General features: G+C 35.8%; 18 protein-coding genes and 2 pseudogenes across 28 annotated transcripts in view; 9 read left to right on the plus strand and 11 right to left on the minus strand.

Moving 5' to 3' along the window:
• Nucleotides 1-2,950, plus strand: part of LOC147564931 (patatin-like protein 2) — a 3,056-nt gene extending 106 nt beyond the window's left edge. Inside the window, exons 1-7 of the mRNA XM_086651316.1 lie at nt 1-167; nt 680-861; nt 1,213-1,399; nt 1,521-1,682; nt 2,065-2,367; nt 2,509-2,684; nt 2,800-2,950. The exon at nt 1-167 is cut by the window's left edge and continues 106 nt beyond it. Of these exons, the coding sequence (XP_086507442.1) occupies nt 42-167; nt 680-861; nt 1,213-1,399; nt 1,521-1,682; nt 2,065-2,367; nt 2,509-2,684; nt 2,800-2,875 (1,212 nt within the window). The 5' untranslated portion in view covers nt 1-41 and the 3' untranslated portion in view covers nt 2,876-2,950. The remainder of the gene's footprint in view (nt 168-679; nt 862-1,212; nt 1,400-1,520; nt 1,683-2,064; nt 2,368-2,508; nt 2,685-2,799) is intronic.
• Nucleotides 2,951-3,245: 295 nt separating this feature from the next.
• On the plus strand, nt 3,246-4,238 carry LOC147564932 (uncharacterized). The gene has a single exon (XM_086642539.1). It carries the CDS (start codon nt 3,246-3,248, stop codon nt 4,236-4,238), a length of 993 nt encoding a protein of 330 aa, XP_086498665.1.
• Nucleotides 4,239-14,400: 10,162 nt separating this feature from the next.
• Nucleotides 14,401-17,801, minus strand: LOC147564933 (patatin-like protein 2). The gene is made up of 7 exons (XM_086651318.1): nt 17,616-17,801; nt 17,298-17,479; nt 16,998-17,175; nt 16,608-16,769; nt 15,736-16,032; nt 15,196-15,371; nt 14,401-14,714 (listed from the first exon to the last, which is right to left on the minus strand). Exons 1-7 carry the CDS (start codon nt 17,757-17,759, stop codon nt 14,630-14,632), a joined length of 1,224 nt encoding a protein of 407 aa, XP_086507444.1. The 5' UTR covers nt 17,760-17,801; the 3' UTR covers nt 14,401-14,629.
• Nucleotides 17,802-21,560: 3,759 nt separating this feature from the next.
• LOC147564934 (pentatricopeptide repeat-containing protein DOT4, chloroplastic-like) lies at nt 21,561-23,983 on the minus strand. The gene has a single exon (XM_086651319.1). It carries the CDS (start codon nt 23,726-23,728, stop codon nt 21,824-21,826), a length of 1,905 nt encoding a protein of 634 aa, XP_086507445.1. The 5' UTR covers nt 23,729-23,983; the 3' UTR covers nt 21,561-21,823.
• Nucleotides 23,984-28,697: 4,714 nt separating this feature from the next.
• Nucleotides 28,698-31,716, plus strand: LOC147564935 (B3 domain-containing protein Os01g0234100-like). The gene is made up of 6 exons (XM_086651320.1): nt 28,698-28,922; nt 29,589-29,623; nt 29,757-29,901; nt 29,992-30,198; nt 30,519-30,600; nt 30,709-31,716. Exons 1-6 carry the CDS (start codon nt 28,842-28,844, stop codon nt 31,419-31,421), a joined length of 1,263 nt encoding a protein of 420 aa, XP_086507446.1. The 5' UTR covers nt 28,698-28,841; the 3' UTR covers nt 31,422-31,716.
• Nucleotides 31,717-32,572: 856 nt separating this feature from the next.
• On the plus strand, nt 32,573-36,691 carry LOC147564936 (putative protein phosphatase 2C 12). Of its 2 annotated transcripts, XM_086651324.1 has the most exons (9): nt 32,573-33,113; nt 33,875-34,046; nt 34,556-34,709; nt 34,799-34,862; nt 35,043-35,150; nt 35,432-35,557; nt 35,654-35,883; nt 35,989-36,191; nt 36,286-36,691. In XM_086651324.1, exons 1-9 carry the CDS (start codon nt 32,916-32,918, stop codon nt 36,312-36,314), a joined length of 1,284 nt encoding a protein of 427 aa, XP_086507450.1. In that variant the 5' UTR covers nt 32,573-32,915; the 3' UTR covers nt 36,315-36,691. The 2 variants fall into 2 exon arrangements, with proteins under 2 accessions (XP_086507450.1, XP_086507451.1); XM_086651325.1 differs by lacking the exon at nt 36,286-36,691 and having other exon boundaries at nt 32,606-33,113; nt 35,989-36,223.
• Nucleotides 36,692-37,171: 480 nt separating this feature from the next.
• On the plus strand, nt 37,172-41,406 carry TIC22-IV (Tic22-like family protein). Of its 2 annotated transcripts, none has more exons than XM_086651327.1 (9): nt 37,172-37,692; nt 37,795-37,857; nt 39,032-39,106; nt 39,530-39,580; nt 39,876-39,935; nt 40,050-40,121; nt 40,220-40,453; nt 40,648-41,058; nt 41,155-41,406. In XM_086651327.1, the coding sequence occupies exons 1-7, from the start codon at nt 37,243-37,245 to the stop codon at nt 40,262-40,264; spliced, it is 816 nt and encodes a 271-aa protein (XP_086507453.1). In that variant the 5' UTR covers nt 37,172-37,242; the 3' UTR covers nt 40,265-40,453; nt 40,648-41,058; nt 41,155-41,406. The 2 variants fall into 2 exon arrangements, with proteins under 2 accessions (XP_086507453.1, XP_086507452.1); XM_086651326.1 differs by having other exon boundaries at nt 40,220-40,255; nt 40,916-41,058.
• A 110-nt stretch (nt 41,407-41,516) lies between these two features.
• On the plus strand, nt 41,517-45,063 carry PGSIP3 (plant glycogenin-like starch initiation protein 3). 2 transcript variants are annotated; one of them, XM_086651323.1, is made up of 3 exons: nt 41,517-42,926; nt 43,016-43,673; nt 43,991-45,063. In XM_086651323.1, the coding sequence occupies exons 1-3, from the start codon at nt 42,906-42,908 to the stop codon at nt 44,923-44,925; spliced, it is 1,614 nt and encodes a 537-aa protein (XP_086507449.1). In that variant the 5' UTR covers nt 41,517-42,905; the 3' UTR covers nt 44,926-45,063. The 2 variants fall into 2 exon arrangements, with proteins under 2 accessions (XP_086507449.1, XP_086507447.1); XM_086651321.1 differs by having other exon boundaries at nt 42,419-42,921.
• Nucleotides 45,064-46,936: 1,873 nt separating this feature from the next.
• Nucleotides 46,937-50,507, minus strand: LOC147564939 (protein CYPRO4-like). The gene is made up of 2 exons (XM_086651338.1): nt 48,632-50,507; nt 46,937-47,587 (listed from the first exon to the last, which is right to left on the minus strand). The coding sequence occupies exons 1-2, from the start codon at nt 50,249-50,251 to the stop codon at nt 47,306-47,308; spliced, it is 1,902 nt and encodes a 633-aa protein (XP_086507464.1). The 5' UTR covers nt 50,252-50,507; the 3' UTR covers nt 46,937-47,305.
• Nucleotides 50,508-51,478: 971 nt separating this feature from the next.
• On the minus strand, nt 51,479-56,480 carry LOH2 (LAG1 homolog 2). Its single transcript, XM_086651339.1, has 6 exons — nt 55,966-56,480; nt 55,326-55,534; nt 53,669-53,824; nt 52,735-52,920; nt 52,466-52,644; nt 51,479-51,803 (listed from the first exon to the last, which is right to left on the minus strand). Exons 1-6 carry the CDS (start codon nt 56,080-56,082, stop codon nt 51,784-51,786), a joined length of 867 nt encoding a protein of 288 aa, XP_086507465.1. The 5' UTR covers nt 56,083-56,480; the 3' UTR covers nt 51,479-51,783.
• Nucleotides 56,481-57,029: 549 nt separating this feature from the next.
• On the minus strand, nt 57,030-60,680 carry LOC147564941 (putative calcium-binding protein CML13). 2 transcript variants are annotated; one of them, XR_015228873.1, is made up of 8 exons: nt 60,550-60,680; nt 59,300-59,420; nt 59,147-59,183; nt 59,031-59,058; nt 58,416-58,568; nt 58,225-58,327; nt 57,718-57,926; nt 57,030-57,086 (listed from the first exon to the last, which is right to left on the minus strand). XR_015228873.1 is itself a non-coding variant. In XM_086651328.1 (7 exons), the coding sequence occupies exons 1-7, from the start codon at nt 60,550-60,552 to the stop codon at nt 57,862-57,864; spliced, it is 510 nt and encodes a 169-aa protein (XP_086507454.1). In that variant the 5' UTR covers nt 60,553-60,680; the 3' UTR covers nt 57,606-57,861. The 2 variants fall into 2 exon arrangements, 1 of the variants encoding a protein (XP_086507454.1); XM_086651328.1 differs by lacking the exon at nt 57,030-57,086 and having other exon boundaries at nt 57,606-57,926.
• Nucleotides 60,681-61,889: 1,209 nt separating this feature from the next.
• On the minus strand, nt 61,890-65,431 carry LOC147564942 (abscisic acid 8'-hydroxylase 4-like). Its single transcript, XM_086651330.1, has 9 exons — nt 65,118-65,431; nt 64,480-64,804; nt 64,238-64,387; nt 63,706-63,954; nt 63,535-63,624; nt 63,019-63,097; nt 62,819-62,925; nt 62,466-62,584; nt 61,890-62,123 (listed from the first exon to the last, which is right to left on the minus strand). The coding sequence occupies exons 1-9, from the start codon at nt 65,324-65,326 to the stop codon at nt 62,021-62,023; spliced, it is 1,431 nt and encodes a 476-aa protein (XP_086507456.1). The 5' UTR covers nt 65,327-65,431; the 3' UTR covers nt 61,890-62,020.
• Nucleotides 65,432-69,196: 3,765 nt separating this feature from the next.
• On the minus strand, nt 69,197-73,825 carry LOC147564943 (glycoprotein 3-alpha-L-fucosyltransferase FUT11-like). Its single transcript, XM_086651329.1, has 7 exons — nt 72,741-73,825; nt 72,211-72,380; nt 71,792-72,033; nt 70,739-70,846; nt 70,445-70,601; nt 69,808-70,035; nt 69,197-69,722 (listed from the first exon to the last, which is right to left on the minus strand). The coding sequence occupies exons 1-7, from the start codon at nt 73,197-73,199 to the stop codon at nt 69,467-69,469; spliced, it is 1,620 nt and encodes a 539-aa protein (XP_086507455.1). The 5' UTR covers nt 73,200-73,825; the 3' UTR covers nt 69,197-69,466.
• On the plus strand, nt 73,820-78,378 carry LOC147564944 (protein DCL, chloroplastic-like). Its single transcript, XM_086651331.1, has 3 exons — nt 73,820-75,836; nt 77,141-77,255; nt 78,062-78,378. The coding sequence occupies exons 1-3, from the start codon at nt 75,421-75,423 to the stop codon at nt 78,236-78,238; spliced, it is 708 nt and encodes a 235-aa protein (XP_086507457.1). The 5' UTR covers nt 73,820-75,420; the 3' UTR covers nt 78,239-78,378.
• A 4,335-nt stretch (nt 78,379-82,713) lies between these two features.
• Nucleotides 82,714-86,502, plus strand: LOC147564945 (uncharacterized). 4 transcript variants are annotated; one of them, XM_086651334.1, is made up of 7 exons: nt 82,714-83,039; nt 83,455-83,545; nt 83,657-83,767; nt 83,839-84,567; nt 84,967-85,297; nt 85,742-85,823; nt 85,979-86,502. In XM_086651334.1, exons 1-7 carry the CDS (start codon nt 82,833-82,835, stop codon nt 86,189-86,191), a joined length of 1,764 nt encoding a protein of 587 aa, XP_086507460.1. In that variant the 5' UTR covers nt 82,714-82,832; the 3' UTR covers nt 86,192-86,502. The 4 variants fall into 4 exon arrangements, with proteins under 4 accessions (XP_086507460.1, XP_086507458.1, XP_086507459.1 ...); XM_086651332.1 differs by having other exon boundaries at nt 82,722-83,039; nt 84,961-85,297; XM_086651333.1 differs by having other exon boundaries at nt 82,727-83,039; nt 83,663-83,767; nt 84,961-85,297.
• A 186-nt stretch (nt 86,503-86,688) lies between these two features.
• MCCB (3-methylcrotonyl-CoA carboxylase) lies at nt 86,689-92,120 on the plus strand. Of its 2 annotated transcripts, XM_086651336.1 has the most exons (11): nt 86,689-86,955; nt 87,403-88,197; nt 88,278-88,397; nt 89,008-89,442; nt 89,534-89,624; nt 89,776-90,017; nt 90,326-90,490; nt 90,665-90,739; nt 91,217-91,348; nt 91,490-91,546; nt 91,808-92,120. In XM_086651336.1, the coding sequence occupies exons 2-11, from the start codon at nt 87,985-87,987 to the stop codon at nt 92,009-92,011; spliced, it is 1,734 nt and encodes a 577-aa protein (XP_086507462.1). In that variant the 5' UTR covers nt 86,689-86,955; nt 87,403-87,984; the 3' UTR covers nt 92,012-92,120. The 2 variants fall into 2 exon arrangements, with proteins under 2 accessions (XP_086507462.1, XP_086507463.1); XM_086651337.1 differs by lacking the exon at nt 86,689-86,955 and having other exon boundaries at nt 87,625-88,197; nt 89,015-89,442.
• A 988-nt stretch (nt 92,121-93,108) lies between these two features.
• LOC147564947 (triacylglycerol lipase OBL1-like) lies at nt 93,109-102,331 on the minus strand (annotated as a pseudogene). Its single transcript, XR_015228991.1, has 5 exons — nt 101,937-102,331; nt 101,659-101,853; nt 101,507-101,540; nt 94,210-94,832; nt 93,109-93,770 (listed from the first exon to the last, which is right to left on the minus strand). The product of XR_015228991.1 is annotated as a triacylglycerol lipase OBL1-like (transcript).
• A 6,709-nt stretch (nt 102,332-109,040) lies between these two features.
• Nucleotides 109,041-112,211, minus strand: LOC147564948 (triacylglycerol lipase OBL1-like). 2 transcript variants are annotated; one of them, XM_086651341.1, is made up of 6 exons: nt 112,097-112,211; nt 111,661-111,977; nt 111,391-111,578; nt 111,241-111,274; nt 110,181-110,797; nt 109,041-109,652 (listed from the first exon to the last, which is right to left on the minus strand). In XM_086651341.1, the coding sequence occupies exons 2-6, from the start codon at nt 111,962-111,964 to the stop codon at nt 109,347-109,349; spliced, it is 1,449 nt and encodes a 482-aa protein (XP_086507467.1). In that variant the 5' UTR covers nt 111,965-111,977; nt 112,097-112,211; the 3' UTR covers nt 109,041-109,346. The 2 variants fall into 2 exon arrangements, with proteins under 2 accessions (XP_086507467.1, XP_086507466.1); XM_086651340.1 differs by lacking the exon at nt 112,097-112,211 and having other exon boundaries at nt 111,661-112,050.
• Nucleotides 112,212-127,463: 15,252 nt separating this feature from the next.
• On the minus strand, nt 127,464-128,273 carry LOC147564949 (uncharacterized). Its single transcript, XM_086642701.1, has one exon. The coding sequence runs from the start codon at nt 128,271-128,273 to the stop codon at nt 127,464-127,466; it is 810 nt and encodes a 269-aa protein (XP_086498827.1).
• Nucleotides 128,274-136,814: 8,541 nt separating this feature from the next.
• Nucleotides 136,815-137,774, minus strand: part of LOC147564950 (uncharacterized) — a 2,344-nt pseudogene continuing 1,384 nt past the window's right edge.

The raw sequence follows: 137,774 nt of genomic DNA on the forward strand, positions 1-137,774 counted from the left end.
TTTAATTTCTAGTACAATCCATTTTTAGTGATCACTTATTTATGGAGAGAGCTAGTCTACAACCTCCTACTTATGGAAACCTAATCACCATTCTTAGTATTGATGGAGGAGGAATTAGGGGAATTATCCCTAGCACCATTCTTGCTTTCCTCGAGTCCCAACTCCAGGTAATATAATGCAATTGTGTCAAACGCATTACGCGAGTATGCCAATTTTGTAGTAATGATTGAACACATTTTGGGTCAAGTATGTTTTTCGGGTTGTTTAATTACCATCAAAATATTTCATTATTTCTTCGTATCTCTTGCACAATATTTTTGAGAAAAAAAAACCAAGTTAAGAGACAATCTATGCAAATTTAACAACAAACTTTTTTGTGCATATAAAAAGAGAATCTTGTTCGAATTTGACAACAAAAATTGCATGTATGACAAGAATCAAGTTAACAAAAAATCGTTTAGCTCGCCATATGTTTATTTGTTGCGGATATTTTAGATATATTTTATTACTGTTAGCATCTACTTATAAACGATACAAAAACCGTAACTACCTTTTCACCAACAATATGTTATCTTGGATGATTGAAAATTTTGAAACATGTAAAATTGGAATAATTCAAAAAAGATAGTTCTCAAATATATCCCATTGTCTTGGACTGCTTGTTTATCTTGATGTGCAGGAAATGGACGGTGAGGATGCAAGAATAGCAGATTATTTTGATGTGATATCAGGGACAAGTACGGGTGGTCTTGTAACGGCTATGTTAACTGCCCCAAATGAAAACAACCGTCCCCTTTTTGCTGCCAAAGAAATTAAGCAATTCTACCTTGACAATACACCTAAAATTTTCCCACAAAGGAGGTAATAACTACTCAATCAAGATCTATTTGTCTAAAGATTTGATCCTTATTACAAAACAACCTTTACCTTGAAAGCCAAAAACAACGGCCTTAGTGGTTACCACGTTGGTTTCTACGTCCCTCTAGGTTTTAGGTTCGAGATACAGATACATGCTAGGCTGTTAAATCTTGTTTGCATCTTTTTCGAAGTCAAGCCCATAATGCCCGGAGTTTCATAATAGACCGTCCGGGAAAGATGATTGACACCATATAGTCCATCTCTCTCTGTCTAATGAGGTGATCAATTGGCCATTTCCATTATAACTTTCACTAATCACAATTTTGATTTGGTTTTGGTTGGTATTCATAATAGTGGTATTTGTGGTAAAGTGATGAATTTACTTGGGATGATAAGTGGACCGAAATATGATGGGAAGTATTTACATGGAATAATAAAGGAAAAACTTGGAGAGACTAGATTACATCAAGCCTTGACTTGTGTTGTTATTCCCACTTTTGATATCAAGCTACTCCAACCTACTATTTTCTCTACTCACGAGGTATGTTTAACCAATTTTCCTCAAATCATATCATCATTGGAAATAAAATACTGTAATCAATTTTTAAGGGCAGAAAACATTGTAAGTTAATAATTGTTATGTTAATTTTACGTCTAATTAGGTGAAAACTTCGCCATCTTTGGATGCTCGACTATCAGATATATGCATTGCTACTTCTGCTGCACCAACTTTTCTTCCTGCTTATTATTTTCAAAACAATGATTCAAATGGAAATATCCGAGAATTCAACCTCATTGATGGTGGTGTCGCATGTAATAACCCGGTAAACAAATTATTGGAAATTAACTGTTAAGTTTGTGGTCATCCAACTCAAAAACCAATTGGCAATGAGTGGAGAGCACCTAGACCTTATATTCTTGGTTGTTAGATACCCTTCTCCCATGTGGGACTATTCTCACATTAGCATTTATCGTTATTCGAGCTTTGCACCAGACTAACTTAGGGTTCACAGTGGACCATGTCACCCAGACAATAGTCGGACAAAACATGTTGAATTAGTCAATGTATACACCTGGCTAGGCACGCATATGTTTGGGAAAGACTGTTGCGGATCCACGACGAGTACTAAGTGGGCCGTGTCACGACATCATGCCCCATTATAATGACTGCTAGCTAATTTACTTTTTATCCCTTCAATATTGCAGACTTTGGTTGCTATAAGTGAAGTTACCAAGCAAGTGTTCAAACAAAACCCAGACTTCTTTCCACTAAAGCCCATGGACTATGGCAGATTTCTTGTTATATCGTTAGGGACTGGTTCAGCAAAGATAGAAGAGAAATATAATGCTAAGACAGCCGCTAAATGGAACATTTTCGGGTGGTTAAGGAATGGTAAATCAACCCCGATAATCGATGTCTTTAGTCAAGCAAGTGGTGACATGGTTGATTATCACATTTCTGTTGTTTTTCAAGCTCTTCAGTCTGAATCAAATTACTTAAGAATCCAGGTACATAAAATAGCACACATCTATCTATCTATATATATATATATATATATATATATATATATATATATATATATATATATATATACTTCTTGAATTCTAATGCCACCCGATGTAAGACAATACTAATAGTGAAAATAACAGGATGATAAATTAAGTGGCACGGTATCCTCAATCGATGTTTCTACGAAGGAAAATTTGGATAATCTTGTGAAAATTGGTGAAGCGCTATTGAAAAAACCTAGTTCAAGAGTGAACCTTGGAATAGGGAAATCAGAATTTCTTCCAAATGGTGAAACAAATGAGGAGGTTTTGAAGAAGTAAGAATATTTATTTCTTTCTGTCTGAACCATTACTAACAAATTAAGTCGAATTGCCAACTAGTTCTTTTTTTATTGTTGTTCTAAATTGTGTTTATATACTCTTGGTATATAGGTTTGCCAAATTACTTTCGGATGAAAGGCGAGTTCGGGAAGCAAGATCACCTAATGTACAACTTCCTAAAGAATAAAAATAGATTATTATTATTATGGGTCTCTCACCCACATACCCGACACAAGCACCAGCCCGGCGACATCAAGGCCGACCCATGCAAACAAGATCTCCTCCATGATCTTAACTAACTTAGATTTGATAAATATCTTTTGTATCTCTAGTTGTACTTATCTTTAATAACCTATATATAGTATCAATTGTAACCCTAAATATACATAGAGAAATATCATTGAGTTTACTCATTTGTTAGTCTTCTCTTCCTCTATCTCTCTCTGTCGACCGATCACTCTCTCTCTCTCTCTCTCCATTCTTCACGGTTCTATCATAATCAAAGTGAGTTCATTCACTTCACATGGTATAAGAGCCACTTCTCTTATTTTTTTTCAATGACAACTCCAGAAGATACCACCTCTGAAACAACTATGCAAGCTCCAAACCGAGTTCTATCTCCTTATGATGTTCGTCCTTCCGACTCACCAACTACGGTGATATTAACGCCTCTACTTAGTGGAGATAACTATCCGTCTTGGTCTCGAGGCATGACCAAGGCCTTACGAGCTAAAGACAAGCTCGGCTTTGTCAATGGAACCATTCCAAAACCAACCAATCCAAACGACCTCCACTCGTGGGAACGTTGTAATGATTTGGTGGTTAGTTGGATCACAAATTCCATTGATCCCGATCTCCGTCAATCTGTCCTTTATGATGATGCTGCCTCAGACATATGGAAAAATTTATACGATAGGTTTTATCACACGAACGCTCCGAAAGTGTTTCAACTTAAAAGAGCGATTTCGTCGCTTAAACAAGAAACTTCCGATGTCTCTTCCTATTTTACTCGTCTTAAGTCTCTTCAAGACGAGTTATTGTCTTTAATGGCTATTGATCCTTGCATTTGTGGTCATGGCAAATCGATCCTTGATCGAACTAACCAGGATCGTGCTAACCAGGATCGTGCCATGGAATTCCTCCAAGGTCTTCACGACCGGTTCTCGGCTATTCGAAGCCAGATATTACTTATGGATCCTTTTCCATCACTTTTAAAGATCCACTCTCTTGTTAAACAAGAAGAGATTCAACAAAACATTGTGAACTCTTCCTTAATTGATGTTGAAGCGGCGTCTCTAGCCGTCGGCCATAACAATTCTCGGTTTGGAAACCGAGTGGATTCATTTGACAAACCTCGTCCGAAACGACCTCGTCCATTCTGTGATTTTTGTAAGCTTCATGGTCACCTTCAACAAACTTGTTACAAGTTACATGGTTACCCACCAAAGAACAAAACAGGTCCATTGGCAGCCACGGTTCTTCTATTGCTCCTGACGCAGGGGTGCCTGCAGCAACAACTATGTCACTTGATCAATACAAGTATCTATTGACACTCCTGGACCAGCAAAGGAATACCCAAATGTCACTGCCTACAGGCGCCTCCACTATGCAAGACCCGGCGGTCAACATGACAGGTACTTCTTCTCCTTCGTTCGCCACTTGGGTCGTTGACTCGGGGGCGGCTAAAAATATTTGTTCCGATCTTTCTTATTTTTCGTCTTACTCATTGGCTCCCGACAATTATTTTGTTCGTCTTCCCGATGGTACTCGAGTGAGAGTTCACAATATAGGTTCGATTAAATTCACCCCTACATTGTTTCTTCGTAATGTTCTTCATATACCCTCTTTTAAATTTAACCTCATCTCCGTTTCCGAAACTACTAAATCACTTAATTGTGAAGTAATTTTTCGATCTTCTCATTGTGTCTTTCAGGACCTACGGAGGACAAGGACGATTGGACTTGGTGAATGTCATGAAGAACTATACTTGCTTCGCACGGAACCTAGGATCTTTTCAATTTCTAGTTCTATTAGTAATAATCTTGTTAGTTCTTTTGATTTATGGCATTGGAGGTTAGGTCACCCTTCGGTTTCTCGTTATAAGAATTTTATTTCTCGTATTCCTTGTATGCGTTCTAGTATTATCAATAAAAATAAAGTTCCGTGTGTAATTTGTCCACAATCTAAACAAACCCGATTACCCTTCCCAATTAGCACATCTAAATCTACTCACCCTTTTCAACTTATCCACGCGGATGTGTGGGGACCATTTTCAACTCCCTCCACGTCCGGGTGTCGATATTTCCTCACCTTAATCGATGATTTTTCTCGATGTACGTGGATATATTTAATGCATAATAAATCGGACACTACAAATTGGATCATCCATTTTTTTAATTATGTAACGACCCAATTCAATAAAAAAATCCACTCTATTTCTTCGGGAAACGGTAATACTCTTTTCCCTCAAATTCAAATATTTCGTTCCGATAATGGAACGGAATTTATGAAGAAGGAGCTACAAAATTGGTTTTCCACTCAAGGAATATTACACCAACGTAGTTGCACTTACACTCCGCAACAAAATGGTGTCGTTGAGCGTAAGCACCGACACATTTTGGAAGTTGCTCGATCCCTCCGACTTCAAGCAAGCCTTCCATTATCTTTTTGGGGTGAATGCGTATTAACGGCAATCTACCTAATTAATAAGTTACCAACACCCGTTCTTCATGGTCTTTCTCCACATGAGAAATTACTTGGCTCACCACCTACCTTCTCCCACTTTCGTGTATTTGGTTGTTTGTGTTTTGTACGAACACCAAAACCCATTACCAAAATGGATCCTCGTGCCAATCCGGCAATATTTTTAGGTTACCCACATGGACAAAAAGATTTCAAATTGTTTGATTTACGTTCCCGCCGAATTATCATTTCTCGTGATGTGGTCTTTCACGAATCCACGTTTCCCATGTCATCTCATTCTTCTATCACACAAGCATTACCACGTCCCTTCATCTCTATCGAAGATGATGGCACATTCATCTTCCCAACAGTTGACCCTTCGGCCATACCAGCCACTGGGGTGCCCACAGAATGTTCTTCGTTGGCACGCCCACCTACTGGTGTGCCGATAGTACCTGACCAAACCTCAGGGCCTTCATCACCTGTTGTGCCCTCAGCCACTCTAGCTGACTCAGGAGGATCTTCTACAGGAACCGCAAGCCCGGTCTCCCCTTCACTTCCATCTGATTCTATAGGCACCTCTGCCAATTCTCCACATCATGCTTCCAAACCGATCAGCAACTCGTCTGCGATTTCAATTTCTGACCACTCATTGGTCAATCCTGACTCAATCCCAGTCACCGAGGGACTAGTCCCAACTCGTCCCTCTAGAATTCGGCGTCCACCTTCCCACTTGGACGATTATATATGTGCCACTCCGAGTTTCCCATTTTCTGATTCAAACTCCGATATTCCTTATCCATTATCACATTCTCTTTCTGATAAATTCTTATCTTCGGACCACAAAATCTTTCTTGCTTCAGTCCTTTCGGAAAATGAACCTTCCTCATTTTCTCAGGCCATGAAATTTCCACATTGGAAAGAGGCCATGGCCAAAGAAATTCAGGCTTTGGAATCAAACAACACATGGTCACTTGTTCCTCTTCCTATGAACAAACGTCCCATAGGTTGTAAATGGGTTTATAAAATATAATATAAACCCGATGGCTCGATCGAACGTTACAAAGCCCGGCTAGTCGCCAAAGGCTATACGCAAATAGAAGGGCTGGATTATCATGACACGTTCGCCCCGGTCGCTAAATTGGTAACTGTTCGTGTCCTTCTCTCTATTGCAGCCATCAAAAATTGGTCTCTTCATCAATTAGATGTAAATAACGCCTTTCTTCAAGGTGACTTAAATGAGGAAGTATACATGAAATTACCTCCAGGTTATTCCAACAAGGGGGAGACACGTGTTTGTCGCCTTCATAAATCAATATACGGCCTCAAACAAGCATCTAGACAATGGTTCTCGAAATTTTCTTCAGTTCTCATACAAAAAGGATTCAAACAATCTTTATCAGACTATTCCCTTTTTTCTTACTTCAAAGCCGATATTATTATTCATGTACTGGTCTATGTGGACGACATTATAATCACAGGAAATAATGAATCGGCCATTTTCAAGCTCAAATATTTTCTTGGGGATACGTTTTCCCTTAAAAATCTTGGTTTCCTTAAGTATTTTTTAGGAATAGAGGTTTCCCGCTCTTCTTCAGGTATTTTTCTTTGTCAAAGAAAATATGCGCTTGATATTCTTCAGGATTCGGGTCTCACTGCAGCCCGGCCTTCACCATTTCCCATGGAACAGAAACTCCGTCTCACATCAACGGACGGAATCAATATTCCGGATCCGACTCCATATAGAAGATTGATGGGTCGCTTAATTTATCTTACAGTTACACGACCTGATATCTCGTTTGCGGTCAATAACTTAAGTCAATTTATGCAGCAACCAACCACTGCTCATTTAGAAGCTGCTAACCGTATCCTCCGTTACATTAAAGGAACCTTAGATCACGGTATTTTTTTCTCTGCAACCAGTTCTCTCCACATTTCTGGCTATTGTGATTCAGATTGGGCTGGTTGTCCTTCCTCCCGTCGATCAACGACAGGATATTTCACGATGCTTGGATCAAGTCCATTATCGTGGAAATCAAAGAAACAACACACTATAGCACGCTCCTCCGCAGAAGCAGAATATCGAGCATTGGCAACCCTTACTTGTGAGTTACAATGGCTCAAATATCTCCTTACAGACCTCGGAGTTGATCATCCTTCTCCTATGACGGTACACTGTGACAATCGCGCAGCTCTTCACATCGCTGACAATCCGGTATTTCACGAACGAACGAAACACATTGAAATAGATTGTCACCTGGTACGGGAAAAGCTTAAAACAAACCTCATTGCAACTAAGTTTACACCGACAACGGATCAACTTGCAGATATATTCACCAAACCTTTAGGAGCTGATGCGTTTTCGAAGATTATTGGCAAGTTGGGCGTTCTTTCTATTTCCGCTCCAACTTGAGGGGGAGTATTATGGGTCTCTCACCCACATACCCGACACAAGCACCAGCTCGGCGACATCAAGGCCGACCCATGCAACCCATGCAAACAAGATCTCCTCCATGATCTTAACTAACTTAGATTTGATAAATATCTTTTGTATCTCTAGTTGTACTTATCTTTAATAACCTATATATAGTATCAATTGTAACCCTAAATATACATAGAGAAATATCATTGAGTTTACTCATTTGTTTGTCTTCTCTTCCTCCATCTCTCTCTGTCGACCGATCACTCTCTCTCTCTCTCTCCATTCTTCACGGTTCTATCATAATCAAAGTGAGTTCATTCACTTCACAATTATAATAACAAAATCTAAGCTAGTCATTTACTTGGTAGTGATGGGTCATAGCACATTTAATCACCAATATAACTATTTTCGAAATCTGAAATTGCAGAACTTATACGTGAAATGTTGAGAATCAACGATCAGATGACCTAAGGTTAAGTAAAGTTTCAAGGTAGATTTTGTGAATGTCTTTGTCCTAGAAAATGGTTAGATATCCATTTATGTTGTTAGGGAAATTGTGTTTTAAAGATAAAATGGACTTGTTAGTGTGGTTGACATTATAGTATATAGTGGGTTTTTGAATGAAGTATATAGTGGGTTGAATACTACATTCTTATAATTTTTTATGATTGTTCATGAGAATTTGTAAAGGTGGGGAGATTAAGGAGATTAAAGGTGCTGGTTTGGTGCTGGTGATTATCTGAATATTGAAACCTAGATTCGTAATCATGGGCTTTTCTCATAAAGGGGCTTACTTCTTAGACGTTATATAGGCACAATTTAGTGGTGGCAAACGGGCGAGTTAGGCCTGCTCGTCTGAAGCAGGCCCACGGGTTGGGACTGCCCGTGGTCTCTTATTAGAAAAAAAAAACACAACTCAAGTCTCAAAACTTGTTGTAAGATGATGCGGGCTAGTCTTCTAGTGATATTATCTACTTTGACACTTTTTGGACTCACGGAGTTAAAAGGCACTCACTACGTACAGGTCTTAAAAAGAACACCACACTTCGTCTCACCATCGAAATGAGATTGTCTACAACAAAACTGATTTTATGTGTCAAAATAATGTAAAGGTCATTCAGAGACAGAACTACATAGGCTATAGGGCTTTGTGCCCCCTTAACATAGTCTTAGTGGCCTCCATTATAACCATAATTAGCAAGGATTACTTGTTAATAAAAAGATTGTGTTTGTAAAGTATTATAGGCTTCGTGGTTGGACAGTGTGATAATGACCTAAGTGGTCGTTCGAGTTCGGTCTCTTGAAATAGCATAATTTTAAATTGTATGCGTAATTTAAGACTTATCTAGAGGTGCTTGAAAATGCTATGTATACCATCTACTATCTTTTACAAACTTAAATGAAAGGTATCGGTTAGTCTTGTTAAATATTGGTAATACTGAACTTGAATTTAAAAAACATTAACAATTTTTTTTTAAACCTCATCATTTTTATCGAGAATTTTCTCTTTGAGTTTGAAAATAGACCAACCATTCATATGGATTGGACAGTAAAAGCAAATTGTGACTCATTTAGCAAAAGTTGTCTCAAAAACTTCTATTTTCAAGACGTTCTTAAGTGATGAAAGTGAAATGAGGTTAATCGAAATCATAATTTTAACGATAGTACTATTCTTATTTCAAATTATAAGAACCATTTCTTTTAAAAGGACTACAAATAAAAAATGTAAATAATTTGTCAAACAAAACAATAGAGTTCGTACTATGTTGGCCGCCTTTGATCTTTAATCCTTGTTCTGTCCCTGGTGGTTAAGGAATGGTAAATCAACCCCGATAATCGATGTTTTTAGTTAAGCAAATGCTGGCATGGTTGATTATCACATTTTTATGAGTTTTCAAGCTCTGCATTCTGAATCAAACTACTATGAATCCATATACATAATATAGCACACATCTATCTATCTATCTATCTATCTATCTATCTATCTATAGTCTAATTATTGAATTCTAATCCCACTAATGTGAGATAATATTAAAAGTGAAAATAACAGAATGATAAATCAAGTGGTACGGTATCTGCAATCGTTGTTTATACGAAGAAATTTTAGATAATCTGAGTGAAAGTTGGTGAAGCGCTATTGAAGAAACCTCGTTCAAGAGTAAACCTTGGAATAGGCAAATCAAAATTTCTTTATGTTCTCAACCATTACCATACAAATTAAGTTCATCTGATAAATAGTTCTAATTTTATTGTAATCATAAATTCTGTTTATTTACTTGGTATAGGTTTACCAAATTACTTTAAGATGAAAGGCGAGTTCAAGAAGCAAGATCACATAATACACAACTTTTTAAAAAATAAAAGTAGATTATATTAATAAGAGAAGAATATCAGCACATGTAATGTCTTAATCATTATAAAACTAAATATATAACTCAACCGAAAATAGGCTAATATTTTATAACAAATATTAATATTAAGTAGATAAATATTTTAGATATATAAACTCTTCAAGATTAAAATGTATTAAACCTATAATAAAGTAAAATAAGATGGACAAAAATATTAAACATTAATGTAAATGAAAAGGAATCAAACGAGGCGCCCAAAAAGATTTTGTAGAATGCAATATAAATTTGTATTACATACTTGAATTTTGTTGTTTAGTAGTTAAAAGAAAAAAAATTATAATCATTAAGTAAGTAAGTATTCTTATAAAAATTATTAATATTAAAACTATTAATTTACCGTAAAAAAAACATGCATAAATGTTTTAGATACATAAGATCTTAAAGATTAAAAGCATCAAACGTATAATAAAGTAAACGAATTAATTAACAAAAGAAAGAAAAGTTTAAGAAATCATAAATAAAAATGAAAAGAAATTAAATCAAGCCTTAAAAAGATTTTTTAAATTAACAATATACAAAATTTTATAACACAATTGTCAAAATCTTTAATAAAAATATCTAAAAGAAAGTTATTACTCCCATTGTATGCGTTGTAATAGTTTTATTTGTATTAAGTAATAAATTAATATTAACAAATAGTTTTATTTATATTAAAAAAAACTTAATGAAAATATTTAAAAGAAACGTTATAAAGAAACATAGATTTGGTAGGGATTTAATAAATTGAACTTTAGAGGAGTATTAGTTACAAATTCGTCAACAGAATAGTTATTGTTGATTACTACATTCATAAGAGTAAGTTCTTGATAGTGTAGAGAGCTACACCTTTAATTTGGTTGATTTTCATCTTAAGCTTCAAAATTGAGTCTTAACTATTAACCTTTTCATTTACCATTCTTGGACTAATCTTTGAAAATATTTGTATAACTAAACCGTCTGTAATGTCAAAGTCTTCGAATTTAGAGCTTTCGTTAAGTACGAGAATTTCTTTATGCACAATGACCTTATATTTTTCTACCTTTTGCTTAATAAATGATTTTAGTTTTCCAACGTCGTGATACACGGGAGGTACAAAGTATATGATTATTCTACTCTAAAGAAGCTTCATATATAACAAGTAGAAGATAACTATTTATATCAAGAATTTGTACTTGATATGGTAAAGAAATAGATTTTAGATAAGTAAAATATATTCTTTTAATATGAAGAAACATATTTTATATGAATACATTACAAGCCGGTTAAAACAAGGACAACCATGTTTAGATATTTGAATTTTGATATTTAGTAGTCAAAAGAAAAAAAATTATAATCATTAAGTAGGTACATGTTCTTATAAAAATTATTAATATTAAAACTATTAATTTACCGGAAAAAAACATGCATAAATATTTTAGATACATAAAATCTTAAAGCTTATAAGTATCAAATGTATAATAAAGTAAACGAAGTAATTAAAAAAAAGAACGAAAAGTTTAAGAAAACATAAATAAAATGAAAAGAAATTAAATCAAACCTTTAAAAAGATTTTTTAAATTACTATACACAAAATTTTATAACACAATTGTAAAAATCTTTAATAAAAGTATTTAAAAGAAAGTTATTACTCTCTAATAGTTTTATTTATATTTAGTAATAAATTAATATTAACAAATATTTTTATTTATATTTGAAAGAAAGTTATTATGTGACGTAATAGTTTTATTTATATTAAGTAATAAATTAATATTAACAAGTGTTTTTATTTATATTTAAAAGAAACTTAATGAAAACATATAAGCTCGTATCAAACTATATAACGTGTTGACAGTATCATTTTCGTCAATCTATATATCTTCACAGTCGCAGTTATTGACATCATCAACCAAATGAATCGTTATAAAGAAACGTGCATCTGGTGGGGATTCAATAAGCTGAACTTTGAGACTTGAGAGGAGTGTTAGTTACAAACTCGTTTTTTTTTTGTTGAAAGGTTAGTTACAAATTCGTTAACAGAGTAGTCATTGTGCATTACTATGAATTTCAAAAGAATAGTATTACCCTCTGAACTGTTAGACCTCTACATTTACCATTTTTGAAGTATTACCCTCTGAACTCTTAGACCTCTACATTTACCATTCTTGGACTAATCTTTGGAAATATCTGTATCACTGAATCGTCTGTAATATCCAGGTCTTCAAATTTGGAGCTTTCGGCAATTAGGAGAGGTCATTGATGCACAATGACTGTATTCTATTCTACCTTTTCCTTAATAAATGATTTTAGATTTCCAACGTCGTTATACTCGACAGGTACAAAGTATTTCAAATCTTCGTTTACAAAATGTAAATTAAGTTTAATTGAAACCATGATTACTAGTAGGTCTGTTAGAAGTGTTTAATATAATTACTTTACTCTAGAGAAGCTTCATATCTAGCAAGTAGAAGATGGCTATTTATATCAAAAATTTGTAATTGATATGGTGAAGAAATGCATTCTAGATGGGTAGAATATATTATTTTAATCTAAAGAAATACATTTTAGATGAATACATTAGTACAAATGGGTCAAAACAAGAACAAGCATGTCCTTCTTTTGGGAAATTTTAAATGACTCGCCCTTTTTGCTATATCCACACACAACAAAAGTATTTTTTGTTAAAATCAAAGGGGATGGTGAGTGCATGTGACATTTTCCTTTTTTTTTTTTTTTTTTTTGGAGAAAAACACTTGCAATTTTTTTAAGAATAAAATAAAAGTTCAACAACCAATAGATTACGAAAGTTGCAGAGATATAGGCACCCTTTGGACGAGTATAGAGGAACCTGCCTGGGCCTATTCTCGTGGACAGGGAGTTGAGTAGACTTTTTCACCTGAGCCCGCCCACTATATCCTCTTGGGTCGGGCTAGGTCTGCCCGTATTTGGGCGCGACCACAATAGACTTTGTCAGACTTAGATGACCATGACGGATACTGGATCGTCACGTATAATCATGCATACGTACCCCTTCACCAAAAAGAAAGGAAATGGATTGATATAAAGTTAAGAGGAGAAGAAAAAAGATATACAATGAGAACAATAATACAATAGACAATTCGACTTTCTTCCGTAAATTTATTTTCTTTATTTCTAATAGTAATCAGCTGTCTAATGAAAGACCCACAATAATATATGAAGCTATTCAAAAGAACAATATACTGTACTTGTTATCAAACACAACCTTATTACATACATTAAACAATAATTAGTATTATTATTATTATCATACATCCGTAGTTTGTTTGACACTATAAATTAAATCTCAGATTTGTTGGGCCATATTGAAGTAATAAACAAGAATATTCAAGAGGTCCCGTGTTCATCTGCAATCTCTTCTTCCTCGTTCGCCTTTCTTCTGAGAGTAATCTTCTGAATCTACAAGTTAATTCAACAATGAATATCTAATGCACTTGGGATCTTTCTCCAACATAAATAAATTCATTCCGAAAATTTGGCTATTTATATCAAAAATTTGTAATTGATATGGTGAAGAAATGCATTCTAGATGGGTAGAATATATTATTTTAACCTAAAGAAACACATTTTCGATGAATACATTAGTACAAATTGGTCAAAACAAGAACAAGCATGTCCTTCTTTTGGGAAATTTTAAATGACTCGCCCTTTTTGATATATTCACACACAACAAAAGTATTTTTTGTTAAAAATCGAAAGGGATGGTGAGTGCATGTGACATTTTCCTTCTCTTTTTTTTTTTTTTGGCTGAAAACACTTGCAATTTTTTTAAGAATAAAATAAAAGTTCAACAACCAATAGATTACTAAAGTTGCAGAGATATAGGCACCCTTTGGACGAGTATAGAGGCATCTGTCTGGGCCTATTTTCGTGGGAACTATGTAAGAAATACCCAAGATTTGGGCCCAAATACGAAAAAAAACCCACTCAGGAATAATAATGTAAAAAAACCCAATTTTTAAACTGTTGGCAATACTTTTGAAACTGTTACAACACTTTTGAAACTGTGACAACATAAATAATTATGTGTGAACAAAAACAAATTTGTTCATACATTTACAAAATTGTTGAGAGCAAATACAAAATTGTTGAGAGCAAACTGTGTTTTGTTCAGAGGAGAAGAAGGGAAATGGATTGATATAAAGTTAAGAGGAGAAGAAAAAAGATATACAATGAGATCAATAATGCAATAGACAATTCAACTTTCTTCCGTAAATTTATTTTCTTTATTTCTAATAGTAATCAACTGTCTAATGAAAGACCCACAATAATATATGAAGCTATTCAAAAAAACAATATACTGTACTTGTTATCAAACACAACCTTATTACATACATTAAACAATCATTAGTATTATTATTATTATCATACATCCATAGTTTGTTTGACACTATAAATTAAATCTCAGATTTGTTGGGCCATATTGAAGTAATTAACAAGAATATTCAACAGGTCCCGTGTTCATCTGCAATCTCTTCTTCCTCGTTCTCCTTTCTTCTGAGAGTAATCTTGCGAATCTACAAGTTAATTCAACAATGAATATCTAATGCACTTGGGATCTTTCTCCAGCATAAATATATTCATTCCGAAAATTTGGAAGTCATTTGGTGGAGGGAAAAATCCATTGTTTATTGATTTTGTATTATTGAGAATGTATATAAATAAGGAAAATGCTATTTGACTTGACACCAAATAACGCCCGAAGGCTAAACTTTTGACGTCATGTGCAAATTTTGTATTTTTGGGTCATTTCTGCTATCTGTTGTCAGGCCAAATAGCATTAATTGTTGTATAAGTAATGGTATTTATGGTAGTCTCTGTGGCTTTTACGATGTACGAGTGCATTTAGGACAGTTTCATGGTTGTTAAGAACATATTTCATATTTACGATGTATCCAAATTAACAAATTGATGTATGATATATTATTATCTACTGCTTTCATGTAATCCTGTATTTAGAAGAAAAAAATATATAAATGTCTAATAAACATATTATACCTAGAGAGAGCTTCTTCATTAGTGCCTTTGGTTTCTATAGGTTCAAAGAGTCCAGTATCCAAGTTCACCTTTGATACAGATTTCTTTAACAAACTTTCACCTATCTTCACCAGTCTCTCCAAGTTTCTTTTTGTTGCTTTATCGGTCGAAGATGAATCCCCATTCAATGAATCATCCTGCAAATTTATTCGAGTTCAAATTATTTGTTTTAGTTTTAATCACAATTTTTACACTTTTTCAAATTTTTATAAGATGAACACCTGAAAGCTAAGCCTCAGAAGTTAACGATATTGTTTCTGCTTTTTTCGCATAACTAGTCCAATTTTAGTGATGAGTATGGGGTTTTAGTTCACGGCGAAGACTCCATGAGCCTATCCCCCAAGTTTTAGGTTTTGAGTGCTCTCTCAAGCAATGTGGAACAATAACATTCCCCACCTTGAAACATGAGTTTTCACTAACACTTACTAAGCTAAAACTCTCATTACATGACCTAATGCTTCCGACCCTCTACTTTCGATGTAGGATTATCATAGAAAATACCTGAATCCGAAGGTAGTTATGCTCACATCGACTAGAACGAAAAATATAGGACATATGAAGATCAACCATGTCCCCACTCGCCGACATGAAGGAATCAACTAAAGGGCAACTTCCTCTACTGCGCAACCAACCGAAGACTCCCCACTTTGCAGCCATTTTAGCATTGTATTTCTTCTCCATCTTTGAGTTTCCAGTTCCCAGAGAGAGTACATAATATTTACTATAGTCTAAAACAGTAGGTGGTAAATCTAACTCTTCTGGGGGCGTTTCTCCCATCGGCTTCACCCCTAACAATGCCTAATTTATTAAAAAAATATCGTTAATTCAATCGATATTAATCAATTTAAATATGATAAAGAAATTATGTTAGGATAAAATAAAAATAAAAAATCACCGATGTCGTGTGGATTGATACACTACTATACCCATCACTCTTTATGTGTAATATTTTTTTCGCGACTTTAATTTGTCTTGGGGTGTATTTAAGATATGAAAAGGGAAATTTGTGACGTATTAGGTAGAATGCTTATACTTTATGAAATGTTTATTTGTAGCAAATGAGTTAATATTGTGACGATTATTACTACGGGTTGTTATTGCAAATGTCTTCGTTTATACGGTTCTTCCAAAACATTATAAATAATGGTTTCTCGCGAGGATCACAAATAATTGTATTTTACACCAATACGTGTATAGTTTGTGACATGTTATTGAGGATACAGTGACACTTATGTTATGGGTTTTCCAAAACCGCTGCAAATAGTTTTTATTTAACAACGTAACGTTTTTTGTGTATCATCAAAGAGATATAATTGGTTAACTCAAACAGTAACGTAAAACGGAGAGAACGAGTGAAGTTTTAAACTAGTTACAGGATTGTTTGCTGCAACTCCTCCATCAACAAGGTGAAACTCTTTTTCATTCCCTTCTGAATCCTTTGTTTCAAAATAATGGCCCGGCAAATAAGTTGGTGCTGATGTAGTACCTATACATATATCCGATAGCAAAGCATTCTTTGAAACATCTTTCTTAACCTGCAAATTTACAACTATATTGTCATCTGATAGCTAGACCGTGAAAAGAACGGACATAATTAAACACAATTCTAATTAAAATGTTTGTTTCACCTAGAGTGTCATTCAGAAACCTATATGACATCATCTTGAACACATACTTCATCTGACTTTCTTTTTTGATAATTTTGATGATTCTTAATTTCAAAACTCTTTGAACAATTTTTGAACTAAAAATGATGTGTATACCTCAAATGATGAAAAGATGATGGGTTGAAGCAATTTAACATCGAATGTCGGAATAATAACATGAGTTAAAGTCTCGTCCAGTCGTCGATGTCCAAGTTCCTTTCGGAGTAATTTATGCAGATACTTCCCATTATACTTAGGTCCCAGTAAAGCTTTAATCGTCGGAATAGTTATCATACTACACACATCAACGTTAACATATAATAATTAATAACATATATTTATCGGTATAATAAAACACAAAGTATTTTTAACTCAAACAAGTAAGAAAATGAGTTAGCGTTAGTGGTTTAATTTTACTTCGATTGAGGAAATATTTTGGGGCAGTGTTTAAGGTAGAAAGGAGCAATATCTTTCGCAGAATATAGCGGGCGCTTATGGTGGTCCGGTGCAGTAAGCATGGCTGTAATTAGACCTCCGGTGCTAGTTCCAGCGATCACATCGAAGTAGTCTGCTATTCTTGCCTCTTTCCCATCTAGCTCCTATTTAATTCATAGAAATAAATTATTTTTGTATGAAAATTCAAAAAAAGATATAGTATAATAAAAGAAAAAAAAAGACCCTATATATATGAGTAAATGATGGGTTGTTTTTAGGGGTTGGAAGAGGAATTTATACTTGTAACTTTGATTCAAGAAAAGCCAAGATGGTTGCAGGAATGATTCCTCTTATTCCTCCTCCATCTATACTTAGAACAGTAACCTTTTCTCCATGAACAAGGTTGATGTGTTTTGGGTTATTATTTGATGAACCTTTTTCCATGTCTTTGGCTACTACTAGCTAGGGTTTGACACAAAAAATTAATAAAATAAGGGCTACCATAGACTCTATTTATAACATTCTTAGTTTGGTTTAAGAAATATTTTTGAAGTACTTCCCAATGTTTTCAGCTAACTGTCTTTAGAAAAATCCTCATCAAAAAAAAAAAAAAAACTGTCTTTAGAAAAAGTTAATAGTTATGCTTAATTTTAAAACCAATTAACAATTATAAAATTATTAACTGTAAAGAGCTTTATTAATGTAATAGTCCCTAGAGTGAAAACTGCAATTTTTTATTGCGCCTAACAAAATGTTAACAATATCAATCGAGTTAGGGTGATTGGTTGATGTTTACTTTTTATCTTTTTATGCATATCTTAATGACAGTAGTAACCCAAAATACAAAAACCAGTAGACGATATTTGGGTCTAGGTCAATCTTACTATTGCAGGTATACCATAGACTATTTTATAATGGCCTTTTAGTTATTATCTCTTTAGAGCATCCCCAATGGCTCAGGAGATCACCAAATTCTGGCGATCTCCTGAGAAATCCTCACCCAACGGCACAGCAGATTGCCAATAATCTGCTGTGCCGTGAACAGTAACTGCCCAGATTCCCTCTCACCAAAATGGTGAGAGGTGGGCCAGGGGTATTTTCATCCCTCTTTGGTCCCTTTTTGTTCTTTCATTTACTTTTTGAACTCATTTTATATTTCATTTTAATCCTGTAAGTGTTTTTTATTTTGTGTTTGGTCCAATAAAAATTTTAATTACTTAATTAAATTACAATAAAACCGAAATTAAACATTTCATCAAAATTTTCGAAGAAAAACTACCTTAAAATGTCGGAGTTTTAATAAAATGTTGTATTAGTTTCCATTTATAGTTTTAGTAAAATATCATATTCGTTTAGTTTGTAGGTTTAGTCTTATAATTTCAACTAGTTAAATTTATTTTATAAGAAATTAGTGTTAAAAATGGTATAAATGAAATTAAGTGTGATGAATAGTGATTTGGTGGGACTTTTAGTGTTTTGTCTTTGGGTTCAACAATTTGAAAACACCAAAAAAATTAGGTGAAGATTCTTTTTTGGTGATATTTTTGGTGCCAACCATTGGGGATGCTCTTATAATATTTTCAAAATCAATTTCGCCCAACAAAATGTTCTTTTCCACCAAAAAGATTTAATAGAAAAGAATGTTCATTATATCTATTAAAATCTAGTAGGACTTGCATTTGTCTCTCCCCTGATCATAATGAAACTTATTTTTTATTTGTCAACTGAAAAGATGGAAAAGTTTTTTTTTTTTTTTGGTCTAATCGAACTCCTTTTCTTACAAAGACGGTCATATTAATTGAATTTGTCATTCATGTCATATTCTTACCTAGGTTACATCATTAATTAACACGATATGATTTGCCTGCTACTAGTTTAATTAGTAACGTGGTTCATTTACCTGCCTTATTAGTGGTGTAAGATGAGATTAGCTTGCACGACATGACAATTAAGAAACAAAGAAATATATGATAAACATAAAAGTATAAAGTTAAAGAAACGATTAGTTTTAGTAATCGATAGGTTTCTTTTGCTAAACATTTCATCACACTAACTAACGTTTTTTTTACATATGGGCGGAAAAACATCCAAATTTAGTGAATTATTGATGACCATTTTTGTTTTTAACTTTTCTTCTTCTCATTTTCTTTATAAAGTATGATTTGAAAAATGTTAGTTTGTGTGTTCTGTTATCAACCTATACATAAATAGAATTAGATTAGGGTTTGGAAATTCCTCCCATCCTTCTATACGTAGAGAATTCTGAAGTCTTTTAATCAATTAAAATTTCCCTCAATTGGTACAAAGAACGTTGTTTTGAAACAATTTAGGTTTAGCAACATCTAGCAATGTATCTGCCAAGGCGCCTAGAATATAAAATGTTTTTTAAAAGTATTGACAGTACAAAATGTTTTTACCTAACCTCTGTCAGACTAGCAAGTATTTTATGTGAAAGGATATCTAGTAATGAGGAATATTAAATCTATTGTCTAAGTCTTGTCTACTCAATGTCAATTGATTTTAAGTTTCATGGTCAAAATTAATCTCAGAGTTAAAGCTCACACATCATAGCCACAATTAAAACACATGCTCCACTTCATCAACAAAAAGAGACATATCTAGTTTAAAGAACGACACATGCAAAGAAGCTTGGGATAATAGTGTGAGAATAGTCTCACATGGGAGCACGGTTATCTAGCTAGCAACCAACAATAAGATGTTTAAGTCTTCTTCACTCGTTGCAATTGGTTTTGAATTAGATGATCACAAACTTAACATGGTATCTGAGCTAGGGTCAAACGTGACAGGTTTAAAAGTCACACGTGTTTCACGTCACTCGAAAAAAAAACACGTGTTGGGCTAATCAAGTCACACGTGAGGGGGCGTGTGAGAATAGTCTCACATTGGAGAAGGTTATCTCGCTACCAAGAATGTAATGTCTAGGCCTTCTCCCCTCATTACCAATTGGTTTTAAGTACCACAAACTTAATATGTGATGGAAAATAATATTTTGGACCAAAAAAATATAACAATTTAATTTTGTCCACTATTTGCTATGGATTTTGATTTAGGTAGCACTTAACCTCCTTCAGTTACACCCATAACCGCCCATTTAATATATTAAAAATATTGTTTGAAACTAGAACTAGTTCAATACGAAATAGTCTAATTTATTCAAGGCAAACCAGAACTCAACTTTCTCAGTGAAGATAATTTTTGAGGAGTTCTGACTTTTGAGTCATGGATTAATTCCAATTCAATATGAAATAGTTTTTATCAGAAGAATATAAATATCTACTCAGTTAAACCAATCCATCCCAATTCCCAACATTGATTTCAATTATTTGTTTATTTAGTGCATGCTTACTTAAGCTTCAACCTTTAGGCCATACATGCTTATCTTAGGTATTATGAAACAAGGATTTAAGAATGACATGTGGGAATATCACATTTAAAAGAATTGACACAAAGGAAGAATACGTCGTGACGATTGCTTTACGATTAGACTAAAAAAATGATGAAAAACAACTATTCTTTCTGGTACGAAACCACAATATCATCTAACATAACACGCATCATATAAGCATATTGATTCATCAACAATATATGAATGATAAGAGGGTGCCACTCATCTACCATTTAGAACTTTCATATAAAGATGTCTGACGTACTTAGAGTCTTAGACGAAGATAACTTCGAATAATATCTTGAAAGTGCTTAGAGCGCCTTTGGTGCACAAAAATCATTGCTATTAATTACTACTAAGGTTAGTCGCTTTGCGATAAAGAAAAAAGTAAGGTTAGTCGCCCATAAGAGGTATGCCATCGTGGTGGTGATGGTTGGTCTGTCGTGGTAAGTGGGTGATGGTGGAAGGAGAAAAGCAGAAGAATAAGAAAAAAACTTAAAAGATCGATCAGGTCGTCGAACATGGCTGGCAGGTCAGTTGTCCGCACCCTCCTCACCTGAAGGAAAAGAAAGAGATCGAGTATAGGGAGGGAATTACTTTTGAAAAGAAGGGTACAAACTCAAAGAAGAAAAACAACTTCTTTTGAAAGTTAAGCAATTTAGGATGGGGGGGGGGGCATTTTGAAAATTAAACATCTTTAGGGGTTGTTTTAGGGAATTAATCATCTTTAAGGAGCCAAAATGATATTAACCCCATTACTCGTAGGTTAATTAGAGAAAATTGAGTTTCCTTTTGAAGATTATTTTGTTGCATAGTTTGAACTTTGAAGGACATTAAACTATCAATAATTTGAATTTCTGTATTTGATTCAAATGCAAGTTTAAATTCGTTATTACTAACGAAAGTAAACCTCTTTAACCAAAGAGTGAACATTAGAATTACAGATCTTATATAATGTTTGGATCGTGCACGTTTGGGTATGCATGATCCCGACATACACACCACTAAGACAGTGATCGACCACGACAAATATGTAGTCTAACTGCCGAAGTGTGGGAGAAAAATAAGGCTCTTGCACATTTATCTCACAAGGGGTATATCTTCAAATCCAACTACAACCAGACAGTTTCACTAAACCTCTATCTTCCATTGATTTTCTTACTCTTACTGAATCACTAAATCTTCCACCTCTAGAATATATATTAGAAAGTGTCACATAATTCCCAGGGTTTTGTGGTTCCAAACTGAATAGTTTTTCTGCTGCTATCTTTCCAATTTCAATATTTTGGTGAGCTCGACAAGCGGCAAGAACTGACCCCCAAATACTCTTTCCGGGACTAAATGGCATCTTGTTTATGAAATCCATGGCTTCTTCGAGTCGTCCACCACGAGCAAGCATATCAACAACACAACTGAAGTGATCGGTTGTAGGAAGAAAGCCGAAATCTTGATTCAAACTATTGAAAACTTCGAGTCCTTCATCTACAAGACCCGAATGACTACAAGCGTTGAGCACAGAAATGAAAGTCACTGAATTGGGTGAAATATCGGATTCTTTCTTCATCTTCTGCAAAAACTCGAGAGCTTCTCTGCCATTTCCATGAATTCCATATCCTGCAATTATCGTGTTCCATGAGACCACATCTTTATTACCCATGTTTGAAAACATAGTATAAGCATCTTCGAGAAACCCACATTTTGAATACATGTTGATTAATGCATTCGATACTGAATCAAAACTGTTTTTGACGACATGGGCATGAATTTGTTTGCCAAGGTTTAGATCACAGAGAGGTAAAATAGTGGATAGAGTAATCTCATCGTTCTTCACACGGATTAACTGCATTTCGCCGAAACATTTGAGTGCTGAAATACCCATTTCAAGAACTGAAAACCCAAGAATCATGGAGTTCCAAGTAACAACATCATATTTATCCATAAATCGAAAAACATTTCTTGCATATTCCGCCTTACCTGATCCAGCATACATTGTCAATAATACAGCCCCAGCTGAGTCGTAAAAACCGAGTGTGTCTTGAGTTTTAATTCCATAACCATGGATTTCTCGCCCACTCCTTGATACACCGAGAATTTTGCAAGAGACTAGAGCACTTGAAAGCGAATCTGGATCTAGGTAAACTCCTCCTCTATTCATCATATTCCCGAAGATCCTCAAAGCCATTTCGTGGTTCCCCGATCTTGAATAACCAGTAATTAAAGTAGTCCATGAGATTATATTAGGCTCCTTTATAAGTTCGAATATACTTGAAGCTTCTTGGAAAAGCTCATTTCTACAATAAGCATCCATGATTGTATTCCAAGTGACTAAATCAGGTTCAAACCCACTCAGTCTCATTAGATCAAGCAATTCAATTCCTAAAACAAGAAACCCATTATAAACATACCCCGAAATCATCGAATTCCAAGATAACAAATCTTTTTGCAACATGTAATCAAAAACCCGTCTAGCATTTTCGACATATCCCAACTTTGAGTACATATCAATCAAAGAATTGCACACTTGCAAGTTAAGTTCGGAATCGAACTTAACTACATCTGTATGGATTGCAGTTCCTTCTTCCAACGACTTCGATTGAGCACACACCCTAAGAACTTTAGGAAAAATGTAAGAATCAGGTTTAATATCATGTGATCGAAGTTGATAATAAGTTCGAAGGCAATCCTTGTACATCCCATTCCTGGAATAGTAAGAGAGAATTGCAGTCCATGCGAAAACATTTGGTTGAGGCAATTTATCAAACAAATTGTAAGCAGAAACCAAATCATTAAAATCTGAATACAATTGGATTAATTTAGTGGTTATAAATGGATTAGAATCAAACCCATTAACAATTATTTGGAGTTGAACTTGTTTTCCAGGTTTTAATGAATTTGAGTTGGTGCAACATTGAAGAAGATGGTTGAGGTGAGAAGAAAGAGATATACCCTCCTTGATGTGGGTTTTGAAGAAAGATGACACTCTACCATTGGAGACCCATTTTTCCATCTCATTTGAAATTTATTCCATAAATTTACTGCTTGAGTGGGAATGATCAGTGAGAAGAAATTGGCGGGAAATCAAATATCAGTCGACCGTTAAATTAGGGTATCTAGATAACAAATTCAAATTAGGGTAGAAAAATAGGCATTTAAATTCAAAATCCAAAAAAAAAAAAAAAGAAATATAAATAGAAAAGAAAAACGCTAGAAGAAGGGGTCGAACCTCCGACCTTGTGGTTAACAGCCACACGCTCTAACCAACTGAGCTATTCCAGCTGATGTTAAACCCATTAGGTCAACTTTATTAGAAATGTTTAGTCAACTATCCCAGAGATAAGTGTGACAGTTCATTTTTAGAAGCATTTTTAACCGAGAATGAGATCTTTGATAAACACAGTTCAACTTTTTTTTTTTTTTTTTTTGTTGAAGAAACACAGTTCAACTTGATAATTACTCCATGTTTTTTATATAAAGCACACGTCTTGTCATTTTTTAGAACCACCCAATCCCACGTCTACGAAGACAAGGGACGACAAAGATGTAAAAAGACAAAATAATCACTTACCTTATCATTTTTTAACTTGGTGATTACAAGAATTAGAATAGATTGACAAGTTTACCTATGTATGGCTATGTTCCGTGTAGTTTATGTCTAAAAAAAAAATTTGTATTTGTGCAATCCTACCTAGAGAAACCCATTTTTTTAACATTTAGATACTAGTTCGATTATTCTTAAGACCGATGAAGTATGACTCAATAGATTAGGCACGTGGCCTACAATATTAAATTAAATATAGTACTTTTTACTTGAAAAATCGATTAGGCACGTGGCCTACAACATTTGGATTTCTGATTAAAAGACTTAAGTTTTTTTTTAGTAGGATAGCCATAGCCTCAAGTTGAATTTAACTTTCAAGTATCATGTAGAATAGATTTTGTTATGATCCTTGATCGAGTGACTATGAGTTAAGATTGAAGTTGTTTTAACTAGGAAAGCCTTGGGTTATAGAGTTTAACTTTAGCGAAAATTAGACGGAGTTAAAGAAAATGGAGCTAATTTTGGATTTACCAAGAAAATGACTAAAAAGGAACCTGCTGACAAACTAGGGGTCAAAAAGGAAATAACCCATTTAAATGTTAGTACAATCCAACATAACGGCGCAGTCAATTATATCCGTTTCCTAATTTCCGTTACCGTCAACGGAATACTTACCAAATCAAAATAATTCCTAACGGTTCGGTTCAACTAAACCATACCAACCCAACAATTTCACATTTTCTCTCTCTCTACTATTTCATCGTTTATTCAACTGAAAACTCGTCGGAAACTCTTACTTACACCTGAGAATTCAATTTCTCCGACGACTTCTACTAAATCTTCTTCTAGTAATCATTTGAATAGTATGCGAGTTAAATGAGTGTTTGGTTTCAACATCTGATTTAGATCTAAAGGTGAGGAGAATTTGATCTTTTAGGTTAAAATTTTAACTTAATTTGATTTCCGTTTTTTTGTCTTAATGCTCGTTTAATTTAGGGTTTTTGATGTAAGGCGAAGGTTTTAAAACGGAAATCTCATATTCAAGGTTTAAATTCATCAATTAAGTGAAATTAAAAGCAATACTATAAGAGAGAGAGAGAGAGAGAGAGAGAGAAAGTGATCAATTACTATTAATCTTCCGTTTATTTTTCTTCATCTATTCGTCTCCTCTGAAACTTCTCCATCTCTTTCTCTCTCTCTCTATATATATATATATGTGTGTGTGTGTGTGTGTGTTTACAGGAGGAGAGTGAAAACTGGATCAAATAATCATCAACCGGAATCCGGCGAACTTGAGACAACAGAGAAGATGCCGGAGAAGAGTTCATCAAGCAACAGATCATCGACGAAAGAAAAAGTGATGATGACGATGATGATGCCAATAAAGGCAGAAATTGAAGATTTCTTCTCAGTAGCAGAGAAAAATGAACAAAAACGTTATTCAGAGAGGTAATCAAAGTTAAATTAGGTTTTTCAAATTGAACTTTTGAAGTAATTAAATTTGATTAAATTTGATTTGATTAAATGACAGGTATAATTTTGATTTCGTGAAGGAAAAACCCTTAGAAGGTCGATTTGAGTGGGTACGAGTAACAACACAATGAAGTAAAAAAAAAAAAGAGTAAATTATGTGGCAAATTCCTCTTGTTGTTATGTAATTTAGGTTAACATTAATGGAAGAAACTTTGTTATCTGTATGATATGCTGATAAGCTTCTCATAAATCTGTCTTCTCTCTCCCTCTCTCTCTCTGTACAAATGCTTTTGGGTTTCAACAGATTCCCAGAAATCATCTCCCTGTCTTGGTTGTTCTGGTACCTGGCCTCGAGCTCATGACATGTTGGGACTTGGGAGCACCGGAGGGCTTATCTCGGCCCCTCACCTATCTGGCACGGGTACGAGGCCGACCATAATTTAGAGAGAGAAAGTGAATTGGCGGGAGTATGTGTTGAGACAAAATTTAAACAATGGAAATGGTGTACTTTTTCTCTCTAAATCTTGTCCGACAATATATACTGATCGAGATTCAAGTTCAACCCAACAAACAAAAACATCATGGTATATAAAAAAATTTGTTTAGTGTTATGATGCCTCAAAAGTTCCTCTAAAGCGGCTAAACATTGCATAAAGACAAACAATAGTAATTAGAATTCAATCCTCATCATTGTCATCAAACACCAATTGTTGGATGCCTCAAAAGTTTTACTTTTTTTTAATGGGCTGACACGTGGGGCTTCATATCCCGAGCGACCAATCGTGGAGAGCGAAAATTTAGTTCTCGTCTGCATTAACAATGTATGGTTAGACAAAAACTAATAATCATAATTAAAAAAAAGAAAAAATGAGTGAAAAACCCAAAAATCTAGACCCTAATAGGAAAAAAACCCACTCAAAAATAATAATGTCAAAAAGACCCATTTTTTGAACACTTTTCAAAATGTTCACAACATATGTAATTATGTTGTTAACAAGACAACATATTTTTTTCATAATTCCATTTTTACCCTTATATGTTGACAACATATATCATTGTGTTGTTATAAAATGTTGACAATATCTATAATAATGTCCCGACTTATTATAAAATGTTGGCGTCATGTATAATTATGTTCTTAACAACATATATAATGTATTAGTCAAACTATTATATGTTCGTTAACGAATTTGTTAAATACAAAGGATAATATGTATAACATCTTAATTTTTGTAAAGGACAAATAAAAAAATGCTTTAGTCTTTATATTTATGTCGAAAGCAAAACAAAAAATGCGGAAACCATTTATTTTTTCACAAGACAAATCGAAAAATGTTGTAGCCAAAATGTTTGTGTTAGTTTGTCTATGTAAAATGCAAAAGACAAAAATGCGAAATATTTTGGCAAAGCAATGTCTAAGCAAAAACGAATTTGTTCAAAAATTTACAAATTGTTGAGACAAACTAAGATTTGTTCAGAAATTTACAAAATTTTCGAGAGCAAACCAATAATTGTTCAGAAATGTTCAAAATTGTTTTTGACGTTGATTTGGACGGAAAATTTCATTTTGGAGGGTAAAATTGTAATTTTACCTACTGGGTTTTTTCCTCATTATTATTTAGTATTGGGCCTGATTCTCTTTAACTTCCCCATTTTGGGCCTTATAATTACCGTCCCTAAAAAAAAATTTGACATCTCACACCTACAAAACAAATTAAATTTGAATTGAGATCCCTTTATTCATATGTCATGTCATATTACCCTTACTCTTATCATGTCTGCTTATCATGTTTACTTGGGAAATTCCTCTAGAAGCTCCCATTCCAAAAAGGAAATAAGAAAACTACTGAAAAGACTTTCCCATTCAAATATATGTTATTTCCCAAATGCCCTTAGTTTATGACTAACCCCCTAATTTATATAAAATATCCAAATTGACCCCCTTTCATCCATTAACGGTTAGCTGCCTTTTACACTTTCCAAAAGTATCCCCTTTTTAATTATTTTCTTCTCTCCCACCTACTTCCTTAGTCTTTCTTCTTCATCATCTTCTTTCTTAATTGTCTTAAACTTTCATTGACCTCCATTAATAGAAGTCAAATTTTTTCTCATTACTCTCCTTCGTTCTTTGAGGAGACAAATAAAGAAATACGAAAGATCCAAATATAATTGGTTTGTTCTCTTTCATACATATGTAAAACGTCGCTCAAATGAAAGTTATCATCCGATCCATGCGTCTTGATCAAAAGAAATCTAGAGAAAGCTTATGGCTCTTCGAGATATTCTTAGTAGAAAAATCCTAAGATTGGGTTTAGGGATCCAAACACAAATTGACAAAATGTACGTTTAGGATTCAATAATCATGCTTGTGAGTTGCAAATTTTCACCCTTTTTGATCTCTCTTATGATTATGGTGCTTTGGAGCCCCCATTAGTGGAGAAATCATGCAAATCCATCAACAATAGCATCATCAAGCTTACATTAGTAACTATAACAAAGCTCTTTAACAACTTCACGAAGCAAGGGTGAAAGGTGTTCATATATTGTTGTTATGTTGCAAAACGCCATCAAGTTCAACAGAGGATGTCTAATGCTTTTGCCCTTTCTCTTTACTTCAAATTAGTTGCTCTATCTTCTATTGGAATTGAAGTCAACCTTTTTATTTCCTTTCTGATCTTTCATGTATTAACTTCATTCTTTTACTTTCATAAAAATTTGAGAAGTCAAATAAAGAAAGAGTGAAGGATATGAGTGGGCAAAGAGTCACTGAAAGAAAAAGTTTATAAGAAAAGTTGTGAGGGACATTTGGGCAAAGAGTCACTAAAAATGAAGAAGTTAACAGTCAATGGATGGAAGAGGGTCATTTGGGTATTTTATATAAGCTAGGGGGCTATGCAGTAAATTGGTCATAAACTAGTGGGCCATTAGTTATTTTAATTAATGTTTCCTTTTTATTGGTGACTTCAAACACTTCAAATTTTGGCGCTCAAACTCTACTTGTGCTAGAAATTTGAACTTGAAACCCTCAGGTTTTTTAGTAATACAACCGTACTTATTGGGTAGTATTTCATTTCATTTGCCTGAAGATTGTGAACTTTTAACAAGGAAGATGGAAGATGGAACAAGTCTAACTCGTCTCTCTCAAGCAAAAAAACAGAGCTCCAATCTCAACTCACACTCTCTCACCATGGTTTAAGCTTCTACCCTCTCTCTCTCTATCTATACATTCACAACATTATATTTTTCTACTTGTAATAGTTTGTTCTTCTATGATAGATACTACCCATATTGCTAAAAAGAAAGAAACCCTTTAATCTTTACCTTTTGCTGTTCAAAACCCTTCTTTTTTGTTTGTTTAATCTTCCCTTTCTTTTCCTATTTTACTTTTTTTGGGGGAAATTGGTGGATTTTTGAGTAGTTTTTGTACAAATCTCTGATTTTTGTATAATTTCTCTCTACGTTTCTTCATCAAGACACTACATTTGATTCTATAAGGAAATCATTAGTTCCCATCATTCCAATCAATGTTTTTCTCAAATCTTGTGTTTTCTCTCTTTGAGAGCTTACTAGAGAATAGTCCCACATAGGCAAAGGGAAGTTTCATTAGTATGTCAATAATATCTTGGACTTTTCACTGCTATTTGGTTTCGAGTTGGACGGTTGCAAAGAAAATACGATGTCAAATCCTATTATCTTGCTCTACATTCATATTCTAGTACCAAGTGATTAGTACCTCGATTAACCCTCTTTAAAAGGACTAACAATTATCAAGGAAAAATTTTAGTCCTAGCTTATCGTTATATCGCACTGTAAAATTAGTTATTTTTAACAAGAAAACTTTTTCGTTCTTGAACAGGTGGTTGCTGATCCACTAAAGAAGTCTACTTCTGGGTTAGTTTCATGTCATACATGAATCAACATTTGGATTATCTCTTGTGTTTCTCTATAGTTTTGTAATGTTCTTTGTCTATTTGTCTGTCTGTTTGTCTGTCGGTCTATTATTCACATTTACCTTCGTCTGTAGAAAAAAGAGATCGTCGATGGATATCGACAAAGTTATATCATCCGCACAAGAGCGAGCGGAGGAAATCAATTTGAGTTTAGGCTCTAACTTCCCTAGCTTTGTTAAACTTATGCTTCATTCCCATGTTGCTGTGGGTTTTTGGTTGGTAAGCGCATTTCTACCTCAATGTCTTGAGTTATGGTATTAGTGACTATTTATATGATTGATTAGTTTGTATTTTTCTATAAATTAACAGGGGCTTCCTTCTCAATTTTGCAACTTGAACCTACCCAAACAAGATTCGGAAATTATTTTGTTGGATGAAAATGGAGAAGAGTACAAAACGAAATTTCTTGCTGCTAAATGTGGATTAAGTGCGGGTTGGCGAGGGTTTTCCATTGCACACAAGTTAATAACAGGAGATGCTTTGGTTTTTCAATTAATCAAGAATACTAAATTCAAGGTATTCGATTTTGTTCGTCGTTGACGCCATATCCCATATGAATATATGATTATATAACATGGATACTACTTTTTAGTATTTTCAGTATTTTTTATCCGCGGGGTACTCTTATGATTATGTTAACTTGCTCAAGATCGTGCTAGGAACGTAAAAGTCTACTATTATACCCTCATATTGGTCTTTTTCCTCTCACCATGTCCAACACCTCGTTCTGCTATCACATACCAATATCCCTACTAATGTCAATGTTACATGATGTTCTAGTAATTGATTTTCGCCATGTTTCTTCCTATTCAAATGATTTCTTATGTTTTTTTTAGGTTTACATTGTAAGATCAAATTCTCTAGATGAAGTTGATGGTGCTCTAGGTCTTCTAGAATTGGATTCTCGCCCTTGTAACGGTATCTACTCACCTCTCCATATTCGGGGTATCTTTAAATGGGTATCCTAAATCTTTTCTACCGCCTCTTGCCATATACTTTACTGTTTAACTAACAAATATAATGCAGGGACGATTACAAAGACAACTAATGAACCTGCAACCAAGCGCTCCAAGTCTAATTGTCTCCATTCTACTGCCATTGTTCAAGGCAATGATCAAGACATTAGCCCACCATTATCTAGTTCTAATCAGCTTGAAACCCATAGTGAAGAAGTTGATTCTGAAGTTTTGGAAGGTATAAAACTTTCAAACTCCATTGTTGAGTTTCAAGAAATCAAGAGTCTAAAGAGTTTCAACATAACGGTGAACGGTTTGATTTTAGATCCTGAAATATCGGAATATGTTCGGACTAAATACTACGAGCTTTGTTGCAGTCAGAATGCTTTTCTTCATGAAAATCTCTTGGAAGGTCTCAACTTTAAGTTGGTTACAGGAATCATCTCGGAAACTGTCAACATTGCAGATGCCATTAGAGCTAGTAAGGTTACTACCTCTAAGGATGAACTTATAGTATGGAAGAAGAGTTTAAAAGCATTTAAAGAGCTTGGTATGAACGTCGAGTTTTTGATTTCTCAACTAGAGAAACTAATGAACATAACTTCCGAACCCGAACAAGTTGTAGAATTACAGACGTCTAGGAAAGCTCAAAGTGAAAGAGTTCGCCTCGGAGAGGAGATGAGAAATCTTGAAATGAGAATCGTCGAACTAAGAGATGCAATGAAGAAGGTTGAGATGGATATGGGTACTTTGAAGGTGAAGGTAGAGAAGCATGATATATGATGGGTAAATCTCTTGTCCATGATGGGATTGTGTTTGAAGGTAGCCCATAGGGTTGAAGTGTGCCCTTAACAATGAATGAAGGTGGATAAAAGTGTTACTCTTTTTTGATATATTTTGAAGGTCATAATCATGAATATGTAGCAAATAGTGAAGTAAAGTATAAGACTAAGTTTGTATACTTTGATTTCTTCTTTTGTAGGAAGAGTGAAGTAGGAGAAAGTTCAGTCTTTCTTTTTTTGTACATTTTGAAGAATACAACTTCCTTTCACTTAAGTTCAAATAGTATTTCTTAGTATATTTTGTCCCTTGTTTATTCTATGCAATATGAGAAGAAAACAAAGGCCTCTCGATATAAAATACAGTACACGTTTTCTTATATTCTTCCGTGTTTATATTCACATATTTATGCAATTAACGAGATTAACTATATTCTAAGTCGAAAGTAAAATAAAGATTTCTTCCATTTTTAACTTAAAAGTAAATGGAAAGTAAAAAAAATCTTAAATTAAACTAATTTAGTATTAAAGATATGTTAGTTCGATTTAAACTAAAAATAACCTACAACCCAATGTGGTCATTGTCTCAACTCTCACGGTGAAAAATAAACACGTTTCTACGATGCTCACAATTCATACTTGTCTTGTGCCTTATTGACTGTGGGACTGTCCAATTTAGGTGATATAAGGGTGCACCACTTGGTGCGCCTTAAGTTTTGTCTAAGACAAAGACCCCGGAAACTCAAAAAACCTGAAAGTGTACGCAGGCTGGACAGGTTTTAGACACAAACTTTTGATAAATCACCCCACTCTAGTCCCACCAGACAATCTTAAGGGAAGTTTTATGCGGGCGGCGTTCTCAAATTTGCTTTGGGGGAGGCACCTATAACACTTAGCACCCAGTGAAGGAGTAAACACTCTGATCATCCGAACCACCCCGATTTCCATACCTAGCACGGCCCTTTTATGTTACCGGGATAGACCGGCTCGTGGAGGACATTACCTGTCGGTACCGTTTGACACCACTAGTGGGGGCCTGGGGGGTCTCACCCTCTACCGGTCCTGAGTGATACCCCTAACAGGACCGAAAGGTACGGGCCCACTCTCCAAACCCGGCCCCATCCGTCTTAAATGAGTTGTTCACACCACGTCAGCAGTATATGAATTGGAAAGTGGAGGAAGAGCTTCCATTTCGTCCCGCCTCTCTTTCTCTCTCTCTCTCTCTCTCTCTCAATGGAATTTTCCAAGGGCTCCAGAATCCGCGTCTACCAATCTCTGCAATAATTCAGAAAATCCCCTGTTTTCTCCCCCTGTCATTCTTCACCTAATAATCACCAACTCCCTTTTCTCCCCTCTCTCTCTCTCCCCTCCGCGTAAGAATTCTTCACCATTATTTTATTGAATTCATTGAAGATCTGAATTCAGTTCTATTATTTCACTTTGTTTAGCACACGAATTACGAAATTTTGATATGTAATTGGAGAGAATTGGTTAAATAATGTCATCAAAGAATGAACACCAGATGGTCCCGTTAGGGATTTTGTTGAAACGTGAATTAAATAATGAGAAGATTGAAAACCCAGATATAATATATGGAGAAGCTAGTCATAGTAAAAAAGGGGAAGATTTGACATTATTAAAACCAGATTGTGAGAGAATACCAGGAGATGGGTCTTCCACATTTTCAGTTTTTGCGGTAAAATTTCTTCCTCTTCTTCTTCTTTTCTTTTTGATTCTTTTCAATTTTAAACCGATTAAATTTGAATTTGGGAATGTGGGTTTTTTGTATTTGTGTTGATATAGTTGTTTTAGTGTATATAATAATGTAATTATTTAGAATCTTAGACACTAATTTTCTTCTGTTTGTTCATCCCAAGAAAGGGGACATAAAGTATTTTTTTTTCTCTGATTCCTCTAGTCATTCTATTTGTATACTCCAAGTTATCTCCCACAAGTTTGGAAATTTTCGAAAAATAAAGGTCTACAGAAAAAAAGGAATTTTGTTGTAACAATGTTGTATGAATAGTCTTGTCGTAATCCTTCGCATTGTTGTGGATTTATCTAGGATGTACATTGGATGGTTCTTTTGGGTATCCCCGTATATATTCGTGAATATTTTTTAAATGTAAAACCCAGAGCACTTTGGGTATATGGAGTATGTTTTTCCGCCTATATCGGACTAGTTTGGAATTTCGAGGAAGTAATTATTGACATGTTTTAGCCACGAGAAATGATAGAGAACAAGAAAATCCAGACATACATCCTATGTGGCTTGCCGTGATTCGTTGTCTATCATTTTTCATTAGCCACAGGATAAAAAAGCGGCTGATACTTGTTATCAATATTTATATGTTGTTACTCCTCTAACTATTCGAACCTAGAGCATGTTGTTCTGATGATATTAATGTTTAACGATGAATGAACGTCATAGGATTGACATATCATTTTCTTCTGTAGCTCTTTGATGGACATAATGGATCAGCAGCTGCTAAATACTCGAAGGAGAATCTCTTGAATAACATTATTGATGCTATTCCTTCAGACCTAACCAGAGAAGAATGGGTTGCAGCATTGCCAAGGTCTTTAGTAGCAGGATTCGTAAAAACAGATAAAGATTTTCAAGAGAGAGGTAAAAGGACAGCATTAGATACTAGATAGTATATGATGTTTTATATGTTGCAGATTTTTGCACCATGTGGGTCAACGTTTTAAAAAACTTTCAAGGCGTGCGCTTCGAGGCGTGCCTAAAGGTGAGGAGGTCACCTGATGCCTTGAGGCACACGTATTTGAACTCGATACTAAAATGTTTGCATTTGAAGTCACCTATTATTTTTGAGTTGTTGGTCAACACAGAAATATTAGTCTTTGTTTATTTAACACTTTAGGACTTGACATTACAGTAGGAAAGTATAAAACTATGTTAAGTTTTTTACATAACTGATATCATTTTCCTTCAAAGAGAAAGTAGTGTACACCTTTTACGCATCGAGACGACGCCTTGCCTTGTGAGAGCAAACCGCCTTGAGGCGCAACAACGTATTTTAAAATATTGATCTGGGTATGGACAAGTGCTTTTTGGTTACATTTGAGGGATTTTGTAGATTAGCAACCTGATTTTTTTTTTTTTTTTTTTTTTAGCAAAAACGTCAGGAACAACGGTGACATTTGTGATTATAGATGGATTCATAGTAACTGTAGCATCCGTAGGAGATTCCTGTTGCATACTTGAATCAGCTGAAGGTGTTGTATACTCTCTTTCAGCTGATCATAGGCTTGAAACCAATGAAGATGAGTACGTTTTATTGATTCTCTACCATTACTGCTTCCTCTAGGAAATGTTTGTACTTTTTCTTTGGCCTTGATTCTTCATATTTTCAACAGAAGGGAACGCATAACAGCAAGTGGAGGTGAAGTTGGTCGTCTTAATGCTGGAGGTGGTGCAGAGGTATATCTTAATCCGTGTATGGCTTAATCATAGTTACTTTATAAGATATCAACCGAGGCGGAGCACACAATTTTAGGCTTAATATGCCTGAAAGGCCTCTCAGAAAAATATGCCTGAAGAGGTCGGAAACACGTTTCTGTTCTTTACAATAAAATGACCTAATGATGAAATTTTATTCAGATCGGCCCTCTGAGATGCTGGCCTGGTGGATTATGTCTTTCAAGATCCATTGGAGATATGGACGTTGGCGAGTTCATCGTGCCTGTTCCCCTCGTAAAGCAAATAAAGGTATGCTATTTCTTTCTTTTCGCGTTTACACAAGTCATTCTTGTTTTATTCATTGCAAATAAAACTCGACAGTGATCAAATGGTTGCTTTCGATTTTTTCCTGCTTTTTCACCTAGGCCAATAAGTACAGGGTTTTGTTCTTGGTGATATGCTTCACTAGCCCACTAAGCTTAAGCTTGCACCTATAACCCAGTCTCTGGATGGTCCCCCAAGCTATGTCAGATATTAGAATTTTGACCCGAGCTAAACATGAATTCCCTGGTTTGTTGATACACCTGCAGCTTTCTACTGCTGGAGGTAGGCTTATCATTTCAAGCGACGGAGTTTGGGATGCTTTGTGCTCTGAAGAGGTTCTGAATTGCTCCCGTGGGATGCCACCAGACGCTGCAGCTGCTCAAATTGTTAAAGTATATGCACTTCAATGAGCTTCTCTATTTCTCAAATAATCCTATCAAATTTGCTGACTCCCATATTTTAGTTTAATTCTCTTCCTAAACTTGCAGGATGCTGTAGACTCGAAAGGACTTAGAGATGATACAACTTGTATCGTCGTCGATATATTGCCCTTAGAGAAACTAAACCCTGCTTTACAACAACAAAAGAAGCATCCGAAAGGAGTTTTTAAGTCTATGTTTCGCCGGAAGACATCCGAGTCTTCCTCAGATAAAGACTATATCGAGCCAGATGTAGTGGAGGAATTATACGAAGAAGAGTCTGCTTCGCTTTCTGATAGGTTCGTCTTTTTCATACTATTTTTAGGTCGTTGTTACGAGCACTAAAGGTTTTACTAAGGGCATGGTGTTATTAAGCCGAAGATATAACTTTGTAAAAATTGCAGGTTAGATACAGAATATCCTCTGTGCAATTTGTTCAAGTTGTTTAGATGTGCAATTTGTCAGCTAGAGTTAAAACCTAAAGAAGGCATCTCAATACATGCTGGTTCAGAAAACCCAGGAAACTCGCGTCCCTGGGATGGCCCTTTCCTTTGCTCAAGCTGCCAATCTAAGAAAGAAGCGATGGAAGGGAAAAGATCATCAGGAAGTATGAGACAAACTTAATGTCCATCTCGAATTTAATTCTTTCCATTCAAACTCTTGTTCATGATCATAACATCACTTCATTTTGTTCTTTCCAGATCGAAATGGAGACAGTGACAGTGACTAATCAAACCTATTCAGCAGCGAGCAATGTTGTCTCCGTTTCTGCACTTTTCTTCGAACTAAATGATTGTTTCAGAACTGGGAGAACGAAAACCATGATACTTCTCGTGTACATTGATTGATTTATACATTCAGTAGTTGAGGATTTCACAGGTGAACTTTCAAGTTAGTGGTCTCTGCGAGTTAGAAGATCTCCGTCAAGGATATTTACGAGAGGTATCTTGATGAATTCGCCAATTCCTGTCAATTAGTGACTCTCGACTTCTTTTTCCTTTTTCCTACGTATACGAGTTCAATTCTCATAGATTTATCATTTAATCAAAAACTGTCACATTGTAATACTACTTTTTAGTCAAAATATATTCTTTTAGTGATCCATCATCTCTGGGTGTGAATCAACTTTCCGAGTTGATTATTTCTTCAGAAGGTTCCCAAGTTTTTTCGTGTCATTTATATTTTATACATGTGAAATCTTGGTTGAGTTACTAGGGTTCTATTGCGGACGGAGTCTCTACCTATGCCTGCGTCCTTCCGCTTAAGCTTTTCTGTCAGGCGGGTGCGGACCGATTCGGGCATCGGACGGTCATGGACCCTTCAGACTCGGAAAGTCGCGAGCGGGTTCCGGCTGTCCCGACCAAAATCCCACCCCTACCCTAGACTGACAGAATCTGAGATGACTTTTTTTTTTGTTGAGGTAATCTGAGATGACTTAGGTGGACAAGAATCGTATTACACTGGTCTACCATAAGAATGGGTTTTTAATCAAACACTTCAATTGAGTTAAAGCCTCATTTGCTAATTTGGTCCTTTAAAACAAAGAAATTAGAATAGAGGACTTTAGTCGTTAAGAAATTTCAGGTTTACCCCAATTTTTATCCAAAACAAAACCACTATAAAACCCGTTTACTACGAGAAGAATAAAGAAGAAAAAAATGGCGGATGTTTCGTTTCCCCAATCCGCCATGGAAATCCCTAAACCCTCTTCTTCTTCTTCCCCAAATCCGAACCCACTTTCCAACATTTCTACCTTCATTCATAACCATTTCATCCGTTTCTCTTCTTCAATCTCCAGTCAATTTGAAAATGGTAAGCGATTTGTTAACAGTGTAGTAACAAATTTGCCTCAGAACAACCATCATCTCTCTTCTTCAATCTCCACTCAATTCGCTTCGATAACTCAGAATTCATCATGGAAAAACCCTAAACACGCATTTGATATTGCTCTTAGTACTGAATACGTAGCGAAAACACTAGCTGGAACTTCTGTTTATGCTGTTAGCAATTCGAATAATGAGTTTGTACTTGTTTCTGATCCTAATAGTGTTAAATCTCTTAGTCTTCTCTTCTTCAGACAAGAAGATGCTGAAGCTCTTCTTGCCCAGGTTTAAATTGTTATAAAGTTTTGATCTTTATATAAATTCATGGAATTTTTTTACCCTTTTGGGGGTTTGATTTGATTTTTTTGTTGTTGTTGTGAATTTCAGGTTCAATTAAAGCAACCTGTTTTGGGGAGAGGGTCTAGGGTTGTACCAATTACTCTTGATCAGGTATTTAGTTTTATCTTTTTATAATTGTACACCCCAATTAGATAGGAATTTCATTTTGTGCCCTAATGCACTTTGGAATTTCATTGGAGTGATTCAAAAATGATTTCCCTAATTTAGTTGGAAAAATGGCGGACAATAAATTATGTACTGGAATTCTTAGCAGCTTAGATTTAGGATGGTCAGTGCTAAATTGAGGCTCACCTTAAAAACCAGTTCGTCATTCTAGTTGAGTTCAGCCTCTTATGATACCCAAAAAAAAGTTTTGAAATTCGGTAGATGCTCGAGAAGCGTCTCAAAGCGCCATTCTGTCTTGTTTGTTAACACTCAAGTCTTTGTATTATTGCTATCTTTTTATATAAATGTGGTATCTTTTTTTTTTTGAAAGAATTGGTTTACATTTTTTTACGCATTGGGGCATACGTCTCAACGCTGTGTTTCGCTTATTCAGGGCAAACCGTCTTAAGACAAAAAAAAAACGTGTTTTAAAACATTGTCCATAGATTGGTATCTGTGACTGTGATTGTTCAGTTCCATATGGAGTTTCACATTGCCTGAGGAAGAATGGCACAGATGTTGTTATATGTGAATTTTATTTGTCATTAGCCACCAAAAACTTTTGAATTTTTTTCCATCCAGTAGTGGACAATGTGCAACTCTTGGTTAATTGTGTCATGGGGATTATATTGGTATCTGAAGATGTTTAAACGGTTCAATAGTTTTATAGAAGATCATAAACCTTTACGACGAAGAGCTTGTCTGCACACATATTACCACCCAACTAAAGCGGGCTCACTGATCTGTGAAGTTGGTCTTGAACCTTTGCAATATGAAATAAGAACAATCCGGTTTTCCCATCACTATAAGTCTATAAGACTAAATCATGTATATATTTTATTCTATTGCTGTATTGATGAACTAAAAACAATAAGGCTCGGAGGAAGCGTAAATAAACAATTCAAGCATAAAGTTAGTAAAAGAGGTCTAATTAGCCTTGTGACTCTGTTGGATAAAAGATTAAGTTTAGATTTTTATTGGTGAATCATGTACTAAGAATATCACACATTGATCAATCAAAGAGAGATTCAAGTTCAACAACTAAAAAAAATCAATTCTGTATTTGTTTCCAACATTTGCTTTGCTATAGTTCAATTTTTCTTCTTCCTTCAATTCGTAGGTCTATATGTTGAAGGTTGAAGGAATTGCATTCAGGTTTTTGCCTGATCCAGCTCAAATAAGGAATGCGTTAGCGGTATGCCTTTATCATTAAGCAACTATGTTGATTTTTGGATTCAATATATCCGATGCTGCATTTCTTTGATCCCCTTTCACACACACACACGCACATATATGTCAGTGTTTGAGTGTTTGTCGTGATTTAATGTTTTATTTTACTCCATGCTAATTGAGGTAAACCTCTTATCACGTGGAAGATGTTTCTATCACATTCTAGTTTCTTACTATCAGCAAGTTGATATGGTTACTAAATCGTCAAACCAAGTGCATATTTAAGAAGTTGTTCAGTCTGACATTAATATCATTTACTTAGTTCTTTTTGTTGATGGATTTTCTTCTACGGAAAATATAATTTTGGTCGTTTCTATCTCTTCTCTTCCCTACCTGCTCGTTAGTGAATTGTTTCGGGAAGGCTCACTCGTAGCTTTCTGATTTCTAGCTGAAAGCTGCAGATCTCAGGAGCGGATTTGACGGAGTACCCGTCTTTCAGGTATGTTCTAAATTCCTGCATGGTGAAATATTCACTGGAGCAGTACCTAACATTCAATAGATTCATTCTTTAACAAAACCTTTTTACATGATATACCATTTAGCTCTATAAGAATGATGCTTTTTATTGGTTCTGTAAATAATCAAGGTGCTATATGTTTTCTCAATCTCCCTACTCCCCAGATTCAGTCTCCCATTTTTTTCTCATGTCAATAGTTCTTAATTTGGTTCTTGTATTGGTACTCTGTTATGATATTTCCAAATATTGCTGAATAACTCCTTATGCTCATCCACAGTCGGATCTTTTGGTTGTGAAAAAGAAGAACAAACGATACTGCCCCATATACTTCCAAAAGGTTTGTGACTTTGTTCAACCAGTAGGTTTTTCCATATTCATTGTTTACTTTAAGAACACAACAAGAACACATTGTCACGCTTTTTACTGATTTATTCAGTGTTGAATCCTGCAGGAAGATATAGAAATGGAGCTGTCAAAAGTCTCAAGATCTTCAAGAGGACCAGGAGTTTCTCAACACATTATGGTATTCCAAACTTGTCCAAACTCAATTTCTTCTTCATTTTCGATCATTTACATCAAAATTTTGCTACTTCAATACTAACGAACTTTATATGCGAACAGGTGGGAAGTTTGGAAGATGTGCTGAAAAAGATGGAGGTGGAGTAGTTTGATTACTTCATTATATGATGTTAAATAAAAGTTTCATGTGCCCCACACTAGAAAAACCTTCCAGACGCCGGTTATACCATAACACCTTGTCTTCTACATTGCTAGGCCTTTTAGGGGCTTCGGTGCCTAGGTTAATTGGTGGAGAGCCTGGGTTGATCTTGGGTGGGCATGCCAAGGAAAAAAAGTGTACCATGTTGAACTAGGATATGCACAAGGCACTTAGTCCAAGTATTGATTAGGAACACCTTCCAGACCTTGTCTTATACATTGGGTAGGCCTTTTGGGCGATGGCGTCTAGATTGGTCAGCTGGAGAAAGCCTGTGGGTGGTCTAGGGCAGGGCCATGCTGAGAAAAAACCTTAGTACCATATGGAAAAAAAGTGTACCATGTTGAACTAGGATATGCACAAGGCACTTAGTCCAAGTATTGATTAGGAACACCTTCCAGACCTTGTCTTATACATTGGGTAGGCCTTTTGGGCGATGGCGTCTAGATTGGTCAGCTGGAGAAAGCCTGTGGGTGGTCTAGGGCAGGGCCATGCTGAGAAAAAACCTTAGTACCATATGGAACCAGGGTACTGAATCCGGGTATTGCCCTAGTGTTCACTAAGATATGAAGTTGCTAAATACTATTTGTTGTCCAATGTAGGTGAATGACAAAAACTCGGGTTGGGAAGATCTGATCTTTATCCCACCTGGTAAAACCTACTCGCAACACCTTCAAGAAGTTGTAGCAGCATGATAGGTCGGAATCAGTGTTTCAATCAACCATCTAGAAGGATGTTGAAGCAGGCAAGTCCATTGCATGAGCAGGGTAGCAAAATAAGAAGATGATTCATTTCTATGTTCCTCGAAAATTCTTAAAATAAATAGTTTTTTGATATGCAGAAAGTAGATTGGGGTAGATCAGAGGTAGAGAAAAGCAGAGACAGATTCTTCAGAAGAACTACAATTTACACAATCTAACATGAGTTTCTCTAAGCAGAGGTCAGTAAAAATGCCGGCAACTAGTTAGTATTTATTTGGCATTTTGTTTTCGACTTTCTGTATGAAGTGGTTGTAATGCTTATCCTTATTTATTAACTTTCATACTTAACCGTACTCGAACTTATGAAAATTAAAATGACATTTTATCAGTCATTATCTTGTTTCTGATTTTCATGGTTTGGCATTGATTTTGAGCGCGAACGAAGTTTCATGGCTCGTAGCTGCTTCTTTATCGTTTCCTGCATCAGAACTCAATAAACAGTTCCATTACCAAATGAATCTCTGCTTCTTATTGTCATTGAAGGTTCGATGGTCGTCTTTTATTTTTCGTATTCAGAAGAGATGATAAAGAAAAACCATTAGCCTGAAATCTAATTGTCTGAGTGTTCAAAGTAACCTCAGGTGCTAAAAGAAGGGGAGAAAATATTTGATATTATTTTATAATTACAAAGCCAAGAGATTGATGGGTTTATTTCTACATTTCAGAGGATGAGGTGTAGGAGAAGGTTGAGGGAAAGGTTTATGGGAACACTCAAATTCTTTCTCATTATTATGCTGTAGATTACATATGTATACACATGTTGAAGAAAGAATAGAAAAAAAATTAAGGTTGTCTCGATTGAGAGTCGTTATGTGTTTAAGCATTATGCGAGAGAAATAAAAATTGAATTAACGAATAAATAGGCCAAAGACAACTTCTTTTAGGCTATTTTTGTGCACGAAAATGAAAAATGATTGGAGCATAGCAACCCCCTATTGCTATTTTTAGCAATGGCAATAACTTGTATTGTTGAACTTGGTTAACAAATGATTTCGTAAATATTGATTACGCCCTCATGTTATATGATTGTAGATTTAAAACAAAGAACTTAAGTTGGCAATGAACCATCATATTATGGATTAAACCCTTGCTTTAACATAGACATTAGATTAAGAAAAGAAATAGAAGAGAGAGAAAGAAATGCCTCATGTTAATTTTTTATCAATGGTTGTTTGAAGTTGGTGGGGGCTGATGAGAGCAGAAATTGATGGAGTAACCAACTTGTTGGTTGATGAGATTCACTTTAAGCAACTATTCTAGTCAAGCCCTAGGTTTCAAGCCAAGAGATATGATCTTCTCTTTTATGCCAACTTTATAATAACCTCACTCTACCATATTCTCTTTGAAAGGGAAGGAAATCCTAAACAAGGACAAATGGACATCTTAAATTGCATACCTTCTATGTACTCTTCTTTCCTTCACCTAATATGTCTTCTAACCACTATATACAACAAAAATCTCAATATCATCCAAATCATTATATATATCTCAAATGTATTCATATATAATATACTTTTCATGTCTAATAAAGAGTACCCTTCTACTTATAAACCTTTAATTAAAGACTTGCCAAACTTCAATTTTATTAAGAGAAAGAGAGACTATACATATGCACACTCTTTCCTAACTCCTTGCAATTGAAGGACTAGTTCTTGTTGGTTTAGATGAAGATGGTGATAATGGCTACCCCATCCAAATCTCTTGTTATAAAGCTCAACCTATTCTTCATTGCTTTCTTCTTACTTTTCTATGCTTTCTTACTTCTCAAACCTTCACCTTCTTGGTCTTATTATGAGAACTCGACGACTCTTTTTCGATGCTCGTTGCGTGAATGTCATCACAAGAAGGTAAGGTGAGTTCACTTAAGTTTATGATATCAAAACAACTTTTGTTCATTTGAAAAATTCTAAGTACATCTTGTTTTGGAATTGAATTTTGTAGGTTGGTGAAGATGGTGGTGGGTTAAAAATGAAAGTAATATTAGAGGAGAAGACAGGAGGAAAAGAAAAACCTAAATTAGTGAAAAGAGAGAACCCGAGTTTCTTAAATGATGAAAAGTTAATGGGTAATAAGAGAATGAAGATTGGGTTTGTGAATATGGAAGATGAAGATTTAAGTGATTGGAAAGGTATTGGTAATGGTGGACATGAGATTAAACATATAAGATTTGAAAAAGTTTCGAAAAATTTCGAATGGAAAGATTTATTTCCGGAGTGGATAGATGAAGAAGAAGAGGATGATAGTCCTTCATGTCCTGAAATACCCATGCCGGATCTTAAGAGGTACGGAGATATGGACATGGTGGTTGCGAAATTGCCATGTCGATATCCGAACGAAGGGCGGGCAAGGGATGTATTTAGACTGCAAGTTCATCTAATAACTGCAAAATTGTTGGTGAAGAATGGGAAGAGGAAGAGAAATAAGAGCAAGGTGGTGATGTTAAGTGAGTGTAAACCAATGATAGAGGTGTTTAGATGTGATGATATGGTGAGAAAAGAAGGAGAATGGTGGTTTTATGAAGTAGATATGGAGAAACTAGAACATAAGGTTTCAATGCCTATTGGTTCTTGTCAATTGGCTTTGCCTCTTTGGGGAGAAGGTATGTTTCTTTTCTTCTTACTTTTTTACTCAGATAGTGGTTGTGCCGAGTAGAGTCGAACTTTCATTTTTCTACTTAGCAACACACACTTGCGGCATTACTAATTTTCAAAACGTTAAGAAGTTTTTGGAAGGAAAATCTAGAAGAAATGTTCTTTCTTTCTTTCTGGAGTTCTACTTAGATGCTTACTTCATTCTGATGTGACATCAAACGAGGCAATTTATTTCTTTGAATTAAAAATTCCATGTATGCTTTTAAAGTTTCACATTAATGAACATAAGCATCAAACTAAACTTTATAATATATTTGATTTTCAGGGATAAATGAAGTATATAACATATCCAAGATCACAATGAACACAAAGAACCCAAAAAGAGAAGCATATGTGACAGTTCTCCATTCATCTGAAGCTTATGTTTGTGGGGCAATAACTCTTGCTCAAAGCATCCTTCAAACAGGTACAAAGAAAGATCTTGTCATGCTAATAGATAAATCAATCTCCCAACCAAAAAGAGAAGCTCTTGCCAATGCAGGATGGAAAATTCGAATTATTAGTCGAATTCGAAATCCTAAAGCCGAAAAAGACTCTTACAATGAATACAATTATAGTAAATTCAGGTTATGGCAATTAACGGATTACGATAAAATCATTTTTATCGATGCTGATATCGTTGTTCTACGAAATTTAGACGTATTATTTCATTACCCTCAAATGTCAGCCACGGGTAACGATGGGTCTATCTTTAATTCGGGTATAATGGCCATAGAACCATCAAATTGTACTTTCAAAATGCTAATGGATCGGCGAAAAGAAATCATTTCTTATAATGGAGGAGATCAAGGGTTTCTTAATGAAATTTTTGTCTGGTGGCATAGATGGCCTAGAAGGGTAAATTTTTTGAAGAATTTTTGGGCAAATACTACACTTGAAGCAAGTTATAAGAACAATTTATTTGGATCGGATCCTCCTAAGCTTTTTTCTATACATTTTCTTGGTCTAAAGCCATGGTTATGTTATAGAGATTATGATTGTAATTGGAATATTGGCGATCAACGAGTTTATGCTAGCGATATTGCTCATCAGAGATGGTGGAAAATTCATGATGCCATGGATAAGAATTTGCAAAGTTTTTGTAATCTTACACCTCGAAGAAGGATCGAATTAGATTGGGATGCAAAAATGGCTAGAGAAATGGGTTTACAAGATAAACATTTGATGATTAATATTACAGATCCTCGACGAAATGTTTGATAATTACAATATATTGTTTTAGTATTGCTTTTCTAATACTATTTTTCTTTTAAATTATGTGCGTAGTATAGAGACTAGAAAATTGTTTTGGATGAATTTATGATGGTATGTTTGCATATATTAATTTGTTCGAATTAATGTTTTTCTTTTTTTTTTCTAAAGTTGTTAGAGAAGGAAGACCATAAGTTGTAATCAGTAAGAACATGAAACACAAAACAAATGGTTGGTGTTGGGTCATTGTTGAGAAGTTGATCAAATTTAGGTACACCAAATAATTGATAGTTTATGATGTTTTAGTTTAAAATGATTGGTCATCTTTCTTTGCTTCAAACTCAATTCTCATGGAGAGTGGTCGCCTATTGAACTTGACAAGTTATTTCTGTCTTTTATTTTGGCCGCAGCTTTGGGAAAAAGATTCTCCAAGGGATAAAGATTTTAGTACTGAATTAGGGGCATGCTTTTTTCTTGTCCAAAAATTGACTCGATCAAATCTCTCTCTCTCACTCCTATTGTTCGTTCTCACTCTCTCTCTCTCTCTCTCTCTCTCCCCCTCTCTCTCTCTCTCTCCCTCTCTCTCCCTCTCTCTCCCTCTCTCTCCCTCTCTCTCTCTCATATTGCTCTCTCCCTCTCTCTTTTTCTTGCTCTCTTTATTCTTTTCTTCTTTTTTCTCTTAGTCTCTCTCTCGATTCCTCATTGTCCATCTCTTACTATCTCTCTCTATTGCTTTCACTATCTATGTCTCTCTCGATCTCTCACTGTTTCTCTCTCAATCTCTCACTGTTTCTCTATCTATCTCTCATTATTTCTCTCCCTCTCTCACACAGACACCGCTTCAGCAAAGGGAAGTGTTCCCTTTGTCGGAACCTAACATCGAAGAGGGTTTCTGGTGAAACCCTCCTCGAGGATTTCGTGGTCACAAAGATTTTGTGGCCATGAAAACAAAACATTTCGTGGCCACGAACTCTGTGATTTCCACAGAGAGATCTATACAGACCGAGACAGAGAGAGAGGGGGACAGAGACTGCGAGAAAGAGAGATAAAGACTGCGAGATAAATTTATTACTGAGAGGAAGATATGTCTACAACAAGAGAAATAATGAGAGTGGTCTACATTGAAAGAGAGAGGGATCGAGATCTAGAGTGAGAACGACAAAAAGATAGTCAATGAGAGCGAGAGAGAGGGAGAACGAAAGCAACACGAAGAGAGAGAGAGAGAGAGAGAGAGAGAGAGAGAGAGAGAGAGAGAGAGCAGGAGAGGGGAAAGAGAAGAGGAGGCAATGGTGGTCGGAATAGTGGTTGACGGAATGGCGATGGTGGGAAGTTGTTGTGGTTAAGGTGGTAAAGAGGATGAAGATTAGGGAGCATTATTTGATCAAATGAGTTTTTGCACCAAAATAAAGTATGTCCCCAAAAATATACTAACAAAAAAAACATAAATTCCCTAAAACACTTACTCCCTAGATATTATTATGTATTCCTCAAAGGGGCTACCTTCATCTTCTAGTAGAAAACTTGTAAGCTCCTATCCTCAGAAAATTCCACAGGCATTCGCCTTGGATTGCTAAACACAACCCGTAAGGTGTGGTGCAATAAAATTCAATTAAATATTGTTTAGTCGGAAGAATGAATCTGGAATCTCATACCGAACAAGAACGCAAATCCTCTTAAGAGAGAATCATGAGGCCATAATGGGTTGATTTAATCTGCACCAAGAACCAATATAGTAAGATGTTACAAATATTAGTATTTCTAATGACAACATTTTGTTTTGGCACTCAAAAGTCTTCTAGGGTTTGGTTGGGGCTTGGGCTTAGCAATTCTAACTAGGGTTTTTTATGTGAGGTTCAAATGAGTAACCAACTTGAGCCCAGGCTCTACTCCGACCACTACAAAACAACCCTGATAGGGTTCGCTACAGACCACCAAAAATCAGGGCCAGCACTTAGAGAGAGCTTTAGGAAGGTGATGTATTTCCAAAGAAAATAGATTCTGCAACAATTGGGAACTCGAATGAAAACAAAAACACAGCCTTTATTAATATCAGCAACTCCCCAACTGGTTTACATGTACATGGTTTCCAAACAAAAACAAGGAATACTACCACTCAGAGAAAGCTATACAAACTGGCCAAAGGTTCATCTTTGGCAGCAACCCTTAGACTGAAACTAAAATCTCAAACTCTGGTCATAAAAGTTTGCAACTAGTACCAACCTTCACAATCTAACATCACCACTGAAAATCAAACAATGGCAATGGGAACAGAGAGAAACTCAATACCCATACCAGAAACTCAAGCTTCAACCAAATTATGAAAAAGAAAATAAAAAAATAAAAAGAAGGTTTGAGTTGGTGATTAGGAGGAAACTGTGATATACCGATTTCATTCCTTGTGGGTCATTCTCATTGAGCTGATTTTCATTGGGGTGGCAACCACCAGTGGAGCATCGGGTGAGTCGGTGACAGCATATTTATCGTGCATGAAACGACTTTCGATGATCGATTCTTGTTTTGGTACGATTTTATAGCAGTAGCAGCTTTTGAGCCCTTCTTGGTTATAGTAGCAAGAGTGAGCGCTGTTTTTTACTTGCTGGAAGTTCCATATCACACTGTATTTGCCAACGGTTGCAACCAAGTGACGCTCCTGCTTTCCATTTTCAGTTACCTGAAAGAAAATTGTAAACAACAAAGAATTAGAACTGAAATCTCACTTAAAAAGAACAATTATATTACCAATCCGCAAGTATCCAAAGGGAACTACAAACAAGAGCGAACTAGGATCACTTTTTGAAGATTTTGGGGAAGTATAGACTCATAATTAATGGTAACTACAAGTTTTCTGATAGCGCGACCTTTTTCGGTTTCTACAGCTATTGATAACCTTTAAAAAAAAACAATTGACATAGCAATATCAACGTAATATGCTATCGTAGACTGTTCAAAAGCAAATTTCTTTAACTAATCGACGAATGAGTTAGTCATGGCTTAATCCAAGAAGGAACCATCAAATCATATTATAGCTTCTATCTAAATAGACTAGCCAAAAGAAGGAGAAGGCTGACATGCCAACAACAAAAATAACATTCAAATATTATCCATACTTGAGCCAGCATTCCAAGAATTCATATTTTTCTCTCCCCTCATGAAGAAAAGATATCCTATCCATATAAAAACAATTAGAAAAATAGTTATACAATGAACAGAAATGCGTGAAGTGTACAAAAACTTCCATTCCGAACGTAAAATGTAGTCATTACTAATCCGAAAGTAGGATGTAGTCATTACTAAGTATATGCAAGTACAACACAAAGATGACGCGACTTTTTTCAAAACAAGTATATTATATATCCCCGCTGGCATCGGTGTACGGGCACTTTCTAAATGTGAACACTATTGCCATTTCATTTAGAATGCAAAGTTGGATTCAAATGAAAATGCTCAAGTGCTATTAAATGCTCAAGTACTTAACTAGAACTTAAAGACCCCTCTAGTAAATACCGAAGTTATTGAATTCGCCAATGTGGGAACAATTAACATATAGTTATTCGGGGACGTTTGGTTTTTCAAGTTGTAAAGAGCAATAAATACCATCCTAAGCTAAGTAGGCACCGTTTCAACAAAAAAAAAACTAAGTAGGCACCTAATATAGTTGCATACATTTATTTCAAGTAGCCTCATAATTTAGTAAGAAACTAAAATACAAACTTACCCATGAGAATTGTCCACCATGAATCTTGTTATTTGCACCAGCCATATGGGAATGCAAAGGAGTGAGCTTTAACAGTCTTGGAGCAGGAATTTTATTCCCCATTCGACCTTCGAAACCCGTTTTCGTTTTTCCATCTTTCCCAGTGAACAGAGTACAAATGAGAATCAAATAAGTATCAGTAGTACCCAATACCCATTTTCCATCAAAAGTAACATCTACATGAGTAATGGGAGACCCAAGTCCAGGAAAAGCTGTCTTTGCTTGTCTCATTGAAGTAGTTGAGTATAACCTAATTTTCCCATCAATTGATCCAACAACTATTGAACCATCACCAGTTGTTGCAAAACAATTAAAATTTGTTCCTCTTGAGAATTGATGTCCTTCACTCCAATGAAGAACAGGAGTACTCGAATTTGCAACAGTTTGAACCATACCCTTTCTCTCTCTCATATCCCATCTACAAAGTCTATTATCATCTAACCCTAAAAACGTCGATTCCGAAGGATCTAACTGTGACCCTTTACTGTCATTAGTTATATCTCTCATGGTAATATCAGTTCCATCTTTATCAAATTTCCACTCTGTTACAATTTTACCTGTTTCAATATCCAATTGATGAAGTCCATTTGCATGAGGTTTACCTTCATTAGAAGGACTCATTAGAAGCATATTAGTTTCAGCTCTCATCAAAAGAGCTTTCTTTGGTGTCAAATACCCTGAATTTGAACCAACCCTAGAATTAGAATTCCTACTACCACTATCAAATTTCACATGAACACCTTTCCCATGAATTCCAGTCATGGAATTCTTGACAACTTGAATACCAGAATCATTAACAAGAAAACTATTATCCAAAGCACCTAATGCCAAGCTCTGAATTCCACCATCATTTGCTTCTTCTTCAAATTCTTCCATTAAATCCTGATTTCTTCTAGCAGGGGTAGAAGCAGAATTAGGTAACCCCCCTCGTTCTTCTTCTTCTTCTGCATCTTCCCAAATTGAATCATCAGCAACTTCTGGTTTTGCCCAACCAATAAAATCTTTCCCATAAACTTTCATTTTATTTTCCTCTGTTGGTTCAAACCCATAAACATTCTCAAACAAACAATCCTGAAATTCATTAATAAAGCTTCTAAACCCTTCATTTGTGGAAAATTTCAATGCCCAAACACCATCACAGACAAAATCAACACGACGTTGATCTCCAAATGGTTTCATTTGCATTTCCATACCAACCTTAGCCCTAATCTTAGAACCCACCTTCAAAACCCAAATTCCTTCTTCGTCTTCATCTTCATCAGCAGAGATTTGAACAAAGGAATAAGAAGTTAGTTTCTCAGAAGTGATCCATTTTGATTTCGGAGTGTTACCACCAATATGGAGATAAAGTCTAACGGAATTCTTAAGATTAGGGTTCTGATTTGAAGAGTACTTAAGTTTTAGGGATTTGAGTTTAGCATCAATTTCATCAAGAGAATTATGATCTTGGGGTTTGATTCCTGAAAGAGAAGAAGAAGAATTGTTTTCTTGTTCTTCTTCTTCTTCGTTTTCAAAGTCTTGATAGTTTTCATCATCGTCTGAGTCTATGATATCAAATTCACGACTGGATGAAGCTCCCATTGTAGAGAGAGAAAGTTATAGAGAGAGAGAGAGAGAGATGAAATTTGGAGGAGGAGGATGATGATCGATGTGGTTAGTTAGAAATTGAGGGATTTTGAAAGTAGAAGTTATTTTGATTTAAGAACCATTTTATATATAGGATCGATCAATTAGGGATTTTGGGAGACCGGCTATTGCAAGTTAGCGTTTAATTGACGCGGCCGACGAGTCTTAAGGGTTTTCTTTCTTTTAATCGAAGTTATGCTTATTACGTGTCAATAGAGTGTACAAATTTTCACTTTAAAATTCAAATAATTTAGTTCAACAAAAAAAAAAAAAAAATTCAAATAATTTTTATTTTCATAAGATTTTATTTTGTATTATCCAATAAATAATTATACTAGTTCAACAAAAAAAAAATAAAAATAAATAATTATACTAGTTCAACAAAAAAATAAATAAATAATTATACTATATGTTACCTTAATGATTGACCATGAAACAAACTCTCTCTAATAAGTAGGTGTCCCTAATGGTCAACAACCTCTGTTCGTGGTTCGAAAATTAATTTTCGATTCTTTAGTTGTTGTTTTTTTAGGGACAGGTTAGTTACAAAGTATTGGTATATCATTAAGATGTTAAGATGTGATAAGCACAATAACTTATTATTACTTATACCTTTAATAACTCAAATTCAATAACCACGGATTCTATCTCTTCTGGGAATCCAACCTGGGACCTCCAGAATTTTGGAATTTAATGTCAACACTAGCAACCACTTGAGCAACCAAGTGTTAACTTAGGTCTCGTTTTAAGGTTTCATCCACCTTTAAAAATGAAAATCGCCATGGTTCTTAGGATTAGTTTTTGGGCCGATGTTGAAGATTAATAGTGGTGTAAATTGGGTCGTGTTGGCCAGGGCCTCAAACTCAACAGGTTAATCAGTCGTGCCTGTATCAAGGCAACATGTTAGAGAGAGCTGCCCGACCCAGTTTGACACCACTACGGTTCTACCAATAACTTTCACGTTAGCTGCAGCTAAATAAGGATAGGAAAACGCTCTTTTGGCCCAATGAAAAGTGGGCTGAATGGCCAAACAAAGCCAACTTATTGACATCATGATATCGTCATGTAAAAATTTGGCCTCGTTCGTCACCTGCGACCACTTTTTGTTGGGCCAAGTAGCACTGTTAATATAAATATCAGAGTCTCCAATAATATTACGAAGTACAAAGACCAATGAAGCCGTGAAAAGAAGACAATTGAATTATACAAAAAAAATCTAGTATACAGTGAGAAAAGATCAATGATGATCTCAAGTACATTTACATACTTGATGGTTCCAAGGTGGTAAGCTAAATTTCTGAACTAGAGAATGAAAATGGATATGAAACAGAAAAAATAGAATTTGTCAACCTCGTGAGATTTTCTTCTGCAAAAGTAGAACCCGGAATCCAGATTCGGTGCTGCTAACAAAATGAAGTTTTAATTTCTGTCACGAACTAACATCTTGGCTGGTAAATCAATTCCATCTTCAGCTACTCAAGTTTCAACTAATCTCCATCTTCTGAATCTGTATTTCACACTCAATTGATCAGTAAAGTGAGTAACTAAGAACGTCTCCAATCTCTTCGGAAACGTGAAGAGGTAGCAGACACATTGAGTATTGCAGTATGCATGCAAATTTAGTGACAAAAATATGTTGGTCAACAATGTGAGGTTGTTTGGCACTTAGTCCCACAATGTTTCTCCTAGACATGGGTTATAAGATAGCATGTGGCTAGGCCTTTTGGGTGAGCTTCGTGGCTAGGCCTTTCGGGTGGGCTTGGTGGGTAGGCCTTTCGTGTGGGATTGGTGTCTAGGCTGGTCAGATGGATAAGCCTGACTGCTCTAGGAAGGACCATGCCAATAGAAAGCCCGTTTTACGAAGAAATGGGTTAAGCAGCCCTAGGTGGTGCATAAATCAAGAACAGTGTGGCTGGTTCTAGGACAGTGTTACATTCAGTCACAGTAGTCACAAGAACACGAGGCTAGACGTATAGAGACCACTAACTCGGGGAAGGGGAATTTCGAGACACCACAGAAGAGAGGAAGGAAAAATAACATTGAAGACAAGAAGTGTTCAAAATGCATGCCTTGACAGATGGTATTGCTAAAATTCAGTATAATGGCCAAATAGGACATGTGTACCAGCCCAACAAAGCAATAAGGAAGGTTACTGAATACAAATATTACCTGATCGAATATCTTCCCCAACTGTCCCTCGATTTTTCAATTGTCTCATGATCATCGCGTATATGAGATACCACCAGTAAATGTGAAACACAAGCAGTGTCAACAACATCGTATTGAAAAAATAATACAAGAATGCATGATAAGCCTTCGACATTGTTAAGACTTTGATGAGATCTAAGCTGAGAAATGGCAATTAAAGAAGAAAAGATTAGTATAAGACGAACATTCGATCAATTAGGATATTGGAGCACCATGTAGAGTGCACAAACCTGGAGGACTTGATAACCCAGAATGGAAAGAATATTAGACGTAGTATGAGCCATGAGACTGCGAAGAAACCAAAGAGAACACTAGCTGCAAGTTCCTTTTCCGAATATTTGAAAACCTTGGCTCCTTCCATGAATACATCACTTGCATCGTGCAGTGCAAGAACAATCAACCCAATGCGGAAAAAACTACAAAACAGGGAGTTTATTAATTTTCTTTCTTCGAAGTCCTCCCAAAAGAACAAAAAATAAATCTTGAATCCACAGATAATCAAGTGTGTTTTAGCTGCTAAAAGTCCATTATGAGTATGACCCGGCAAAGAAATTAAGATAAGCCACTCACCCAGAGGGGTAAGCACAAAAATCATACAAAAATAAATCAGACATATTGAAGTGTTGTTAGGTGACAAAAAATAGAAGCACTTTTATGCAGTAAAAGTACTTTTGCTTTCGTCAAGTGAAAAAAGACTAAGAAAGTTTGTTTTGCGAGAAAGCCTTCTAAATCAAAAGGTTAAAAAGTTAGTTTAACTACATAATCCAACTTTTTATATTCTGAGGATGGTAGCAGAAGATGGGTGTTGGTAGTGGGTCGATTATATTTGTTGTAAAGGTGCAATTGAGTGGTTAACTTTAACATCACACGAAAAAAACTTGAAAAGAAGTCAAACGATGGCTTTCTTGAAGTTGTTTCTATACTGCTTTTTTTGAAGTTGTTTCTATACGTTAGCGACCGGACTTTTTTGCTTTTCTACTTAAGGTTGAATAAAATGTTCACGTGGAAGTATCACTTAGAACAAACCCACTATTGTTTAGAGTACTTGTATGGTTTAGCTTAAGCTGAGAGCCTGAGAGTCAAACTTACAATTTCCGCTGTTTTTAGTTATTAAATATATAAAACTATTAGAGTCAACAAGTATGATTCGAAACTAAATAATACCTCGTATAGTAGGAGAAACCAATTAGGAACACAGTAACAACATGATGAGACATCATTACAGAGAAATCTTTTCTTCTAGTTTCCCATGTTACAAGTGCCGCAATACTGTATAGGTAGAATCCACATTGGCACATGTAGAAAAGCATGAAAGAAAGCCTAAAACAGAAAGCAAGTAGACAAGTAAGCGTCAAATATGATTTCAATCTAAACTGAAAAAACATGTTAATGAGTCCACCGCCCTTTCGTGTAACGGTTGGACACCCCTCTTAAGACCATGAGGTCGTGGGATCGATTCTCGGTGGAAGCAGTTGCCATCAAGATTTATCCTATGTAATTTAAGCTATGAATAATGTAATAATTTGTCGGGTTTTAGGCCTCTTCGTTGTCAGGCTTCAGGCCTCTTTCTGTCTCAGTTTAAATTAGGCGGTTATCGTGCTCATTACATCTCCATGATGCATCAATGCCTTGTAACAACTAACGTAGACTGTAGTCGAATTCTCAAAAAAAAAAAAAACATGTTAATGAGTTCAAACTTGGATAATTATTGGAACGAAGTGAAGTAAACATGACTTTCAATATGAACTTCTAGACATATCAAAAGTTATAACAGCTTCGTTAATAACTTAATCAACTGAAGATAAAACTCGTATTTTGCTCAGTCTGGATACGAGTTTTTTCCTCAATGTGAATATGTAGCCTATTAAGGGAGAGATAAGAAAAGTGTTTGCCTCTTAAATTCTGTAAAACTACTATGAAAACAATCCATTCACTTTAATCGGAGCCATATCTAAGCCTCGAATCATCTATGTTAGATGCACGTGCCCTTCTCTACTTTCTTTCTTGGTCTTGTTATGAACTTTTTAAAGTTTCAAGGTTTCCTACCCAAAGTATAATTGTACCCCTACTTGGTAATTTTCATTTAATATTTCTATACAAACAATATCAGTTCAGGCAGTCCAAACATCACAACTGAAGGAGAATAACTAAGCTTTCAGGTTCCAAAATAGCTATCAGGGGAAAAAGTAGAATATGGAAATGAGGTTTCAACCTAGATTATATATCAAAAGTTAGGTAAGAGGATAGTTTATTAGACAAGTTTCTGGAAATATCAAATCACTATCGGTATATCCTATCTCCTAAATTGCAAACAATACATATCATACTTGAGCAATGGCTATATATTGCCCACATGGCATCATTCAACAGTAACAACAGAATCCTAGACCAAATGGTAGAACACCAACTGCTCCTCTGGTACTAACACAAAAAAGGGTACTAACACCATGTGTTTATGATACATATTGTCTATTTAGCTGGTGAACCTAAGAACCGAAAAAACATGGAGAAAATAGCATAATATATCGCTTTTTGTACTTGTTGTAATTACCTGAATGGTTCTACACAGATTGTGACAGTTAAGTGTGGAAATAAGAAGTTTTGGAGTCTAACTGTACGTAATTAGATTTTTTTTTTTCTCGTTTCGGATTTTTAATTCAAGTAATTGGCCCCAAAACAGAAAAAGTACTTTCCAACTTCATTACCACCTCCAAGATAAATTCCCTTTAATATACAATATATACAAGAAACTTGACCTTTGTCACATTCATTTACGAATTCATCAAGTAATTGGAAAAAAGGAGAGGAAAAGGATACCCACTTCAGCTCTTGATTCGGCCAGCCTCTGAAATATTCTTTCGTATCTCTAGACCATGGCTCGTGATAGATAATAGTAAGAACATAAGATTGAACAGCAGCATAGTATGTTAGCTTCCACATTGACTCTGCACATTTTGCAACCTTTGCTCGTTTAGCCTCGGTAATCTTTAAGGGTTTAGCTCCTTTGCTCAACAACCAAATGGCAAGTCTCTGACAAAATAACAAGGATAAGGAAAAGATCAAACAAATGATTGAAAGACGGGTTCACGATGGATCAGAAAATTCTTGGTAATGCATAATTTAACCATAAATTCTTGATAAAACAATTGAACAACACAAGATTCAAGATTAAGGTAAACATTAATAGTTCAAGAGCAGGTAAATGGAATACATTTACAAGAATGTTCTAATCCAGATAAGTAAAATTAGGGCAGGTAGAATAATGGGTATTGTCTAATTTTTAAAGTAAGATACAAAATTGAATGGTGGCAAAGTGGGAAACTAATGACTAATTTCAAGATTTAATACAAAATTAACTCTAATTAACATACTTAATAGTTCAAGTACAATTTGTTAGCTTCCATAAAAAAGTAGGAAACAAATCTAGGTCAAGTTTTTGTTTTTGGGTTTCAATGAATTACCTGATAGATGAAGGTATTCAAGAAATACCTAGCAGCAAGAAAACCAAAAGCGAATAAGATAGTGATGGAGAGATGGGTAACGTGAGGACGATCAATACGACTCCAGATCGAGTCCATGAGATGCCAAATTCGAGTTATAAACTACTACTACTTAAAAAGCATCAATCATCAAATTTGAGATTAGGGAATTTGAGATTCATTCATTTAGAAAAGGGAAGATCTTGATGACCTAAAAGAGGGTTTGAAGTTGTATAGAGAGAGAGAGAAAGAGGGATCCTGGATGTTGGTGATGAGAGTTTTAGAGAGAGAAAGAGTTTTAGAGAGAGAGAGAGAGATGGTGTTCAGGTGTATGTAACAAACTCGTGTCTTGAGAATCCCTTTTAACAAACACCACACATGAGAGAATATGAGATGCCAATTTTGACTTATAACACTTGATTATCTTGATCTTCATTAATGATATTGATGTTTAGCTTCTAAAAGTATAAATAATGTAGTGAGGTGTGTTTTAGGTCATTTAATCCATTGGTTTTAGGTCAATAATTTAGTTGAATAGACTAATTTATTTTAAAAGGTTTAATTTCGATGATTATCGTGTTTATCACATTTTTGAAAAATTTGTTAATGTAGCATTTTAGTTTCTAGCTTTGTTCAGTAGACTTTTTGACCCCCCGATTTAAAGGTCATTTATTGGTGCACTGTGCAATAAATGTTTACGCTGATTATAATACCTCGAGTTTTTTAACACATAAGCCTACAATAAATGTTGGAATATTTGTTCCTGATGAAAGTTTCACCGGTCAACCCAAAAGTTTTAACACTAAGTAAGTTTGGTCTTGTACCTACAGCTTTGGCTCAGAAGGGTGAGGGGTGTGATAGTCTCAACTCTCAAACCAAATGGAGATTGATTGTAGCTTTGGCTATAGCTTCATCTTCAAACTTAGAAAGTATCAAGGTCTTCTGAATGGTCTCGTAGACTATTGGAGAGGAACAAAATACTAAGCTTGTTGGGTCTGGGATTGGGTGTTAGAAGTGAAGGAATATCCCAACATTAGGGTCGGTGGTTGTTCTCTTTCACTCTTTTCTTTGGATTTATCAATCAAATAATCATACGAATAAAACTAATATCAACTAATTGTTTTCATATCTAAACCAAACAATAAAGTAGATATTATTTGTCCGGAAAAAATGTATTATGACATTGTTATTCCTATTAAACATGTTCCTCTTTCATATGTCATGATTCTATAAAGTTGTTAGACTTCCCATTTTATTTATTCTTCCCAATTTTTATCTATTTGTCTCTTTCATATTTATATCATATAGTCTCATTTACTTCTGAGCTCTATCGTTTTTATGAAGATTTTATCTTCTCTTCCACTTCTGAATGGCCCCTTCCGCGAGAGGGAAGGACGAAAAAGAAATCACCAAAAAAATATCCTTCTTCTCTGTTCTTATATATTTTTCTTTCTCGTCCTTTTTCTTTCAGCCAGGGTGCCACAGGTGGATTGGATAACATCTGGGCAAGGGTGTTTTAAAAGATGTGTGTCATATAACAAATAAAAAATTATTTGTGCATATAAAATTCTCATTGTGCTTTTGCCTTTTGCCGTGCCTAACACATAACTAGAAACAACTAATGAAAACGAAGAACTATATAATCTATTAAATTATAACCCCACACACGTCGACAAGCAACTGTTGAACCTTATAATTACATAAAGAAACAGAAACTTCGCCAATAACCCATACCCAAATAACTTATGTTTATCGCAGTATTAAGTTTTCTTACAGATAATTACAGATCAAACCCCAAATTAAAGAATTAAAGAGGAGATTTTCATGTTCATGGTTGCCTTGGTTGTTTTCAGAAAAACACGAAATACTCTTATAGAGCTAACGCCCGTAAGCTGTTCTTCTCATCATCCTAATGAACTCTTCAGGGTTAACTTCACCATCGCCTGCATATTCCAGAGACACCATGACCATTATCGAGTTAGAATTTCCGATAGAGAGTATTTGAAGTATTTTCAAATAAAGGTTGGTCAAGTGAGATGTGTGCATTTCACACGTGTCACATCAACCCATGAGATGACGGAATCCATCATCTCGGGGTGGTAGGGTGAATTACTGATCTTTGAGAGACTTAAAAGCTTAATGGAATTTAGGGAGGTAGCCTAATATAACCCAAAAAGAAGTTGATATAAACTCCAATATATAATGTGCAATTCTAATCCGGTGCAATCAGAATTCACTTACGATCACGGTCTGCATCTTCAACCATTTCGTGAATCTCCTGGTCGGAAAAACTCAGACCCAAATCCTTCGCAATTTGCTTAATGTCTGAAGCGGATATCTTTCCCTGAAGCAAGGACAGATGAGAAAGGAGTCCAATTACCGATAAAACGGGGCGAAGATAATATCAAGATAGAGGACAGATAGACACACACATTACAGTCTTGATCGATGATTTGAAAAGCTTTCATAAGCTCTTCTTTGGAATCTCTTTCACCGATTTTGGCTGTCATCATATGAACAAATTCGTCGAAGTCAATGGCACCACTGCCATCTTTGTCTACGTCTGCAATCATTTGATTGATTTGCTGCAACAAAATAGTTCTACATATCAGTTAAACAGGAGTTCCATATCGATAAATTATTCATTCAGCCGTTTGAGAAAAAGAAGACGAAAGACATGATTGATCGATTCCGACCAATTACAACTTCAATTAGATATGATGAAGTCAGGGTATTATCATGAACATTGACCGACTTCAGTGCCGAGCCGATTGGTTATCTAAATTTGTTGATACAGCAGCTTTGGCCAAGTAACCACATGCACAAGGTCCTATATGAAGTTCCGAGAAAGGAATTTCCCGACAAAACTCTCTTACTCTTGAGAACTGAACTTTTCTAATGTGTAAAAACTATGATATTTTTCCAAAATCTAATTACTCCATTGTACTTTGTCATGTATTATTATTGCTCTTGAACTTGTTATAAAACATACTATAATTACCGAAACTTTAGTACATAAAGTTTATGAAGAAAATGGCACAAAATACCTCTTCTGTCATTTCAAAACCCAAAGCCCTGAAAAACAATAATATCAGCAATTGTGGCAGTCAGACTTGACGAATTCAAAGTGTATATTTTATAATAGGTGATTAAGATATCCAACCTCATGGCAACATTAAGCTCTTTAGCATCAATAGTACCTTCACAAAGTATAAAACCAAATTCAAAATGTTAACGATATGTAACAAAGATATATAGGATAATAGAAAATACAATCTATCTGAGTGTAGGAGGAAAAAAAAAATTATTTTCGTACCTGATCCATCAGTATCAAATAGCTCGAAAGCTTCCTTTATCTCCTGCTTCTTTTGATGGGATAACCCATGGTGGCGTCCTCTAGGTTTTTCCTTCCTAGAAGGTCCTCTGTAAAGGGTTGACTGCAGATCGAAAAACCAAAGAATGTAGAAAGTTTGAGATTATAAACGTCAAGTGACACGAACGACAAGATTATTGAACAAGAAAAGATGAAATCTTTTTGACATAATAGAATCTTAATCACTTCTTCTATTTTTGGGATGCTAAATAGGATCTATATGGTGTGTGCACCTCACACTCTGATGTGAGAACCAAGTAAATTTACACTCGTCTTCCCCTTTATATCCTCTGTCAGTTAGGGGATCGTCCAAACATAAAGACAAGGCTATAGGTGCGAGCTCAAGCTTAGAACGTGTCAAGGCCGTTTTGGTGGGATCTTGGTGTTTCAGACAAAAACAAAACCACGTAAACATAGAGAATTGGGACTTAGGTCACAAAAGTGGGGACAATATCAGCAACTGCTAGGGCTTGGGTCATTACATCCCGGCCACATGTTGTGCCTTACAACTTCCTAACAGGGCTTTCCTTCTATGTAATTCTGCATCTTAACAAGGTATAACTAAGTGATCGATAAAGAATTTCCTTCATATCTAAATAGTTAAGAACGAGTCGACTGAAGATCGCCTAACCCCCCGACCCAACCACCCGTAATAGGATTGTCTCAAGATTGGCTTGGGATCAGTCACCTTTCAAGCTATGCATGTAATATACATATTTATACATACATTATATATAAAATATACTTGGGGGATCAGCGTAATATCGCCTCGGTCTACCCCCGATCCCAATCCGCTCAACGAGTTACTCGGGTGGATTGGTTGCACCACCAACACGGAAGAATAACCCTAACCAATACGGAAGTCTAACTTATGGGACACAAACATGTTAAATTGAGTATTCAGGAAGCTAACCCTAGAAAGCTAAAAATTACATAAAATTAGGGATGAATTAGAATAACTGCAAAAAGAGTAAAACCCAATTACAAGAGGGGCAACCTAACAATTTGATTGAATTACCATACAAGATTTAACAAGAAACAATATCAAATTGGTGAGTTTGGATAATCAATTGTGTGGCATCATGCATGATAATAGCAGAATTTACAGAGTTCTGAAATCAATTTGAATCGAAAAAGTTCAAAGTAAATATTTACAAAAACAAAAAATTGATTATTGAGATTGAAAAACGCACCATCGTTTTGAATCAAACTTCTTTGCTCGTAATTGAAGGGTTTCTATATCGATTTCACTCGATTCGTCTCTCCCTCTCTTCTCTGTTTTTTACTTTTTATGTGTAATTTGACTTTAAGGAGAGGAATTCGTAAAATATTGGAAAAAGGCTCCTGTAATTGGCGCGTCCCCTAGAAGAAAGTTACTAAAAGGCCCCTCCTCCCAAACACAAGCCCTCTCACCTCTAGGTTTGACTCAAAATTCAGAACCAAGGGAAAACTTGTAAATTCAATTTGTTTATCCGATTATCAGATAATCGTGAATTTAACATAGTATTACATAATCGTGATTTTCACACAGTAAAAGTTTCTCTTCTCCGGACTCGGGTTCTTATGATAGGTTAAGATCCATTCACATGTATATGTACATTATTACTATGTGAGTTGAAAGTTGTAGAACTTTGAGTGGGTTAGACAGATTGGTCTAGATAAAGATTTTAAAATCATATTAAACAATGGGTAATGAAAACGACGATTTTTCATCGTCATGATTTGCTGAAAGTGATGGTTAAAGTAAGCAAATCTCTTCTCATGATGTATAATGTTGATTAATAACTACAATTTTCCTTATTTTGTGACTTGATTAAGTCATACATTGACATAAGATTTATAATTCACTAAAGTCCTTATAGTTGTGAATCTCAGAATCATTTAGCTTTTCATCTATTTTGATTTGCCATCTTTATCACAACTTGCTTAATTACACATCATTCATTTAATTCGGTAAACGTATTTCGTTACATCTGAAAGCTATAAACCATCTATATTATAAGTCATTTCCTTGTTCTTAATTAATTTCGTCCTAAATCTAGATTTATCACGTAACTTTAAACACCGACAAGTTTATTGAACAATCGAGAACAGATAGTGACTGGATTTCTGTTGTTTTATGTGAAATTTTACAATTTATCGAACAATAGAGGATAAAGAGTTGTTTCCTTCTTTTGACAACAATGACATTATAACAATCATCTTTTTGTTGTAACAGTCTGTTACTGTTCGAAAATATCAGTTGTTTAAATTTTGCTTCACGAGATGGAAAATATGAGAGAATCACCAAATGAGGTTCTTATTTCTTAAGAGGTCTACTATGCCATTCCTAAAGGGTGCCCTCTAACTTAAGGCAACTACAAGCTCTTATGGCTTATTGCCAATCACACTAGTGACACGTGACTCAATCACGACCTCGAATCCGACCCACGTGAAGATGACATGGACACTCGTTTATTGGATGATTATGTCATTATCATTTGATTTGTCTATAGGGTAACAACAAGAAACTAGTAGAATGACCCACACCACAAAAAGAAAATGTTCTATTTTCTTCTTCATTAGTGCTGAATAGTGTTACAATTCCAAGTTGGAAAGACTATATAGTGAACAAAAATACGTATGGCAGGCTTGGGGGACCAATTGAAGATTAGAAAGAGATGTTTATGTATGGTTTGTTACTTTCCAAAACTTGGCTGGCAGTCCATGATGAGGGACAGGGAATGGGCCATATTGAATCCCACCTTGAGATCCTTCTACTTTCCACCTGCAACCCAATTCAAAAATCATCAACACCCTAACCCTAAAATTACCTTGTCAAAACTATTTAGCAACTATCACTCGTCAAGATCCCCTCTACCTTATCCTATAAGGTTTCCAATTATTAAAAAATCTAATGATTAAGAAATGCTCATTGTTCCGAAAACAATTGTCAAAAATCCTATGGTTATGATCATCTCGTATATGATTGTGGCATATGAATATTGCAGTACTATTTAGAGTTCAGTATGTCTACTATGCTTGAAAACCGGCTTATAAATAAAAAGTTGCTCAGAACTTATATAAATTAGAAATTTAGATTTCCGATGATGGGAGATAATGTTAATACCTGAATTTGGTGACTAAATGATGGATCAACACAAGTATCTCCAACTTGGCAAGTTCATTACCAGGGCAAGCATGTACACCAGAACCAAATGGCATAAAAGTATTAGGTTTTGGTGCAACCTGAAATCACAAAATGAATACATAATAAATAGTTTAGTCTTCTTATTCTCTTCACAAAAAAACGAAAAATGACCTACATAATCACATTTTCTACGTGGATAATAGGATAAGGGGTAATTTCGTCATTTCCCAAGAATCTACCTTTCGTAATATGAGGCAGTCAGCTTGGGCAGTACATGTATCATCATCTCAGCAGTAAATAAAAAAATATTAGGTTTTCAGAATTACCCATACCTCAAATCTTGAAGGATCAAATTTGTGAGGGTCTGAATAGAATTCAGAATTATGATGAATATTCCTGAACAAAGGCATCACTTTCCAACCTTTTGGAATAAGATATCCTGCATTTTACCAACTTAATCTTGAATTTTCTAGAAATTTGAAGAAAATTTTCAAAATTTTGTTGTTTTTAGGTTAAACAATAAATGGCTTGCCTTTATATTCAACATCAGCTACTGCTTCTCTAAATGTGAAAGATATGATGCTTGCCATTCTCAAGCTCTCTAGTATTACCTAAATAAAAAGGTAGGAAGTTAAGAGAGAGGACTAACCAATATATGTGATAATAACTAACCTAAATATTAAGCTAACTTACAACTTAAACTAGTCGCAAGTGCACGAGACGGGTGTGGTACTAATGTACTATAGTCCATAATATGAGGTCGACCCCACATAGAGAACGGGGACGAAAATATTTATAGTTACATGTCAATCAATGTATATATGTACATTAAGTTGTTTGTTTGTGGTCATGCCCGACTAGGCTAGGCCCAAGTCCTAAACCTGCCCACTCAGGAGTGACTCGGCCAAACATTATATTAGGTACATAAAATCATATAAATGCACTATTTCTGATATGAAGACAATCGAAACGAATAATGAAGAAAAGAGAAAAGGGAGGTCGGCTCGGGCTAGCCCAGAGTCCAACTAGATAGATAATATGTAAGTACCTTATGAGTAAGTGACATGTTTCTAGTTTGAGTCCATGTCAATGGCCGACTTCCTTCGTCGTTAGATTTGTAGATAGTCTTCTGTTCAGCCTGCAATAGGTTTCCTATAATTATAAGTTAACCCTAGATTAGAGAAAGATTCATTTTATTAAATGACTAATAAGTTCTTACCTTTACAGCTTCAAGAAGTTTTGGATCATCATGGAGGAACTTTAAAACCCAAGTAAGAACACTAGCTGTTGTATCTTGAGCAGCGAACAAGACACCGATGATATTATCGGCGATTTGATCATCTCTTAATGCTTGTCCATTTTCATCTTTGGAGTTCATTAGACCACCCAAAAGATCCTTCTCAACTCCTTTCTTCTTCTTTCTTTCACAAATGATCTCACTTACAATCTCACTCAACCTCTTCCTTGCCTTTATTTTGAGATAATTAATTAGACAATGAAAGGAATAGAACTATATAAAAAAAAAAAAGTAGTACTATTACAATCAATATTGAGTTTTACTCAGAGTCTTGTACTCTATATATTGATGACACAATTTGTACCATTATCAAGAATTTCAAAAGTATTTGATGGAACTAGGTGGTCAGGGAAGATATATGACACTTCAAATTCTGAGTCAGACTCTGAGTAAGACTGTTGTTGACAAATGGCATTCTCTAGAGGAGAAATAAATACCATGAGTTCTCGCTTACCAGGACGGCTTTGGAGTACCGAGTTCCAGGTATTTTTGTAGGGAAAGAATTGTAACCTTTTTCTACTGTGTAGTAGTTCTTCTTTAGTTCTTCTTTATAGAAATCATCTAACTGGCCGAAAATATAGACGATACCAACGTTGAAAGAGAACTGCAAGATATAAAAAAAAATAACCCATTAACAAAATCATGCATCTATAAACATAGTTATAGTTGGTTAAAAAATTGTCACATTATACAAACCTTCTTCATTTCATGGAAGGTGTTGATTACGCCATTAGATATAGCCCATGAATCTAATGTAGAGAGTGCAAGAACTTCGATATCGGGTACAAGATTACGAAGCGAATTCGGAGATAAAGAGCTTTGGACTAGTTTCCTTAGCCTAGTATGATAATCTCCTTGGTGGAAAAAAAGAGCAGATGGGCCTATTAGAAGTTCTTTACTCCTTGGATAGGTAGGCTTGAATAAGTGTGATTGAGTAACCAAAACAAATCTAGCTGCTTCTGGACTTGCTAACATAACACAAGGACAACCAAGTATATGGGTCTTGAATATTTCCCCATACCTATTATCATCACCAAGTACCAAAAACAACACATATTTTAGCTACCCAACCCATGAAGAGTAATGCCAGAGACCTATAAATATCAGACAAACTCTCAGAAATTCTACGTGGCTCGCCGAGATTCTTGCTTTCGATAATTCTGATTCACTCAACAACGAAGCACGACAATCACATAGGATTTTTGCCTAGAGTCTATCTGATTTTTCTAGTTCCCTAGCATTACTCATCCATTAAAACCAAAGAAATGAAGAGAGAGAGAGAGAGAGAGAGAGAGAGAGAGAGAGAGAGAGAGAGAGAGAGAGAGATTATGAACCTTTTTTGTTTAGAAGAAAAGAAGAGATTTGGGTCTTGAGAGTAGAGTTGAAGTGTTTCTCCAATACAAGGCCAACCCATTGAACCAGGTGGAAGTTTAGCTCTTTTTATGTGGATTTTCTTGTGTATTATCACCAAGTAAGTGAAGGAGATAAGAGTTGAGAGAAAAAGGAAGAGAATGTACACAAGAATCCCATCTCTCATCTCCATTTTCTTACTCTAAAACAAAACCTTCTCTCTCTCTCTCTCTCAGGTGTTTTTGTGTAGGAATATGTCTTATTGCTGTAGTGGGAATTTGGACAGGTGAAGTGTTTTGAGTTGAAGAAAGGTGGGGAAGTGTTTATATAGAAGAGGCTAGACAAGATAGAGAGGGTTTTAATTATTTTTTTTGCTTCAATACAAATTAATTTGACTCATTCATAATCTTGTTTTTTTCTATTTTGATGATTGAGATTAAGACATAATAACTTAGTAAGGATCTGGCCTACTAAGAATTAATAGACATTGTCCAATCCAACGAAACACCGTTATTTTTTTTTTTCCATTATTTCTTAAAGATTCCGTTACATCGTGGTACTAGCCAGGTTTTTCTATACATATCACTAATTTTGCTCGTTAAATATTTATTAAGCTTAAAATGCCTTGTACATATCAAAACAAAAATCTAATGTTTATAACAAATCAACTTGCTTTCTTTTACGTTAAACATAACTCCATGAACATTTGTTTGAGTTTTTAATGGCGTAGGATGGTCTCTAGAGTATCATTTTGTGAAAATATCAACATCGACTTTCATACTTTTCGTATTAATGAGACCAGCAAATAAGGGCAAGAAAAACAGTTCATTAAAATTTACCAATGATGTCGACCTCATTTTATCACAATGTCATGTTTACGTTTGTATACTTCAATTTTTTTTTTGTGTCTTTCATACATGTGGAATCTAAGTCAGATCCACCCTCGTAACAAGGTTCATGTGTTTTCAACAAAAAAAAGACAAGGTCCATGTGTAACTGGGTACGTATTTATAGCTATTATGTCCAAAGTTGTTAATAAGGGTTCGTGTGCAAAAAGTCCAAAATAAATAATAAATTGGGTTTAACGTCCAAACTTAAAATAACATGCGAAAAAGGTTCATCTTTTTTAATCGTTGTTTATTGCCTCGTACAGATACAAAAATGTATTACTGATGTGTTGATTGTTTGGTGAATGTGTAAATATGTGTAGGAATAGGTTTGTTTTGCACGCAACATAAACTAAATTGTGTGAAGTTCAAAATAAAATGTACAGGGTTATATACGCTTGTGAAATGCAATAAAATAACGATGTCATATAAAGTATATGATTCGTTCGAAGAGCGTCTCGAGATTCAGGCGATTGCAGATGATATAACTAGTAAATATGTGTCCCCCTCATGTTTTGGTTTCAACCCTGCGACATAGAAGAAATAGAAAAGGACCATATAGAACTATTTTAAAACGTATCAGCCGGCCCGGTCTACGAATCTATTCTAACTATCAACAAATCCCTAGGATTTCAGGAGGAATGGGGATTGTAATTCTTTCTACTTCTCGAGGTATAATGACAGACCGAGAGGCTCGACTAGAAGGAATCGGAGGAGAAATTTTGTGTTATATATGATGATCCTTCTAGTATCCGAATTGACTCGGTAACTTCCTATTTGTGGAAAAAAAAAAAAGAGGAAGGGTTGGTTGTCTAATATCACTCCTCCTCCATTAGTTGATACTTCAAGGGGGTTACCTGGAATGAAAGAACAAAAATTGACTCATGAAGGTTTAATTATTGAATCACTTCCCAATGGTATGTTCCGGGTTCGTTTAGATAATGAAGATCTGATTCCGTATCCAATAAGCAGATATCCAATAAGGAATATCTGAATCCGTATCCGTATCCAAATCCGAAATTTCAGATGTTTTTTTAAAATTCGAACACGGATGCGGATCGGATTTCGAATATTCGGATATCCATTGACAGAAATTACAAAACTATCAACCAGTTGGGCAAGCAAGTGTTAGACTGACAATTTCTTAGATTTTGCATGCAACTCTCCGACTCCAAATAACGGTTACGTCATATCGTTTTCCCTGCCACAGTTTAACACTATCAATTCAGTATTGGGCGGTCGTATCGGAATCGATGCATGTGCTGGAGTGGGACCCACAAAAGTCCTCCGAGAATAGGTAACCAATAAGATTCCAGAATGTGGGACCCAAGATAGTAGTACGGATGTAGAAGAGACGAAACTTAGAAGATTCGGGAGTAGGGTAAGTTTAGGTAAGCCTAACGTTTTGTCCAATCAAGAAAAGGGCATCTTCTAGCAAAAGTCAACGTCAGTGACAGCTGGATTCACTAACATGTGTCAAGATCTTGATGGTTCATTTTCGAGAGAGTTCTTATACGAAACTAATGGTAGTGAATAACACTCTCATCTCATCCATGCTCATTACAAAAATACTAGTTACAATTGCAAACACAAAACCACAAAACTCACCGACCAAACACACCCTTTACTTATATCTCTTTTCAAATATTTTGCATTTATAAAAATGTCATTTTTGTGTGTTAGTAACAATAAATGATCATATATGGTTAGGTAATCGTCAATTAGTTCAATAGGAGATAAGTTCGTGTACTCAATTTTCCCGTGTTTCGTCAACAGTTGGTAGGCCAAGTGGTTCCAAGTTGTTGACATAATCTCCAGAAAGTCCTAAAGGTCCCAGTTTTGAATCATAAAGAAGAAGGAATCTTTAGTTATTTGAATTTGGATTACGTAGATCTTTGTCGTGTTCCAAAAAAAAAAAATTCACGTGTTGCTCTATCAAAACGGATAACCTTACTTTTTGTCTAATATTATCTAGCTCTTATTGAATAAAAAATAATCCAAATATCATAAAATTCAAACCAAACATATAATTGCTAGTAATCATAGGTTAACTCTAATGGAGATAAGGATATGCTTGTATTCAATTTTTATATGTGTACATGGAAAAGAGCAACCTCTTATATTTTAGTGGCTGGAAACGAGTAATTATGGCACGAATAGTATTGGGGCAATGTTGAATGAAAAATGAAACCAAAACCACAAAATTGACCGACCAAGTAGGTTCTTTACTTATTTCCTTATCAAAATATTTTGCCGTCTTTAATAATTATTTTTCTTTGTAATAGTACATTTTGGTGGCTTAAAATTAACGAATAATATTTGGAAAATAATACATTTTGGTGGCTTAAAATTAACGAATAATATTTGGTGGCTTAAAATTAACGGGTGTGCTCGTATTCAATTTTAACGGGTCTATGTCGAAAGGGGCAATAGTACATTTTGGTGGCTTAAAATTAACGAATAATATTTGGAAAACATTGAATAAAAATGAAACCCAAAACTACAAAATTCACTGACTAAATAAACCCTTTACTTCTTTCTCTTTGGCAATATTTTGTATTTATAAATATCAGTATTCTCTTCTGTTATAACAATAAATGATCACATATGGTTAGGTAATTATAGCTTAGCTCTTTTATTTTTTTATCCCAAACCATAGATTAGCTCATTTGGAGATAAAAGTTTATTTGTACTCAATTTTAATTTGCCTTTGTCATAAGAGGTAGCCTTACGTTTTGGCCAATATTGAACAAAAATGAAGCCCAAACTACAATATCACTCACCAACCGAACAAACCCTTTACTTCCTTCTCTTTTGAATATTTTACGTTTGAATGTCATTTTTCTTGTCCCGATTGATTTAGGTTATCGCTGCATCTTTCTTAAAGATAGATTTACCAGTTCAACAACAAAAAAAAAAGATTATCCCTAAATCAGTTATCTCTATCTTTTTAGGGTTTTAAGAAAATAGTAGCAATTGTTCAAAATATATACTAGTCTGCAATCTCCTGGCAATCTCCTGCACTAAAACGAAAGGAAAAAAAAAAACCAAGTATTACTAGTCAACTAGTTTTGGGTGGTCAGGGAATTGTATTTGGCCTTTATTTGGATGAAAGATTCCGATATGTTCGAAAACCAAATTCTAGATATACAAAAAGAGTGGAGGATAAAAAGACAGAAGTGAAAGTGTAAATTTTAGAATTACTCTAATGAAAATTAGTCAAAATTATCACATAAATGGTAATCTATGAAGAACTTCCTGATTTCCTCTTTTCAGACATCTTTTTTCCTAAATCTCACCTTGAGATAACTGAATACCTCAATAAGCAACGTTTCTTTGATGAAAACTCGTTGGTGGAAGCTTTGAGGTCTCGTAATGACCTAGGAAGAATGATGCAAATAAGAGAGAGCCATAAGAGTTCGCCCGACACGGCTACCTCTTTTCTCCTACACGAAAATTACTTCGAACTTCGAACATGGATTTCTCTCAACGTGGCTTCTAAAATCAGCATCATCTTTAAATTGAAAGGAGTATAGTGCTTGTCTTTGTGTCAATCCAAAAGGATAAATTTTGTACACTTTTAATTCACCTTCGCCTCTGATGCGCTCTGGTCGTTCTTGTTTCCAGACAGGTTCGTGATTCAAAGACTTAAACTTTGCAAGCACTGAAGATTCCAGTGCCTCCAAGGTCATATCGCCACCCCTGCATACAGTTAAATTACATTAGCGATGTTTATATAACGTTAAAACAGTTACGTAACGGCCACACGGGTGGGTCAAGAAATTACCTTAAGAAAATGGACTCCATTTCGAACCTTCCTCTTTCTCTCACATATAAATGGTATACAGTTTCTAAGCCTCTAGAACACTTGCAAGGTCGCTTCTTCAAATCTAGTCTGTTTTCTTCTGTCTCACGGATCGTCGTTGCTAGATGAATACAAAGACGACAAGATGAGTGAACTGCCGCCAAATCCACCAGAGCTTTGAAAGAATCAGATGGACCGTCATACTTCCACCTGCATGCAACTCAAAACCAATTGGCAATGAGTGGAGATGTCCTAAATATTATATAGTTGGTCATGAGACTTTTCCTAGTCGGATGTTCCATGTGGGACTATTCTCATACGCCCCTTCACGTGCAACTCTCTTTAAGCATAATACGTGTTGTTTTGTTAGGTGATGCGGAGTAGGTGATCGTCGGGCCTATCACATATGCCCCTAGCTTTGATACCAACTAAGTTTTTGAGCATCCAACTCAAAACCAGTTGGCTTAAGAGTACCTATATATTTTATTTGAGGTCATGAGACTTTCCTGTCCATCTGGGTCTATTTCGTACACAAAAGTGGACAATGAAAAGGTAGAAGCCGCACAAACAAAGTTTATTGAGACCATTAGGTTCTGGCACTAACGACCAATGTTTTTACCTGATTGATTGGTTATATGCATCCGCATTTTCGGCAAGATACTTCATGGACTTAGCAACCATAGGAACATCATCCAGCTCCTTGATATGTAAAACTGAACCAGGAGCAGGGGCAAAGTCCATAATATTTGGAGCACCAACGACCACAGGGACCGTTCCTATAAGGTTTTGATCATAGGCAGCTCTAAATTAAACCTAAATATCTTAAAACCAAAGCCCTTTGAAAGAAACCTAAACCTAAAAAGCAAATGACTTGTAACCCTGAAATGAAATCGGCAAAGTGTAGTTATCTTACCAGCAACAAGAGATTGGAAGAATTTCTCCGTGACATAATCCTCCTCATTGGAATTTTCAAAAGCTAAGCTAAACTTGTAGTGCTTTAGAGCATCTACCTTGTCCACCACTGTAGATAATGAAAACTATTTAACCATTAATGGATGGGTATAAATGGTACCACAATCAAGTCAATAAAGTAATCCTTATACGAAAATACAACATAGCCGCTACTATAACGTGAAACTTTGTAGTTAGTATGCACATTTTGCATATACTAGCACATAATCTTGTTGGATCACAAAATACCACTTTATGTTAATGTTCTTTTCCACTACAGAAACGGTTGATACTAAGGTTTAAGAAAAATAAAATAAAACACCTTAGAGCATCCCCAATGGTTGACACTAAAAATATCACCAAAAAGGAATCTTCACCAAATTATTTGGTGTTTCCAAATTTTCGAACCCAAAGACAAAACACTAAATGTCCCACCAAATCACTGTTCATCACACCAAATTTCATTTTTATCATTTTTAATACTCATTTTTTTATTGAAATAAGATAACAATTAATTTATTAAAATAATAATTAGAAATGTAAGACTTAGATTACAAACTAAGATCATTACGACATTTTTATGTTTTATAGGGACTAAATAAAAATATTTAACAAGGATCAATCACAAATATTAAAATGAATAAAGGATTAAAAAAGGAAAAAACAACTAGAAAAGGATGAAATCTGAATTAAAAATTGTGGGGCCCAATCTCTCACCATTTTGGTGAGAGGGAACAGTAGCCGGCCATATTTGGCCGGCTACTGTCCATGGCACGGGAGATCTTTGGTGATCTCCCATGCCATTGGGTGTCCCCACCCCTCCATAACGGCAAATAATGGCGTTATGGAGAGCCGTTGGGGATGCTCTAATAACAACGAGAAGAAAAATTCATCCATTACCATATCTATATATGTATATAATAGGCCACAGACTATTGATCTAGCTGCGACGTCAACTGTATAGAAAACTCTAAAAAAGATGAGAAGTATCAATTATGTGATAATATATGGTTACCTCTTCCATCACGATTTCGGTGACAACTACCATAGGAATCTATTTTGATATTTGATTTCTCTAACATCTCAAGGGCTTGCAAACGGAAGTTACGTGCCCCACAATTAGAAATGAAGGCAGCGGCAATAGCACTCTCTGTCTTGGGTTGCAAAGGTGCCATGATGTCATACTCGGCCCAAGAGAAATAACCAACAGGAACATCCGATGAGAGACTAGTCGTCATCACAACCTTGAATCCCCTCCTAATATAAAAGAAAATTTGAGGAATGTTGTTTTTAGTTTCTCAACAAGCTTGAGTAGCTAAAGATAGTTCTTTTATGAAATACCATTTCATTAGCACTTAACAATTTAAGAGTTAAGGTAAATAGATATCATGCATATTTCTTTTCAAATAGACATTATAGATTGTGCTTACCCACCGTCTCGCCAGATCAACATTATTCTCTGAATAATAATGTGATGATTCCATCGACCGAAGAATACCAACTACTCCATCTTTCGGTAAACCTAACACACCATCAGAACTCCTTTTCGTATCAGGTTTATATCCAAGCCTACATCCCACGGAGCAAGAATCCCACTCCTCGGACTGCAGAGAGATTCAAAAGGGTTTATCAGAACCCCATTAGAGTAAACTGACCTTTGAATTCTATCAGACAAGTAAATCAAATTCTTATGCGATAAACATTTGGCTCATGATCTTCAAACATAGCATCCTATATGTTTCATGAAAGTTCAACTTTTTGAACAACATTATGAAGAAAACAAGCAATAATTAGACCCAATGTCAATAAAATTTCATTTGTTTAAACAAGTTTAACATCAAATTCATAATCACAAAATGCAAGCTATAAGATCCACAATATGCTAATTAACAACCAACCCATTCAAAAAATAAGATGTGAAATCAAAAGTAAGAGAAGAGAGGGAGAATCAAAAGAGGGGTAACCTCATCAGAACCAGAAACCCAGATTGGGTTTTCATGAAAATTTCTAGAATAAGGGATAGCATCTTCTCTCTCTAACCAAGCCTCACAATTCTCAACATCTCTACTGTGGGTACTCTTTTGTTGGCTGTTACTGTTGTTTCTCTCAAAACCTAATTCAGGAAGATCTTCTCTGGATTCAGATTTAAAGGACTCACCACCCATGGAGGAAAAGTAGAAGGATTTAGTCCAGGTATGAACCATGGCTGCATTTTTAGCCATATCAAGACGACCAAGAAACCCAATCTCGACAATAACCACAAGGGCAATAAGTATAGGCATTAGATTCGACCATTTCTTCTGCTTGTTGTTGTTCATAGTTGATATTGATGAAGAAGAAGAAGAGGAAACCCTAGAAGTACTAGTATCAATTCCAAGAACAGACCCTTCTTGGGTGTTTGATGTTCTTGTTGAAATACCCATCAAAGATGTCTCTGTTGCTCTACTCCTTCAGATTCTTCTGCTCTTCCCTCCTCATAAGTGTGTGAAAGTAAGCAACTTGAAATACCAGAAGATGCAAAATCGAGAGACAAATAACAGGATTTTCAATTCAATCTTCCTTTGCATCCAGTCAACATATTGTTTTAAAAAAATTCCCCAATTTGGAGTAGGATAGAGTACGTCAAAGTTTTTATGCGAGATCTTGAAAGTTTGTAAGAAATTTGAAGTTTAGCGTTATTGGTCACGATTAGAGATATATTGGTAAGCCCACCACTAAAAATGAGCAGGCGAGTGGGTAGTGCGTGTCTTGGGTTCCGAGTAGGTTCATTACCTGATGAATTCAAACGTCTAGGATGGGCTCTCAAGCTATATTCCCACCCCAAGGACGGGATAGTCCAGAATCATCAAGAATCTTATGAGAAATCCAAGAGCATGACAACACTCTGAAAAGTTGTGGAAGATACTGGAAGACTTGGGAAGACTCTTGAGAAACCTAGGAAGATTTAGAGATTGTAAGAGGAATCTACAGTGTCCATGTAATTTCCTTCCTTGTAAGTTGAGTCCTTCATCAAAAGGAGGGTAACCTCGTTTGCAACCAACTTGGAATCAAGTGCAGGAGGTTGAGAGTTGAGTGACTTGAGAAGCTTGCAAGATATCATGTATTCTTTTGTGTTCTTTGAGTTTGTAGCAATAAAGTGTACAAGTTAACGCCAAATTATACAGTGTCAGTGACGGTTTGGTATCAGAGCAAGTTGACAAAGACGAACGTCAAAAAGAAAGTTTGCATGAGAAGGAGCGACGAGCTGAGGTATTCTCTGGCAAGAAGCATGACTAAAAAAACACCAAGGTGAAGGGGACGAGTCAACTAGTGAGAGATCACTTCAAAATTATAACTCAAACGTAAGGGAGTAAAAATTTGCTGGAGTTTGTGATTCGGATGAAGAAAACTTGAGATGAAAAGAGTTTGAAGTGTTGCCACCCAAAGAAGAGGTGAAGGTTGCTGCCAATATGATTTTGGGACTTTCTTTTTTGAGAATGTGGGGTTTGAGACTTTCTTATTTGTAAGTGTGGGATTTCATTTTCGAATAAAATGTTGGGTGCTTCTATAGATGTCCTATTTTTTGCTCTTAGTACGCCCCTCTCTTTGACACTCTTCGTGGACCTCAAAAGGGACCTAACTTGTGTTGTTCAAACTCAACATGGAGCAGGCGCAGGGTGCCCTCAGATAGGGGTGGGAATCGGTCTGGACCGGTCGATACCGGACTCTAACTTCATCGAACCGGTCGACTCGGACATAAACTGTTGGTGACCACCTATTTACTCGGGCGGACTCGGACGGGGCCAGTCGGACACCGGACGGTCTCGGTCTGCTCTTTCCAATAAATTTACTTAAATTTGGAACTTTATTTTTATTACCACAAACAAAAGTACTCACAAATGAAAATGTTTAGCCAAAAATTCAAAAGTAAATATAAAAAAGAAAAAACACAGTTGATCATCATTTGACAAGATATAATTAAGTCATGTACTAATGTTTGGTCTTCCAAAGGACTAAATGATTATAGCCAACGACCATCATATATTGATATGTCTATAAAATTCAACGGTCAACTCCAAAAAATGAGGACAGTTTAGTCGGCCAACCTATTCGGTCACTCGTACCGATCGGTTATTTGGACGGTCTCTATTGGTCGGTCGGTTAGTGGTCGGTCCTTCGACATAAAATTTTGACCTTGACCGTCCGCCAATTCTTTCGGGCCGGTCGGACAGTGACCATTATGACCATCGGGTGTCCATAAACACTTTTTATCTCGGTCGTACGGGTCGGGTAGCGGTGTTCTGAATTTTTTTCCCACCCCTACCCTCAGGCCTCAGATGACCCCCAATCCTCACGGGCCGCTAAGAGTAAAGGCGGGCCAAAGAATAAAAAGCAGAAGAGAACCGGAACGGACAAGAGCGCCCCCCACTTTCTCTCTATCTGCTATCTTCTCTCTTACCAACAATACTGATGATAGATTTCCTGAGACTGTTAAACCATTGATTCCATTTTCTCTCTCTAAAATCACTAACAGGAGAGAGATTGAAACTCTAAAGAAACAGAGCAAACAGTAAAGGGGAAGAAGAAATAACTGAGCTTTGTTGAGATGGTGTGAAGCAAAATAACTTTAATTATCATTAAAAGTACAGAAAACCCTTTGAATCCATGGCTTCCATTATAGTATCATTCAATAATTCACCTCAATTTCTCCTACCCACAAACCCTAATTCTTCTCTTCTTAGCTGTTCTTCACCTTCTCCTTCTTTGATTTTCTTCCCACCTTTCAGAACTTATCTTCATTTACGTTATCGCCCTTTTCTGAGAAATGGGTATGCTAGAAATAGTAAGATTGGATGTCTAGATGATACCCATCGTCCTGATTTGCTCAGAAAACCTAGTATCTCTTCTATAGAGGAAGGGGTGAAAAAGGGTTCTTTTGAATTATCATCTTCTGATGATCATGAAGAAGATGAAGAAGAGGAAAAGAGAGATGAAGATGAATGGGTTGATTGGGAAGACCAGATTTTGGAAGATACTGTACCACTTGTTGGATTTGTTAGGATGATTCTTCATTCTGGAAAGTAAGATTTCTATATTTATCTTCTAGCTTTTGATTTTAGGTATTAAAAAAAAACTTTCATTTTTTGGCTGTTTGATTCAATTTGACTCCTTAATTGTTGGTTTGTAGCTTACTTGTTTGTCAATTTGTTAGTTTTATAATTTAGCACCTGTGATTTGAAACTGTTTCACTTGATAACACCATTAAACCACAACTACTACCAATAGTTTATAGGAATTTGAGTTCGTCATAGAAGATGAAAATGAATTGTCTTGCTTCGGTGGTGAGCGAAGGCAATTGCTATTTATCCGTGACCCATGAGCCTTCTACCTCCACTAGGCATTGCTTCGTTCCATTATAGTATTGAGATGGTTTTCGATCGTTTTGCCTCAAAACAAAGTTTATCCCGTCTTGTTTTCTTTCCAGCTTTAACCTCTTGAGTTGAAATGGTGAGTAATTTGTTATGACACTAAGGTCATAACGCCATTCGAGCTTGATAGAGCAGTCCGTTATTCTTAGAGTAGTTACTTTGAGTTGCTTATTCTCGCATGATGCCTTTACCAATTTAGTCTAGAAAAATGATTCCCTTTCCCTGGTTCGCGCACCCATCTTAACACATCTTAAGTAGGTGAAGTGGTAATACTACTTTAATTCAAACTCTTAGCCAGGGGTAAAAAGTTGTTGCATATCTTACCTCATGCTATTTTCTTGACATTTTGGCAGTTGAGAAATAATAATGTTCTTTCAAGAATTAAGACATGACCGAAGAAAAAATCTGAACTTTTTTTTAGAGGCAAAAGAATGATTATGTTGACAAATAATAGTGTACGCAATTAGTGTTAACTGCATTTCTTTGATGAAAACCTACTACCAACAGTTTAAAGAAATTTGAGTTCACCATAGAAGATGAAAATAGATTTCCATGACCTGTGGACCTTCTACCTCCATGAGGCGTTGCTCCGCTTATATTGTGATGGTGTTCAATTGTTTTGCCACAAAATAAGGTTTACCCGGTCTAGTTTACCTTCCAGCTTTAACCTCTTGAGTTGACATGGTGAGCAGTTTTGCTATGACACTAAAGTCATTATGCCATACAAGCTTGATAGAGCAGTTCGTTGTTTTAATAGGAGTTACTTTGAGTTGCTGATTTTAGCATTGATCTATTTAGTGTTTTTCATCTCACCTCTAATTCCTAAGGAAATCACTTCTTAGCTCTGCGCCTCTGCCTCTGTTATAATATTTTGTCCTGTCAACCAATTAAGGAAGTACTTATCTCTTATATTAGTAATAATATTAATGTCTTTCATATCTGATTTCTCTGTAAAGGTACGAAAGTGGTGATAGATTGTCTCCTGAACACGAAAAAACAATTGTGGAGAGGTTACTTCCGTATCACCCAGAGTGCGAAAAGAAAATTGGGTCCGGAATCGACTACATCAAGGTATGTCTATTGGTTTTCGACAACTTAGATACTGTTTAGCCCTATTCGACCTTGAATTAGGGAGTCGGTCTGTTTTATAATCCTGGTCATACTTGTGTGAAAACTGTAGTTTATCTTCTCTTTCTACTCTTTGGTACGACATGTCCATATGGAATAATAACTTGGAACATTTAGGCGTCACTTCTTAGGCTCATATTTAATCACCCATGAACCCTTTCAAGATTTTTCAAGGCTATACACCTTCGATGCCTCGAAATTAACAAATGAATTTCTAAGTACATTTCCACCCACTCGGAGTCAGAGAACGTCCTGGGTCGAGGAGATTCCATTAGGTGTAAAGGTATGATACTTAAAAGCATAGACCGTCGGGTGGCCTTGGACCTCTCTCACTCCAAAAGCTAGTTCAAAAGGTGAGGTTTTACCTCACACTTATAAATTAACCGCCTGGCCCTTTAACAAACTGCTGTCGGACTTTGTTCAACAATCTCCCCCTCACACATCGACAGGCTATTGGGCTTAAACTTGTTCTCTAGGCTTTGGTACCACTTTTGGATGGTTTTTTGAGCGTCGTTCACCCAAAAGCTAGCTCAAGAGGTGAAGCTTTCCCCCAAACTTGACCTTCCCTTCAACAACCGTTGTGGGATTTTGTTCTAACAATCTATACATCCTTGATTGAGGATATGTCTCGAGATATAGTCAAATCGTGAATAGGATCGGTATAGTTTTTTACAAATTCTTTTTGTGCCTATCTTGCAAATCGATTTGATTGCTTAAAGTAGTGGTTTAATTTTCCTCTTCTTGGACAGGTTGGGTATCATCCAGATTTCGATAACTCACGTTGCATGTTCATAGTTCGGAAGGATGGGAAATCAGTTGATTTCTCATACTGGAAATGCATAAAAGGTTTGATCCGAAAGAATTACCCTTTATATGCAGACAGCTTCATTCTTAGACATTTTCGACAACGTAGACGTAGTGAATGAGAATGTATAATAGAATGAGAAAGTTTCCTGAGGTTGAGTTTAATGATTCTATTCATTTCAAGGAGTTAGAAGCATAAATTTATTGTATTTGTCTGACAAACAAAGATTTCGAAGTTATTCATGCCTGGTTCTTCTCTTAAGTGAGATGTTTTGTGAGGACCCAAGTCCTAACAATTATCGATATTGTCTTTATTTTTGTCACCTAGGGTCGTGCCCATTGAGTACAAAATTTGTTCTTGGCAAATGCTCCACGAGCCATCTCAAAAGACTTGGACACTAAGTTTGAGCTTGCACCTGTACCTCTGTTTCTAGATGCTATATGGAGTTGTGATATTACAAGTTATAGGTATCACCATAAGGAACTCCCACTAGTGGATAAGAAATTGTGAAGGCAAGTACACATGATTAACATAGAAAATAGATATTTGGGTCAAAAGTTATTCATAACGACTAAAAAAAACAATTAACTTATTCTATTAACTAGAAGTTGTCAAAATATTATATGTATTGATACATAAGATTCAAAATAATATGACAAATTATGATGATCATGAATAGCTAAATCTCTTGAATAGGGTTTTTGATGTTTTATAAGATGATGATGATGTCACTTTTCATTTCCGTTGTCTTTGATGTGTTTTAATCGTAGGAATATTGAATTCTTGGTTTCGATCGATGATGATAGTTAATGGTTGCGACTTCAATAATTCGAAACTTTGAGTTTAGAAGTTTGTGTTATTCGGCTTTAGTTCAACTATTTTCCGAGATTTGGTATGATCGGTTACCAAAATTTGAGTGATACGAAAAGATGTGCATGTTTAGGTCGTTATCAATTTATGTTAAGATGGATTCTAAAATCGTAGGCTTCTCCCCCCCCCCCCCCCCCCCCCCCCATTGATCTCCTTGTATCCTTAGTATTTTGTTTTCTTTAAGTATCTTATTGTTTCCTATGTAGTTGATCTCGGTCTCGGTTAGGCCGAGACCGAGACGAGGCTGAGATGGGCCGAGATTCTCAGTCGAGACAACATGTATAGTTAATCATAAGTAACATGCACTAAGTAATAAGATCAATTCCCTGATTCTTCGTTACCTCATAATTTTCCGGACTGTAAACATAAAATTACCCCATTCATCATAAACAAAATCCTATTATAGTTAACTTCAATAGTTCAATAAAAATAAATATTAACGAAGTTCATACTTTATAAGTATTCAATAACTAATAAGTAATAAGTTTAATAACTAGTAGTACTATAGTCATCATTTTCAATTTCCATAATGACTAGTAGTTCAATAAAATAAGTAGTATACTATTCAGATTTAAAGTTTCCAAATAAATTAGAAGTCGTTGTCTCGGGTCTCGGTCTGTCTTGGTCGAGATAGCCGAGAAACTCGGCCGAATCCTAACTCGGAATCTCGACCGAGTCTCGTCTCGGGAGAGGATCGAGACGAGACCTGAGATTCTCGGTCGTCTCGGCCGAGACCAACTACATAGATTGTTTCATTTCCTCACAACCCAATAATCGTACTAATTCTAAGTTAAGAAAGAGTTTGACTGGTCCATATGGATTGACCTCGGTCTTGCTCGATTTTATTACTTGATGTGCGTAAACTTGCAGGTGGAGACCTTTTAGACTCATCAAAGTCACGGAGACGATACACTTAAAAGAAAGGAAGCAGTTAAAACTCGAGCAACAGAAGATCAAACAACAAGAATTTAGGGTATCTGGCAACCAAAAATATAATGTATAGGTCCTCCAACTCAAAATCAATTGGCCATGAGTGGAGATGACCTAGACATTATATTCTTGGTTGCTAAATCGTGCTTCTCCCATGTGGGACATTTTCACACACCCCTTTACCTGCGGCGTTTTTTTAGCCTAACACGTGTCTTTTTTCTTTTCGGATGACGTGACACGCGTGTAGCTTTTAAGCCTATCACGTGTGGGCCTAGTTCTTATACTATGTTAAGTTTTTTGTCATCTAATTCAGAATCAATTGACAATCAGTAGAGAGGATTTAAACATTATATTTTTGGCTGCTAGATACCATTTTTTTCATGTGGGACTATTCTCGCTGATGTAAACGTATCTAGCGAGCTCCATACTCGATTGTCTCGAGTGGTTAGTCAAGACACAATCACTTGTCACCAAAATTTGACCAAATCGTAATCAAATAATTTATAGATGGGTGGGATGGATTCCCACCCCTATTAGAACTCCTCTGCCTCCCTTTATTATACAAGTTTGTTTAAAAGACTACCTGACAGAGATGCCTATTCAGTTCTTCTTTACGACAAGCATTCAAATCTTAGTCAGTTTTCTTTTTCCCCCAAAAACACTCAAACTTCAGAGAATACAATGTTTAAAGAGAGAGATAGAATGAGACAACACACATTATTTTTACAAGAAAATGTAGAGAGAGAGAGAGAGTTGAGAATCAGGTCTTAATACAATGTACTACTACACTGCACGGCAAAAGTAACTGATGGGCTACGTCTATGTCTATTTCCATGGACCATACTACCCCCACTTTGGTTACTTTGGTAAGTTATTAAGATATTAGGGCAGACGACTCGCAAATTTCTACTGTACAAAGCCCGTCCAGACCCACTAAGAGCCCTTCCAGACTAGTTGGGTTCGAGCCCTTCGGCTTTTCTCCCAAATCCCACCCCTTACTTTATAATCCCTATTTCGTTAGATGTCAGACTTATAAATCTCTCTGAGTTTGGGGTGACTGTTGATAAAAGGTATTTTGTCCACACCCAAGTGGGAAAATCTAGCAGATTGGGTGGGCTCTACTCATTTTCGGCTCTCAAGAGCCTGCAAACTTAATTGTCTTCGTGTTCTTGGGCAAACTCAGACCAACGATTTTAAGCCGCGGTTTTGAGGCATAAAGAATAATCTCCGGAGAATAAATTCTCCAGGGAATCCATGCTTTTTGTACATTTTCAGGACCATATTATTTTTTAACCTAAAAATTAACTTGATCAAACATTACCTGCTAATCTTCTCTATCACCTTCACCACCACAACTTGCCACTTCTTCTCCCCACTCACTCATTATTGCCCTCTCACTATCTATGTCTTTCGATCTCTCACTGTTTTTCTCTCAATCTCTCATTGTTTCTCGACCGATCTCTCATTGTTTCTCGATCAATCACTCATTGTCCCCCCCCCCCCCCCCCTCTCTCTGACGAAGGCAAGTTTTCCCTTCGGCAGAACCAAACCTCGAGGAGGGTTTCTGAGAAAACCTCCACAGGATTGCACTGGTACAAAACATTTGTGGCCACAAAATATTTCGTGCCGACAAACTGTGTGATCTCCACAAAAGAATCTAGACCGCAAGAGAGAGAAATGAAGAGATAGAGACTGCGAGAAAGAGAAACTAATCTACAGGGAAATATGTCTACAACGAGAGAGATAAAAGTGATCTACAATGAAAGAGAGAGAAATCTAGTCAGTGAGAAAGACAAAGAGATAATTTGTGAGAGCGAAAGAGAGAAGATAAGATCAGGGGGTAATGTTTGATGAAGTCAATGTTTGGATTGAAAGAAGAATATGCCTTCTAAATCAATGTTTTATTGACTAATTATTTATTCACCAGAGATTTTTTTCTTTCTTCCTCAAAGTCACGGTCCGATTTTAATCCAACCCCAAGCTTATCTATTTATGTTCATCTTCACATCAATTACCAATCTATATTTAGGTGTTCTTTAACGGCGATCTAACTCGCCTTTGTAGTATACAAATGGCTACTTCAGGTGGATTTCAATTTCTCAATGATTCCTGCGTCTAATACGTCTCATTAGTTGATCTTCATTGATTTTAAATTCATTTGACTTGAATAAAAAGTATGTCCACATTAAGATTTGAAATAACCTAACTGAAAGGTTCTTAAATATATCATATGAAAATACATTAGTTTTCTAAATACTTAGTACAATAAATTGACGATTCTTCAGTTTCGGCGACGACTTTCCTGGTAATGGCGGCGGTGACTCAATCGGCTGGAGTAGTTTAGTCTTAGTTTTTTTGGTGATCTTTAGTGTCTTTTCATCTTTGATCTTTATGATCTTTTCATTTTTCATCTTTCTTCTTTTCGTCAGTGTCTTGTCAATTTCTCTCACTTCATGAGGTACTTTACATTCGAAGTTCTGAGAATTTACTTATGTAACTTTCATGCTGCTGATCGAGAGGAGTAACCAATTATATCCATGTAAATCTGTAATTGTATCATTTATGAATGAAATATTGTATCGCGTAGTTTCAAAAAAACGAAACAGAAAATACATTATTGATGTGTCCAGTATTATAATCATGATGTATCTATCCCAATACCATTCAAATATTGTAGCGAGTCTTGGATTCTATTTTTCTGAGTTCCGTTTAAAAACAAAATGGGAGGGGTAATTTAGTCAATAAAAAAAGAATTTCCCGTTAATTTCCACACTACTTGGCGCGAAAGCTGGCAAAGACAACAAAGTTTGGGCCCCCCATACTATTCCGCCATTAGAGCAGATTCTCAGAAACAAAGTAAATAACACTCTCTCACTCCACTTTCTCTCTCTCTCTAAAATCTAAATGAAAGAAGAATGGAACAATTAGGGTTTCCAAACCAGAAAAAGAACCCCTTTAGATCAAGTTCACAATGTCGAGATGAAACTCCTCCTGATTCAATAATCTTCACAAATCAATCAAACTTTATTTTTTTTTCTTCAGCTTCTGTTAGCGCTGATCGTTGTTCATTTGCTTCCGACCAGATTTACGACCACGAGTCTTTAATTTCCGAACTCTCCAAGGTGATTCATTTCTTGCCCTTTATACTCTTAAAACTTCTCTTTCCATTTTTGTCTAAAACCCTAGATTGCAAGTAGTAAATCATTTCTGGGAACCTAAATGTAGTTAATTTAGGGTTTCATATTTCCAATTAATATGCCTGTAGAAACTAGAGAGAGAAAGACAGAGAGAAACTAGGGTTTCTGTAAAATTTTCCCTTTACTGCTAAGAAATTTGTCTTATTGTAACCTTGTAAATTTAGGTTGAAAAGTGATAATACGATAAAAAAAGAAGAGAAATATATTTGACAAAGACAAGACGAAAATGTTTGGATTTGATTTTCTTTTTCTTTCATAACCCTAAAATTGGCTCTACAATAGTAAAAAAATCTAATATGGGATGAACTTCTCTAGCTGTAATATCTTTGTTTTCACTCAGCATTTGGCAGGAGATGATCCAGATTTAGGTCAAGAAATATCAAAGCTTCATAATTATAATTTCCCTATTACCAGTAGAGAGTACTCCAAAGGTATTGCTTGAATTGCTTTTGCAAAACAAAAGAAAAAAGAGATACCTTTCCAGTTTTAGTTTCTTAAGATTCAGTTGCTAATTGGTTCCATCCCTAACATATTTCTCTCAGAAGAAGAAGAAGAAGGAGAAGAGGAAGAAGAAGTAGAGAAGGGAGAAGGAGATAGAGAAGAATTTGTAACCCTAGATCCAGCAAAGTGTTCATTCTCTCAAGCTCTAAGAGGTATTAAACCATTGAAATTCATTTGAGTATCATAATTATCAATACCTTTAATTTCAGTTTCTTTTGTACAGAATGCCAGTTTAGGCGACGTAGAGTAAGCCCTTTGGCTCAGAAAAAACCAGAAAGGCAGAGACCTGTTTCACTAGATCTTAAAAACTCAGTAATTGATACTGGTTGTTCCCCTTCTCGATTAAGAGCTATGAGGAAAAGCTCTGTTTCTTCTCGCAATTTGGATGCGTTTCCGGGTCCGGTAACTCCAAACTACTGGCAAGGCAATACAGGTAGTCAGAAAGGTTGGTGCTCAGAACGAGTACCCTTACCGTCAAATGGTGGTCGGAGGTATGTGCCTGCCGGTGTTCTGCCTTTCAACCATGGAAGGACCTTACCTTCCAAATGGGAAGATGCAGAAAAGTGGATCTTCAGCCCATTTGCCGGAGATGGAGTCAATCGGTCTTTGAGACCACCACCTCATAGGCGGCCGAAGTCAAAGAGCGGACCGATTGGACCACAAGAGATTGCTTACAATTCAACATATTCACCCTCTGTGCACATGTTTAGGGGAAGGACCGTTTCGAATTACGTGACTCGGTCTCCATTTTCAACTGGAGTTTTGGTTGCAGATGATTTGTCTAATCAAGGTCCTTGTAGGGATGGAAGCAACAGTAGCAGTGGTAATGGCAGTATTGGTCGTGAAATATGTTACGCAATGAACAAGGAGGATCCCTCTATTGTTCGTTCAGCTAGTACCCAGGGGTTGTCGTCTAATACGTTTGGCCGGTCCTCATTGTCTAGCTCGAAAGGTATATAATACTTGCCACTGAACATTGTAGCGTATTAGGGTATTAGGTCTTATTTCCATTGTTGGGGTCTGTTTATTTAATAGAGAACACGTCCTGCTTTTTTTGATTTACAAGAAACGGGACTTTCTATTCTAAATGCTTTCCGTAATGGACTTGATCCTGTTTGCATTATGTGAGAATAGTCCAAATGCACAAATGACATTGTCATCACCAAGAATATAATACTCAAGGCCTCTCTACTCGTTTCCAATTGGTTTTGAGTTGGATCCCCCTCATAAGCCTAGTTCTTGTCTTAAGGTTTGGAACAAGGTTAAATTCATAGCTTAGCACAAATTTGATCTGTTGAAAAAACCCCTACGTCATTGATTTTAGCTGTCATCAATTGGATTTTAGATGCAGATGGAAGTAAAGAAGCAGTCGCCATAAGTTCTCTTGACAGAAGGGATGTGGCAACCCAGATGAGCCCTGAAAGTAGTGGTAATTTGTGTCACTTAAGTACATCTTCTCCTCGTCCATCTCTTCTTCCCATCACAGAGATGCAGAACAATCACTCTAAATTGGAAGTGAGAGATGTAGAGGTAGATGAACGGGTCACTGTTACAAGGTGGTCAAGAAAACACGGATCACGGGAATCCCGGCGTAAGGGATCTACGGATACCAAAGATCAGAAAAGGAGTGGTTTTGAGGCTAAGGCTTCAGATTGGGAAGTTGCTGAAACTGGTATATCAAAGTATGCATCTTTTGCATTCTTTTCTATTTTATTTCGTTAAATTTTTGTAGATCAGTTAGTATATATCAATATATTATAAAGCTTTTGAGCATAATACGCTGTCTGAAGTAGTATGATCCTTCATTTCTGATCAACATGAATCTTATCATTCGATTAACCAAGAAAATCCTGTAAACACCAATGTGGTAGAATGCTGGTTTTTTGCTATATTCAGCCTCAATTTGGATCTGTTCCTCACTTCCTCTAATGGCTATCGGTAGTAAAACGACCTTTCAGTTCTTCCTTGTTTATAGGTCATGACGTCATGATCAGACCAAATTGACTTTGAACAGGAAACGGAAACATAAATAGTAATATCTAGGTTACACACTTATATATCTTCGAAGTGGAAGTTGATTGAGGTTTACGCAGAAAATAGTAATCTATGTATCACAATTTTCGCAGGTCGAAGAGAGAGGAAGCCAAGATCACTGCTTGGGAGAATTTGCAGAAGGCGAAAGCTGAAACAGCAATCAGGAAATTAGAGGTACCCAAAGAGAGAGAAAAACCAATAGATTCTAGTCTAGTGTTTATGACTCGTTCGAACAAGTTTTTGAGACCAATGGTTGTTAACTTGTATAGTTGTATGGGCTTTTAAACGCTTTAAAGTTTAATCGTGATACTGATTCGGGTTCATTTCAGATGAAGTTGGAAAAGAAGAGGTCATCTTCAATGGACAAGATAATAAATAAGTTAAGATCAGCTCAAAGGAAAGCTCAGAAGATGAGAAACTCAGTATCATCCAAGGAGAATCATCAAGTATCACACAGCATTTCTAGCAAAGCGATATCGTCGCGTAAAAATGGCCATCAGATTGGTTCTTTGGGTGCTTGCTTTACTTGCCATGCGTGGTAGTCCATTGTGGGATTAGCTGTGTTAGTGTTCTTCGACGAGTTTTGTAGAACTTGTTTTTTGTTGTAGGTAGGGAGAGAAACATTGGGTTTCATCCAGAATTTCTTCTCTGGAGTCAGGAAGGATAGAGGTAGACTTAGAATTTACCTTCTGCACAAAATATAGTTAAAAAACAGGAAGGTATTTAGCATGTGAACAAAACTTGTTTGTAGAGTTAATGATGACCAACCCTTCCCTTCCCTTACACTATCTTTGTTTTCTATGTTTTTTGTACTCATTTTCTCATGTAAATATATGTTTAGATTTCTTGTGGCTGTTTTGACCGACATTGTGGTCCGTCGATTAATCCAATTTGACTCTAAAAACTTTCGTTCAAAATAAAAAAAGGGGCAAGCTCTAGATCCATCAAAATTTAGCTACAAGTACGCGTGGAAGAAGTGCAATCGGCAGCTTTTATATATATGTAAGAAGAAAGCTATACGCACCGAAGAGGAGTAAAGTGACTTGAAATTTTCAGTACATCGGTATTGTTTTTTTTTATTCTTCTAAATCTGAATAGTTTGAATCAAATGTATCTAAAAATCAACATAAATCAGTGTGCTAGACAAGTCACACTTCAAGAGTAAAACAAAAAGAAACACACTCCAATTGATTTAGACCTCTTCTCAACAAAAAAAAGATTGATTTAGACCTCAGGTAAGATTTCAGATCTGACTTATAAAAAAGAAGAAGCAAACACTACCTCCACTTCCTAAGCCAGTCTCAGAGCATCTCCAATGCAAGACTCAATCTTAAAATCTTAAGTGCCACCTAGGACTTTAGAGTTTTTTTTGAGAAAAAATCTCTCCAATGCAAAACTCAATTGAGATCTTAAGATGATGTGGAAGCATTAAGTTTTAAGATGTCTCAACTAAAAACTCTATTTTTGAGATCTCTTTTGAGAGTCTTAAGTGTCCTAGTCATCAAATTTAATTTTTGGACCAATAGAAAGCCTTTCTTTCTCAACCACTTTTTCCTATTAAATGTATGTGTGACATGTGTATCTATTAGAGTTTTTTAGAGTGTTACATTGGAGAAGGACTTGAATTAGAGACACTCAAGTTAGCCACATAGGAAAGAGAATCTCAATTGAGACTCAACACATAAGCCAAATAAAGTTTTTTTTTTTTTTTTTTTTTTTTTTTTTTTAAGTTTTGCATTGGAGATGCTCCCAGCTAGGATCATGGTGTGAGAGATCCCCTTGCTGGGTAAGGGAAGCCTGAAACCTCTCTAAGTAAAAATTACCTGTAAACGACAACGTCAAGCTGCCTCACTACGTAGATTCCGATTTGCCAACAATCCTTGGTTGGAGTTGTGAGAAATTTAGGCTTCCACCATAGAGATCTTGGGTTTGAAGCACACATACAAAAAAAAAAAGTATACTCAACCCGTCTCTTGGGACTCTCACTTGAACCACCTGTGAGACAACAAAAGTTTCTCTCTCCTCTCACATGTTCAGTTATAAAAGTTTCTCTCCCCTCCTAGGTCACGTAGACTTCTTGAAAAAAAAAAAAAAAAATCTCATAGCCCCGATTTGACTAGAATGGATGACTCAGAACAGGATTGGTTCAATCAAAAGGGAATGAATGAAACCTGTATCTTACGTGGCCAAGATATCTTTTTGTTTAGTATTTACTATCTCATAAAATGAATAAATCATTTCTATCAGTTGTTCAATTTAATCAGACTCCATTAACATTTGAAATCTAGAGAGAAACAACATACAGTTGTTAGAGAGAGAGAGAGAGAGAGAGAGAATGTTTAGGGTTTTGGTGCAGAGAGCAGCAAGAACATCATCAACATCTGCCGTTAATCGGATTGAGAGAGAATCAGTTTCAATTTTACTACAAAGAAGGGAATTTTGTTTAGGTATTTTACCTGATGGAATCGATAGAACTTCCGATTCATTTGTTCGTAATTCAACTTCCATGGAACAATTACTCTCTCAACTCCAATCTCACATCAATAAGGTACTTCTCTCTCTCTTTCTCTCTGTCTCTGAAACTATGTCTCGTTCTCTCTCTAGGGTTTAATTGATCTTGTTTGGCAGGTATTATCTGGTGGTGGTGTAGAAGCTTTAAAGAGAAACAAAAGTAGAAATAAGCTTCTACCTAGAGAACGGATTGAGCGTCTAATTGATCCTGGTTCTTCCTTCCTCGAGTTATCTCAGGTCTTAATTTTACTTATGATCATCGAATTGGTTTCTTCTTTGAAAAATATTCCCCTTTTTATGGCCTAATTTCAAGTTCAAGAACTACTAACTTTTGATTCTCCCGCCCTTTTTGGCAAAATGAGGAATAGGGTTTTAATTGCACATTACAACTTGGTATAAAAAATTAGAAGTGATGTAAAATTAAGGGTTTAGCTTAAAAAAATGATACTTTAGTGGATTATTAGTTATCTAAATTAAATATGTATTTGTAATTTAGACTTGAATTGATGATAAGTTAAACCATATGAACTCCTCACATCAAGATCAACCATATAACCTGGTTTTTCTATTACAACAAAACCCTTATCCTATAAATTTCTAGAAATACAAATCTAGTTGATGTTCAAGTGCTAGTTGTCTATATAATGAGCAAGTTTTAAGTGCAAATTTCTTCATATTAGTTAAAGTTACGTAAATTTGTCGATTCTTAAGTCGTACACTCGGAAATGTTTTCAATGGTTTATCAAATTCATTAAAAGAGAGGCCATTAGCCTGACACACCATCTTCTTTGGGAATTGGTTTGCAAAATTTCATCTAATAGATGACCCCTCATGCTTGGCTGTGAAGCTTGCAGGTCATGAGCTATATGAAGAACCCTTACCATCTGGAGGGATAATCACCGGAATAGGACCAATCCATGGACGTCTATGCGTGTTTGTGGCTAATGACCCCACTGTGAAGGGGGGAACATATTACCCCATTACTGTAAAAAAACACCTCCGGGCACAAGAGATTGCTGCTCAATGCAACTTGCCTTGCTTATATCTTGTGGATAGTGGAGGGGCTAACCTTCCAAGGCAAGCTGATGTCTTCCCCGACAGAGACAATTTTGGTAGAATATTTTATAACCAAGCACAAATGTCGGCTGAGGGAATTCCTCAGATTGCTTTGGTTTTGGGTTCTTGTACAGCAGGAGGTGCATATATACCTGCAATGGCTGATGAAGCTGTAATAGTCAAAGGCAATGGTACCATATTTTTAGCTGGGCCTCCTCTCGTTAAGGTTAGATCTGATGCACCTAAACGCATCGATTTAGCACTACAAAGTATTCTTTTAAAAGTACATCTTATATCTCAAGGACCAATTTTAATAGGCTGCCACAGGGGAAGAGGTATCTGCGGAGGATTTAGGTGGCGCGGCCTTGCATTGTAAGGTATCAGGGGTTGCAGATTATTTTGCTGAAGGTATTCTTATTCTTTCCTATTTTATGTTTCAAATGAGTTGGCGAGTTAAGATGTACTTTTACTCACTCTCCAACTTCATCTGAAAAAGAAAAGGCATCATCTTGCTCCATCGTTTATTCCATTAACGATTTTATATGATCCCGTTCTGTAGATGAATTACATGGCCTTGCTATTGGAAGGAAAATTGTCAAGAATTTGCACATGGCTGGAAAACAGTCTTTGATGAATGGATTGCCAAATACAACTTCTGATTATAAAGATCCATTATATGATATAAATGAGCTTCGTTCTATTGCACCGGTAGACCAGAAACAATCTCTTGATATAAGATCAGTTATTGCTCGTATTGTTGATGGGAGTGAATTCGATGAATTCAAGAAGCTGTATGGCCCTGTGAGTAACATTTAAATTGCCTAAACATTATATTTGTGGTTATGAGAGTACTATGCGGGACTAGTCTCACAAGCCCCCTGGCTTGTGGGGTTCTTTGAGCCTAACACGTGCGACATCTGAAATATATTTTTTTGGCTGGTGTTGAGTATGTGATGCCGTTGGGACCATCATGCTTTGATACATATTAAGTTTTTGGACATCCAACGCCATAGATATTATATTCTTGGTTATGAGAGTACCCTTTCTCCATGTTACGCTATTCTCAGATTAGGTTGTTTTAAACTAGGATTCTAACAACAATTATTCAGACTCTTGTAACAGGTTTTGCAAGGATCCATGGACAACCTGTAGGAATTGTTGGAAACAATGGCATATTATTTATTGAATCTGCTCTGAAAGGAACCCACTTCATTGAATTATGTGCGCAACGTAACATTCCATTGATCTTTCTTCAGAATATTACTGGATTTATGGTAACTACTTCAGTGCTTCTCTATATTCACATAATTAGATGAACTTGCACATTCCCTTATTAATTCAAGTACATCTGAGGCCTCTAATACTATTATTGAACATATAAGGGTGATTCTGATAATTTTCTTAAGTTTCTGCAAGTTCATTACTTGATCAAGTTCATCACTTTCTAGGTTGGCTCAAAACATGAGGCTAACGGTATCGCAAAAGCTGGAGCCAAAATGGTGAAGGCAGTTTCTTGTGCAAAGGTTCCTCTTATTCTCTAGCATATAATTATGTGTATATTTGTTTTAGCTATTTTCTGTCAGCTATCCATACCCTTTTGAAAATGCCGTATTATTCTGTATGCCTTTTGCTATCCAAATAGGTTTCAATTGATCAAAGAATTTCAGTTGTAGGTGACATTCGAGAAGCAAGAAAACTGGGTACAAAAAATAGCCTGTTTTCAAAGATATAGCTCTGTTAGATTAAATGCAGGTTTAAACCGAAACATCATTTCAGCTCCTGCAACTTCTGAAAGTCGCAGAAGGACTATGACATAGAAGCCCAACATAAAAGTCTTTCCTTTTGCCCTTATATTTTGTTTTAAGGTTTTGAAACGGAAGATAAATACAGTCACTTCCCACTGCAACTTTCCATACTTTATTTCAGAAACTTATATATCATATATATCGTGCTTTCTATAGATGTTATTGAATTTGAAGGTGTAATATATGCTTTTTCAGGTTCCAAAAATAACACTTCTTGTCGGTGGAAGCTTTGGTGCCGGGAACTACGGAATGTGTGGGCGAGCATTTAATCCCAACTTTTTGTTCCTTTGGCCCAATGCCAGAATATCAGTGATGGGTGGAGCTCAGGTACTTTCTCAACACCAACTTTGACCACAATAATTACACAGTCCCGGGCAGCATTTCTTTTTTCTATCGGAACATTATGTAGCGTACAACCTGATTCATTTCAGTCTCCAGAACATTCCTAAACTTTATTCATTTTTGAAGGCTGCTGGTGTACTGGCACAAATCGAAAAAAGCAACAAGAAAAAGCAAGGAGTCGAGGTATAATCTGTACTTCTAGTTCCCAAATAAAAATTCTAGATGTACAAATTTACAGTATGTGCGTCCAAATAGAGACTAACATGGTACGCTCAAAACCATTAGATATCTCATTCTATATGAGCAGAGAATCTAAAATTTACCATTTTAATCTGTCTGAGATTTACAAACCTAGGTCTGAACATCTCGAATTCTTGCTTTAGATGTTGGTAAATGGATTTGAATTGGAAGTATGACAACCATGAGATTGTGGTGTTTTTGCAGTGGAGTAAAGACGACGAGGAGAAGTTCAAGAACAAAGTGGTGGAAGCATACGAAAGAGAAGGAAATTCATATTACTCTACGGCAAGACTGTGGGACGATGGCATTATAGACCCTGCTGACACGAGAAAGGTTCTTGCCCTCTGCTTATCTGCTTCCTCGAAACAAGTCCCCGAACAAACAAACTTTGGTGTCTTTAGAATGTAAAATAGTTCTGTGGTCATTAACTAACGTTAGCGACACGGTTCTATCATCTACTGTTGTACATTGGGTAAATAAAATTTAACAAGAATAAATGATCCACTGTTTATGAGTCTTTTTCCCTTCCTTGAACACTGAGGGGCGTCTATAGGCTCCACGGTGTTGGCTAAGCCCAACCTGCATATCACATGACTCAACGAGGGGTTGGGCTCAAATTTATTGTAGCTCGTATGGACCGTCCCTCACATTGTTTTGTGATCTGTTAATTGAGATGGTGCCATAGGCCCATATAGAATGTAGAATTTCACGTTTTTGCCCCTTAATGAGTAGAAGTTGGTTAGTAACACACAAATGAGCAACATTGGTTGCATCTATATTGTCATGGCTCGTTCTTGGCCCTAACCATGACCACTACCTGTGTAGGTCAACATTCGTTTTTCATAAAAATAATAGTGGTTAGCCATTCAATTCGACCAAGTTGATACAAGAACATTCACATCTAAATTACAATCTCCCTAGTGAATCTAGATATAATGGTAGTGAGTTAATCTAATAATTTTTGGGTTCTTAGTCCAAAAATCTACACCTAAACACACATTTAGTCCACCCTAATATTAATATAGGATTTTAAGCCAAAATAATAATTATAATGGATATTTAGTCCAAATTGACCCATCTTTATAGAAAAAATATCTCTATCGTTTCTGTTTAATCATAATAACCATTATAACTTTTTATATAAGAAAAAACTTACTTTTGAAAACCAATCTCCAAAATTCTCTTTCTTTTATTTTCCCAGATTTTTTCGATTGATTTCAAACTTACTTTCTGTTTCGCAATATACACGTTATTTAGTATCAATTACGTATACTTCTACAACAAAGCACATTTAGTATAGTTAAAGTATGTCTAGATGTCAAAGTTACAATATTTTTCTGTTTATTGATTCTTGTTTTGTTTCATAAAAAACACGTTATTTATTGTTAAGTTTCATACGTTGTTTCATAATTTTTTTATATATGTCATACATAACAAATTATGTATCAACAATGTTTCTTCCAAAAGGGAAAATGACTAAAATCTCTTTTTCTGAAAAGATTAGACCTTAATCTATTTTTGAATTTTATTTTGGACTTAAAACCAGTGGACCCTTAATCTAAACAAAGTACTCTTCGGATTTCAATATTACAACACTTATTGTTGACAATAATTTCAGTTTTCTATGGACAATTTTTCCATAACAAAGTATATAGTGAAACAAGCAAGGAAAGTGCAGAGAAACAAGAGAGTACTTGCACCTCCAAATAATTTTCAGCATAGATTGATGCAAGCAAGATTAGGAGACAATGTTTCTATCACTTGGACCATTATGTGAAAGCATTACGAAAGAATATTACACCCACAATACCAATATATAAGCAATCATGAACCTTCAAAGTCGATAGGAAAGCTACTTGATTTAATCAAACTTGAGGAGACTACTTTGACCTTTATCATGGGAAGTCGACGAGTCTTGACGACATAGTTCCATTAACGAAGGTCCTAATCTAATCGAATTAACATAATCTTGAGGAAAATGTGCTGGTATTCCAGGGATGAAAAGCCCAATAACTCTAAAATATCTCATGAACCAACCTTCTCTATAATTAGGCCCATATTTTCTCTCTAAGGTGAAGCTCCGGCCCAACTCCATCATTGCATTTCCAATCTTTGGAAGCCACCCCTTTATAGAGAAGTAATTATTGTTTGGTCCCCCTTCGGTAATCTGTTTCACATTAACCAAATTGTTCTTTCAATATACATCTTTTTTTCAGAAACGGTAAGATTTGAACTTTAGGGGGGGGGGGGGGGGGGGGGGGGGCTCTCTATAGGAGAGACATATATTACAACCTGTGTCTAGACTAAATCTAGCTTAGGGCCAGGTTAACCTAAGGACCACAATACTCCATGCTTGGTCCACTCTACGGATTTAGTCTAGGGCACCGTCCTTCCTCTCTACGGATATGCTGTTGGATGGCGGTAATTCCTATTTCTAGGGCGTTAACAAATTGATGTTTTCAAAAATAATATTTTCATCAATTAGACTATCTCCATTCAAAAATAAAAAAGAATTTAGTTTCTTGAATTTCTTTCAATTTCAATTTCAATTTCATAAATATTGGTATTAATAAGTGCCCTAGAAATTGAGTTATGAATATGTGTACCTTTGCTTGGTAGAATCTGTCATAGTAAATGCATGTTCCAAACTGCTTTATGGTAAGATTTGTATCATCAATATGCAACCTTGGCACAATGTCATTGCCATAAACAAATCTCAAGAACTTCACATTATGAACTCTCAACTTCTCTGTAACGAACTTTCCAAGTTTCTCATCTCCAACCACAGGTTGCCCAAATGTATATACTCCTTCTAACCTATCCAACATCTCCCCCTCTTCGTGGTACGCAAGTATCATCGGAAATAATACCGCTAACGCACCCCCCAAACTGTGTCCGGTTACTATGAATCTTGCTTTACTATTTTCTTTGAAAATTTCTCTTAATCTTTCTCTAATACTATAGTAAGCAACTCCTTGAGGTTGAGGAGAAGTCTTTTCTTGTTCAACCTCTTTAGGCCATCCTATAATCTTTTGTAACCCTAATGCTTTCATAAACCCACCATGTACTTTTCCTAAATTCGGAATTTCATACCAAGATAAGTCAAAATCTGTCTTCCATCCACGTGAATCATATGTTTCTGTACCTCTGAATGCTACTACAATTAGATCTGAGTCAGACGATTTGTCACAGAACATGATGGCTTGTGTTGTTGCCATTTCTTGATATTCTGTAGACATGAGTAATGACAAAGAATAAATTAATAAACAAATCGTTAGCCCCTTTAGTGATAGATTTAATTTTTTTTTTCTTTTTTGGAAGCTGACTAAGATCAACGATAGTCATTACATTTGACATTGATACATCAAAGACGTGATAAATGTTGTTCTCTGGTTATTAATCGATAAGTCGATTTCTCTCTGTCTTGGCTTAATTTAGACAGAGTTTCCTTTCTCTAACTTATAGAGAGATAAATTATTAAAGAATAATGATTGATCAGTATTCCTTCTTTCGGGCTAACCGAGATAGGTGTTAATGTAGTCGAGGCAAGAATAAATTCTCTTTCCTTAAGACATTTTACACCCCCGTAACAGTACCAAACGTTAGGGCGAATGCCTTCGGGATACAACGACTAACCTTTCAGAATTTTAAGATGGTACTTCTATATTCTGAAAGCGGACGAACCTTTGTCAGTATTATGAGCTCTTGGACTAATGCGGATGATCTTCTAGATGCTTCGGAAATTCAAATTTCACTCGAAAATTCTTTCTTCCTTTTTTTTTTTCCAGATATTCTAGTCTAACCAGAACTTCTAGAATTACTCCCTTAATTAGATATTCTAGGCAAACCAGAACTTCTAATTGTTAGGAGAGAAGAGAAGAAGAGAAGATAATGAATTGATGAAAAATGAAGTGGGTTTGGTTGGTTTATATAAGAGTTGAATGGGTGCATAGTGTCTGTTGGGTTAAAAGATGTATCCATTCGAAAGGAGGGACTAAACAGAAAGAATAACTGAATATTGGAGTCGGTTGGACCCTGGGACGTCGGATCTGGGTGAAAATCTCGGGTGGAACGCCCACCGTCAGATCAATACCGAAATGTGCCCACAGATTTGGATGCGCGTGGTATTCGCTCAAACGACCCCTGATCTAACTTGTCCCGTTTGACGTTTCAGACCCTGACTTAACCGTTTTTTCACCCAAACTTCAAACTCGAATTTCTCATTCATCCGGAATCGGATTCGAGTAATTCTTTGCTCTAAATTTAAGAGCTCGACGAGACGAACGCAATGGCGCGTTCGGTTTCTGAGTTTGACGAGTCGGGTCGAGCCAAAATTGGCTCCGATTCCAACAATCCCCCACATGAATGAAAATTCGAGGTTTACTATATACAAACATACTATACTGACATACTGACACTAAAAGAGCTCATATGCGGAACTTCGCTGCATCGGAAGAAGGTAGTCTTTCGACTTTGAACCTTTCCTAGTGAATAACTACAAGGTCTACAAGGACGGCAGTGAACTTATCGTTTTGAACTGAGTCCTGGAAATTGTAAACCTGAATAGCTATCACACAGCTAATCCCTTACCGACTTAGGTTCTCGGTTGTGTTCATTTCGGCCCTGAACAATCCCGAATTCATGTGTGCTTTAGAGAAGTCGGCCTAGACGACCTTCCCACGGAACCGGCATCAATTCACACACATATAGGTTATCCGTAATAAGGTATCCTGCTATACCTCACGTTAGAATCAAGTTCTAAGTTTTCGGATTCATTAAAAGCTTAATGCTTAGCCTCTCAATGCAGGCAACACTGTTATCATCCTAGGAATGGGTAAGAGATAGAAATCTCTTACAGTGTTACTGTCGAGTCAGGATATGGCTTCAGTTGCCCTTTGAACCTAGATCGTGGGATCTCCAGTCTTCTAGGTAGGGTTTCACCATGCCTTTACTCATTTACTTTAGGCGTTTTTTGCCACATTCCCCTTGATGATGCAATTTCAACTCTCTTGTTCACCCTTGTTCTTTACGGATCCGCCAGGTAACTTAGGATTGAGCATAATTTTAATTTATGCATTCCTTGAGAGCAATTGCTTTACGGTGCTAGTCTATTTTATTTTGAATTCTCTAGACTTACCGTATTAGTGCCTACGCAACAACTACTCAGGTTTATTGCGTGCACTGGCTTCAATCACAAACAAATATCCTCCAGGAAGTTCACCTACTTCCTTTGCTTTCTCCAAAGCAATGTATCCATCAAGGCCTTTAGGATTACATTGTTGATCCAGCTATGCACGTCTGCCTCTGAGGATTTTGTGATATCGTAGCCCTTAGTGGTTTGTCATATCCACTGTTTTGTATCTGAGATTCGAGTGTTGTCCACATATCTTCATTTTCCTTTATGACATGTACAAACATTAATACGAGTCTGCTCAGATACCTAAGAACTATTTGTTACTCTGATAACTCTTTCTTGAATTTGTTCAAATTCAAGTATTTATGCTTATCGTGGTTTTTTGAGTGGTTATTCTACCATTCTCTGTTTAACCATGCACTTTAGATTATCAATCATGAGTAACGATTCAATCTGGAAAAGCATCGAATCATATCTTCTAAAACACTTTCTTATTCCTAACTAGTATTGTCTGTTCTTTTGAACAGATGATTCACGGTTGAATCTCGTTACTTAGTTTAGGATTAGGAAGAGAAGTTCTTTCCATTTGTATTTTTCCAGATTTGTTGAGTGAATTAGACATTCACGTCATCACTTATATTCACAAACTTGATTTCTCACTTTTGTCACAACTTAGTGAATATAACCGTAGTTCTTAGCTCAATGAAACCTTATTGACCAAACATTCTTATTGGTTAAATCTGGTTTCCGAGGTACTCTATAATTTCCCTCTTTTCACGACGTTGTATCTTAAGGAGAATATAGAGACTTTTATGCCATTTATAATTGGCATTTTGGTTCCTTTCGGTTCCCCCCACATTTCAAGAGTATTTTCTCTTATTCGTCAACTTGGGTGGAATTTTATAGTATTCCATATAGGGTACTGTTCAGATATGTAACAATATCTGCCCCCACAGTTCTAGGGTAACCATTGGATTCTCCTTTTTGACAAAACTATTTTCGTACACAATTTCTTTAGTGTAGTGTGTTTAGTTTTGTCCTATAACATGATGATTTATGACCATTAGAACCTTGAGATATAATACAAGGTGAGTTTCTCGTTTAACTCTTTCTTAAGTTATATGTCTTAATCATATATACTCCCTCGATAGATTTAAACTATCGCATGATCATCAAGGTTATCATTCCCTATTTTGTCCTTTATCGTCTCTAGATTTCGTTCATACTCTTGAATCGAAAATCTTACCAAGACCCTTGAATTGATTATTCGAGTCACGTCTAGACCGAATGATGTAATATTCAATTTTACGTCTTATCAACCTTAATTCTCTTGTCTATCCAAGAAGATTAGGTTGCCATGAGGATTTATTCTGTAATGATACAGAACTAGGGACCTCCTTACAAAGACTTAAGGATTTATTTATAATAACTCCTGATTTCGAGATCTTTCAGCCAAGGTCCTTCCGTTTAACACATCTGAGGATTCCTTTTAATTCTTAGACTGGCCTAAGGCCCTTCTAGAGAATTATTTACCGCCTGAATATGTTATATGAAATAACTTACTTTCTCGAAGACAAGTTTAATTTCAGAATTTTGCATTCTTCGTCAACTTTGTATTCGCGAATGTTTCACGGAATTTTCATTATCTCAGACCGATGATTTCTTTCGAACAGTTCATCGTCTCGTAGCTATTTGTATAATGAGAACCTTCTGTCATCGACCTTGTCTAACCGTTTGGGTTTTGACATTTGTCTTGACACACTTCTCCGATTACTTATGTGGTTGTCTTCTTCGATTCGTCATCGAATTGAACCTTTAGGATCATGTATTCATCATTGATCGCTCTCTGTATTCTCGATATACGGTTTCACACCCAGTATTTATGTCGATACTTGGTGGTCAATGTTTCGCTTAGTTTTCCGATGTCTCTGTTATCAAGAAGATATTTTAAGAGTCATCAACTAAGTCAACATTTATGGTCACCATTGGTTGAACCTTATTTCTGTTCATGGCTAGTAATAGATTTTAGTGGAATACTTCACAAAATCTATCGAGGTTAGATTGATCATCGATTTCAATCTCCACTGATCGAGTTTTATCCCTTCTAATGTTCTGTGCTTTATACCAAAAGAGTCGCCGTTTGATGAACTATGCCATTCTTGGCGTATATCTCGGCGAAAGGAGATTCATACTCTCCATCTCAGTCGTTTCTTAAAGCCTCAATCTTTTTACAAAGTTGAGTTTCTACTTTGATTTTATAAAGCTCGAACTTTTCGACTGCTTCATCCTTACACTTTAGTAGAAACAAGTGGAGTCATTGATGAATTACCTTTTTCCACCTTATGTTTGAACCGTTCTTAGGTTATAGGGTTCATTGTGAATTAAGTCTAAAGACTTTGAACAACGTTTTAGTCATTTTGACTATGCACATGTTTGACATGTACGTCTTGAGTAAATTTCGAGTTTCGGAATTTAACTCCAAGCTCATTAATTTCTTTAATGACTTATTATTCACATGTCCTAATCTTTCGTGACAAATATTGGAGGACTCAATAATATACGCATAATTATTAATTTTATTAATAATAGGTGCCTTCGGCATTACATGGGTAACATTTATTTGAAATAACCCCCCACATAAGTGGCCCTTTCCAATATACATCATTTTCTTCAATATGATAACGATATCTGACAGAAAGATTAGTCTGAACCCGTTCTCACTTAAAAGGGAACCAGAAATCAAGTTCTTTTGATTTTCTGGAGCATGGAGTACATCGGTCAAAGTCACCTCTATTTCGGAAGTGAATTTTAACACGATCTTTCCCCTTCCTTTGACTTTGGTGGTCGAGCCGTTTTCCTTGAATAAGGTCTCTCCTTCGGCTACCTCTGTATAGGAAGAGAATAGGCTTTTGTCACTACAAACGTGATGATTTGTCTTAGAATCGACCCACCATCTTTGGTTGTTAACCAGGTTATCTTCATGTGCCTCTGCACAGAGGTTCATCTTATGAAGTATATCAAACGCCTTTTCGAATTCAGTAATCATTAGACGGTGATTCCGATTTTCGGTGTCTTTTGCTAATGAAGCTTGGTTATCGGCTTTTTCCCCTTGACTGTCATATGTGGAGCGACAATCTTTGGCTAGGTGGCCTCGCTTTCTACATTTGTAGCATTCGACAGGCCTTTGCCTTTTCCTCGACTTGCCTCTGTTTTGAGATGGATGCTTCTGCTTCAGAGCGAAGTCAGTTCCTTTGAACATCTCTGGGTTTTCCACGCATGTGGTGTTAGGCTGAAGAACCCGTAGGGTTGTTCTTGTTCTTGCCATTTTTTCTGAAACACACAGAAAATAACCCAGATCAAAATCTTATAACCAGAGAAATAATTGTTATATAAGATGTCTTAAGATTGTTGTTCTCTGGTTATTAATCGATAAGTCGATTTCTCTCTGTCTTGGCTTAATTTAGACAGAGTTTCCTTTCTCTAACTTATAGAGAGATAAACTATTAAAGAATAATGATTGATCAGTATTCCTTCTTTCGGGCTAACCGAGATAGGTGTTAATGTAGTCGAGGCAAGAATAAATTCTCTTTCCTTAAGACATTTTACACCCCCGTAACAGTACCAAACGTTAGGGTGAATGCCTTCGGGATACAACGACTAACCTTTCAGAATTTTAAGATGGTACTTCTATATTCTGAAAGCGGACGAACCTTTGTCAGTATTATGAGCTCTTGGACTAATGCGGATGATCTTCTAGATGCTTCGGAAATTCAAATTTCACTCGAAAATTCTTTCTTCCTTTTTTTTTTTTTCCAGATATTCTAGTCTAACCAGAACTTCTAGAATTACTCCCTTAATTAGATATTCTAGGCAAACCAGAACTTCTAATTGTTAGGAGAGAAGAGAAGAAGAGAAGATAATGAATTGATGAAAAATGAAGTGGGTTTGGTTGGTTTATATAAGAGTTGAATGGGTGCATAGTGTCTGTTGGGTTAAAAGATGTATCCATTCGAAAGGAGGGACTAAACAGAAAGAATAACTGAATATTGGAGTCGGTTGGACCCTGGGACGTCGGATCTGGGTGAAAATCTCGGGTGGAACGCCCACCGTCAGATCAATACCGAAATGTGCCCACAGATTTGGATGCGCGTGGTATTCGCTCAAACAACCCCTGATCTAACTTGTCCCGTTTGACGTTTCAGACCCTGACTTAACCGTTTTTTCACCCAAACTTCAAACTCGAATTTCTCATTCATCCGGAATCGGATTCGAGTAATTCTTTGCTCTAAATTTAAGAGCTCGACGAGACGAACGCAATGGCGCGTTCGGTTTCTGAGTTTGACGAGTCGGGTCGAGCCAAAATTGGCTCCGATTCCAACAATAAACTCGATAACCGCTCATTCAAACTCTAACAAGACCGGGCCTGTAGCCCACGAAACTATGGCCTATAGCCCAATAACGTTATTTATACCCTAATAATCCCAATTCCATAACCAAAGATTCCACCTTCTCTGAGGTTCGAACCTGAAACTCCAGGGCTTTCTGGAGTTATGCCAACACCTTGAAACTACTTGGGCTGCCGAATGTTGACTTAATTTAATTTTGTTAGAATTTAGGAAAGTAATTAAATTGACCAAACTTCACATTATTATGTATAGAAAAAATAATATCCTTGTCTCCATTATCTCATATATATATTTTTGCCATTTGAAAAATATTCAAACTAATTTTATTTGAATTAAATTTAATCTAAGTTGGTGCTTAATTACCATTCCAAAAATTGTAGAACCCCAAGAATTCCATCTGCAAAAATTCATTAAACTAACATCTTAGGCATATAATATATAATAAGTTGATTAAATCGCTAATTAATTAACACCCAAAATTACCTAATTAATATACTAATTAAGTAATTAATTACCTTCCAATTATCGGTAATTACTGATTTTACAAATGCTTCATTTTCATAAGATGTTTTAGCAGCCATGATAGAAAGTGCCGGATTATATTTGCTATCATTGTGTTTTATGGTATGGTCTAATTCGATTCTTCTGTCCAAATATCCAAGCGCTCGATGCAAATTTTGCTGATGTTTTGTCTGGAATTATTAATTTTCCTGCAGTTTAAACAGTCTCGAACAGTAACTGTCAGAGATCATTATCCTTTACTAATTTTCGAAGTAGTTCGATTAATACTAACCTTTGAGAATATTGGTAAGAATTCCGGATAAACCCTGATTTTCAGACAAAAGGTTTAACCACATTTCTTGGGTTGAACCATACCAAGCCAAGGGTGTTTCTATAGAACTAAGAAATTTTAATAAAACATAGATGCAAAGATAATTTTTCGACCTTTAAATTCAGTTTCTTGTTTTCCTTCTGGACAATCAATAAATTTGCTTTCTGATATATCATTTGAAACCAAGAGCTTAAAAAGGTCTAACAAACCACCTTCATGTGGTCTTAAAAGTACATAATCTTCACAAAATTCTTCATGAGCCATGGCCTTAGTTGCCCTAAAGAAACAAAGAAAGGAAAGCTAATTAGATAGATATATAAGTATATAACTAGATAGATAGAGAGAAAGAGGTTTTTCTTCACATGACATGTGAAGAGATTCAATGTAGTTTATGTAGATGAAGCACCAACCCAATTAAGAATCATTCGTGAGGTCTTTTAGTAGTTGTTGATGGCTTTACCTTTCAACTCCAAATAAGAATAAGTCCTGTTGGGCTGGGAATTTAGGCCGGAAACCGGAGTCTGCCAGCGGACACCCACATCCGCAACGGAGCAGGCGCCTGGTGATCGAGTCAGGCAAGGCCCGTCCAATAAAAGACTAGTGGGCGGTCACGGACTAGAGAGGGTACCCGGAGGTCTCTCCGTGCCCGTCTACTTAGGGGAGTGCCACTCCGTCCATCCAGAAACCTGTCCATATAGCACCGGTCGGTGGCCCTGTGCCAAAGAGAACAAAGCGTCGCTTCGGGCCACCGACTTTTAGGGGCCACCAAGACATTAATTTCTTTAAATATATATAAGAAGCACAATTCTCTAAGAAAACTGGAAGGACCCCATTTAACAAATGTTAAGTAAAAGGACCACCAAATTTGATGATCTTTAAATGAATGGTGAGCCTAACAGTTTGTTTGACTTATGAAACAAAAATGCTTTTTAAATATCCAAATCATGAAATCCCAATATCTTTTCTTCAAGCCAAAATGTCAAACCGGGCTGTTTATTCAATTTTTAGAAACAATTCTAGAAACAAAGTCTTTTGTTTTTTTATTGTAAGTCGTTCAATTTCAGAAGTACAAAGAAATATTTTGTTTTCTGTTTGAGTTAAAAAAGTTAAACTCCCAAGATGATGGTGATTTGAGAGATTCATGTGTTCGCCTCGAAATATTTTTCAAGTATAATGAGTCATATGACATAGACGGACTAGACTTATTTTCTGAACTGAAAGTGTTGAAGCGTCTTTTACCAAATGAGATCAAAAGACCAATTGAAGTGCTAGATTTTTTGAAGGATATAAAAGGTTGTTACCCGAACACATAGGTTTCTTATAGAATTATGTTAACGATACCAGTTACTGTTACCTCTGCAGAAAGAAGTTTTTCTAAGTTGAAGTTGATTAAATCTTATATTCGATCTACAATGACGCAAGAAAGATTAAACGAGTTAGCTATATTATCTATTGAGAAGGATATGGCTGACAGTCTTAATTATTGAACGATTATTAGTGACTTTACATCGAAAAATTTAAGAAGAATAAAATTTCAGTGATTGTAATTATCAAAAAAACTATTTTGTTATATAAATATGATGAAAATATTTTGCAGTATTTACGATTTTCATGTAATACATTTATACGTTTTACAATTTGATAGAAGGGGCCACATTTTCAGACCTCGCTTTGGGCCACTGAAAAATCAGGGCGGTCCGTTTTACCCGCCCCTTGTACTAAAGATTATTGACCCTTAAATTGCTTAGGGTTATATTAGAACCCTTAGATTTTTAAAGGACTTAATACTTTGATGATTCCCAAATTCCTAACTCTTGAGGCAAGCGGTTGAAAGTTTCTATCCTAAATCCTTAATCTTTAGTCTTCAACTGTTCTTCGTGATTTCATCCTGCCAGATCAACCCTCTTTAACCTTCCGACTTCCAGCTTCAATCTTATTCAACCTTCAAGAATTCAACCATTCTGTTCGATTCGTTTCGGTATTATCTTCTTCAGTATTCAAGGTTCAACGCTAAGAGTCTACGACTACCTTGTAAATTTTTTATGTCAATTTTACTCGGTATTATAGATGAAAGTTTTGTTTTGTATTAAGTTGTGTTCTTCTAACTGTAATTTTCTAAATTTGTTATTTCAGTAAAGTTTAAATTTTCGCATCTGTTTGGTTCTGTTAATATTATTTACCCGACGCCCGACTGACCGTTGTCCGACAAATCCGGATAGCATAACCGGACACGGACGAACAATTTAAGGGGAAAATTCCGTATAGTCCGTCCTTTTAGTCCACCAGTCCGAGCAGTCACAGTGGAGTTTCGTCTCTTCCATCTAGAGTGGGAGCAAGACTGTCCATCGGGACCCATTCCCACCCCTATGTCCATGATACCATCAGGGTCGGCCCTAGTTTTTGGAAGGCCTAAAGCGAAGGTAGAAAAAAGGGCAATTTCTATACAAATAAAAATTACAGGAAATTAGGCCGAAGACCAAAATATTAAGTTTTTGTAAGTTAAAAAGACAAGTTACATTGTGTTTGGTTAAAAATCCAACAATTTTTTTTTGTTTGGTTGGAACTCAAATATTTATGTTTTAGGAAAATACATAGGGAGGTGAAGATAATAAAAAAAATTAATAATATTTTTCCAACAAAACAAAAGACTTATAAGGATTTTGACCAAATGTCGTATAGTTATTTGTAATGAAAATACTATCAGAAAACTTCATATAAGAAAAATGACATTTCGACTAATAACGAATCTACATATTTGAAGGAAACATGTTTTTTAAACTGTACCAATAGAAGAAAAAAATGTAATTAACGAACTTTGTGTAACAATGATAATAATAATTTTGATTTATTTGTTACATGAAAGAAAACAACATTTAGAGAGTTCGGATATATTTTACGAAAAGTGAGAAAAATTAGATTATAATTTTTAAAGTCTCAAGGTTAAAAATGTGTTGAAATAAAAAATTATAAAAGAGCAAAAAAAAAATAAATCTATAATAAGCAAGAAAGAGTACCTTATTGAAAAAAAATTAGGGAGAACACATAGTTAAAGGAAATCTGTGCGGGTGAGAGAGAAAGATAAGGAAAGTTCAGATTTTAGTTAGAGAATAAGTTGGAGAATGATTTCAACCTAATTAGGATATAACTTAGAACATGGTAAGTTTGGCTTTTTAATTACCTAATGAAGTACTAGGTCAGGAAACTTCATGCTTTGGTTTCAATTACAAGCAACTAGGGGTCTTGTCGTCATTTATTGCCCATTAAAAGAGATGCTTATATGATTATATGAAATTTTGGGCCCTTCTCTAGCTCGGAGCCCAAAGTAGCTACTTTGGGCCCGGGCCGCCCCTGGATACCATGTGAAGAAAAAATCCATGATACCCATTGGGTGGGTTGGTTGCTTTTCACTATCCAAACTCCTAATAGTTATTTTAATTAATACATTTAGTTAAATCTATTAAGACTTTTGTACCTAAACGATCAATTAGCGAAAAATCTGTCTTTGCAACTGAAATTGCAAAAAGTATAACGTTTAAAACATGGATTGCAGCCAATACTTGGTTGCCCAAGTGGTTGATAGTGTTGACATAAACTCCAGAACCTAGAGGTCCCAGATTCGATTCTTATAAGAAGTAACGTATGAAAAACTGAAGAAGGTTATAGAAAGTTGGTTGTGTAAAAAAAAAACCCATAAACTCTCAAATAGAGATACAACTAAATTTTATTAATTGAACTAAATGACTATAGACTGTAGAGGAACTTTTTATTTAATTTTAAGGTTTTCTAATCCTAAACAACTCCTATTTAAAAGAATGGTAACGAATTTGCAGAGTTTCGAGAAAAATAAAAAGCTTTAGAAGTAGAAGTAATAACAACATTTCTGGTAAGAACGTTCAAACAATGGATTTGGCCTTAAAAGTGAATAATCCCACTACAAATTTATGGTTTTGATTAGAAAGCCTTTTTACATTAACAATCTGATCTGAATTTTAGGCGCCTTCCTTATCAACAACTTTACAACTTTAGTTCAACACTTTTAGTCTTTTACCTTCTTTCTTCTATTTTTAGTTGTATCAATTACTTCTATAAATTATCAACTAAAACTACTACATCATCACATGAGTTAGCAAAGTATAAAGAATACTCAAATTTCTCGTGCAATGTCTTGTAGTAATGACATGCTTATATGTAGTGTCCCTGCCATCTAATATATAAAAACAGATCAGTCGATTATTTTGGATAAGTCTGACCGTCCATTTTTGTTAAGAGTTTGATAGAGATCAAATCCGACGACTGGTACAAATCACTCTTTATGAATATTAAAAAACAAATCAGTCGGTTATTTTGGATAAGTCTGACCGTCCATTTTTGTTGAGAGTTTGATAGAGATCAAATCCGACGACTGGTTCAAATCACTCTTTATTTAAATAAACTCAAAAGGGAAGGGTAATGTGTCATTAATTATCTAATATACAAAAACAAGTCAGTCGGTTATTTTGGATAAGTCTGACCGTCCATTTTTATTGAGAGTTTGATAGAGATCGAATCCGACGACTAGTACAAATCACTCTTTATGTAAATAAACTCAAAAGGGAAGGGTAATGTGTCATTAATTATTATTTTTTAAATACGGTTAGGATATCCCTAAAATAACTACTGCCCCACTTTCTTCTCTTTATACTTTTCTCTTACGATTCCTCCAACAAATCTTCCCACCAAATTAGTCTGTTGTTGAAATCTTTCCACTAAATACTTTTAGTAGGAAGAATTTTCTCTTCTCTGAAATCGTTGAAGTTTTAATTTGTATGAAGAATTTTAGAATGTTACGATCTTAGCCAAGAGGGATCTGTCGCATCCGTAGTACGCGGCGGAAACCTAGTCATTATAAAAAACTCCTCGCCGTATAAACTCTCACAAATTAGTTAATTTTGGCGCCTTACCAATTGCTCTTGCAGACCTTCCTCGTCTAGTTGTACAAGAATATTTCTAAACATATTGTTAAGAATGCACGGTAAACATGTTCCAACATAAAAACAAGTGCTCCGGACCAAAATTCACTTCATGGGAGGAGGAAGATGTTGTTCTTCCGGTTATGATTTGAGTTCACTTTATCTCTGTCTTGTCTTGATTAAGACAGAGTCTGGGTTGAAGTAATGAATTTTCTTTCTCTAAGTTATAGAGAGAGAAACGATAAGCGAATGCCGACTTTGTCAGTAATCTTTTCTTTCGGATTAACCGAGATAGACAAAAGATAATAGAGTCGAAGCAAGAATAAATTCTCTTTCCTTAAGACATTTTACACCTCCATAACAATACCAATCGTTAGGGTGTATGTCTTCGGGATACAACAACTATCCTTTCAGAATTTAAGATGGTACTTCTATATTCTGAAAGCGGGCGAACCTTCGTAAATAATATGAGCTCTTAGACTGAAGCGAACAAATTTTCTAGACAGCCGAATACTTCTCTCTTCGGAATTCCAGACACACTAGAATATTTCTAAAATCAGAAATATATTCCAGACACACCAGAACATTGATTTCAGGAGAGAAGAGAAGAAGAAAATAGACGGAATTCACTCGGAGGCTTCTTTCTTCAGAATTTTAGATATATTAGAATATTTCTAAAATCAGTTCCAGACACACCAGAATACTGATTTTAGAAGGGAAGAGAGAAGAGAATGAATTGGATCAAGAATGGAATGATGGGTTGTTTATATAGCTAGGCCTCGAATAGGTTCATGTGTCTTTTGGGGTTAAGGGACACAACTGTTCAGAAGTAGGGACTAAACTTGAAGTCTGGATCAAGTTTAGAGTCGGTTGAAATCTGGGACGTTAGATTAGGCTCAATTACTCGGGTGGAACACCCACGGTTGGATGGAGCAAGATGCAACCCGAATTCGTCCCAACAGATCAAGAAAGTGACCGTTAGATGAAGATCTGTTGAAATCCCAAAGATGGCCCGACACGGAGAAGACGCGCACCGTTGGATCTCGCTGATCCAACGAGTCTGGCTTCGTCCCAACACTGTCCCGAGGATTTCAAAGCGCAACCGTCAGATCTCGCGAAATCCCACAGAGTGAACGCGAGTCGTCCAGATCTTGACGTGCTCGCTTCTCTCACACGGCCTCCAAACTGACTTGTCCAACTTGACGCTTTAGTCCCTATTGCAACCGATCTTCGTCCAAACTTTAACTTGTATTTCTCATTTATCCGGAATCAAATTTGAGTGATTCTTGGCTCTAACTTGAAGAGCTCGACGAGACAAACGCAATGGCACATTCCGTTTCTGAGTTTGACGATTCGGGTCGAGCCAAGATCGACTCTGATTTCGACAGAAGATAGGCGAGGAAAAAGTCGAAGAAATCACTTTTTATTCAACTTGTGTTAAATGGCCCGAAAAAAGTGAATTGACTTTAGTCGGAAACAGATTGTTGGACCTCATTAGTTGGCCCATTTCTCTTTCTCTAAATGTGTCGGCCAATGCAGGCGGCCACGTCAGTTTTGACTTGAGGTCGACCTCTTTTTGGGACTACTTTATTTTTCTTTGGGTTATTTCTCAAATGGCCTTACTTTATGGCCCACTTCCCGCGTAGCCCCCTACTTTATCGAAAATATCCAGATGACCCCTTTTTTCCGTTACTCTTCCATTTCATCACCTCTCCCAGCCACGTCATCCCTCTCGCCACCTCAATCTTCTCCGATAAGGTCGCCGAGCGACTAAAATTTCTGGCGACCTTCATACTTAAATTTTTTTTCCTTCTCTCTCTTCTTCTTCCTCTCTCTACTCCTCTCCTCTTATCACTCCCTCTCTATATTCTGGCTGGCGAAGGGGGGAGCCCTTCGCCGGCCGTCGGTCTGGGAAACCAGACCGACGAAGGTTTGGTTTTCCCAGACTGACGAGATCTGGAAAAACCCAGACCTTTGGAGATCTGGGAAAACAAATGGGTATTAAAGACATTTTATTGATTCACGAAAGTAATCGTGGTTAGTCATTTAACTCACCATGTTGACACTGGGACATTCACATCTAAGTGAATCTAGATATGATGGTAAGAAAGGAGAGTTGATCTAAACAAAATACTATTCACACCCAATATTACAACAATTATACATCAAGTTCCGTTTTCTATGGAAACAATTTTTCCATAACAATGTAAAGAATATAGTGAAACGAACAAAGAAAATGCAGAAAAACAAGAGAACACCTCCAAAAAGTTTTCAGCATAAATTGATGCAAGCGAGATTAGGAGATAATGTTCCAATCACTTCCACCACTATATGAAAGCGTTACGAAATAATATAACACCCACAATACATAATATATAAGCAATCATGAACATTCGAAGTCGATGGTAAAAGGCTACTTGATTTAATCAAACTTGAGGAGACTACTTTGACCTTGATCATGAGAAGTTGACGAGTCTTGACGAGATAGTTCCATTAACGAAGGTCCTAATCGAATAGAATTAACATAATCTTGAGGAGTATGTGCTGGTATCCCAGGTATGAAAAGCCCAATAACTCTACAATTTCTCAAGAACCAACCTTCTCTATAATTATGCCCATGTTTTCTCTCTATGGTGAAGCTCCGACCCAACTCCATCATTGCATTTCCAATCTTTGGTAGCCACCACTGTATAGAGAAGTAATTCTTGTTTGGTTCCTCTTTCATAATCTGTTTCACATTAACCAAATTGTTTTTTAAACATATTTATTTAGAAACGGTAAGATTTGAGCTCTTGTCTGAGTTGTCTCTCTAGTGGAAAGACATACATTTTACAAATTTGGGTTCGTGGACTAAACCTAGCTTAGGGTAGGGTTGACGTAAGGGCCGAAATACTCCATGCTCGGTCCGTTTATGATACTGTTTGTTACACTATGCCTAGGCCACACTCCGTCCTATGTGTGGCAAGCCATGCATAATCAAACACTACGGATGTGCGGTTGGATGGGGTACTTCCTATTTCTTCAGACAAACCCTAGGCTCAGCCCATATTATCAATTTTCTACCACGTTCGCAAATTGATTTTTTTTTTGTTTTAAAAAAAAAAATATATTTTCATCAATTAGACTATGTTCATACAAAAATAAAAATAAAAGTAAAAAAATAGTAGTTCTTTTGTTTCCTTAAGTAACTGTAAATTGAAAAATTCATTAACATTATTAACAAGTGCCCTAGAAATTGAGTTATGAATATATGTACCTTTGCTTGGTAGAATCTGTCATAGTAAATGCAGGTTCCAAAGTGCTTAAACATAAGAGTTGTATCATCATAAGGCAACCTTGGCACAATGTCATTGCCATAAACAAATCTCAAGAACTTCACATTGTGAACTCTCAACTTCTCTGTTATGAACTCTCCAAGCTTCTCATCTCCAACCCTAGGCTGCCCAAATGTATACACTCCTTCTAACCTATCCAACATCTCCCCCTCTTCGTGGTACGCAAGTACCACCGGAAATAATGCCGCTAACGCCGCCCCCAAACTGTGTCCGGTCACTATGAATCTTGCTTTACTATTTTCTTTAAAAATTTCTCTTAATCTTTCTCTAATACTATAGTAAGCAACTCCTTGAGGAGAGGTCTTTTGTTGTTCAACCTCTTTAGGCCATCCTATAACCTTTTGTAACCCTAATGCTTTCATAAACCCACCATGTACTTTTCCTATATCCGGAATTTCATACCAAGATAAATCAAAATCGGTGTTCCATGCATCTGAATCATATGTTTCTGTACCTCTGAATGCTACTACAATTAGATCTGAGTCAGACGTTTTGTCAGTGAACATGATGGCTTGTGTTGATGCCATTTCTTGATACTCTGTAAACATGACGTAGAATAAATTAATAAACAAATTTTTAGCCCGTTTAGTGGTAGAGTCTACTCCCTAATTTAATTTTTGTTAGAATTTAATTACTAATCACATGTTCGGGATTCAAATCTTTGGAAAAATGAATAAATTTTCATGGATCACTCATAGTTGTCATTAAAATTAAAATATTTGATTGACAACTACGACTGGCCCTACAAAACATGTTGTTATGGTAATGGTACGTAATGTTATTCAATATAAATGTGTATTATTGAGATAAGAACGTCAAAACCTATCTTATTATAAAGTAATTAAATTGACCAACTTCGCATTATGATGTATAGAAGAAAAAGATATCCTTGTCTCTATTATCTCATAAATATAATTTTGCCGTCTGAAAAATATTCAAATTAGTTTTGTTTGCATTGATTTAATCTAAGTTGGTGCTTACCATTCCAAAAATTGTAGAACCCCAAGAATTCCATCTGCAAAAATCATAAAATAAACATCTTAAGTATATAATATGTTATAAATCGAGTAAATCGTTAATTAATTAATATCCAATATAATCTGATTAATATACTATTAAGTTATTAATTACCTTCCAATTATCTGTAATTACTGATTTTACAAATGCTTCATTTTCATAAGATATTTTAGCAGCCATGATTGAAAGTTGCGCATTATATTTGCTATCACTTATGGTATGGTCTAATTCGATTCGTCTGTCCAAATATCCAAGTGTTGATGCAAATTTTGCTGATGTTTTATCCGGAATCATTAATTTGCCTATACAAAAAAATTAAATAAACATTAGTTAATCCATAGTTGTTAATTGTGAACTAGTTAGTTTAGCTGGATTAATACAAACCTTTGAGGACATTGATAAGAATTCCAGATAAACCCTGATTTTGAGACAAAAAGTTTAAACACATTTCTTGGGTTGAGCCATACCAAGCCAAAGGTGTTTTTATAGAAGTAAGAAGTTTTTGAACAACAATAGATGCAAAGATAATTCTTCGACGCTTAAATTCAGTTTCTTGTTTTCCTTCTGGACAATCAATAAATTTGCTTTCTGATATGTCATTTGAAACCAAGAACTTAAAAAGATCTTTCAAACCACCTTCATCTGGTTTTAAAAGTACATAATCTTCACAAAAGTCTTCATGAGCCATGGCCTTAGTTTCCCTAAAGAGACAAAGAAAGGAAAGCTAATTCTTGATAGATAGAGAGATAGAGAGAGACAGGTTTTTCTTCACATAACATATGAAGAGAATGAATTTGGTTTATATAGATGAAGCACCTACCCAATTAAGATTCATTCATGTGGTCTTTTACTATTTTAGTATAGTTGTTGATGGCTTTACCTTTCAACTCTAATCAAGAATAAGTCATATGATACCAAGTGAAGAAAAAAAGTCCATGATACCAAGTGGGTGGGTTGGTTGCTTTTCACTATCCAAACTCCTAATAATGCAATTTTATATACCTTCATTATAATTTATTAAGACTTTTGTCCCTAAATCAATTATCAAATTTATCTATATCTTTCCAATCAAAATTGCAAAAAATATAATGTTTAGAACGTGGAATGCAAGATTGTTGTTAAGATTCTGCAAACATGACGCAACGAAAAACTCAAGAAAGGTTATAGAACGTTGGTTATGTTCGAAAACCTAATAAACTTTCAAAGAAAGAAATTGTCAAATTTTATCAATAGAACTGAATGACTATAAATCGTAGAGGAACCCTTTTATTTAGTTCTAAAGTGTCCTAATCTTAAACCGCTTCTAATTGAAAAAACTTCTAAAGAAGTAAAATTACACATTCTCGGAAAACAACAAACTATAAAAATAGAAATAATTACAATTTTTTTTGTTTTGAAGGTCTGAACGATGGAATTGGCCTTAAAACTGAAAAAGCCATTACAAATTCATGGATTTTGATATGGACGCGGTTTTACATTAACAGTCAGACTTCAGAGTTTGGCGTAGTTTCCACATCGATAACTTTAGTTTCAACACTTTTACCCACTTCCTTTTATTTTTGGCAACATCAATTACTTCCCTTAATTTATTTTTTTGAATTGTTCAGCGTGTGCCTAGAACCCTGACTTCTAAGGTGGAAGATTATACCTCTTACCACTCCAATCAAGGGTTGTTGGCACTTGACACTTTCCTTACTCTCCACCAATACTTGAATCAAAAAAGGACTTGAATTAGAAAAGCATAGAGAACCTCCCAATTTCTCCAACCATGACCTAGCAATGACATACTTATATTTCAACAAAAAAAAAAAGCAATGACATACTTATAATTAGTGTCTCATGAATTATTATATAAGTTGGGGTTTTTTTTAAAGGAAGTACTGGTAGAAGGTCCAAAATATGAACCCTAATAGCACAATAAGTCCACTATTAATACGAAATATGTTAAAATCCAAAAATTATAAATTTTGAAATGTACCAAACAAATCATTTTGCTTATGCCATTTTTTGGGATTCATCAAAAGAATTATTTTTTGCATGACATCGTTACCTTGTTGCATTAAACAAAAACCAAATTGTTGTGTACAAAACAAACCTATTCCTACACATATTTATACATTCACTAAACAATCAACACATTACTGATACATTTGTGTATTTATACGAGACAAAAATAAATATTAAAAAAAGATAGACTTTTTACTTATTTTATATTAAGTTTGGATCCTAAATCCAATTTATTTTTTATTTTGAACTTTTTACCCATGGACCCTTTTTAAAATTCGTTTACCTTTAACACTTGATTGGCGAAATGGCTTAAAACATAAACTCCAAAAAAATTCTGGAGGTCCCGAATTCGATCCCTAGAGGAGGTGGAATTCTTGGGCAATTGAATTTGAAATTATTATATCAACGACATTGTAATGACTATTGTTCATTGTATTCCATTTCCAAAAAAAAAAAAAAAATTTGATTACCTGTATAAAGTCTTGCAATCTAATAATTTTTCAAGCTCCCAACAAAAAAAAAAAATAATTTTCAAACCTTGCCTCTTGCTCTTGCAGACCTACCTGGTCAAGTTGCACATGTAATATTTCTAAACACATATTTAATTAAAGGGAGTTTGTCTAAAAATGATTATAACTAGTTAATCAATTCCACGTGGGTTTCTTCTTAACAAAAATAATGAAACGAACACAAACAAGGTCAACTAAATCAAGGTCAACAAAAACAAAGTTTGATAGACTTAATATACTTTTTTATTGGGTATATTGTATGTATTTATTAACGATAAACACGAGGTAATAAAGAATAAAAAACAAGCCCATTATTATGCAGGACAAAAGAAGTAACCTGGAATCTACACAAAAGGTAAATTAAAATAAAAGCGTGAAAGGTGGGCAATATTATTTCAGAATTTTTGTTGGGCTAGTAAGCTTATTTGGAACGAGGTGGATTGACTTAGAACGACTAGGTTAAAGTACTAGTTTTATGTATCAGCATATCACTAAGTATACGTCTGTGGTCTGCCCCAACACGGGTAAGTCATCCTCTAAAACGATATTTTAGACCTTACTAACCGCAAGTTTATAAACGTACCTTTAGTCAAACAACGAATATTCCACTTTAAAAGAAGCACTTAGGACTAAAGGTAACTTCGTGGGAAGAGGAAGATACGTGCAAGAGGAAAAGTAGAAGAAATCATTTCTGATTTAAACTGTGTTAAATGACCGAAAAAAAATGAATTGACTACAAGCCGAAACAGCAAAGCTCATTGATATTGGTCGGCCCGTTTCTCTCTCTAATTGCCCTACCACATCAGTTTGACAGTTTCGACCTGTGGTCAGCCTTTTTTTCCAGACTAGGTAGCAGTCATTTGCTTTTGATTTTGTGTTTAAAAAAAGTTGGTCTCATCGAAACCCTTTGTTTTGATCAAAGTCCACATTTGTTGAAAGAGAGTGGGTTCAGTAGCATTTCAGATATATAAAGGTCCTCAATACAAATAATTTTGTTCTCACTTGGCAAATGTTGGAGTTAGAAAATCATGTATGAGAAACTCTATAGGCACCTTCATATGCCTTCTGTTGTAGAAGACTAGATTTTGTAATTTGTTGATTTGGGGGAGCATGGATCTAGTGATCTAGTCTAATGAATTGGTAAGCCACCTCATTTGGGTGTCCTATTGGCAAAAGACTAAGGTAAGAGTGCCTTTTACTTGAAGCCCAAGGCGGTTGAAGGTGCCTATAGTTAAATGGGAGGCATCTATGGAACTATATCCCTTTTATATATAGCTTGTAAAAATAGGGTTTTTGGGTGGATTAGCATTCTCGAGAGCGGGATTTTGTGAACAGAAATTTCAAAAGCGCCTTCAGAAGTTGGTAAAACGTTTCTTTTCTTCACATTCTTTCTCTTAACTTAGCCTTAAGGATGTGCCTTTAACATTTACTGGGGACACTTTTAACGCTTCTCTGTTTACGAAAATCCCACAAAAATGGAAAATTATATACACTTACCATTCTTACCTGCCACACACATATCTTCTTCGAGTTGAACCAAATATACCTTAGATTTGAGTGTATAGAACCAAAATGGTGAGTGCATTTAAAACTATCCCACCAAAATAGTTTTTTTTTTTGTTGAAAGCACAAAAATAGTTAGCTGATCTCCTGGCAGTTTCACAGGCATCCCCCTTTGGATCTTTTCTTGATCCTTACTCGGCCGGAGCTAGCACGGATAACTACATTTAGAATTAAGTCGAACTAAACCTCAAATTCTTTCAATATGGCTCATTTAACACCTCTATGTGAGTCCCTCATTCGTAAAAAGATAGAAAATGTTTATCTTGAGAAATATGGTGTTCTAAAGCTATATTGGCAAAGGACAAAAGCAGAAACAATTTTGGCCAAAGAGATGGGACTTCTTCATGTTTGTACACAAATGTGTACACTAGTTCAAAAAAAAAAAAAAAAAAACTCACACATGTGTACACAATATTGGAAGTGGTTTAATAGGGTCCATCCGTAAACAGTCCAAATTAGTAAAAAAGAAATTGCGTTTAAGGTCCAAACCTAATATAAAACAGGTAAAAAATCCAATCTTTTTGAATAAATTGGGGTTAAACTCGAAACTTAATATAAAGTAGGTAAAAAGTCCAAATATGGACCCTAGTAGCACAACAATTCCACGATTGGTACATTTCGAAATTTGTAAATTGTTTGGACTTTTGACCTATTTTGTGTTAATAGTGGATTTATTGTGCTATTAGGGTCTATATTTTGGACCTTCTACCAATACAAGGAGAGTAACCTAACACTTGTAACCAACAGGGTTCCGGCTGACTATCGAAGATGGTGCGAGGGAAAACAAAAATAATTTTTGGAAAACAAGAATATTTAGACAGAAAAATCTAGAAGCCCCCATTTTTTTCCTCTAGTTTTCTTCTTCATATCCTCGCACTACCACCACCACACCATTCGCCAGTAAACTAGTGGTAATCGACCACTACAACCTCTCTCTCTCTCGCCATCGTCGGCAAGAATCCTAGCAAAGTGGAACTTTCATCTTCATGAAGAGTTTCCGGATCTGGAAACCCTTCATCTTCACAAAGGTTCACCTTCATCAGTGTTTCTGCCAGCAAAGGGGACTAGAGAGAGGAAGAGAAGGAAAGAGAATCAGAGGTGGTGGTGGTTTCGGCCAGTGGTGGTGGTCTCGGTCTGTGATGGTGGTGGGAGAAAAGGACGAAGAAGAAGACGAAAAAGGTCGCCGACAATGGAAGTTTGCCGGCGATTTTGTCGGAGTGAAGAGAAGAAGAAGTGTTGAGGTTTGAAGGAAACAAAAAAAAATTCCATCCAAATTTTTGTATCAAAAATTCTTTTTGTTTCTTCAAAGGAGTGACATTTATGATACGGTGAAGAAAAAGAGCTAAAAGAAATTTTTAATAAAGAAATGGTTGAAAATAATTTAACTAGAAAAAAGATAGGGGGATTGAGCGAAACATCCATTGAAATGTTGAAAATGTGAAAAAGGTTTCCTACAGATGAAAAAAGAGACGAATTAAGGTTTAGTGGGTAGGGGAGAAGGTGAATTACAAAAATAAGAATTGTTATTCCTTCTTATTTATGGATTTTTCCACCCGAAAGCCATCAATAAATTCACGAGTTTCCCTTTGTTCGTTATTGTCTCCGTACTTTCTTTCTCGCTCCACACGTAATTTGTCTTTCTCTTCACCTGTTTTAACTCCTAATCTTTTTCTTAATATCTTCTCTCTCATAAACTTTTTCTCTATCTAATCTTAACTAATGTCTTTCTCTCTTTACAAATTTGCATGTTTTTTCTCTACACACATTCTTCATCTCCCTATCTAACTACTTCTCTATCTGTGACTTTCTTTCCTTGCGTTCTCTTTTTATTTTGTTCTCTCTCCAATTCGTATTTTCTCTCCCATTTGTAATTTTCAATTTCTAGTTTTTATCTCTGAATTTTTTTTCTTTTTATATTCTTGGCAAACTTTTTAAGATTAATTTTTAAGTTTCCTTTTATGTAAGAGGAAGCCAAAAATGTATCGTGCGTCCCGAAAACTGTTTGACATTTGAATACGTAAAGGACATAATCAAATGTCTTATACATTCCTTCCAGAACACAAGTTATTTTAATGAAAATTTGTAAGACATTTTGTTATGTACATTACATAATCAAATGTTTAGTTGTGCATATGATAACGTCCTATAGGATTTTTAAATGTATACACTTTTTGGGAGAAAGTATATGACATTTTGTTATGTACTGTACATAATCAAATGTATTGTACGTATTGTTGTGTCTTATACACTTTTTAAATTTCTTACATTTTAATTATTTGAATGTATAAGACATTTTGCTATGTAGATTACATAATCAAATGTTGTACATATGATTATGAATATATACGTTTCATATTTCTTACGTTTTCTAGGAAGAAAGCGTATGACATTTTGTTATGTATAATACCTAATCAAATGTCCAGTATTGTACATATGATAACGTCCTATACACTTCCGGGGAGAAAGTATAGGATATTTTGGTAGCTACAGTATACAATCAAATTTATTGTACATATTATTATGTCTTATACACTTTTCAAATTTCTTACACTTTCTAGAGTGAAAGCATAGGTCATTTTGTTATATACAGTATATAATCAAATGCCTTATAATGCACAAATGATTACGTCTTATATAGGCTTTTCAAATTTCATACACTTTCTAGGGAGAAAGTATATGACATTGTGTTACGTAGAGTACATAATGATTATGTGACTTATGTCCTATACACTTCTCAAACTTTTACACTTTCTGGGGAGAAAGTATAGACTATTATGTTATGTAAATTACATAATCAAATGTCCTGTATTGTAAATATGATGATTTCTTACACACTTTTCAAATTTCATACACTTGCTATCATTTGTAAGCATAAAATATTTTGCTATGCACAGTATATAATCAAATGTATTGTACATATGATTAAGTCCTATACAGTTTTCATATTTTTTAAGTTTTCTGGAGATAAAACGTATGACATTTTGTTATGTAAAGTACATAATCAAATGTCATGTATTGTGTAAGACATAATCATATGTACAATATATTATACATTTGATCAAAAGTACATATGATTATGTCATATAAAATTTTCAAAATCTTACGTTTTCGAGAAGAAAGTATAATATATTTTGTTATGTACAGTACATAGTCAAATGTCCCCTACAACCGATTTGACTCTTCAAAGGTTCAAGCTATATATATATATATATATATATATATAATATATATATATATATATATATGTTTGATCATAAATTTTATATCACCTATCTGGGAGTTGAGTTTATGTCTTCTTGAAGTTGCTAATTCTGAATTTGGACACTGTGGTCTTCATCTTAAAGTTGGTTTTATCTATCTATGAACTCATTGGACTGCACATCATATTCGATATCTTGTAGTCTATTCTGTAAGAGGCGGTTTTGAAGTTGTCTATAGGCGGTTCGAAGAAACCAAATTAGGCAATTTGGTTGTAGGCTGTTTCACAAAGGCTTTCCAATTTTTGGATTCAATTTCCAATTTTGGATTCAATTGCTTTGAGTCGGTTAAGCCATGGTCGGCTTATACTCTATATAAATATAGGGGGCTTGTTTTTGAAAACAACACATCAACACAACTACTCAACAACAACTCTTCTTTAGAGAGAGCTAAAGAGAGAGAGAGAGAGAGCAAGTGAGAGAGAAATTTTTGTTCATAGTTTTGAGCGGTGTTTAATTTCTCGGTCGTCGAAGATTTAGTATAGAAGGTTAATTACTATACGGGACCATCTTAGGACGAACTTACGGGTTGTGTGAGTCGTCTTCATCTATCCTTCAATAAAGATTTCTTGTTCGCCCGAGGACGTAGGCTTTAAGCCGAACCTCGTTAAATTCTGTTTGCATATTTAGATTTGGCTTAGCTTTTCGATTAATTTTCAAGATCGGATCAATTTCTAGGATAGGTTCGATAGCTTCCGCTACTTTTAGTTCTAACAATTGGTACCAGAGCCTTGTTGAGATTGAACGAAGAGAAGATGGGATCAAGAAGTGGTACGGTCAAATCAGGGAAATATGAGATATAGAAGTTCAATGGGAAAAACGATTTTTCTTATTGGCGGATGCAGATGAAAAATCTGTTAATCTCGCAGAAATTACACAAGACGTTGACGGGAAATAAACCAGGAGATATGTCAGATGAGGATTGGGAAGAGTTAGATCTCGAAGCACGGGCTACCATTATGTTGTGTCTTGAGAGGGACGTGGCGTTCCTAGTAGACGAAGAAACAACGGCGGCGAGTGTGTGGTTAAAGCTAGAAAGCAGTTTCATGACGAAAACTTTAACGAATCGGGTCTACTTAAAATCCAAATTATTCACATGTAGAATGGAAGAGGGTTCTTCTATTCAGGAATACGTGAATAGGTTTGATAGGATTATCTCAGATTTGAAGGATATTGATGTTAAGGTTGAGGATGAGGACCAAGCCCTCATATTGTTACTTTCATTGCCTAAATCCTATGAGAACCTTGTTCAAACTTTGATGCTTGTTGGTGATAGTCTAACCATGGAAGAGACGAGAAATTCGTTATTAGCGGATGACCTTCGTAAGGTTGCTACTAGCAGTATGACGTTAGGTGGAGTAGACAAGGATCAAGCACAAGTGTTGTTTGTAACGAGGGGGAGGAGTAATGAAAGGGGAAAGGGAAAGGGCTGGAAATCTAGATCTAAATCTAGAGCCTCTTTCAAGAAAACGTGCTTTAGTTGTGGTGAGCTTGACCACTTTAAAGCGGCTTGTCCAAAGAGAAAGTTGAAGTAAAAGAACGAAGGCTACAAGGGGAAACAAGAGATGCAAGAGGTGGGATATGTGTCAGAAGACCCTGACGAATGTTTCTCGATAACAGAGGTGTCTGAGAAGATCTCCGATAAGTGGATGCTTGATTCAGGGGCGTCACACCATATGTGTCCAAATAGGGAGTGGTTTACTACCTATAGGAGTATAGATGGTGGTATAGTTATACTGGGTGATGATAGTATATGTAAAACTGTGGGACTCGGAACAATACGGATCAAGATGCACGATGGAGTGGTGAGAACATTGACGGACGTAAGACACATACCCGATTTGCGGAAAAATCTAATTTCCCTTGGTGTGTTGGAGCGGAACGACTGTAAGATAATTATAGAGAATGGCACCATAAAAGTCGTTAAGAGTTCTTTGGTGGTAATGAGAGGTACTCGTTACGGTAATTTATACAAACTTTTGGGGACAACAATTACGGGAGATGTAGCAGTAGGAATCAGTGGAAGGGATCCAACGGCTTGTACGAGGCTTTGACATATGCGCCTTGGGCATATATCAGAAAAGGGTTTATCTTTGATGTGCGGGAAAGGCTTGTTGAAGGACATCAAGAAGCCTTGCATGGAGTTTTGTGAGCATTGTGTGTTCGGGAAGGCACACAGGGTGACGGACTCTACAAGCAAGCACAGAAGCAAAGAGGTGTTAGACTACGTACACACCGATGTCTGAGGACCGGCAAAGTTACCTTCCAAGGGTGGTTCCAGGTATTTTGTTACATTCGTTGATGATCATTCAAGATTTGTCTGGCTTTATTTTCTGAAGCATAAGAATGAGGTATTCAACACATTCCTGGTGTGGAAAGCAATGGTTGAGAACAAAACTGGTCGAAAGCTGAAGACGTTAAGGTCGGATAATGGGACCGAGTACACGGATGGGGCATTCAAGGAGTTTTGTAATCAGGAAGGCATTTTGAGGCACTGAACAGTAGTAAACACACCTCAACAGAATGGAGTCGCAGAGAGATTGAACCGTACACTACTTGAGAAGGCTAGATGTATGCGCTCCAATTCGGGATTAGGCGTAGCATGGTGGGCAGAATCTGTTGCTACAGCTTGTTATATTGTGAACAGGTCTCCACATTCTTCTTTAGATGGCGGCATACCTTACGAGGTGTGGTCAGGTGAACATGCAGATTACGGGAGACTTAAGATTTTCGGTTGTACGGCCTATTACCATGTTAAAGGTAACAAACTTGACAATAGAGCAAAGAAGGCAATTTTCTTAGGATATGCTACAGGAGTCAAGGGTTATCGGCTATGGTGTACGGAAGACAAGAAGTTTGTAATCAGCAGAGATGTGGTGTTTGATGAGTCTATTGTAGCTATGGCGAAAGCTACGGTGCCTAGTTGTGGTGATGTTGGGTCTACTAAAGCTCAAGTAGTGGAAGTAGAAGCCGAACACCAACGGGTTTCTAGGAATCATGATCAGGTGGAGCATCAGGATAATACTCAGGATGATAAAATTGATGAACCCGATCATGAGGAGGTTCAAGGGGAAGGTACACAAGTTTTACAACAACAACAGCAGGATGTTTCGGTACACACTAGGCCGAAACGGTTATATAAGCCGGTACAGAGGTTAGGGTCAGACAAACCTCTTAGGCATTATGGGCAGGCAAATCTGGTTGAATATGCACTCTCGATGGAAGACGACGAGCCGGTCACCTTCAAACAAGCTATTACCGCGGAGGAAAGAGAGAGTTGGTTGGTTGCTATGCAAGAAGAGATGGAGTCTCTTCATAAGAACAAGACATGGGAGGTTGTCCCATTGCCCGAAGGTAAGTCTGTTATTGGTTGTAAATGGGTGTACAAGAAGAAAGAGGATTCTTCCGAGATCAAGGGTACAAGGTATAAGGCAAGACTAGTGGCCAAGGGTTATGCACAGAAAGAAGGGGTCGACTACAATGAGATTTTCTCACCGGTCGTGAAACATATTTCTATTCGGGTGCTATTGAGTATTGTTGCTCACAGTGATCTTGAGCTAGAACAACTCGATGTTAAAACCGCTTTCTTGCACGGTGATTTGGAAGAAGAAATTTATATGGCTCAACCTGAGGGATACAAGGTTGAGGGTAAAGAAAATCAAGTATGTCGTTTGAGGAAGTCTCTTTATGGATTGAAACAATCCCCTCGCCAATGGTACAAACGATTTGATTTTTTCATGCTAAAGCATGGTTTTCGCAGAAGTGACTATGATTGTTGTGTATACATCAAGAAACTTCGCGAAGGTGACTTTATTTATCTCCTTTTGTATGTGGATGACATGCTTATTGCTTCTGGAAGCATGGTGGAGATAGATAAGTTGAAATCTCAACTCAGTCAAGAGTTTGAGATGAAAGACATGGGCGCTGCAAAGAAGATACTGGGAATAGAGATTAAGAGAGAGCGGTCAAGTAAGAAACTGTACTTGAATCAGAAAGGTTACATCGAACGAGTAGTTTCTCGATTCGGGATGCAGAATGCGAAGGCGGTGTCAACACCTTTGGCACCACACTTCAGGCTCTCGGGAAAACAATCTCCCACTACTATGGTGGAGAAGGATCATATGGATCGTGTACCGTATGCTAGTGCAGTTGGCAGTTTGATGTACGCTATGGTGTGTACTCGTCCGGATATTTCACAAGCGGTCAGTGTGGTTAGTAGGTTTATGGCAAACCCGGGGAAGACACATTGGGAAGCTGTGAAGTGGGTCTTGAGGTACTGGAAGGGTACCGCTGATACGGGTTTGTGCTTTGGTGGAGACACATGTCAGGCAAGCGGTTATGTTGACTCGGATTATGCTGGCGATCTAGATAGAAGACGATCTACTACTGGTTATGTATTTAGGGTACATGGTGCTCCAGTTAGTTGGCGATCGATGTTACAATCTACAGTTGCGTTATCTACTACGGAGGCCGAGTATATGGCTATGGCCGAGGGTGTGAAGGAAGCATTGTGGTTATGGGGTCTTCTGGATGATTTAAGGATTAAGCAGGAGTGCGTGGATGTATGGTGTGATAGTCAAAGTGCGATCCACTTGGCGAAGAATCAGGTCCATCATGCTCGTACTAAGCATATCGATGTCAGGTATCACTTTGTACGAGATGTCATAGAGGAAGGTGATGTTTCTCTCATGAAGGTACACACAGATGAGAATCCCGCAGACATGTTGACTAAAGTGGTGACGTGTAGCAAGTTTCAGCATTGCCTGGAATTGCTACAAATCGGCTCGTGTTAAGTTGCCCGAAAGGGCGTAATGGCGACAAGGTAATCTTTATGTGAAGGGTTGGTAGAACTACGGTAGGCTTGATCCTGTAAACGGGTACGTAGGCAACCATGGTCATATGGTGCAGTCGGATGAAGTTACAAGAAGCAGATATATCTTACAAGGAGTATCCTGGTGTTTGTCCAAAATTTGAAGTATATCAAATTGTGTACGAGGTGGAGAATTGTAAGAGGCGGTTTTGAAGTTGTCTATAGGCGGTTTGAAGAAACCAAATTAGGCAGTTTGGTTGTAGGCGGTTTCACAAAGGCTTTCCAATTTTTGGATTCAATTTCCAATTTTGGATTCAATTGCTTTGAGTCGGTTAAGCCATGGTGGGCTTATACTCTATATAAATATAGGGGGCTTGTTTTTGAAAACAACACATCAACACAACTACTCAACAACAACTCTTCTTTAGAGAGAGCTAAAGAGAGAGAGAGAGAGCAAGTGAGAGAGAAATTTTTGTTCATAGTTTTGAGAGGTGTTTAATTTCTCGGTCGTCGAAGATTTAGTATAGAAGGTTAATTACTATACGGGACCATCTTAGGACGAACTTGCGGGTTGTGTGAGTCGTCTTCATCTATCCTTCAATAAAGATTTCTTGTTCGCCCGAGGACGTAGGCTTTAAGCCGAACCTCGTTAAATTCTGTTTGCATATTTAGATTTGGCCTAGCTTTTCGATTAATTTTCAAGATCGGATCAATTTCTAGGATAGGTTCGATAGCTTCCGCGACTTTTAGTTCTAACATATTCAGTCAATGATTAACTAGAGGTGTATTAGGTTATCAGGTAGCATTCATGTAAGACTCGAATTTCAGCCTAACAGTGTAAAAGAGACAAATAGTTATTGCCTAGTAAAATCTTAGCATCTTATAAATCACATAAGATGAAGTCACTTCTTGTTATGACTACTCCTTTGCTGCTGATTCGTTTATGTATGTGGTCTTACACCTTGAATGATATTCATACAGAATTAGAATGTTACTCTTGTCAGTTGATTCCTTAAGAAACATCTTTGAATATCGTATTATCGCTCTCTTAGAAATATATGAATTATTAAGCTAATCAGTGATTATTAGCCTTTAGTCATTCCGGGATACCTGAACGTTTATGATGCATAATTGATGTTTCCCTGCATGATCTTAAGAAAATAAGTGTAATAAACCTTCTGTTCTTCTAATGTTGCAGGAGAATGCAGTGACATGATCCTAGACACATCCAAACCCATTCTTACTGATGTTGTCATCAATATGGGGTCTATTAGTCTTGGACAGAACATTGGATACTTGGAATAGTATTTAGAATATAGATAAGTGAATGATTTGTGAATGTGTTTGATGATTTGTGAACGTGTTTGATGATTTTTGATGATATGCAAATGCTTTTTTATGATTTTTGGATGTTTTTTATAGGTCGGTTGATTATAGGTCGGTTGATTTCAAATCATGAAATCAATGCAATTGTGGATTTTACTTAAAAAAACGCTGTAGACACAGTAGCGACGGTTTTTATTTGTGTCGTTACTATACAGTAGCAACGGTTCTTTAAGTGTCGCCATCAGAAAGTAAAATATTATATTCGTTTTTGCTGTGGAAAGATTCTTAAGAAAAACCATCACAAATAACGACTTTCAACGACGGCTTTTTCAGTTGTCGTTTGCAACTGTCGCGATAATATCCCCAACGGCCTTTCGGGCGACAGATTTTCTTCCGTTGGTAAAACTATTAGCGACGGTTTTATCCATTAGCGACGCTGGAACTCTTATTTTTCGTAGTAAATTTTCATTATATAATTACTTAAGTATAACCCAACCTAATGATCTGAAATTTTTTTTAGTAAAAAGAAATGTTGCTGGACGACTAGAACTAATTCTAACAAACAAACTCGTGTTATTGCAAAAAAAGAAAACTCGTGTTAATATTTTATTCTTAAACTTTCCTTGGCCCATATCACCTTACCCCTTAACTTTATATGCAACCAGCCCTAGTCCTACCCCACATTATCATGTAAATTGGTTTCTTTTGGTTTCTCTTTATTTTGCTTTCCTTGGAATTTCTTGAATGCTATCACTTTTATGTGAATTAGATTTCAAAGATATAATAAATAAACTTATCTCATCACATATGGGTAGATAGATTTATGTCAGAAAATACAGTGAACTTGGGGTGTGAGGAAAGAGTGATGAATGGGGTGCTCAAATCCATTTGTATATTCATAGGGCACAACTATATGGGATGTTGGGATCTTTGTGGGTTGTCTCACATGGAATATGGGCATTTGATTTGGTAGAAATTAAATAGAAAATGTCAAATCATCTTTCACAATTAAAACAATCTTGACTTCAAAGTTTGGAATTTTCAACTCTAATCTTGACACAATGATAGCCAACCCTAGCTCAATTGTGTCTCACGTAGCTACTACTGTCGGTTTGATCCCATCTTACCAACCTTAGAAAGAATAAGAGCAACTTGTATATATGGATGAAGAATGTATATATATATATATATATATATATATATATATATACATATTCATATTACATCTCAACTTGAAAGAAAAGAATAATAAAACTAATTAAAAAAATGTATATCAACAACAAAAAAAAACATTTCTAAAACATTTTAGCACCAGAAATGGAATGCTATTAGCCTATAAAGTTGAACAAAAAATTGAACCGAAGACCAAATTCCAATTTTATTTTATTTAAAATGACAAGTTATATTTTGTTCGGTTAAAATCCCACGCATTTATTGTTTGTTTGGTTAAAAACTTAAATATTTGTATTTTATTTGGTGAAAAACTCAAAAGCAATGCAACTAATGCAAATATTGTGTTGAAACCAGTTGTATATTACGAAAACACCTACAGAGCTAAAGACTAGAAAAAATTGAGCGATTTGTTTCCAACAAAACAAAAAATTTATTTGGAATTTTGACCAAATTCTCTAAAATGAGTTACATTCTAAAAATGTTTTGGTCAAGAAAAACAAAGACTCACATATCGTTTCGCCAATGGTGGCATTATTCCCTAACATTACAGTATATTCAAAGATCAAAACTAGAACAAAAATTAGTGGCCGTGTCCGAAAAATTAATGATGACAACTGAATAAATCAAATCAAAACAAATCAAAATTAGTGGTTAGATTTTAGAAGATTAGTCATCAAGATTCAACAAATGACATCAAGCTTTCTAACATGTAGTAAAGGTCACAAGTTTTCCAAGATATGTAAAAACACTGAACTTATTTGAGATATTTAAGATTTATTATACTATTGCGTCTTTTGTGCGCCTATTATTTTTTACTTAAAGTTAGAAAATCTTCTCCAATGTAACACTCAAAACAAACTCTAAAACTTATATTTTGACCATAAAATTAATTGATTTGCCTATTTGACACTTAGAGACCCTCAAAAGAACACTCTAAATTTAGAGTGTTCTCTTAAGAATCTCTAAAATAAAGCTTGATACATTATTTTAGATTGAGTTTTGCATTGATAATGGTTTTTAAAGAGAACCTCTACAAAATCTGACGTGACACTCTAAGTTTTAGAGTTTGAGTGTTACCTGGGAGATGCTCTTTAACCGTCAAACACTAGTAGTATAGGACTTTCCCTTATATTTATTAGATGTAAAATTTTACTAAGATTGGGTCTGCCACTGTTATAGCCATATAGAAGTCTTCCTCTTTTTTAAATTAGTTTCTAAGAATTTTTTAATACTTTGTTAGTAATTAACAACACTAAAGTTGTAAAGCTCATTTAGTTGATGGGTAACATGTATGTCTATCTATGGGAGAGATCAGAGTTCAAAAGTAACTTACACTAAAACTTATAAATGAGTAGCATATTATATCAAGTACAAGAAAAAGAAACAACATAAAATATGAAAATCAAGTACAAGTTAAGGAAACCAAATGGACATTCCCATATTAATACAAACCCTAAAATTTAATTATTAAACACAAATGACATGATCAACTCTACACAAATACTACATATTCTCTTATTGATGACTTCATTAGTCCTTCACTTACTTAAGCATCTGAGTTGGGTTAAAAACTGGGAAATTAGCAGGTAAATACTGGTAAGATTTTGCTGAAGAAGATAAATATGGATTAGATGATATTCCAGTATATCCAAGTGACGATTCCGGTCGGCCAATAGGACTATTAACTGCAACTTTCTCCAAGGATTGCACTTGACTCTTCAAGAATTTGACATAATGAATTGCTTCATCTAGCATTGAAGCTGTATCCATTTTAGTTCCTCCTGGAACTAATCTTTGAAGTATCCTTATCTTCTCACTTATCCTTTCTCTTCGATGTCTAGCCGCTACACTTTGTGGGTCTTTCGATATCTTCACGTTCCTTCTTTTCGGTGGCTTTACGGATTCTGGGTCAATGTGAATTGGTTGCATTGAAGCTACCCTAAAGATCATTTCTCTCATTGCTGCCATTGATGGGTTTTTCTTATTATTTGATGAATGATAAGGAAATGAATTTGTATCAGAGAATTCATTAGTATGATGCCTTAACCTAATCTTAGATACCATGTCAGCTGGAGTGTTAGGTAAGGAAGATAATGGAGGAACTGGATCTTGATGATGAACTGTGTTACTACTACTAAGAGATGATAATGGAGGTGGGTGATTGAGAAATGTAGGTGGAGAAGAGAGATTATGGTTTTGATCAAGAATGTTGGAATGGGTTAATATATTACTATTGTTTGGTGGTGTTGTTGTTAATCCACAATAGAATTCTATCAATGGAAATTCAGTTACTTCAGAATGATTGTGTTCAGAGAAGTCATCTGGGTGTTTATCCATATGCATCATCATCATCTTTATTTGTTCTTCTGTAATTGACTTAGAGTGTCCACATCCATGGAACTCTCTCTCTCTCTCTCTCGAAAGTTGCAGGGAGAGAAAAAGAAGGTAAGGAGGTAAGTAAAAGCTAATGAGAACCTAGAAACTGAGTGACAGAGGGATGGAGAAGGATAGAAAAGATGTAGTGGAGTTAGCTAGATTGGTATCAGAAACTGCAGCTAGCAGTAGCAGAGATGATATGGAAGAAAAGATAGAGTATGGGGCTAGCTAGAGGCAAAAGAAAGGAAGTGTTGATAAACAAGCTTGGTGCTGCAATAGTACATACTTGTATCTATATACTGATGAATGTTGTTGCTTTTACTTTTACTATATAAGAAAAAGGAAACATGGTTCTTTCGTGTTGGGCATATATTAACAGGTCGGGTTCGAGCGGGATGTCAGGCAGAGGCGGAGTCAGGATTTGAAGTAGGAACGAGCTGAAAATTGATGTAAGAAAAAGGGAGGATAATTTAGCAACCCAAAATTTGGGAAATACTTGAAAACCAGACCCAGATTTGAATAGTATTTGAAAAAAATTCATTTTGTGAAAATACAATTTTACCTCCGAAATCACGTAAAACATTTTTGAAAATTTCTGAACAAATCTTAGTTTGCTCCCAACAATTTTCTAAATTTATGAACAAATTCGTTTTTACTCAAAAATTATTTTGCAAAAATGTTTCGCATTTTGTCTTTTGCATTGGGCGAACACAAACTGACATTAACATTTTGGCTAAAGCATTTTCAATTTGTCTTGTAAAGAAAAAATGTTTCCACATTTTTTGTTTTGGTTTTGACAGATACATTTAGACTAATACACTTTTGTATGTGTCTTTTACAAAATTAAAATGTTATGCATATTATCCTTTGTAGTTGACAAACCCATTAACAAACAAATTAATATTTTGGCTAATGCATACATATGTTGTTAACAACATAATTATGTATGCTGACAACATTTTATAAAAAGTCAGGGCAACTATATATGTTGTGAACATTTTATAACAAGTCAGAACATTATTCCATATGTTATCAACATTTTACAACAACACAATTATATATATTGTCAACAGTTTATGACAACATATATATTTATATATATCGTCAGCGTAGAAGGGTAAAAGTGGATTATGGAAAAAAATATGACTGTCTTGTTAACAACATAATTATATATGTTGCTAACAGTTTAAAAAGTGTACAATAGATTTTTTTTTTTTACATTATTATTTTTGGATGGGTTTTTTCCAGTCCAGATTTTGAGTTTTTCATGCATTCTTTCAAGACCAAACACACCCTTAAATAAGTAAGTTTCTTATTAATACCAAAGAGGGAAGGGAGCTGAATAGGTGACCACAATTAAGATAACCCTTATTTCACTACTTGGCCAACCAAATTACATAGATTAAAGCAGGATCCTGGTAGATATTAGTGGGTTGACCCGGGTTGCAGCTCGGTCAGCCCACTAATAGCTTCGCGGCACTCCACGCCCGACGCCAAGTAGCACTTCAATAACACTTCAAAATTTGACTTTGACCCGTTTATTTCACTGGGTTGGTCGGGCTGAACTCACTTTCTGTTATCGGTGAACTCTAACGACTCGTTTGGCCATAACAAATTTCGGATTTTTGGATTTTTTCCCCAACCCTAAGCATTATACCAGTGTCACTTCAGAAAAAAAACAATATGATTATGAGTAGTAAGGGTGCCTCTAAAGGCGTGGGTCTCGGACTGACCCCAGTCTATATTATATTCAAGCCCAACATGAATTAGATCATGTCTGAATATCTTCGGACTTGCTTAGTATGTGGACGCAAAAAGATAAAACGAGTCATAGAGCATAAAAAAAGAGTAAAAATGAGGAATGCCAATAGGCGTTCCCAAGTAGTAAGTATTGGACTAGTACTTGTTCAACAAAAAAAAAGAAAAAAAAGTATTGGACTAGTACTAGATCCACTTTGAATGTAAATTGCACTTTAAATACAAAAACCCCACATTCACATGCCATGGCGTCAGAGGATAACCCCCAAAATCTAGAAGATTCATAGGCAGAAGCTGTTTAATTTTTAAATGGGTGTAGGGTAAAATGGATGATCGGATAAATAGTGAGAGAGATGTCAGAAGAGGATGAGAGGTGAAGTAGCAACGGGACTACTTTATGTCTGTATTGGTATTATTGTTCTCTCCCAAGGTAATCATGCTGCTGCATGCATGCATGCTTGCAAGTCTGCAACTACTACAAAAGCCCTTCTATTTCGCGTTCCAGGGTCAAAGACATCCCGTAAATGGAAGTAAATGTGGCCTCTCATTTTGTGTATACTAGGTATAACCCGTGCCTCCGGCACGGTCGATTATATTAAGCATTTTCATACGTCATAAAGTAATTGGCTATTCGTTATGAAAATGAACACGATGAAACTGCAACACCATCAAGTTCATGTTGCGAAATCCAATACAACCTGCACAAATATGTTTTTGTGGAGTTTGATCGATTGTAGTTTGGAATGTAAGCAGTCAGTTATGTTGACACTCTAACATCCAAATAGCCATATACATATTTGTATTTTCATCATAATTTCTAACAACGAAATACACTTAATAAAATAAGACAGGAACTTCAGAATTCAGATATATTTGTATATTGTGATAATTCAAAAATACTCAAGTAAGATGCTTTACTCAAGCACCTATGTACCCTCTCTTTGTCTATCTTTAAAACGTCTTTGCTATACTTCCAAAATAGATGGTTGACAAAATCAATCCCACGACGCAGGGCAACTTATAAACCCTAACCAAACTCACTTAAGAAAAAAATAGAACTTGAAACTTGAATGTGATATTTTCTCGTTTGAGTAGCCACATGGTGTGTCTTGCTTAACGAGTTTCATCTAGATTAATAATTAATCGGCCTCGAGAAAACTAAGAATAATATGTGATAGAGGTTAAATAGTTAGTCCATAGAACACAATTAATACTGAATTACCTCGAGTTAGATTTCAGAAAGTTTTTTTTTGTTTAAAAACTACGATGACTAACTATATGGTTCTTGGATTTTGAATCCATTTGAGTCAGAAAAACCAGATTCAAACCTTGAGGGAAAAAAGAAAGATAAACACCACGTACTCAAATTATTTTTGTTGTTGAAAGAACGCCACTCTAGTTGGTCATCTTGAATGAAAAATCAGTTAAATAATAGATTATTCAAAAAGACAAATTACAAACTTTTGTATCATAAATAATTTCAAAATAGAAGTAAAAGTAAAATTCAGTTTCAACCTAAACACACAAAAAGATCATTCCAGTGTATCACCAAAAGTCTCAAAACCCAATCAAGGTATTCATGAACAATAACCAAAACTTAATTTAGGACTATTGATTTGTTGACAAGGAAATCTAGGGTTTGAATTAGGTTTCTTTGGAACCAGGGGCCTTCTTTGCAGCCTCTATTACTGCTTTCTCAGCTTCAATTTTTGCAACGATGGCTTCGGTTTCAAATTCTTCAACTTGACGTAATTCGTGTTCTTTTGTTATCATAGCTATCTCTATGTTCTTTCCACCACTCTCGACGACCTAAACATGGAAGAAAGTCAAAAACAATTTCAAAAGTTATTACTTTGCCACACTAACGACCTTAAATAAAAAGCCTCATTTCATGTTTTTACTTGCACTACGCATATACAAAAAGTTTTATGATGAATTCGACCACTAACATCTAAAATGCGGGTCATTGTCTTCACCATATGATATGTAACAAATTAACGAAGTTATTCTTAAATTGTTCAAAAGCAAAAGCTAACATAACAGCTTATGCACATGTTAGTAAAAGTAAAGTGACCCTAAACCAGTACATCATGCTGAATACTCTCCCTCTTTGTATGTGCTTAAAAGCTTTTCGCCATGCTTATACCAGTAAACAAAGGTTGGGATCTAGATTCAAACCCTTCTGTTTTCAACACCATTATCTTTCTTTTCTCTAACACCTGAAATATTCAATTAAAATTTATTGAGTTAATAATTAATTATAGAAATGAACTAAACTCTCTTTGTTCCCAACTCATAACTAAATACTCATTTTAGATTTGAATGAAATACTCATTTGATAATCTCTAATGATTCAGCAAAGAAGAAAAATTCAAAATGGTAAAGACATACAAAATTCATATTTAAGCGAATGAATCATAGCTTGCCAACATTAAATTCAAATGAACATGAGTGAATAAACACAACAAAAAACACCCATGAATATAGTTGATGGAGCTCACCTAGATTCTAAGATCGAAAGAACTTGCATAAATGTTTTCTATCAATTGGGATAGTCTTTTTCCGAGGTTGCAGGGAGAGTCTATATATTATCTGTTAAAAAATTAAATTCTAATATGCGGAAGTTACATACCTTCAGCCATTGTTGATTAAGTTAAATGATCTGCAAGATAAAAGCCTGAAAGTCTTCTAACCTCAATCCTCTCCGTAACTTTGTTGTTGTGTTTTGATGGAGAGAAACAAGCATTAATATAGGAGGGGTTAGGGACCTTCAGTTATGAAACTACTCCCACTTCTTTTCCATCGAAGAAGGGGGTAGTGGGTTGGTTATTGTAACCAACTTTATCTCCCAAATATTCCTAATACCCACGTAAGCAAGCATTTACTGAATTCAAATCAGTAAATTGGTCAAAGCCAAGATAGAGGGAAATTAGGAATGTGGGCCACCCTTAGTCTCTAACAAGAAACGTGTCCAACATTCTCCCACTTGGCCCACATGCTATATTTCATAAGTACATGGGTAATGGACTGTATGGCCAAACAAACACTTAAATTGGGATTTCACTCATTCTTAATTAAAGAACATATCACACGAATCATAGCGGTCACATTCTGATAAATGAATGCTTCCTTCCATGTATTACAATGCATTATGCTCTCTAACTAAGCACTTGATGAGCATAACTTCAGAATGAGTAATTTCTGACAAAATTACTCAGGTCCTCCTTTAATATCACAATGGATATAAGATGGTTATTCTTTATGTGCACGAATAAAACTATTTATTCAAAATAACCGAACACCTTAAATAGTCAAAGAAAGTACATGTCAAGCATTACATAAGTTAACAAAGACCCATACGCTCCACATGATCTAAGAACACTTGTGCCGGCAACGCCTTAGTCATGGGATCCGCAATCATTAACTTAGTACTGATATGCTCAATGGCCACCACATGTTCCTTAACTTGATCTCTGACAAGAAGGTACTTTATGTCGATATGCTTACTTCTGCTTCCGCTCTTATTGTTTTTAGAGAAGAAAACCGCAGCAAAATTATCACAAAGGATCTTTAATGGTCTCTCTATAGTATCGACAATTTTGAGACCCGAAACAAAGTTTCTCAACCATATTGCTTGTGTCGTTGCTTCATAGCATGCAATGAACTCTGCCTCCATAGTAGATGTTGCGAGGATGGTCTGTTTGGTACTTCTCCAAGATATAGCTCCTCCAGCAAGAAGAAAGATATATCCCGAAGTAGATTTTCTTGAATCCACGCATCCCGCAAAATCTGAATCCGAATATCCAACCAGCTCCAGATGGTCAGTATATCCGTAGGTCAGTCTGTAGTCCTTAGTTCCTTGCAGATATCTCATAACTCTTTTCACAACCTTCCAATGTTCTTTCCCGGGATTGCTTTGGTATCTTCCTAGCAGTCCCACCACGAAAGCAAGATCAGGTCTTGTGCAGACCTGTGCATATAAAAGGCTGCCTACTGCTGATGCATATGGAATGTCTTTCATCTCCCCCTGTTCCAATGCATTCTGTGGACATTGACTTTGAGTCAATTTCTCTCCTTTAGCGATTGGCGCTACAAGTGATGCACAGTTATGCATCCTGAATCTTTCCAAAATTCTTTCGATGTAGGCTTTCTGAGATAATCCTAAGGATCTTTTAGATCTATCTCTGTGAATCTCTATGCCTATGACATAAGAGGCTTCACCTAAATCCTTCATCTCAAAATTCTGAGAAAGAAATTCCTTAGTCTCATGTAGCAATCCCAAATCACTAGTTGCAAGTAAAATATCATCTGCATATAGGACTAAAAATATGTATTTGCTCCCACTGACCTTAAGGTATATACATTGATCGACAATGTTTTCTGTAAAACCAAAAGAGGTTATAACATTGTGAAACTTTAAATACCATTGGCAGGATGCCTGTTTTAGTCCATAAATAGATTTCCTGAGCTTGCAAACTAAATGGTGATCGTTTTCGTCACGAAAACCCTCGGGTTAAACCATGTATACCTCCTCTCCCAAATGCCCATTAAGGAATGCTGTCGTAACGTCCATTTGGTGTAGCTCTAGATCGAAATGAGCTACTAAAGCCATAATAATCCGCAATGAATCCTTCTTAGAAACCGGAGAGAAGGTTTCATGGTAGTCTATGCCTTCCTTCTGAGTGTAACCTTTAGCTATAAGTCTAGCTTTATATCGTTCGACGTTTCCGGAAGAGTCTCTTTTGGTTTTATAAACCCATTTGCAGCCAATGGCTTTAGACCCTTTCGGTAACTCAACGAGTTCCCAGACTTGATTTTTAGCCATAGATTCCATCTCTTCCTTCATGGCATCATACCAAAGTGCAGATTTTTCTCTATTTATGGCTTCTGAAAATGAATTTGGGTCACGTTTAGGCCCAATGTCAAAATCAGACTCTTGGAGATATACCAGATAATCGCTGGAAATAGCTGGTTTTCTTGTTCTTGAGGATCTCCTTAGAACCACATCTTCATGCTCAATTTGTGGAACAGGTTCTTGTGGGATATGTTTTTCATGAACCGGTTGCTCTAAAGTTGGTTGTTGTGCAATTATGTCAGGTTGACTTCTTTGCACAATGACCAAACCTCTAGTATCCATAGGCAACTCAGGTTCCTCTCGTGTTTCCTCAAATTCTATCAGTCGAGGAATATCACTCCCACTTGAATCAAAATCCTCAAAGAACTTAGCATTTCTAGCCTCAACTATTCTTTGGGAATGTGAAGGACAATAAAATCTAAATCCCTTAGAGTTAACTGCATAGCCGATGAAATACCCACTGGTTGTCCTTGGATCTAACTTCTTTATGTGAGGATTGTAAATTCTCACTTCTGCAGGACAACCCCATATGTGTAAATGACTTAAACTCGGTTTCCATCTGTTCCATAATTCAAATGGTGTCTTAGGAACGGCCTTAGATGGAACTCTGTTTAAGATGTACACTGCGGTTTTCAAGACTTCACTCCATAAGGATAAAGGAAGATTAGTGTTACTAATCATGCTCCTCACCATGTCCATAAGAGTTCGTTTCCTCCTTTCGGCTACACCATTTTGTTGTGGTGTGCCAGGCATTGTATATTGAGCAACAATGCCTTCTTCCTCAAGGAACTTAGCAAATGGACCAGGCATCTGACCATTTTCTGTGTACCTTCCATAGTACTCCCCGCCTCTATCAGACCTTACAATCTTTATTTCATGTCCTTTTGTTTTTCTACTTCTGCTTTAAAACTTTTGAAAGCATCAAAAGCTTCAGCCTTATCAAACAGAAGATAAAGGTACATGAATCTTGTATGATCGTCAATGAAGGAGATAAAATATCTCTGACCATTGAGGCATGGGGTAGGAAATGGTCCACATATGTCAGTGTGTATGATCTCTAGAATCTGAGAGCTCCTTTTGGCACCCTTAGAGGTCTTGTTTGTCTGCTTTCCCTTTATGCAGTCCACACAAGTACCAAAATCAGAAAATCAAGAGTTTTTAAAACTTCATCTTTCACTAATCTCTTTACACGCTCAATGGAGATATGACCTAATCTCCTGTGCCATAAAGTAAAGGAGTTCTCATCGATCCTATTACGTTTAATACCAATATCTGCATGCATACTTAAGTAATTATGCTCGAAAGTGGGGTCTAGATCAATTTTGTACAAACCATCAATTAAAGTTCCACCACCAACAGAAAAATTATTTTTCAAAATACGAAAACATGGTTTCTTGAATAGAAATTCATAATCAACATTCACAAGTTTTGAAACAGAAATCAAGTTTCTAGAAAAAGATGGAACATCGAAAACATTGTTTAAATCTAACACAAAGCCGGTTTTCAAAATTAATCTAAAAGTCCCCACAGCTTCGACTTGAGACCGCATCCGGTTTCCAGAATAGATGCCAACCTCATTTCCTTTCGGCTTCCTTAGGTCCAGAAAGCCCTGCATGGTATTAACAATATGAATCGTAGAACTAGAGTCAATTTTGTACAAACCATCAATTAAAGTTTCACCACCAACAGAAAAATTATTTTTCAAAATACGAAAACATGGTTTCTCGAATAGAAATTCATAATCAACATCCACAAGTTTTGAAACAGAAATCAAGTTTCTAGAAAAAGATGGAACATAGAAAACATTGTTTAAATCTAACACAAAGCCGGTTTTCAAAATTAATCTAAAAGTCCCCACAGCTTCGACTTGAGACCGCATCCGGTTTCCAGAATAGATGCCAACCTCATTTCCTTTCGGCTTCCTTAGGTCCAGAAAGCCCTGCATGGTATTAACAATATGAATCGTAGAACCAGAGTCAATCCACCAAGTATTAGTTGGGGCATCAACAGAAAACGATTCATGACATACACAAGATATGAGATTACCTTTCTTCTCGAGCCAGTTCTTATACTTGAGGCAATCTTTCTTTTCGTGTCCAGCCTTTCTGCAGAAGAAACATTTCACCCGTTTTCCATGATGCTTTAGTGGCATAGTTTCTTTGTTCTGCACATTCTTGACACGTTTGCCCTTCTTGGTACTTCCTTTAGCATGAGAAACAAAATGGGCACTTTCAAGTTTCTCATGTTTCATCCTCTCTTCCTCTTGAACACACATGGTCAGAAGTTCGTTGATTGACCAATTTTACTTATGTGTGTTGTAGGAGATTTTGAAAGGCCCATATTCCTTAGGAAGAGAGTTAAGTACCAAATGAACTAAAAATGACTCAGGAATCTCGACTTTAAGGGGTTTCAACTGAGCAGCAATGTCCCTCATCCCCATAATGTGCTCACGCACTCCTTTAGAATAGTCAAAAGTTTTGTCTGAAAGTCTCTTCATTAGGGTGCTGGCTTGTGCCTTATCTGAGCGAACAAATTGTTCCTCAACCGCTCTGAGAAAGTCTTTTGCGTGAGGGCAATCAGGTATTGAACCCCGATTACTCTTATTCACGCGGGACTTAATGAACATCAAACTTAGGCGATTAGATCGCTCCCACCGCTCATAGTCCAACCTTTCCTGAGGCGTACTTGATTCCGTGGGGACGGGTGGTGCATCCATACGAAGCGCCAAATCCAAGTCCACACACCCCAAAGTGAAGAGAACACTGTCCTTCCAATCCGAGAAATTATCACCACATAAAATAGGAATACGAGAAGTATCATTCATAAAAGCAGTAGAAATAGCTGCAAAAGAAACATTCAAGCTA

The sequence above is a fragment of the Eschscholzia californica genome, unplaced genomic scaffold (genome assembly GCF_041429995.1).
Source record: "Eschscholzia californica isolate CP2 unplaced genomic scaffold, dmEscCali1.0.p SCAF_1, whole genome shotgun sequence".
Lineage (NCBI taxonomy): Eukaryota > Viridiplantae > Streptophyta > Magnoliopsida > Ranunculales > Papaveraceae > Eschscholzia > Eschscholzia californica.

What these genes read in the sequence shown, in the direction of transcription:
- LOC147564942 (XM_086651330.1), bottom strand. Translation starts at nt 65,326, where the DNA reads ATGGAGATGAGAGATGGGATTCTTGTGTACATTCTCTTCCTTTTTCTC. An exon ending in GGTACTCCAAAGCCGTCCTG is followed by an intron (nt 63,955 to 64,237) that starts GTAAGCGAGAAC and finishes CTCAAAATAAAG; the next exon opens with GCAAGGAAGAGGTTGAGTGA. An exon ending in CATTTAGTCACCAAATTCAG is followed by an intron (nt 62,124 to 62,465) that starts GTATTAACATTA and finishes ATTGGGTTGCAG; the next exon opens with GTGGAAAGTAGAAGGATCTC.
- LOC147564935 (XM_086651320.1), top strand. Translation starts at nt 28,842, where the DNA reads ATGGAAGATGGAACAAGTCTAACTCGTCTCTCTCAAGCAAAAAAACAG. An exon ending in CTAAAGAAGTCTACTTCTGG is followed by an intron (nt 29,624 to 29,756) that starts GTTAGTTTCATG and finishes CTTCGTCTGTAG; the next exon opens with AAAAAAGAGATCGTCGATGG. An exon ending in TTGCTGTGGGTTTTTGGTTG is followed by an intron (nt 29,902 to 29,991) that starts GTAAGCGCATTT and finishes ATAAATTAACAG; the next exon opens with GGGCTTCCTTCTCAATTTTG.
- MCCB (XM_086651336.1), top strand. Translation starts at nt 87,985, where the DNA reads ATGTTTAGGGTTTTGGTGCAGAGAGCAGCAAGAACATCATCAACATCT. An exon ending in CTGGGCCTCCTCTCGTTAAG is followed by an intron (nt 89,443 to 89,533) that starts GTTAGATCTGAT and finishes CAATTTTAATAG; the next exon opens with GCTGCCACAGGGGAAGAGGT. An exon ending in AGAATATTACTGGATTTATG is followed by an intron (nt 90,491 to 90,664) that starts GTAACTACTTCA and finishes ATCACTTTCTAG; the next exon opens with GTTGGCTCAAAACATGAGGC.
- LOC147564939 (XM_086651338.1), bottom strand. Translation starts at nt 50,251, where the DNA reads ATGGGAGCTTCATCCAGTCGTGAATTTGATATCATAGACTCAGACGAT. An exon ending in ATGGTGGACAATTCTCATGG is followed by an intron (nt 47,588 to 48,631) that starts GTAAGTTTGTAT and finishes ATTTTCTTTCAG; the next exon opens with GTAACTGAAAATGGAAAGCA.
- LOC147564943 (XM_086651329.1), bottom strand. Translation starts at nt 73,199, where the DNA reads ATGGGTATTTCAACAAGAACATCAAACACCCAAGAAGGGTCTGTTCTT. An exon ending in CCGAAATCGTGATGGAAGAG is followed by an intron (nt 70,847 to 71,791) that starts GTAACCATATAT and finishes CATTATCTACAG; the next exon opens with TGGTGGACAAGGTAGATGCT. An exon ending in GCATATAACCAATCAATCAG is followed by an intron (nt 70,036 to 70,444) that starts GTAAAAACATTG and finishes AGTTGCATGCAG; the next exon opens with GTGGAAGTATGACGGTCCAT.
- LOC147564949 (XM_086642701.1), bottom strand. Translation starts at nt 128,273, where the DNA reads ATGATGATGATGCATATGGATAAACACCCAGATGACTTCTCTGAACAC.
- LOC147564945 (XM_086651332.1), top strand. Translation starts at nt 82,833, where the DNA reads ATGGAACAATTAGGGTTTCCAAACCAGAAAAAGAACCCCTTTAGATCA. An exon ending in CAGTAGAGAGTACTCCAAAG is followed by an intron (nt 83,546 to 83,656) that starts GTATTGCTTGAA and finishes TATTTCTCTCAG; the next exon opens with AAGAAGAAGAAGAAGGAGAA. An exon ending in GCTGAAACTGGTATATCAAA is followed by an intron (nt 85,298 to 85,741) that starts GTATGCATCTTT and finishes CAATTTTCGCAG; the next exon opens with GTCGAAGAGAGAGGAAGCCA.
- LOC147564933 (XM_086651318.1), bottom strand. Translation starts at nt 17,759, where the DNA reads ATGGAAAAAGGTTCATCAAATAATAACCCAAAACACATCAACCTTGTT. An exon ending in AAAATATTTCCTCAATCGAA is followed by an intron (nt 17,176 to 17,297) that starts GTAAAATTAAAC and finishes TGATGTGTGTAG; the next exon opens with TATGATAACTATTCCGACGA. An exon ending in TCATCTTTTCATCATTTGAG is followed by an intron (nt 16,770 to 16,997) that starts GTATACACATCA and finishes GTAAATTTGCAG; the next exon opens with GTTAAGAAAGATGTTTCAAA.
- LOH2 (XM_086651339.1), bottom strand. Translation starts at nt 56,082, where the DNA reads ATGGACTCGATCTGGAGTCGTATTGATCGTCCTCACGTTACCCATCTC. An exon ending in GGTTTCTCCTACTATACGAG is followed by an intron (nt 52,921 to 53,668) that starts GTATTATTTAGT and finishes CCTGTTTTGTAG; the next exon opens with TTTTTTCCGCATTGGGTTGA. An exon ending in TGGGGAAGATATTCGATCAG is followed by an intron (nt 51,804 to 52,465) that starts GTAATATTTGTA and finishes TGTGAAATACAG; the next exon opens with ATTCAGAAGATGGAGATTAG.
- LOC147564941 (XM_086651328.1), bottom strand. An exon ending in ATTTGATACTGATGGATCAG is followed by an intron (nt 59,184 to 59,299) that starts GTACGAAAATAA and finishes TACTTTGTGAAG; the next exon opens with GTACTATTGATGCTAAAGAG. An exon ending in TCATCGATCAAGACTGTAAT is followed by an intron (nt 58,328 to 58,415) that starts GTGTGTGTCTAT and finishes TCCTTGCTTCAG; the next exon opens with GGAAAGATATCCGCTTCAGA.
- LOC147564936 (XM_086651324.1), top strand. Translation starts at nt 32,916, where the DNA reads ATGTCATCAAAGAATGAACACCAGATGGTCCCGTTAGGGATTTTGTTG. An exon ending in CCACATTTTCAGTTTTTGCG is followed by an intron (nt 33,114 to 33,874) that starts GTAAAATTTCTT and finishes TTTCTTCTGTAG; the next exon opens with CTCTTTGATGGACATAATGG. An exon ending in TAAAGATTTTCAAGAGAGAG is followed by an intron (nt 34,047 to 34,555) that starts GTAAAAGGACAG and finishes TTTTTTTTTTAG; the next exon opens with CAAAAACGTCAGGAACAACG.
- LOC147564944 (XM_086651331.1), top strand. Translation starts at nt 75,421, where the DNA reads ATGGCTTCCATTATAGTATCATTCAATAATTCACCTCAATTTCTCCTA. An exon ending in ATGATTCTTCATTCTGGAAA is followed by an intron (nt 75,837 to 77,140) that starts GTAAGATTTCTA and finishes TTCTCTGTAAAG; the next exon opens with GTACGAAAGTGGTGATAGAT. An exon ending in CCGGAATCGACTACATCAAG is followed by an intron (nt 77,256 to 78,061) that starts GTATGTCTATTG and finishes CTTCTTGGACAG; the next exon opens with GTTGGGTATCATCCAGATTT.
- PGSIP3 (XM_086651321.1), top strand. Translation starts at nt 42,739, where the DNA reads ATGAAGATGGTGATAATGGCTACCCCATCCAAATCTCTTGTTATAAAG. An exon ending in GTGAATGTCATCACAAGAAG is followed by an intron (nt 42,922 to 43,015) that starts GTAAGGTGAGTT and finishes TGAATTTTGTAG; the next exon opens with GTTGGTGAAGATGGTGGTGG. An exon ending in TTTGCCTCTTTGGGGAGAAG is followed by an intron (nt 43,674 to 43,990) that starts GTATGTTTCTTT and finishes TTTGATTTTCAG; the next exon opens with GGATAAATGAAGTATATAAC.
- LOC147564934 (XM_086651319.1), bottom strand. Translation starts at nt 23,728, where the DNA reads ATGGAAAAATGGGTCTCCAATGGTAGAGTGTCATCTTTCTTCAAAACC.
- TIC22-IV (XM_086651326.1), top strand. Translation starts at nt 37,243, where the DNA reads ATGGCGGATGTTTCGTTTCCCCAATCCGCCATGGAAATCCCTAAACCC. An exon ending in ACGGAGTACCCGTCTTTCAG is followed by an intron (nt 39,581 to 39,875) that starts GTATGTTCTAAA and finishes GCTCATCCACAG; the next exon opens with TCGGATCTTTTGGTTGTGAA. An exon ending in ATGTGCTGAAAAAGATGGAG is followed by an intron (nt 40,256 to 40,915) that starts GTGGAGTAGTTT and finishes TGTCCAATGTAG; the next exon opens with GTGAATGACAAAAACTCGGG.
- LOC147564948 (XM_086651341.1), bottom strand. Translation starts at nt 111,964, where the DNA reads ATGGCTCATGAAGACTTTTGTGAAGATTATGTACTTTTAAAACCAGAT. An exon ending in TCTTATCAATGTCCTCAAAG is followed by an intron (nt 111,579 to 111,660) that starts GTTTGTATTAAT and finishes TTTTTTGTATAG; the next exon opens with GCAAATTAATGATTCCGGAT. An exon ending in ACAGATTCTACCAAGCAAAG is followed by an intron (nt 109,653 to 110,180) that starts GTACATATATTC and finishes AATGTGAAACAG; the next exon opens with ATTATGAAAGAGGAACCAAA.
- LOC147564932 (XM_086642539.1), top strand. Translation starts at nt 3,246, where the DNA reads ATGACAACTCCAGAAGATACCACCTCTGAAACAACTATGCAAGCTCCA.